The 128,911-nt window shown below is 35.1% G+C and overlaps 1 protein-coding gene across 1 annotated transcript; it reads left to right on the forward strand.

Moving 5' to 3' along the window:
- The first annotated feature begins 49,274 nt into the window (after positions 1–49,274).
- On the forward strand, positions 49,275–120,866 carry LOC129229680 (uncharacterized). Its single transcript, XM_054864038.1, has 3 exons — positions 49,275–49,439; positions 88,036–88,133; positions 120,567–120,866. Exons 1-3 carry the CDS (start codon positions 49,350–49,352, stop codon positions 120,712–120,714), a joined length of 336 nt encoding a protein of 111 aa, XP_054720013.1. The 5' UTR covers positions 49,275–49,349; the 3' UTR covers positions 120,715–120,866.
- The last annotated feature ends 8,045 nt before the right edge of the window (positions 120,867–128,911 follow it).

The following is a 128,911-nucleotide window of genomic DNA, read 5'->3' on the forward strand; positions in this document are numbered from 1 at the left end:
AGACTCAAAAGTTTTTAAAAATTCGTGAAAAAACATAAAATTTTCCTTTGCACAACTGGAAGATATTATCCAATTTCATTTTTTTTTCTTTTAAGTCTTCACCAATCGCAACTTTTCCGTGCTATAGCAACTCGCAAAAAAAAAAAAAAAAAAAAAAAAAAAAAAAATCGTTTTTTTCGCTCCACCCTATCGAACATTGATAGATCGTGATATTCTAACTGAACTAGTTCTGAAACTGTCAAGTGCGTTATTTTCCACACAAAAGAAAAAGCTGCAAAAGAATTTATTCTCGATGCAAATGATTTGCAAAAGATTTTATTCTCGATGCAAATGATTCTAGAGTTATCAATCATTTAATAAATTCATAAATTTTTTGGTTAATATATTCTTGATTTGTTTAATAATGATTGAGAATTAAAACATTTTGTTACTCGAAAGTTGAACTTTTTTTTTTCAATTAATAGTAATTTTATAAAATAACGTTTCTTACAATGCATTAATTTTGCATTTCATAATTTCAAGATACATATTTCAAGATACAATTCCCGGTTTCCTTAACGTCACTAAAGTTAGCACAAAATTGCGCTTTTTAGAGCCCCAAAATCCTTCCTTCATAAAAATAGCCTAAAATTGATTTTAATTCCGGAAAATATTTCAGTTCGGAATATTTTCCCGTTTCCCCTATCGTGTCCAAATCTAGCCAAAAATGTGTTTTTGAAACAATAGTGCCGATAAAATACCGGAGGAAAGATGCCAGGCCCCCTAACGTCACCAAAACAGCCTAAATGTGAGTTTTAAACTTCAATTTCAAAAACTTTCGATAGGAGACGACCGAATCTTCCTCCCTCCAGCAATTTCAACAAAGATAACCCAAAATTGCGTGATTAAAACTTCTGCTTCAGAAAATTTTCGGGAAGAGCGCCGATCCTTCCTAAATTAAGGTCACACAAAATAGCTGCAATTTGACATCAATTCTGAAAGAATTTCAGAAAAGAACTCCAACATTACTATCCCCTCAAGTCTCGAAAAATTTCCTAAAACTGCAATTTTTGACGTCAATATTGAAAATTTCTCCATGGACCTTGAATGTTCCCGACTCTTTTGTCCTTGCAACTGAACACAACCAAAGATTAATTACAGCTATTTTTCATACGCCAATTTCGTATATTTTCTGGGGACGATCCTCTCCCCTTCTCGACTGTCACCAAAGACAGACTATAAAATGGATTTTTACGACTAGTAAATTTCGATACCTATTACTTTCTTCAAAGATATAAATTGTACCTAAGGAGTTTCTAACTTTTTACATAAATTCATCCTTCTTCTGTTTTTTTTTTTTTTTTTTTTGAATTAGAACTTGATTCAGGAATTTGAAGAAAAATTTATATGGGCGTTAAGTGTTAGTCAAAACATGCAAATTGCTCTTCAGGGGCGGCACATTAGGTCTTTGCACACGAGCGGCCGACACCCTAGGATAGGCTCTGATGACAAAATGAACTTTCTGAATTATGTAACTATTCAAAAACAACAAACATCTACAATTTTTACCCAGTAATCTTGCAAACTATAAACCTGTCTCGGATTTAAACATTTAGAAATGCCATCCCTTAATATTGAACAAACATGTAATTGTAGAGTACCCGTGCAACTGGAAAGTCAGTGAAAATCATCACGGATTTCAGCAATTATAAAAAATGGACATGGAAACTGACAATTTGGATTTGTGGATTTTATGTTCTAGAACAAATATATGTACCGAATTTCACAGATTAGGTGTAAAAAAATTAGTATCTTTTCCGTTTCCTGCGTTTTAAGGCGTCAATCCTTGTGTTTTACGTGTTTCAAATTCTGTTTGCAATTGCTTCTGTAAAACTTGCTCGACTTTCTTCACTGAATGTTTTTACATTAATAATTTTGTTCTTTGCATTCTTTTACACCCTTCTTGTATGTCTTAGTGTATACTTAAGGACTTGTACACTTCTACCTTTTTCGAAAATTTTAATTCATTTGTATCCAAGCTGAATGACTAACCAAGTTTAATTTACAGTTTAATTTGCACATCGTTTTATTTTGAGTTAGTCCTACCAACACGCAAACTCAAAATAAAACAATATGCTCATCAAACCGTACATCAAGCAGTTATTGCAAAAAAAAAAAAAGTATTATGTTGAAGCCTTACATTCGGAAAAAATACTATGAAATGACCCCTTTATTAATTAAAAAAAATATATATTTATTAAAAAAATTTCAGAAGTTGAAAAAATAAAATCAGCTTAACCATTCGCTATTCACCAGTACTTTTACTTCATTATTATTAAAAGTTTTGAGGGTTCTTTTATTCTGGAAAACCAAATAAACCCGGTTTAAACCAAAAAAAACCTGGTTAACCATTTTAAAATTAGAAGACAAAAAATTTCCACGACAATTTTATGTCAATTTTCTAATGCGGGAACAGTACGTCTTGTTTCCTCTTTTGGAATGAAAATATGCAGTACAAATAGTCGTTATATGTCGCGGAGTTTTTCTTTTTCTAGTAGATAGAATAAATGTTACGTCCGCCATTTTGAAATCGTGGACACACGTGCTACCTATTCTTAATTTTCACTCACCTGTTTATGGGTGGGCAACCCCTTAAGACGCCAAGAAATCGCCAACTTCATTTTCAGAGGAAAAACAGTTTTGTATTCTCACACCCCTTTCTCTGCGGGAGGTATGGTTGGAGTGCATCGGCTAACAATAAGCGCTTTGTTAGCTCCCCCTATTCCCCCGGGTCTGAGGAAGAAATTGGAGTCCACCGAAAAATGATAGCACGCCAAAAACAGTCAAATGAAAGCAATAAGCAATCGTGATTACTCAAAAAAAAAAAAAACGCGTGATGTCACCTTTTGCCCTCTTATTACAAACTCACAATTTCATGAACCCCCTAAAGCGTGGCGTCACTTTTAGACGACCCGCTAGACGATTTTTTTTGAAAATATGAAAACAAAATTAAACTATACGCTCCATAAAAGTAATCCCCTTTTCAGACAGTTCTTGAAACATCCAGACATTTATTCTATTCTGAAACAGGTGAAGGGAATTAAATCCTAAAGAAAAAGATTTTGTCACGATTTCGTATTTGCTATTTCGAGCTGTTAATCCAAGCAAGTTTAACGGTAATAGAGTATTTTAAACTACTATTAATTTGCTTGTGTTGGAAGAGGAACATTTATATATTTGTTTCGTATGAAGTGGAGTGAGATACTAATTGGATGAAATGTGAGCACTTCACAATAACACTGAAAGAAAATTTCGAAACTTCTCAGATTAGTTCCGAGCAACGTTACGGGGTTTCACGGATTTTCACCAGTTTTCTATAAAAATAAAGTATCTTTGCAAAAAAAAAAAAAAAAATCCAGAATAGCTATAAGTTTCATGAATGCAAGTTTCACACAGAAATTGATGAAAAATATTTGTAGCCACCAGTATGAAAATATATTTAGCTAAGTTATAAAGTGTTTTTGGCCCTGAAACGACTCCTTTTTTTTCTTTTTTTCCTCCTCCCCCCCCCTCATGACCTAACTCATGTCAACTCCATCACATCTTATCATTCATACAGAGTAAAAGAGCTTCGCTCTGGCTCATATTATCTATGATCTGTATCTGTAAAAAGGCCAAGATTATTCAATTCTCCTGTCATTTCAACCATGTAATCCCTGTAAATATGTATATAGTGTGACTCTGAAAAGATTCCTTTTTTTTTCTACTCCATCCCCCCCCCCTCACACCATTTCAAATCAACTCCTTCATAGCTTTCCCTCATGCAGGGTAAAAGAGCTCCGCTCTGGCCCATTATAAATTCCTATCTGTATCTGTAAAAAGGTCAATGTCAAAGTGGGCTATTTATACGCTCTCCTTAATAAAAATAACTCACTGAACACTAAAAGCAGACTACTACTTTACACCACGATCCTTCGCCCTGCTCTCATATACAGTATCCCCTGCTGGAGATATGTAGCTGCTAGTAACATCAAAAAAATTCAAATTCTCCAAAATAAAATTCTCAGGAGAATTTTTAGAGCTCCATGGTTCGTCTCCAATAAAATCCTGCATAAGAACTCGGGGTTATCTTACATCAAAAACTATATTGTTGACACCACCACAAACTTCTTCACCAAACTTGGTTATCACGATAACCCACTGATCTTCGATCAAATCTTCTTCACATTTAATTCTGGCGGCAAAAATATGCCGTCGGATGCCATGTTCATCTGTTGATGATTCTTGTTTGCCTAGGTTTTGCCTAAGCTTCTTTTCATTCTCGGCTCTGATAGGACTAGGCCTATCAGTTTTCATTCCACTTGTACATTCCATGTAAATACTTGTATATACTCAGTTCTTATCATATTCCAGATTATTTAATTCTCCTGTCATTTCAATTATGTAATCCCTGTAAATGTATATAGTGTGGCCCTGAAAAGATTCCTTTTTTTTTCCTACTCCATCCCCCCCCCCTCACACCATTTCAAATCAACTCCTTCATGACTTTCCCTCATACAGGGTAAAAGAGCTCCCATATAAATTCCTATCTGTATCTATCATCGGGTAAAGTTAGATCCCCTTAAAACAAAAAATGCTGACTTATCCGACATTTCGGTTTCTCAACAGAATTGAATCCAACCACGTATCTAGTTACGTTATAATGTTCGCTGGTTGCTATGTCGTAAAATAATTGATGGTAAGTTGAGTAAAATGTCACTTAAGGTGAATCTATAAAGATAACTTAGTTCACAAATTCAGCAAAAATGTATCGGCAAATGTTTACTGTAATAAAAGTTATTTCCACACCTTATTTATTTTTAATTTGTATTAATTAAATCGTTTTCATCTTCAGAATAAAACAATCAAGCATCAATCAGGCAACACATCTAAAATTTGGATACCAGTTTTCTACAATGCGGCTTTTGTACAAATATTACCAATTTGAAACCATAATGTCGGATAAGTCAGCTCCCCTTATATAGAAGCCTTAGGTAAAGCCTTAATCAAGGATTAATTCCAAATGAAGGATTCAAGTCAAATCCTTATCTGGGAATTAGTTGCTAATCAAGGACCAATTTCATCTATGGGTAAAAAAAAACTTTGTAAGGAAATATGCTGTACGGTATTCAGTGGCGTCGGGGGTCACGCAAAGTGAAAATGCTAGTTTCTGAAAAATATGAAGGTGAAATGCATTTTTGAGACTACAAATTTGAAAATTATTTGGGGGGAATCCCCCTCGGACCCTTCACTTTTATTTGCTTTTTATACAGTAGCCCACTTAAAATTTTGTTATAACACAAATGTAGTTGTTTCTGAAAATTGCATGAATTTCGTGTTAACAGAACATTTTACTTTTTTTTTTCTTTTGTGTTTGTCGGAGGGGGGGGGGGGGAGGACACCATAAAAAACCAACCCGGGTGTCACCCATGATAGGTACGCCACTGCGACATTTCCTTGAAATTCTATTTCAGCTCCCATTATGGGTTCAGAAGATTAGCTGGAAAATTAAGAAGGTGGCGTGGCATTGTTGTAAACATATCTGAATTTTTCTTTGAAAGTTCCTGATCTGATCCAGAAATGTGATTAACTTTCATTTGGCAGAAATTAGGCACATTAACTGCCCATTATTTTTCAAGAGCGCTTCGGAGTTTCTTTTCACAGTGAATTAGAAGCGGGAAAAGCAAGAGGGACCCGATGGGGGAGGTCACGCGGCAAATTTTGTCTGGCAATTTGGAAAAATTTGGAGTTCCATCCGGTTAACTGAGAATTTTCTCCCTCCCAAAAATTTAGAGTTTGGGGCGTCCTTGGGGAAAAGCACAAGGTTTTATTCATTTTGATTTCCAAAAATGTCTAATAAAATTGAGAATTATTTTTTAGGTGGAATTATCAATTACGATAGCAATAATTATTTATATTTTTAGTTATATGGAAAACTAGAACATCGTCCGTCAAGGTATGACAGGTGAAAATTGCTTCTACATTTGAACGAAGCAATTGCCTGTTTGGTGATATTTTGATAGTTCAAACTTTAACCCTAACTTAAGTGAATTAACAATAACTCCAGTAGATAACGGTCATTGTCGACCATTTTTCATTACTCTGAAATGACACAGTCTTACCAGTAAAAAAGTTAAGATAACGGGTCGAATTTAGCCTTGTCACAATAAAGCCTTTCCCTGCATGTTAAACATTACCAAAACATATTATCAAACTATCATGCCGTGGCGCGAGTTTCGTTGTCGATGACGTCAGGAGCGATACTCGATCTTTGGCTATTATGTATACGAGAATAAAGAACTTAATTCAACATTTTTCAAAGCTTTTTTTGTTTATTTATTTATTTACTAGAGGATCCGACAAACGTTGTTCTGTTCAAGCTTTGTAAATTGAAAAGTTAAAAAATTTCAATAAACCATCAAGTGTTTGAACCGTTTCATTGAAACTTGCATACAACATTTATAAATTACAACTTGATTTATCTTATGCCCACTGAGCAGTTGTTTTATTAACTATTTTTTCTCCCATACTTGATGGTTTGTTCCTTCAGCCATACTCAAAGGATAAAAAGCGTCCTCGGATATTAAGTGTAAAAAACTAACTACCCATATAGAACAAACAGGAAATCCCGCTGCAATATCCCTTATATGAAAAAGGATATTGTTTAAAAAAATGATAAAGGTAAAATCATTTCCCTGAAAAAGTGAAAATCACTCCCCCCTCCCCTCCCCTCCCGATGTAAAACAAACACATTCTTCAACTAAAGTGACTAAACTCTTTTTAAAAACGAAAAACAATTCTTTGAAATTAGAAATATTTCGCTAAATAAACGAAAAATTCAATAAATTACATTAACAGTAGCTTTAAAATATTAATAAATGATCACGCAACTCTATCGTTTATAGCCAAATTCGCCAAGCCATCACGTTGCTGTAATCCAATCGATTAGTGAGCGAAGCCAACTCCGATCGATTAGCGGTCCGATCTGTTGAACGAAAACTTTTTAAACTTGATATATTGCCTAATTTGTTCTTTCCACCAAAGATAAAGATCTTCCACAGCGCTGATATTTTGTGTACTGAACTACCCTGTTGCAATTTATCTGGATACAAATAAAATTTGTTTCATCTTTAAATTCCAACATCTTTTCCTTTAATAATGTATACTGATTAATTACATAATCCTGAAAGTCTTCTTGACATTGATGCCAAGACTCATATGGATTTGAACCGAGAAAGAAATGTTGCTAGGTTCAGTACTTTCTGATCATATAGTTAGGAAAACCTAAAGCACCGATCCGGTCACATGGTTCAACTACGACGATAGAACACACGTTTTGCGTGAACCTTCCAGTACTTTACTTTATAATATATCACGTAACTTAAAATCGTTACTTTTAAGAGAGAGAGAGAGAGAGAAATAAAGGCTTCACTTTCTCTCTCTCTACGTTTTATCTCTTCTCTATTGACATATCACAGTAGGAAATTTCCTCACAAAAAGCAGAGCTGGTTTTCTTATTGTCCTTTGGCAACGGGTAAAATATTTATTTCAATTCTCGCTCAACAATAGGTTAAAATAAATATTAATCATTTGGGAGATATAACCATCCAATGTTTAAATTAATTAAAAAATTAACAAAAACATTTCGGATTCGATCCATCACGCTTCGAAACCATGTTTGCCACAACTTAATTACACACAAAAAATTTGATCAGAATCGGTCCAGCCGTTTAAAAGCCTTATGGTGACAAACGTCCGCACAGAAGATTTTTATATATTAAGATTTTTTCACATTGCAACTCTATAAAACTTTTCGTTGTCCTAAATCAAATAAAATGTATAATTGTCATATACCTCGTATCCCAAAGTGCATTAAAACGCAGTTACAAACCATTATCTTTGGATAAGAATTTGTTTATTTATGTTATTCTTATCAGTCTTTATTTTTTCTTTGCTCTGAAAGAGTTTAACTTTCTATAAACTTGTGGGTGACTCTTTGACGTCAAGGAGTTTGTAAACAAAGATCAAGAAAGGTTTTCAATCTAATGTAGCAATTATATGCCAAACTGCGAAAGATGGGAGATTAGTCTGATTTTAAGCGATTGTTCTTGCTTCGGAATCTGTGTAGGGGTCGACCAGAAATTGAATTAAAAAAACCTGACAAAGAATGTTTTTTATTCGATAGCATTTTGCTTTCCTTCACCCAGGGCCTGATGTTTATATAAAACTAGCTGCGTTGCTCGGCTTTGCCCGGTCCACCTTGAAAATACAAATTGTGTCAAGTGACGTATGTTCAACAATCACACTTAAATAAATAAAAAAAACTATCATGCAAAATTTCCCTTCCAAACACTGACGACAGATATTAACTTTTAAGAAATTAAATCGAGAAAGATGGATTCAAAAAGAATAACAATGGAAACACAAAATGAAATAAAAACTAGTATGTTGTGGCCATCACGAAACTTTCTTCTATATTTTTCTTTTTTTTTTCTGATCCCTCCCCATGCTTGACGAGGAAGCAATATTCCCAACAAAAACAAAATGACACATGCAAAAACTTGACGACTATCCCAATGTCTGAATTATTGCGAAAGCAAAGCAAAGAGCGAAAATTGAAAGTTATTTTAAAAGCCTTGCTTGAATGAATTACAAATATTTTATTTGTTAACAAACATAAGATGGCAACAGTTAAAAATTTTAAATCATTGAGATAATATTTCCGATCATTTCCATACAATTAAAATCACGAGAAATACGCAGACGACAATCTATTACGATTTATCTTTCTTATTGTTGCATTAATAAAGCTATTTTTATTCAAAAAAAAAAAAAAAAAATCAACACCTCTTGGAGCGATCGGCGTCAAAATAGAACCAAAGCCTGTTTACATATGGATTCACATATATTCCAAATTTCAACCAGAACGTAGCATTACTTCTTGAGATAGGGCACTCAAAATGGAAAAAAAGAACGGGTGATTGCGCTACCCCCTTTTTAGCTGTTGACACAAAAATAAAATCAGTTCTTATACCCACTAAGGGCTACTTGCCGATAAATTTTTCTTTCATTCCGTTCATTATTTCTTGAGATACAGCAGTCACAATTGACGACAAAAAACGTTCTATAGCTCAACCCCCGTTTGAGTTATTGACACCAAAATTGAATCAGCACCTGCTCCTGTTAATGGCAACATATGGATCAAATTTTGTTTGATTCCGCCAGTTACTTCCTGAGGAATAGCAAGCACGCGTAACTCGAAAAACGTCCCATTGCTCCACCCCCCTTGGAGGAATTCGCGCCAAAAACTAATGGGCACACGTTCACATAGGGGCACATATGTGTACCAAATTTCGTTCGATTTCATGCGGTAGTTTTTGTTGTAGAGCGGCCACAAAAAACTGGTCACACACAGACGTGACACACATACACACACACATACACACACACATACAGACAGACAGACATTTTCCAAAAATGATCGAAATGGACTCAGCACACCTCAAAACGTTCGAATCCGTCAAAATTCGAAATTCGAAAATTTGCACGAATCCAATACTTTCTTCTATATATTAGATATAGAAGAAAGTAATAAGGAAGAAGTAAAATAGATCGAAATTCTTGAATAGATTTTTCAATAATTAGCAGATTTAAAAAAAAAATATTAAAGTAGAAAGCAAGAAATACTTAAACATTTTTCAGATGGTATGAAGTTTCATTTTTTTCCTTCAAACGATACTTCACAAATAAATGAAAACAGTAAGGTTATGTCGAGAACATCAACAAATATGACGACATAATCTAAAATTCAGAACACAGCGCCATCTATCGGGTTTCTGGACAACCTAGATGTCATACGATGTTAGAGTCGATTCGAAATAACCTTCTTCGCCATTCGGTGTCCGTGCAACTTAGATGGCAATAAACTTACAATACCAACTATTGGGATTTGATAGAACTAAACGTTCACTTTAACATTTAATCTGCAAAGACAAACATTCTGGCCAACACTGTTATAAGATGTTCTTAGGTTAACACAAGTATAAGAATAAATAAGTCCGAAACTTAAACTGGTAAATACGGTTCACCATCCATATAGTGAAGAAATTCTTCAAATAGGCGCCAAATCTTTCAAATAAGTTCCAGAGATTACCCGGAACATATAAACATACAAAATCTACTCTCTGTCTCTTTATAATATTAGAATAGATCATTTTGATTTCAGTATGAATATAAATCCTTAAAATCCGTAATGCATGCAAAATTACAACTTCATATAAAGTTGATGGTTCTTGCCGACTACATTTTTTTGAGTAATCACATTGCTTATTGTTCTCATTTGACTGTTTTGAATTCCTATGATTTTATTTTCCCCCCGTATACACATAACCCGTACACACAAACACATACCCCCACACACAAACACACACGCCTATATACACACACTCGTGATTGCGAAAAACATAATTTGAATTCAAGATGTCAAAATTCAAATTATTTTTTTTTTCTTTTTTTATCTGGGAAAATAAGTTTTAAAGGTTTATTTTTAATTTCTTACATTAGCAATGGAACAAGTATCGGAAACCGTTTCTGTAGGTGGAAAAGGCACAGGTTGCACCAGCTCCACGAACGGGGCGACTTTAATGTTCATGTAGTAGTTGGATCACCACTTTGGTCTAAACTTGCGGGCATGAAACTCGCTCACAGCCGCTATAAGTAATAAACGCAGAAACAGAAGTAAATCAATGGAGTATGTTTTCTTAATATATAAATGTTATCAATAACTAAAAAACTGGTAGCTTAAAAATATAGGTTTGGTAGCTGTAAACATTTTCGGTCAGTTAAAATACAGAGTTAGAATAAAAGAATATCCCGGTGTTAAAAATTTATATCTTATAAACTATTACACTTACCAATCTAAATGAAACATAAAAATAAAGATAAACTGTGAAAGCTTTTTTGAACGTAAGTAACTACTTATATGTAAAAACACCCCCAAAAGGTCTTGGCTTTGACATTGATGCCAATACTAATACAGTAGTTAATACTCGTGTAAGGATTGTTGTGACCCGAACATGTACGTTTAAGTAGTTACGTACGTTCAAAAAAACTTTTATAGTTTATTTTTATTTTTATGTATCATTTATAGTGTTAAATGTAATAGTTTATGTGATTTAAATTTTTAAAACTGGGATATTCTTTTATGCAAACCGTGTACTGTGAAATAAATTTTGGGTGCTTTAGGATTGTGCGATGTTTCCGATGTAGGTAGCCAGTTTGTTTCTAGATAGCAAATTTCACTTCAGCATCTAGAAACTGATTAACAAAACAATTAATTCGTTAGTGAATATAAGAGCACCCTTTTCATTAATGATCGCTCTTCATTGTCGAAATTCAAATTATTTTAAACTAAAATTAAAGAAACAAAGACGTGAAAAGAAGTATTTCAATCAAACACTCAGTAGTTGCAAGTTGCCATGGTGGCCTGATCCGGTAAGGCATCGGACTTGTGACCGGAGGGTCCCGGGTTCGATCCTAGCCGGTCGAAGATCCACCGTCTTCATTAATGGTGACTGGGGGACGTTAAATATGCTCGTAGTCACAAAGTCCTCCAAGTTAAACAATACTAATGGGGTGGACTAAGGATTGCTCGGTTTCTGGTCTGGATCAAAAAATCAGAGCTACTTTCAGGGTCCCATTCAATTGGTTGGAACATAAATAGTGGTGGTACGGAGGACCCAGGATGAAAAAGTAGTTTCATGTCGCTCTACCTTAGTCCCACCTTCAAGGTGGTAACTCTGGGGTGCCCAGCTACCTTTAGGTATAGTGCCTAGAAAGAGTAGTGTGCCGATCGACGGGGAAAAAGTGAGGTCAGATCTGAGGAAAAACCAGATGGCGCTGTCGTTTTAAATCAGTGATTGCATACTCATTTCGCAGTTTAAAAGCCCGTTTTTCGGATTGAACTTATTTCTGCGCAAAAGACAAATTCTGTAATAAGTGCTATTTGTTACATGGGTGTTCATTTATTTTTTGAAGAATATAAAATTACCTTATGCTAATTTATCTTCAATGAAAATAGTAGACTATAAGGGGCCATTCATTAAATATGTAAGGGTCACGAGGGGGAGGGGTTTTTTCGAAAAGCCTCTACGTACCTTTGGGGGGGGGGGGGGGGGGGTCAAACTCATTCTTTCGTAATATTTTCCAAGTCGGTATTTCACTTTAGAAATTGCGCGGTCAACAAGTGATTTGGCAGAGATTATGTTCCATTTGCGTATGGAAGGTAAGAAACGTATTAGGATAAGATGTTTTTTTTATTTGTTTTACAAAGAATGAATAGTGTTAAATATAATAAAAGAGTCGCATTATGTATGGCATGTTTTATTTTTAATTAATATTACATCAAAAAAAAAAATGTCGAAAAAACATTCAGTTTAGATTCTAACTTTTCAGTAACTATTTCTTTACGCAAAAAGTTAAATTTAATAATGTGAATTTAATAACGATTCTAGTGATGTAACGATTCCAAGATTTGTTATTTTATCATTTTGAAAAACGAAATGGAATCTTACGTAAGAATAGGGGGTACGAAACAGGGAACCCCGCTCTGCTATGCCATCTGGGGCTTCCAGAGAACGGACCTTTCGGCCGGGGCCCCCTTACCCGTAAGGGAACGAGATCTAAACCACTTACGACTCTAGACACCGTGGACCCAGGTACGGACCTGACTCCGGTGGTGCCCATTGCCTACTCACTGTCCCACTCGATAGCCGTTGGGCAGATACAGAATCTTAAAAATCTTACGTACCCTTACATGGGGGGAGGGGGATCAAAAATTGCCAAAATCATCCTTACGTAATTAATGAATGGCCCCTAAGTATTCAATAACTGCGCGTCTCTTATTTCTCTACTAATAATAAAGCTGAAAGTCTCTCTGTCCGGATTTCTGTCTGGATCTCTGTTTGGCGGACAGCGCCTAGACCGTTCGGCCGATTTTCATGAAATTTGATACAAAGTTAGTTTGTAGCATGGGGGTGTGCACCTCGAAGCGATTTAAAATTCGATTTTGTTCTTTTTTTATTTCAATTTTAATTACAGTTTCCGGAGCAAAATTAGTAAATTACGAAATTATAATGACGTGGAACCGTAACGTGGGAAGAGCGAATGAACATAGCGAATTGGCGAGAAATTCATCATCCATTATTTGTAAATATACAAGCTAATCAAATGACCTTGTAATATTCTCCTCCGGGCAAAGTCCTGCGGGTACCGCTATTTTCAAAATAAAACTGCTTCGAAATTCTTAAGCTAATTAAAATTATCAGGGCTTCTCAGTCTGAGTCGAAGAGTCGGAGTCGCTTGAAAATCTACCGACTCCGACCTGTTTTTTTTTTTTTAATGTTCAAGGACTTTCCTTACATTAAAAAAAATAAGCTCAACTTCTGATTCTCCCTACCCTTAATCAGGAAACAACATGACAGTGCTACAATTAAAAAATCTAAATAAGTAGCGATCAAAAGAACATTGTGATACATGTTTTTGGACGCAAAAAATATTTTCCCGTTGTCGATATATGAGGTTTTAAAGCCTATGGGAATTTTTAAAAAAGCGAATCTCGTTGTTACAAATTTAGCGAGTTTCGATGGGGACAGACATCTTTCTCACGCTCTGTAGATATGGATGTCCTGCCACATGCAGACGAGGAAATCGTCTGTGAGAAATTGGTACCTTCAATCCCTCGCCAAGTGTTTAAATTTGCCACTTTTCTTAAAATTTCGGGAGACTTAAATACCTTTTATCTCGATAACGGGGGACGATAACAAAACTAATTATCAATTTCGTACAGGATTTTAAAAGGCTAAAATTAAAAAAAAAAAATTTTTTTTTAATATAACTTACGTGCTCGTTGATTCCGTTTGTCCGAAAGTCGAATGGTCGGTCGCTAACAGTTACCAGGCGTAGCGTTGCTGGAGATTTCCAACCTATAAACTGTAGAGGTGGTGCTACCATATACCGTGCCCAAGTCGGGCTCTTTCTCATTTAGGGGCCCTTGAATGGGGCTTGAGTCTCCCAAGTGGCATTTAAAAAAAACAACAAACTGCGCCCCAAGCCATCTCGATTGATAATACATTTGCCTTAAAATATAAGTATCAAATTTTCAGTCAATTGTGTAAAATTTTGTTTTGAAAACATCCTTGTCTTTGTGTCTACTTCAATAATGATCTTTTTATCGTTAATATTATTTTCCACATAATTTTCTTATATACAAAAACTACAATATTTGGAGATTATGAACAATTTCATTTATAATAGATTTATACGTGGTTATTTCAGTTTCATCTGCCGAGAAAGATCAAGTTTTATTTTTTTTTCAAACAGGGAACATTTTTCTTAACTGCATAATTCCTGATGGACCTTTTCTTTGGTAATTTTTTTAGTAAAGTATGTTGGCAAACTTGGGAAAATTGTCGGAATTGCCTCATCTTTCAAAAAAGTTTTTCCCCGAGAAATCAAAACTTCCTCACCATTTATAATATGCTTAAAATGCGTTTCAATAAAATGCTTTTCGAAATGCAGAGCACAAATTGAGCAATATTTATCAAAAACTTTATCTAACCTGGGAATTAACGAGTTCCACTTTAGTTTTTCTTCATCTGCTGGAGCTTTAAAAAGCGTAACTTGTTCCTTGCATGTTTTGTACTCACTTTTGCGCCCTGGTACGAAACAAGATGAAGCTTTATTTCTTCCAATGTTCAACTTTGATGCCTCCATTAAAAGCCTTAAACGCTGTTTCATGAAATATTCACGAAATAAAGGTAAAAAACAGAAACGCGGAACTAAATTGTAACAAAATCCCACGTCTACTAATGTAAACACCGCGAAATTGAACGTACATCTCGATCGCACTGCCATCTAGCGGATTTCATACAATTTGTCTTCAAGAATCGTGGGGAAAAAAGCTCCGTTCGGCACACTACTCTTTCTAGGCACTATACCTACACACACACACACATACCCACACACTCATGCCTGCACATAAACACACTCCTACATACACACGACACGTGATTGCGAAAAACATAATTTGAATTCAAGATGGCAAAATTCAAATTAATTTCTTTTTTCTCCTTCTCGTCAGTCGGTTGGTCGTCTCATTTCGAAGGTGCGTACTGAGCACAACTCTTTAACAAGTCATGTGAAGCAAATCAATGAGTTATTAAGAGAGTGTTAAACAAGTTGAATTTCGTTATAGAATACGTTAAGAATTTTACTTATATAACAAGAAAACATTCCAACACATAAACTGGTAGCGAAGGTAACTTATCAGTTTAAAAAATTAGTTTAAAGGTAGTAATGCATGATTCATAGCCTATGTCAGATAGACTACAATTTTCATATATTGAAGGAATTTTTCAAATAGGTGCAGGTTCTGGGTGCAGCGGCTTTAGAGATCAACCGGAAACATACAAGGTGTCCATGGTAGGACTTCCTGATTTCAAAATTATATATCTCAAAAACAAAGGACGATATTGAAATAAAATAGGCGGCATTTTCATTGTGAAACTTATAAGAACCATGTACAGAAACTTGGAAATTAGTAACAAAAATTATCAACAGGTGGCGATGCACGCTGTAATTGCAATAAAAGTCCCCATAAATAGTGCTGCGAAGGGGTTGGACCATAATTTCTAGCGTAAATGTAAGTACCTCTAAAAAGCTTGGTGGCAATGCAATACTGCTGAAACGCCCAACCTCTTCGCAGCAGTATTTATGGAGATTTCTGTTGCAATTGCAGCGTAAAGCGCGATCTGTTCGCAATTTTCGTTACTAATTTCCAAGTTTCTGTACATGATTTTTATGAGTTTTACAAAAACGTACAGTTTATTTTATTCCAAAATCGTCCTTTGCTTTCGAGATATTTAATTTTGTGATCAGGGAATCCTTCGCTGGATACTCTGTATAAACATACAAAATCCGCTCTCTTTCTTTATAATATTAGTATACCTACGATCCAAAAGTCAGGACCAACTTTAAAAATGAATAATTCGAAAACGAACAAAGATAAAAAGATGCGGTTTGCACTAAACGATTGGAAAGGAAGCCGGGTTTGGTCTGGCAACGAAAAAAAATAATTTTGTTGGCGACCAATAGTCGGATTTTCGATCTAGGGTCATGCAAAGTAACACATGATATAAAAAGGAGCAAAGGCAGCAGGTAATGATAGTCGAAGCTAATACGTATCGAAATGCTGTCCATAGTTCAAATAGCCCGTTTAGTTCAACTATACACTGGTGTGCAAAAATTAAGGACGAAATTGAAAAGTTAGCATATCAGCTGAACGAAGAGGCAGAACGGACAGAAAGACCAATCAGGAGATTAAGTAAGGTGATGTACGGTAGCACTTGCGCAGATATGCAGGCAGACGTAATGGGGGAGTGTCTGAGTAGTATAAAGCATGTTGTCGGTGTAAGATCAGTATTTCTGGCAAAGAGATTGCACGCCGTATAGCAGTTAAAATCACACCGAGTTGCTGCCTCAGCGAGAAATGGCGAATAATCAATCTGTTAGACGACATCTGGATGCTTTTACCCGAGGTCGAATCAGTGGGAAGTTAGAGGAAGGCCGCAGTGTGACAAGTGTAGCTGCAGAGTTCGGAATTGTGCTCACAGCATCGTTTCACGACTTTGGAGACAATTTCAAACTACAGGAACAGCTATCCGGGGGTTCAGTAGTGGTCGTCCACGAGGAACCCCACCCGCAGATGATCGGTATATTGTCTTACAGGCCAGAAGAAACAGGCGGCAGACAGCGGGAGAAATCGCTAGACACACGACACAGGCGACTGGACGACCGATATCGCGTTTTACCGTGGCCAGAAGACTGCACGGTGGTGGTCTGTTTGTACGACGCCCTATACGGTGTGTACCTCTAACGCTTGCCCATCGGAGAAGGCGTTCTCTGTGGTGACGGGAACACCGGAATTGGAGAGACAATGAATGGGGACGAGTACTCTTTACAGATGAGAGCAGATTCAGTCTGAGTAGCGATACTCATCGCATACTCATCTGGAGAGAGCGGGGAAGCAGCAATCATCCCTCGAACATCATTGAAAGGGACAGGTACGGAGGTCGCGGTGTTCTCGTTTGGGGAGGCATCATGCTTGGTAGTCGTAATGACCTTTACATCTTCGACGCAGGTTCAGTCAACGGGACTCGTTATTGTAACGAGATTCTTCTTCCATATGTGCGTCTTTTTAGAGGCGCTATGGGACCGCAGTTCCTTTTCATGGACGACAATGCACCATGTCATCGCACAGTAGCTGCCGAACAGCTCTTAGAGAGTGAGGATATTGAACGTATGGATTGGCCGGCACGATCTCCGGATCTCAATCCCATCGAGCATGTATGGGATTTTCTAGGCAGACGCTTGGCAGCGCGTACCTTACCACCAGTAGCGATTCGGGAGCTTCGATTGGCGCTGCAAGACGAATGGGCAGCAATGCCTCAACAACTCATTGACACCCTCATTCTCAGCATGGGCAGACGCTGTGAAACCTGCCTAGCAGTCGGGGGAGATCATATCCCCTACTAAAGACCGGATGTTTCTTGCTGGACACCCATCACAGGGATGTTTCGGCCTTCAGTCGCATTGCACTCCATACTACTTTTTCAATAAAGCTTCTTTTTATCCCTCTGATTTCTGTTTTAGTAAGTGTTGCTTACATTACACATGTCCTTACGTATTGGGGATCTTACGGTATTAAATGTGCTGATTTGGAAAGCTTTTGTACAAAGTTATATTGAAAAAACCGTCTCGTCCTTAATTTTTGCACACCAGTGTATTATAGGAACTATTAAAAAAATAAAAGCCATAGCGCCATCTGTTGGTCGAAAACAGAACTATTTTTGGTTAGTTGCCACACAAAACCCGACTTCTTTTCGATTTTCAGTACAAACCGAATCTTATTATCTTCATTTGTTTTCAAATTATTTATGTTTAAAGTTGGGCCTGACTTTTGGATCAACCTGTACATTAGTATTAGTGGATTAGTAATATAATTATCATTTTATCCATTATTGTTTACTTTCGTTTACAATTGTTTTGCTATCTGTTAACTGTTTCAAAAAAAAAAAAAAAATAACTGTTTAAAAAAAATTGTCCATTTTGTAAAAAGGATGTTTTTTCTTGTTTCATTTTTATTATTATGTACTATCACTGTTGGTGTTATTGTTTAAAGTTTGTTTTCTTTTCATGCGAAGTTTTTTTTCTCTGTTTCATTGAATCATTGACTTGACATTTTTTTTTAACCTCGTCACATCCATTTAACTTTATATAAAGAACACATACATCTGCTTCAATTTTCTTATCATATTTTTCATGTAACATCTTTTTCTAGTTTTACACTGAAAAAAAAACTGCTTTTATAGGTACAAAGATCAATTTCAGATTACGCAGGATATTTCACATCAGTATCATAGCATTTAAAAGAAAATAACTCAAGTAGATACGGTTGCAATTAATGGAGATAATAAATATTCCACAAGTTTTTTGGTCTTCACTTATACCTTAAAAAATTGAATGTGAATGATTGGATGGACATCTGTTTGTTACACAATGAAAAGAAGCTCAATTTAATGCATTTTGAATTTTAAAAATAAATGAAGTTTAGTGTAATCACTAAAAGTTGCAACTATTGAAAACTTCCAAATTGAATTTCTAAGGTTGTATGCATCTTAGGATGTTTACAACGAAGTACGGAGTGAAAAAAAAAAGGAATAAATATTTCATTCTCCGTTTAGGAGTTTTTTCTTTCCTTTCCATGAGGGGAAAAAGCAGAAGTCGGATTCGGAGTCCGTGGTTTTAAAATCCCGGAGTCGGTTTCCCTCCGACTCCGCAGCCCTGGCTTTAATCCTTATAGTAAGATAAATGAGATATTACCTTTAAATTTTGTATACAATTATTATAATCATTTTTTTGTAATTCGAGCAATTAAGTCATTTTTCGTTTTTAAAGATATAGTATTGGGTGCTTCTCACGTCTGATATTTATAATCTAAAGAAATATATGCAGCGCAATTTTTAGAGCAGCCAAAGACATATACATACATTGAACTTTAAGCATAGAAAGCGCGAGAAGACGGCAAGCACCAACTTGCTAACGCACTACAAAAATTTCTTCTTACCCCCCAGTTAATAAAATGTTTATGCCAGTAGAAATCAAGGAAAAGCTGTATTTTCGTATGTAATTAGTACGAAATGAGAGGAGTATTATCTCAAAAGTCCCCCTTCCCATTCCTCCCCCCCCCCACAAGTTAGTCGTGCTCTCGCTTCTAATTATGAGCACATTTGGGTCTCTACTCACTCGAAATGCATAAACATTGTACTATTTTATTCATAAAAATATATTCTTCAACCTGAAGTATTCAGAAAAATTAGTAGTCTCTCAATGAATTGTTTAATTATGAAACAGTTTTTATTTCAAATGTGTATTTTCTATTGGTTTTAGATGTTTTAGAAATGAATGCCTAAATTTTTGATACTACCCCAAAACAGTTGAATAAAATTATTAGCACATGTTTTAGCCTTTTAGCTAGAACAAAAACAAACCCTTGGTTATACCTTTTGGGTAGCGCAGAATAATGTGCAATGTGTACTTAAATGTGACAAGTAATTTTTTTTAGAAACTTTGCTTGTTTTAAACTTAAGATTCATACAGGGAAATATTGGAACTGGTCAAGTTTTCAGATACTTTTCTATTGATAATTACGAGTGTTATTGGCACTGTCAAAAAGGAGTTTTGAGCAGGCATATCGATAAAATTGTCAAAGCCACACTTACCTTGATTATAATTTATTTTATCGTTCCGTATAAAGCTTTTTTAGCTCTCGTACTTAACGAAGGATTTTTAATTCATTATGTAAGATAGCCACAGAGCAGGATTTATGGACAAGTTGTGAATAATAGCTATTGTAACTACATTGTTTCTAATAACGGACAGAACCAACGTTGCTGTAATCTTTGAAGGATATCCAGCTCATTCAACTTCTAAAAACGAAGAGCAAAGAAGAAGAGTCTCAAAAGAAAAAAAAAATCACGTGCTTTGCACTTTGAGAACTATACAGAATGCCCGACACAAAGGTTTTTTTTTTTGGAAATACGAAAAACAAGAAAAGACTGCTGCAAGCAAAGGTTTTTGGTATGAGCAAAAGAAGAATACCAGCATTGACAGCGTAAGATGACGCTGATGTACATATCGTCGTCTCAGGGCAACAGTAAGATATCTTAGTGTTATTTCTGGGATTAGATATCTTATTGTTGCTCTGAAGCGACGATATAGTGAAATTTACTATTCAGAAGTTTAAAGAGTGGTCGAAAGCTGTCTTTGTAAGTGACTCGAACTCCAGAAAAAAAAATGTATGTTTTGCAAGATTATAGGTGACAAAGAAACCAAGTACAATCTATTACAACATTGGCATTTTACAGCAACATAGGGAAATTAGAAGAAGTCTCTTGTGTGCTCATGCAATCACTGGCTGAGACACAACATCATGCTTTTATGGTGATAAAAGCGCTTCAAATGATAAAATCTTCAACGGCAACTCAGGGCAAGTATAAACATTTTTGTTAGAAAATATTTCAAAAAGTCAACTGCTAATTGATGGAGAAATTTTTACTATTGGACTTTTCGGAAAGAGCAGATATAGACTTAAATGAAGCTCGTTGCTATAAGTTAATGAGCCTATCGAAAAATCCAAAGTCTCGATCAAATTTTGATTTGTCAAAACTATTTCCAACAACCGGGACGTGCCAACAACTTGTACTACTAGTTTACCTTCAAGTCCAAAAATGACTTAAGAACAATTTACCAACAACAGAATGGGATGGGAGTTGGAGTCAATTTCAGAAAACAGAAAAGAGAATGAATGGGGTGGTTTCCTTCAGTCAAAAGTATTACTTTTAGTCACTGAAATTGATAGAATGAGTAAAAAAAATAACATGGATCCAGAAAATACTTTCATTTTCCCAACAGTCATTTTTTAATGAATTTTTTAAAATGTCCGATTTTGAAAACAAGGCGTGGTCTTGATGACGTCACAAATGATGCAATTTGGCGCATCTTTCTTTCGCGTTTCCGCGTTATGACAATCAAGAAGCGAATTAAATATTGCGCTCTACGCTTGTTATCAACCATATCGTTGCCAATACACGTGAGTAAAGATGTGAATTAAATATTTTGCTTTGTGATTGGCAACACTGAATGACATTTCATCATTTGTGATGTCGCACGACCGAAGCGTAAACAATGAAAACGCACAGATTTCAGTTTTTTTTTTTTTTAATATTAAACTTAAACAAATTATTTAAAAACTGGTCAGATCCTATGTTTTTAAGCATGCTCTTTCAGAAAAAAATACTTTAAAAATTTTGGAAACGACCCCATTCTCCAGCCGTTAAACTTCTGTAAAATCTTTTGCACTTAAATTTGGTGTTTCGCTCATGTGAAGCTGATTGTGGCAAACATTGTATCCGTAGAAGGGTAGGTTCGGGGTCGCTGAGAGCCAAGACGGGCCCCTTGTCAATATGTTTTCCGCCCCCTCCCCTCAAAAAACTAAAATAAAAACTGATCTGATTCCAAGTCGAGCCCTCCCAAAGGCCAGACCCCTAGTTTCCAACAGTGTGGCTGACATGGCCTCTCATCGACTCAGGGCAGGGCCTGATTACTAAAATGGTCAACTAGGCCCTGGCCTAGGGCCCCCGATATTTAGGGGTCCCCAAATTGCTAAAATTTCTTTATTCTATGGCTAAAATTGTTTCAGCCAATGGCTAAAGGAATAATATTTGAATACAGGGGGCCTCAAACAAGTACTTTGCCTAGGACCCGTCATATCTTAATCGGGTCCTATCCCAGGTTAGGTTTATTTTCCGCAGCGATGTGCGAGAACTGCTGCGGACATTTCTTTTCACAACGCATCAGTAATGGACTATGAAAAAGACTTAATTCATAATGAATGAGTTTGTAATGCGACGCAATATAAACTACCTATTTTTATTGCTTATAGAACTTTTATTGTTTAGAATTTCTTTTATGAAAAATTATGGCAAAAAAAGTAACTAAACAAATTAGAGGCGTGTGGGAGGTTTGTGATGATAATACCCCAGTGACCGGTCGCACATTTAGTATAGTCTTACAGTTTGTAACGGTTAGAATTCGTGGATATTTCCAAAGTTTGATGTGTAAAATCACCGTTAGAGAAGTTAAAAACTGTGCTTCTACTTCTGTTCAATTATTTTCAAATTTAGAGATTTTCCTTTAAAATAAATATGCTTTCTAAAATGTTCTAATTATATCAGTTTTAAAGAATCGATTTTCAAGAATAAAATGACACAAAGTTAGTAAGTTTAAAATTAGTAAAGACTGAAACATGTTCATGATAAGAAATGCTTTCAAAATGAACGTTTAAGGGCAGCGGGAGAGGGGGGAGAGCGCAAAAATAAAAAAACAAACAAACTTTGATACGTGCAAGTATTCAGTGATGTTCCCATCAATTTTTTGAGGGTATACTCCCAGTACTCAGTTATGCACAATATCTGTATGCTATCATTTACATAATATGTTATAATATGAAATTGTTGAATATATATATTCAAAAATTCATATTATAAATATATAAAATTTATGTATTTTTAATATGAATTTTTGAAGCTTGAGGGTATACAATATATGTCTAAAAAATGTTTGAGAGTATACAGCGTATATGGAGTATACGCTATGGGAACATCACTATAAGTATTGTATCGTTTGAAAAGTTTCAATATGTTTTACTACTTTTCGCCAACTGTTTTGACATACTACCAAGATTGTACGCGTTCTTTTCTAAAACCAATGGAAAATACACATTTGATGCAAAGTATTTTTCGCGATTTAGCGATTTATTGAGCGAATATATATTCTTTTTCCTGAAACCTTCAGGTTGAAGAACAGATTTTTAATAATGAAATAGTACAACCTTAATTTCTACTGACGTAAACATTTTATTGACTGGGGTAAGAAGAAAGTTTCTAGTGCGTCAGCAAGTTGGTGCTTGCCGTGTTCTCGCACGTTCTATGCGTAAAGTTTACTGTATAAATCAATGTATTTGTATATATCTTTGGCAAACTTGAAACCAGCTCTAAACACCACGCTGTATATATTTTTTTAAGTTTTAAATATCAGACGTGAGAAGCACCCTGTAGGGGCACCCTTGCCTACATGTTTAATGAAGAAAAATGACTTAATTGCTCGATATGCAAAACAAATATTAATTGTATAAAAAAAAATTTAAAGGTTATTCTCATTTATCATATTATAAGGATTAAAAATATGTTAAGTTTAAGGGGGAGAATTCAAAAATATTTAGCGAAGATATAAGCGTTTGTTTAAAAAGCCATAATTTATACTTGGGGGGGGGGGGCTGGGGAGGAAAGCTCAAGGTGAAGAGGATGGAACGTTTCGGAAAATACTCCCCTTCTTGGATACTAACTGCTGCCAAAAATTTAGCTCGTCCCTAATTTGTCCCGATATTAAGTCATTTTAGGCCTTTATTAACTGGGCTAAAAAAGTGCCTAATGTAAACACAAAATTTTTTCTTTAATATTTGCTAAGCTATATTGAACACTACCTGATTTCAAATTCAGCCTTCTTCAGCTGCTGCTAGAGAAGGCATTTCTCTTGACGTAATACCAAACCCGGCAATTGCACATTGGTTATACTAGCGGGTAATGTTTTGGTACTTATATAAATGTAGTTATGTTAGAAAACTGGTAGCTATACTTTTTGTGTCACTTTTGCACTTGTTTATTCATATGTTTCATATCCTGCAATGCTGGGGCATACAGCTTCCTAAGGGTGCATAAAAAAACACGAAGTCGGAAAAAAAACCGAAGGCGCACACTTTCGTGGACGCAAATAAAGAAAAATCTATATAAATAAAACAAAGAATATATGTGTATATAGAGGGTAAACAGCGAATAAGCCCTAATTTCAAAATTAAATGCCTCTACAACAAAGCTATATAGAATTATGCAGTAAACTATCAGGGCCGGCTCTAGTAGTTTTACCGCCTTAGGCGAGGTTAACAAGTGCCGCCGCCGCCCCCCTCCATTTATCTTTCTGAAGTAAGTTATTCAAATACGAATCGGTAATAAACAAAGAAATAAAATCCTGACTTATATCCTAGCCTTAAAACTGTTTTCCGGGATCAAATACTCCAGATAGACTTCTACATTAAAAGTAATCCTCTAACTTCAAACTTTTGCTTTTCTCCCATTTGTAATTTAAGACTAAATAAATAAAACCTACCATATTTTAAAACAATGGCGGAAGAGGTTTGGAATCTCTAAACAAGTCGCAAACAGTGGAGTAGGAACTTTGTGAAACAAGGGGGACCTGGAGGACCTCATAGTGGGGTGCCTAAAAGCGGAAAAATCACGTGAAAATACGGGGGCCGTTTCCACGCTACATTTTCCGTAAAACACATTTTATTTTAAAAAAGGGGGACCCTAATACTTAAATTTTATTTTTCCATCATGTCAGTGTGTGAGGGGGGGGGGGGATCTATACAGACTCATTCTATATTAAAAATTTGTTTTTTGCTGGTGATTGCATCACATATCACACAAACACAAATATATTCAACAAAATTAGTTGAGACAAAGGAAAAACTTTAAAATCCGGACGGAAACTGGGCTCAGAAAACTGGACGTTATGTCCTAGCTGTCCAAAAATGTGGACGTTCAGTCCTTGGACCTTTTGTCCGTCGGACATTGTGTCCGTTGGACGTTATGTCCGCTGGACGTTATGTCCGCTGGACGTTATGTCCGTCGGACGTTCTGTCCCTCGGATGTTTTGTCCGTTGGACGTTTTGGTCATGGATGTTATATTCGTGGACGTTTTGAATCTGGACGTTTTGTTCGGATCCCCATAGTGGGAAGTGTCTGGGATCCAAGAGGCAGCAGCAATGGCGCAACCAGAAAATAATTTTAGAGGGGAGGGGCACTTAACAAGGGGTTTTATGATTTGAAATGGACGTCAATCATTCCATCTCTTTCTCTTTCCCAGAATTTTTTTTCATTCATATCTGATGTATACATTGTATATGGAAAGAATGAGGTAATAAAACTTCTGATTTTGGAAAGGGGTCAGTCTGTAATCGAAGATGGAGCACGTATAAATAGAGGGCTCAGCAGGGGTTCTCCCCGGGAAATTTTTTCGAAATTCTAACTCTAGAAACGGAGTTTTAGACAATCTTTGGTGATGTAAAGCATTGGTTTCCTATGAGCGAATCGACGACCTTCGGCGTCGTTTATCGCCGAGAGGAAAAGTTGATTCTTCTGCGCATGCACGTCCGAGCGAAATCGACGTCGGAGTGGCCACGCCGGAATCACTTTACTTTGATTTCAGCGTCACGCCGAGTAGCGACGCCAAAGCTCGGTGATTTCGCTTCTAGGAAACCAGGGCTTTAAGGGGACGGTGGACCTTGTATTCGGCGAAAATTAACTAAAAAATCAAAATTTTGATTTTTGTGGTTTATTGTACTTCAAACATTTCTCTTCCTAACTCAAAAAACCGCTTAACGATGGAGCATTTTTTACCAAAGTTACGACTGCTTAAAGTTCGCACACTAAACGATTTTTCATGAGATACTCTTGTCAAACTCGGCTGTTCAGTTGTAAACAAAGCAGGAAAAGTTAAATTTTAATAATCTCTCCTATTATATTAATTAAAATGTTATTTCAAATCTTGTTCTTGTAATAAAACTTGCTCCAACGACAAATAAAAACACTGAAAAAGAGGTTTTGCAAAGTAAATTTTAAAGGTAAGTGCAAAATTATACTTTAATTGCATTTTACTCGAAACGAAATTTTCTCAATTTTCTCACATACAAAATGCTCCATGCGACACAATTTTCGCTCAAAGTTCACGAAATTCAAAATTTAGCCTCATGTGTTACCAAATAATAAAACTTGGTATGCATTATAGAATCTAACTTCAGGAAGGTTTAAAAAAATTGACTAAAAATTACCAGCAGGAGAAATTTTAGAGAATATAGTATCGAAGTACTTTTAAAAAATTCTTAAAAATTTTATTTTTTAGAATTTAGTAATTAATACCAATTTTTCTTTGAGATGATTTATTATGTAATAAAATGAGAAAATTAAGCAAAAATTAAAAAATTTAAATCGCATGGATCATTTTAAATTTTTCAAAAAATATGAATTTTTAATATAAATTTAAACTAAGTAAGAGCTGGCTTCACTTTTCTTTTTGTTTTACTCTATATGTTTATGTTAAATACATATGCACACAAAATCTTAAGTCTCTAGTGTGAAAACTAAAAAAAAAGTAACTTAAAGTCCACCGTCCCTTTAAAGGGAGAAGAGGTTTAAGTACCCTACCAGAAAATTTTTCGGAATTGATGTTTTTAAAACGCGATTACTTACCATATTTGTGGCCATTAGGTCAAATGACTCAGAGATTGTACTTGATCGACTTTTCGATTTGGTTTATCTCCCTTAGAACATTTCGAAATTGAAGTTCCGAAAACGCAATTGTAGACAATTTTCAGTGATGTCAGGGGAAAAGGAGATACCGGGGCTCTCTACTGGAAACGTTTCGAAATTGATGACCTAGACAGCGTTCTTCAATGATGGTTCCCGAAGAGGTTCCGAGATTCCTCCCCCCTAAATTTTTCGAAATTGTAGTACTAAAAAATCAACTTTCATCGTCCTTTTGGTGATAACAAAGAGATGAGTTTCAGGAGTCGTTAGAAGACTTTCTTATTTTCTGAGAACTAGAGAAAGGGGAATGATTGAAAGAGGAGGGTGAAGAACCAGTACGCGTGAAATGTGTTTAAATGAAATGTTTGATATTATAATTTTCAGATACATTTTATTAAAAGTGCTTGATGGAACTTATAAAACATTGTTGATACTTTTTTCTACAATAATAAGTAAAAAGTAACACTTTTAATCGTAAAAATGTACATGAAAAAGTGTTTCCCAGAATCTCACAAACATTTTGTGGGGCAAAATGGCATTAAATGGCTCTTTCTACCCGAAATGATGATCCGATTTTCTTGATTTAGGTCTCATTCGAAAGTCCACGAAAAATACCCCTCAAATTGATTTACTTCCTTCGAATTTCAAAAAAAAAAAAAAAAAAAAAAAACCAAGGCAGTAAAATCAGCGGGCAAAAATTTATACGCTTTTTTCACCCTAATGGAACATCCATATCAAGTCAGAAATTTATTGTTTGCCAATGAACTCAGTTTAAATTAACGTGAATGAAACCATTCTGGATTTATTGCCATCTTTTTCTAGACTGAACAAATAAAATTCTTGCTTTTGCTTTGAGGTAAAAATTTCCCCTTTTGCATATTTTGGCCCTTTTTTTGTACAGCCAGCAGAAGATAATCAAGGATTTTAGTTGCATTAATGGAGGGTTGCGTTTAATTTATTCAGGACTTAAAGATTTATCATTAACAAAATGTAAGAACATTTTTTCTGACGGAAAATTTTACAGTATATTTTATCTTCTATAATTCAAGCCCAATTGTTGAACACGCGTCACTTGACGTAACTTTTATTTTTGAGGTAGACCGTGCAAAGCCGGGAAACGCAGCTAGATGATAAATAAATCAAGTAATTTGTCGCCCTTAAAACTAAAGTGAGTTTCTAGTTAAATTTCAAACTAGGTTTTAAATATCTAAGAATTACTGGTACACACTTTAAACTATTTTTTTAAGATTAAAGTAGCGCATCTTGTTGCACCGAAACATGTATTAATATTTTTCAAAGACTTTAAACTCACTTCACAGACATTAAAACTTAAAAAAAAAAAAAAATCAATTTCGAAATTGCCCTAAAATCTGCCGCCCTAGGCGGCCGCCTACCCCTAGAGTCGAGCCTGTAAACTGTAAACTTAAAAAAAAAAATCAATTTCGAAATTGCCCTAAAATCTGCCGCCCTAGGCGGCCGCCTACCCCTAGAGTTGAGCCAGTAAACTGTAAACTTAAAAAAAAAAATCAATTTCGAAATTGCCCTAAAATCTGCCGCCCTAGGCGGCCGCCTACCCCTAGAGTCGAGCCTGTAAACTGTAAACTTAAAAAAAAAAATCAATTTCGAAATTACCCTAAAATCTGCCGCCCTAGGCGGCCGCCTACCCCTAGAGTCGAGCCTGTAAACTGTACGTTTATTAGAAAAACTAAAAATCGTGCACAAAAGTGAAGAAAATTTAGTTACGAAAATCGTCAACAGATGGCGCTGAAATCACAAAGACCTATCAATAGCCTTTAAAATGTGCTTCGAAGTATAATGCGATCAGTAGGACTGTTGGATAGTGAAAAGAGGCTAGCGTACAAAGTGAAATAATGTAATTCAACGACGTGTGTTTTTGGTACTGGTACCAAAGATAATAGAATACTAGTCAAGATTGGACACTCGACGACAGATTTTTATGTATGGCAAGGAAAACAAGTGTAAATCGAATGAAAACTGGTGCTGCAAAAACACTGACATTCAGAGCTATGGTCGCCAAGTTGAACTGGAGATTCTTAAATTGGCGTAGGGGTTACAACACTAAGAATTCTGAGAAAAAGTGGGGGGAAAGGAGGGACATACTAAAAAGGGGGGGGGGCGTCCCGCAACAATGATAACAAAACCTAATTGATTCTAGATGTTATCTAGTGTATTTACGGAATCTTGAAACTCTATGAACACCTTCTTCCTGCGGTCGGATTCTTTTGAAAATCTAACGGTACGCTGATTAAGCGGCCATGAGTGTCCCCATAATACCATGGGGTCCCGAAATTCGACTAACTTCTAAAGCACAAATACGTTTTGGAGTGTACTATCAAAAACTGAAACTAACAAAATATTTTTTGTACATGCCCCTCTCATTCCAACGCTTCTTCTTATTAATGCTCTAAGTTTATGCAAATAAAAAAATAAATTAATTAATTAAAAAAAAAAACAACGTTGTGAACTACTACTAAGAATTTTTCAATTTAAAGTTAACATTTTTTTCTTCTTGGTCAAATCAATCTGTTCCAAAAAATAGTTGCACTAATAGGCAAATTATCCAAACATATTTTAAACAATAATCTGGTCTTTTTTAATGTTCATGAAATCTTGAACACAACTTGGTAAATAAATATTATGTTTGTTGCTTTTTCTAATTTGATATCAATAGATACGGGCTTCATTTCCAAGGCCCTATACAAAAAAGTAAGGGGTTCCTCTCTCAAAACGTTTTTTGGGATCTACTTGTATCCTTCCGTTCATTTCTTTGACATTGGGGCCCCTTTCAAACTTTTGGTAGGGTAAAATGATCGCATTAGAATTAATTTAAAATACGGATACATTTTTAAATATTTTATTGTGAGAACAAATGAAAAATCAAGAATGCTTAAAATATACTGTTTCTCGCAAAATAAGTAAACTATACTAATAAATTTACATTAACTAAAATTAACCTTAAGCCTTAAAATAATCATTAAAAAAAGAAATAAAATTTGTGATTCAAGAAAGATTTAAAATTAAATTAAATCAAATTAGTCAAAATTAATCAAAGTTTTGTAGACAAATTTTTTTTAACGAGAAGTAAATTTCTAGGCAAACACGCGTTTGTCTGTGTGTCTTTACCCCAATCTCCTCTGGATTAGGAATGTCTCAGGTTTGAGCTGGTCCCGTTGGATACAGAACATATAGGGAAAGCCATTCCGCTCTCTCTTATCCCTCTAAACCATAAGGGACTGGACATCCAGTCCTGAGGATATCATAAACCCTATATGTCCTTCGGAGGACACCAAGGAGTAAGCATTAAAATTATCAATGTCACGCGACACAAGTGGTGAGCGGAGGTTGGCGAACAAAACGAGCAGGGAGTGCAGCCACCTAGTGCAAAATTAAGACGAGTGGGAATTTTAAAAATAATTTTCAATCCTTTCAATCTAACGAATTTGTCGCCCACCTCACAGTAAAAATTGAAGGGAAATCTTGCGAGATAAAATTTTTTAAGTAATTTTAGTAGCCGATCACAGAGAAGTATCTCAACCCTCATCAACTTCTGTAAAATATTGCAGTGATCGATCATGAAGCGATGAAATTAAACAGCAAAATGAACATTGTTATAGTGCCTAGAAAGAGTAGTGTGCCGACCGGCGCTTTTTCCCCACGAATCTTGAAGGCTAATTTTAGGGAAACCGCTAGAGGGCAGTGCGGTTAGGGAGCACGCTAGATTTCGCGGTGTTTACATTAGTGGACGCGGGATTTTGTTACAATTTAGTTCTGCTTTTTCTTTTTTTACCATATTTCGTGAATATTTCATAAAACAAGCGTTCAAGGCTTTCAATGGATCAATCAAAGCTGAACATTAGAAGAAGTAAAGCTTCATCTTGTTTCATACCTGGGTGCAAAAGTGGGTACAGAACATGCAAGGGAAAAGTTTCGCTTTTTAAAGCTCCAGCAGATGAAGAAAAACTAAAGAAGTGGAACTCTTTAATTCCCAGGTCAGATAAAGTTTTTGATAAATATTGCTCAATTTGTGCTTTGCATTTCGAAAAGCATTTTATTGAAACGCATTTTAAGCACATTATAAATGGCGAGGAAGTTTTGGCGCCTCGGGAAAAACCTTTTTTGAAAGAAGAGGCAATTCCGACAAATCTGTCAACATACTTAACTAAAAAATTACCTATGAAAAGTTCCATCAGGAAATATGCAGTTAAGAAAAATGTTCCCTATTTGAAATAAATAAAACTTGATCTTTCCGCAGATGAAACTGAAATAACCACGTATAAATCTATTATAAATGAACTTGCTCATATTAATTTGCCTAAAGAATATTGGATTTGTATGAAATTAAAAAAATCTCCAAATGTTGTAGTTTTTGTATATAATGAAAATGTCGTGGAAAATAATATCAACGATAAAAAGATCATTTTTGAAGTAGGAGAAAATGTACAAATCAATGTTAGGTGTAGGGAGATTAAGAAGCTGCGCTTCCTTTTAAAAGAACATTTTAAAGCTATCATAAGCAATGCTAGACAAAGGAGAGGCACGAGGATGTTCCTCATTTGTTTTTAGTTTTAACGGATACATTTCTTTCGCTACTTTACATATGAGATAAAAGATAAAAATACATATTTTTTTTTTTTTCACACTGATAACGTTAGATTCAAAAACTACTATTTCGATAATTATCGGCAACAAAACCGTTTGCTGACAAGTTCTATTATTTAAAGAAAGTTATAAAAATAAGCAAACTAGCAGTTTGACGTTGATAAGTATTGCAGAAATTCAACAAATAACCAAGCCAGATGGTTGCCAATTGCAGTTATTTGCAAATTAGTATGCAGCTATATATGTGATCGAAGCTAGTGGACCTTTTTTTTTAATGTAAGGAGGAGTCCTTGAAAATTAAGGAAAAAATAGGTCGGAGTCATTACGTTCTCAAGCGACTCCGACTCTTTGACTGAGACTGCGAAGCTCTGATAATTTTAATTAGCTTCAAGAATTTAGAAGCAGTTTTATTTCGAAATAAGAGACGCGCAGTTATTAAATGCTTATAGTCTACTATCTTCATTAAAGAGAAATTAGCGTTAGGTAATTTTGTAAAGCTTCGAATAATAAATGAACACCCGTGTAACAAATAGAACTTATTAGAGAATCTGTCTTTTGCGCTGAAATAAGTTCAATCCGAAAAACGGGGCTTTTAAACTGCGAAATTAGCATGCAATCGCTGATTTAAAACGAGTCTGATTGAGGAGCACAGCGTGCTCGATGAGCGCAGCGCCATCTGGATTTTCCTCACATTTCACCTCACCTTTTATCCCTCCATCGGCTCACTACTCTTTCTAGGCACTATAGTAAGATGAAAGGGAAAAATCTGATTCGTTAAGGACGTTGTTCGCAAGATAAGGATTCCAAGGGTTTGCTTGTAATTCATTAGCATTTACGGCGAAAACTGAAGTGACAAGAATAAAAGAGGAGTTTAATTAGGGAGGCACCTAGAGCGGATGATTAAGGCATTTAGTTGTTCGATATGCCTTCTGCCTTGCTCCACTCCAGACTGTTAACTAGAAGAACTAAACGGCGTGTTCCACACCAGATCAGCAGATTGATCTGTGCTGATCAGCGGATTGATATGTTCTGATTGTATGACTGTGGTCAGTATGTCCTCGTGTAGTAATCAGCTACAGCAATCTGAACTATGACTGCGCCATCTATCGACTAATTTCGGAACCATTGTCTTTCTTGCTCAACAAATAACCAGGGACGTATGGCTGTCATTCGATAGAGTAATTTTTAAATTACAGCGTTTTGAAATCAGGACTTTAATTGTACACCCTCGAAAATGTTTAGAGAGAGAGAGACTAACAAAAGTTTTAATATCTTAGGTGCTGGACCCTGGGAAAAATTTTGATCGTCTGACAAATTATTTATCAGAATTTATAGGAAAATAGAGAGTAACCTAGTTTCTAAATAAAAGATTCTTGTTGTGATGGAATTAGTCGCCAAAGTATTTTTTCAGTCGCCTAGCCCAGTATTAGTAGGACCCGAGAGAGATATAAATATATAGTATATCGCTAGAATTTGCCACCAAACAAATAACCTTCTTTATCGCAACAGTGATAATGACTTGGACAAAAAATCTTGTTTTAAAAAGTGACTGGTCAGTGGTAAGAAAATTAAAGAACAATTTCTACATCTACTTTTGTATTACTGAGTTTTGAAGAAGTATTAGAGGTTGAAAAATCGTCAGTAAAAAGAGGAGGTGGTGATAAAGAATGCCCGTTTAAAGTGGAAAAAAAAAACCGGAGTCGGCTTGTTTTTGAGCGACTCCGACTCCTTTGGTTCAAAATCAGTTCGACTCCGACTCTACAGCCATGGAATTTGTGCAGATTTTAACAACAGAAATTTATGAATGACTAAAAAGTGCGAAATGTTAATATGAACTTTTTTTCGTTATTATCGAAGTTGAGGCACCGGCTTTGAGCATACTGTAGGCGTAGAAAATTGCATTTCAACATCATCCTTCCCTAGCCGCTGCTAGAAATGGATTCCCTCTTGAAGTAGACAACCGATATTGATCTAAAGCGAACTGAGAATCTTCTTTTTAGCAAATATGCACTTTGGATTATGTTAAAAAACTGGTAGCCATACGTTTAGTGCAACGGTAGCACTTGTTCATTCAGATGTCACATATCCTGTCACGAAAACCTAGCGTAAATTAATCTCAGTAGAAACAGGAGAGAATCCGCAACGTTTTCAATACAGTAATTTCGAAGAACAGTCGAACTTGCTTATAACGAGCCCTGATTTAACGAGAACCCGGGTTTAGCGAAGAAATTTGAAATACTAGGTCGGTACAGTTGTAAGTCTATGGGAGGAATATCCGCTTTTAACGAGCAAACACCGGTTATACGAGCAACTCCTACTTTTCCACCTCAGCTAATCTTTGCTTGAAACATTTTATATATTGTCCTGAAGTCAATAGAAAGTTAATGATGAGCCGTAAAAGTCTACGAAAAACTGCTGACGAATTTTTTCTTCAATTTTGTGGAATGCACACGGACATGCACCTTTCGAAGCGGACTTTGAACAACTGAGAGACATAGTAGGGCACTTGTGTGGAACTCAATATTTGATTTAGTACACTATTCAGAGTACGCTCGTCAAATTTTATCCAGCGATGTCTACACGTAAAAATTTTATGAGTTGACAAAAAAGTAAAGGTTTTACGGGAGTTAGAGGATGGTGCAAAAAGTTTTGAGGTCTGCAAAAAGTATGATTCATCTTCCTCCATTGCTTCAACATCTCTTTACTAACAATAAAGATGAAAGTCTGGATCTTTGGATGTCTGGATGTCTGGATCTCTGTGACGCGCATAGCGCCTTGACCGTTCTGCCGATTTTCATGAAATTTGGCACAAAATTAGTTTGTACTATGGGAGTGTGCACGTCGAAAGGATTTTTCAAAAATTCAATTTTGTCCTTTTTTTATTCCAATTTTAAGAACATTTTACCAAGCAAATTATCATAACATAGACGAGTAAATTATCCTGCCACGGACGAGCAAATTAACATAGCAAATTGACGAGAAATTCAACATCCATTAATTGACGAAAATACAAAGAAAGTTTTTGGCTGCGTTCGATGAAAATAAAGATGACCGTTTGAAAAAAAGTACTGATGATGGGAAAAAAATTCAGAAGGGTGCTTCAAAGAGCTGCAGGACGCTTCAAAAGGTCAAACTCCGAATTTCAATGCGTGAATTGTCCGCTAAAAATATTTCTTACTGTAGCGGAAATGGTTCTTCATAATAAAACAGCAATTGAAAATCCTCAAATATATAATAGCAAAAATCACTGATTGAGTAACGCTTACGTCACCAACAATGAAAGCGCCATTGCATACTGACAGCATTGTTTCATTGTTGAAGCACCAAAAATTCGGTAAGTTATTTATAATTTGATAATATTTTTTGGCAATGCTTGTCATGCATAGAAACGCGTTTTTTTTTTTTTTTTTTTGAGAAATCACGATTGCTTATTTATTGTTCTCACTTGACTGTTTTTGGCGTGCTATCGTTTTATTTTTCCACCGGCACCCTCCACACCATCACCGTCGAACATGATGCAGCTCCTGTAGCGAAAGCCGTCTCCAGGTTGCATCCATGTCCTACACACACGCGCATACATACACAACTACACACGCACGCACACATACACACACAAACACACACACGCATACATACAGACACCTACACATACACACACACAAAAACATACACACACACACACATACATACAACTACCCACACATTCATGCCTGCACACAGACACAAACACATATGCCTACACACATACACATACCCCCCCACACACATTCATACACACAACTACCCACACACTTATGCCAGCACACAGACACAAACACACATGCCTACACACACATACACATACCCCCTACACACAAACACACATACCCCTACACACAAACACACACGCCTACATACACACACTCGTGATTGCGGAAAACATAATTGGAATTCAAGACGTCAAAATTCAAATAAATTATTTATTATTTTTTTTTAAAACAAGGCTGAACTGGATCCGGTAACTGAACTGTTTTACTGGTAAGACTGTCATTTCAGGGGAATGAAGAAACGAAAAAGTGGTCGACAATGACGACTACAGTGGTGGTAAAAAAAATTCCATCACCCGCGCCGCAAAGGAGAGGAATATCATCCCGACTGCATTCAACATACAGTCAAGCATCCCGTATCCCAGATGATTTGGGGATGTATTTCTGATCAAGGAGTTGGTGGGCTTCACTTTGTGCAAGGAACAGTAAACGCTCAGGTGTATATTGGCATTTTGGAGGAGAAATTGCTTCCTATATACTTTCCGGGATCACTTTACTTCAGTTCCAAACGTCATTTTCCAGGATGATTCTGCTCCGTGCCATAGGGAAAAACTGGTAAGTAACAATTCAAAAACCTTTATCCTGCCATTAGACTTAAATTGACATGGGACTAAGTAATTTTTTTTTTTCTCTCTAAACTCAAACGCAGGTTCAGAAATGGGAAAATGAGCATGGGGTCAGCAGTTTGCCTTAGCCCGGAAACAGATTCGATTTACGTAAACAATTATCGGATTCCTGCTGTTAAATGTTTATTTCATAAGATTTGCAGAATTTCACATACATTCATCGTTAATCGGTCGCCCAAAACTTCTCACATAATCCCATTGTTGTGAAAATGCGAGGGTGATGCATTTTTTTTTTACCAGCACTGTATCTACTGGAGTTTAGGGTTAATCCACTGGAGTTAGGGTTAAAACTGCAATTATCAAACTATCATCAAACAGACACCTGCTATCGTTATTAGAGAAATCCACAGTAGCGATAGAAGGCAATTTAACTGAACTCTCAAATCGTTTGGTATAACTTTATCTCCTTTGTTTATTTGTTCCTGTGACGCCGACGTCAAGCAATTCGTCTGTTCACCTCGACTTTTAAACAAGGTCAGAAGTTCTTTACCAGAAGTTCAGAGTTCAATGAATTTTTCGTACGCAGTTACTCGTAGCTGTGATCTACTTACTTGAATTTGACCACAATTCAATTTCTAAGAAATATTTATAGAGATGGCGCCAGATCAAGATTAGACGCATGCGCCGCGCCGTAGAAAGCAAGTAGAGTTTGATTAAGCGAAACTCTTTTACAACCGAAACCTCGTTTACCCAATCTAGGTTAATTTTGTTGGCGATACTTTTAAATTTTAGCAACATCACTCGGCTTGGCAACTTGTTTGCTTTCTACTTTGGCAAAAATAAAAATAATAACGTGTATATCACCTGTTTGTACCTCTTTTTCTTATTTTACACTAGTTGCATTGCCCGGCTTTGTCCGGTCTACCTTGAAAATAAAAATTGTGTCAAGTACCGTATATTCAACAATCAGGCTTAAATAAATTAAAAAAAAAAAAACACCATGCAAAATTTCCCTTCTAAACAATGACGACAGATGTTGAAATACTTTTAAGAAATTAAATCGAGAAAGATAGATTTAAAAAGCGTAACACAGAAACACAGAATAAAATAAGTTTAAGGAGTGAAAATGCGAAAGAAAATGGCTAACAATTTGAATGGAAATGAGATTTTTTCTTAAATTTGATTTAAAAAGGCTTGTAACATTTCTCCTCTCGAGATAGAAGCTTAGCTTTTAGACCGTAGGTCGAGATGGATCTTGAGTAAAAAACATTGCTTTTTCCAATGGTGTCAAAAAGAAAACTGTGGGACAATTAATTCACTTTTTATTGATAGAGTTTCTGAAGAAAGTGCTGCCTAAATTTCAGCTAAGCCTAAAAAAATTCGAGCTAAAAACGCTAACAACTCCCGCCGTAGTTAAGTTAGAGCATTGAAACAATTGCGTAGAGCGCGGAAAATTCAATCCCTTCCAACGATACCTACTATTAATATGTGCAGATAATTTTTCACCCCCATATTTGGGAATTTAGGTGAAAATTGGGCCTAAATTGGAATAAAAAAAGAACTATTCGTCGAATTTTTTTCGAACTGGTCTGCAAACCTTTCCGGAGCTAAAAGAAAGATACTGTGAAAATTTCAGTGAAATCGGCCAGGCAGTTCTCGAACTTAGCGCGTTCAAACAAACAGACGCTTTTTGGAGACTTCATTTTATACTATGTAGAGATTTCAACGCAACTTTTAACATGCTTGTTATCGACTCCATCAGGATCCGGTCGGCTGGTCGGCTATTCCTAAAAAGGTCAGTCGCCAAGCGGGGCCAACTTAAATAATTATCACTCTTTTAGTGTAACTCCCTTAAAATTTTTTTAAAAAGTTCTTGCGCATCAAATCCAAGTTGAAATTGGAAATGATGTAAAAAGGCCATAGTACTTTAGTGTTGAGCAGGGACAGATCTAGCTTCTGCTTTTAGAGGGGTCATTTCTAGAAGCGAGTTATAGGTATCTTTGTTTTTTCGGCATGTGTAAAAGAGCAGGGTTTCCAATCCCGATCGCGAATCCCATGGGATACCGTGTGATATATAGCGGGATTTATCCCGTGGGATTCAGAGCAACACTAAGACTTCGGGGCCCTTTTCACTGCGCTGTAGTCAACATGAAATGTGTCTTTCGAAACATTTAGCAAATTTTTTTTCACAAAATAAAGGGTTTTTGAGCAGGAGGCATTGAATGTGTTATCTTGAAAGGAAAAAAAAACTGAATATTCAATTAAGACGATAATACTGATAACGTTGATATCTATCAAGATAATGCCGTTTTTCTTCATGTGCATTGAAAACTAGGTGCTTGCTCTGATACACAAAGCGTAGAGCTATTAAAAAAAAAAGAGAAAAAAAACCTAATCTATACTGGTTTTAGTTTGCGTTGATAGATATGAAATTGGGCGGTTTCCAATGCAATGATAACGTAAATGCTGTGTTATCATACAGGTTAATGAACTTTTTTTTTTCTTGTTGAGGGATCGGACGAGCTAATTTCAAGCAAAATTTAGTAAAAGGACTGTTTACTAAGAGAGGTCAACAGAAAATGAAGGCAACATACGGTAACTGATAAGATATCTGCAGATATATTAATCAACAACATCATCATCACTGACGGACTCGACAACCCAGTGTCTGCACCGCGTTTCTTATACTCTCTCCCTCTCTTTCCTTTTTCTACTTTTTACTTCAGGAAATTCAGTAAATAAGTGTATTTCTGTACTTCAATAAATTAGTCAAATTCTTCCTTTTTATGAAAGAAGACTTTAAATTACAAAATAATGTAAGCAGTCCGTTTCTGATGGAAATGGTGAAATATTTACTCTGCTTTTAGCGTCACCTATCAGGTAAAAATTTAACTATGTAGCAGCACTTGTCATCTATTCCAGTCAAGAAAGAAATGCCGCGCCGCCGCAGATTAAGGCACATAACACAGACAATTTTTAAAAAATGATACTCGTATTGTAATATTTTACTCAAGTCAAAAATTATTTTTGTTACTTTTAAATTATGTATATAGTTCTTGTTATCGACATTTTAAATATTAATTGATACCTTCTAGTATTTGGTGCAGAATTTATTTTGTTAATATTAAGCGAATTTCTATTTTAAATATTTTGTACAATTAGTCAAGTTAATGCGGGGCAAAGTGAAATAGTTTATTTTGTTACTGTGAGCCATTTACAAAATCACTTACATATCCATTTTTTTTATTAATTCCTTTGCATTCATTCATTTCGTGTCTATTCACCAGACGTGTCTGGTGTGCTAAGTCTGTATTAGCTACCAGTTTGTTTGGCTCTCATGGCTTCTTTAAGAAGTTATCCGCCTGAAAGGATTTTCAAGCGTTATTATTTATTTTTTTCTTTTTCAATCCCCCCCCCCTCATGGGAAGGGAGGAAACCCGAAACAGGGATTGAAACATTAATTTCTTTTTATGTAGTTTTCGCGTTGTATTTTAATGTAAACCTAAAATGCATACAACGTTAGAAATTCAATTTGAAAATCAATTTATCCTATAGTTACAATTTCTGAAGTAAGATTGCTATAAAACTCATTTTTTTTAAAAAATTAAAAGGATTAACTTGCTCCTCTTTGATATTTAACAAATAGATGTTGATCAAATTCTGTGCTTTCAATTTTTGAAATCTGTAACTTGAGAGAAAAATAAAACTTTTTGCTAAGTTAAAAACTTTTCTTGAGAGATGGCGGTCCTCCCCCCCGGGGGGGACACACCCATCTGGTGAGTAACACCTCAACTTAATTTCAGAGTTTATAAAAATTAAAATACTTTAATTCTGAAAAAAATTTCCAATGATAAATCTTACAATTCATCTTAAAATTTTCAACGAAAATATCAAACCTCACTGTATTGCGAGGAGAGATCGCGTACCTGTACGTATGGAGCAAATTTTACACAAAATGCTGCGGTATACAGCTTTGTACGAATAGCTTTTACTATACCTACATTGCTTGGCTCAATTTTTAATTTAAATTTTATTGGAAACTTTAGAATTAACCTTAATATGAAGATTTTAGGATTAACTACAACTATTGAGTGTTGTAACCATTAAATAATGTACTGATTTTATTTTGTACTTTTTAGTGATAACCAAGCTTTCTTAGATAAAATCTTTAGATTTAAAAAAACACCTTTATATTTTATCGGATCTTTTGGATTTGCGCTTCGGTACCAACACGTATTTGAATTTACCAAGCACCCTTAGAAGTATTCCGACTTCCTCAAGCGATCCATACATTCCTTTTACTATTTTATAACTGAGATCGAGGTAAAAATATATTATTATCTTTATTTGAAAGTGAGTACTTAGAAACTATTAGGCAACAAAACTGTTTTCTGACAGATGCTACAGTTAAATAAAGTTAAAAAGTAAACAAACTAGGAGACGGCGTAGGTAGTTGTTACAGAAAGCTCGATAAACAATCAAGCCAGCTGGTTGCCACAATGAGAGTTTATTAGTAGGCCTTATACATGTAATCCAATTAACTGGTGATCAGTTTTTAAAAAATGCAAGGAGAGTCAGTGAAAATTTAAGAAATGAAAAAAAACGGAGTCGGAGTCGGCATGTTTTCAAACGACTCCTTTACCCCAAAATAAGTCCGACTCCGACTCCACAGACCTGCAAAAAAGCACTGAACTGTGCACCGACTGACTCCTTTACGCCAAAATAAGTCCGACTCCGACTCTACAGACCTGCAAAAGCACTGAACTGTGCACCGACTGACTCCTTTACCCCAAAATAAGTCCGACTCTGACTCCACAGACCTGCAAAAAAGCACAGAACTGCAGTCCTTGGATGCACTAACTGAGTAGCGGTGTATTTTATGTACTGCTTAAGCACTGGCTTAGGGCGGTAACATACTGAAGATGTCTGAAGATGTCATATGTGTATTTATTAAAACTGTTGAGCTTGACTAGCGATCGTATTAATTCGAAATCGTAGTGGGATGAAAATTTTTTAATGAAATCTAGATCTCCAATTGAAACGAAGGAATCGATTTGACTTTGATTGATTTTTAAGCACTAATTCACTCGAACTAGTTGATTTTTAAGGCTTTCAAAATGGCTGAAATACCGTAGTTCTATTCTGAGTTTCAAAAAACACATGCGCGCTGAAAACGATTGTCTCTTCTTCAGTTATGTAGGGGAGACTGTTGTACCTTGGAGCACTTCTAAAACTTTTTGGTTTTCAAAAAAAAAAAAAAAAAAAAGAATGTGTGATTTTTATAGCTTTTAGTTATTTAAAATGTAACTTCAAGCCTTTTTGCATAAGTAAAACAATATTTCGAATTATAAAAAAAATATGTTTCTTTTTTAGTATATTTTTCACAAATTTTATGTGATTTGGTCCGTGGTACATAATGATCGTGCACCTTGAGACAAATCTCTTGTACTTGCTTAACTGCATAACTTGCGTAGTTGTAGTCAAGTTTATTGGACCCACTTTCATTTAACTTTCTTAAATGCCTAGTAATGGTTGACCTGCTCACTTTGAATACTTTTTCAGCCTCTCTAAAAGTCATTTTTTTTATCAGGATCATTACTTCTTACTGCTTCAATAGCATTTTGCAATGCCTCAACATCTACTGGAGCCCTCTTGATTCCAGTTTTACTTCGAGGCACGATGAAATCCTACCTAAAAAAAAAAAAAAAACAATCACTGCAACCTATTGTTCCTATTGTACCTTGATCCAGTGGTTCAAGGCACAAGTGGAGCTTGGTTTCAAGGTACTCGAGGGTGCATGTTTATACAAAACTTGCTACCCTAACCTAACAGCTACGTAAAAAGTAAAGACTAAATGTTGAATACACTTACCGAGAGATAGGCAATAGATATAATGGTCAATCAGTTGGGTAACACTAGTCTTTAAGAGTCCAATTTCATTTAACTAACACTAGAATTATTTACTTTTGTTTGCACAAATCACAAAACAATAACTTTCCACATAAAAGCTGGAGTTTCAACCTACAACTCACTCTGGCAGGTGGAGAGACTGTCATGGCTGACATAGTACCGTGATTCCTCACTAGGTAAAAGCGCTAGCTGATTAAAGTGCATGGCGCAAGGTACAACAGTCTCCCCTACTTTGTATTAAAATGATATTATGTATTACATCAAGAAATTATTACCCAACAAAATCACAAAATGTACAAAAATGCAAGTCTCGCATCCACAGTAAAAATTTTTGCGACCTCATATAAAACAAAGTCAGTAATTTTAGTTAGTACCTTAAGAAGCATCTATTTAACAACTTTGCATAGATTGTTTCCTGATTCGTTGCATTGCAATGCTTATAGTGACCATATTAATTTTAGACGTCTTTATTTCTATAATAAATATAGCGACTTGGCAACCACCTTTTAATACGTTTATAAAACAAAGTGTGTTGAATATCCTACTGCGTTATTGTTCCAAATGTGTAGCATACTTCGTTTAATAAACATCTTAAAATGGTTTTCAGCGTTGTGACAATTATTTTAAAACGTTTATGAAACAAAGTTACAAGGGGGTTGAATATCTTGCTACTCCATCGTTTCCATCTATTTTAAAGATTAGGAAATCGCCCATCAAGGTATGACTTGTGAAAATTGCTTCTACATTAGAACGAAGCCATTTCCTGTTCGGTGATATTTTGAAAGTTGAAATTTTAACCCTAACTCTAGTGGATGAACCCTAAACTCCAGTAGAAAGCGTTTATTGTTGACCACTTTTTCGTTTCTTCATTCCCCTGAAGTGAGACAGTCTTACCAGTAAAACAGTTACCGGATCGAGTTCAGCCTCGTCACGATAAAGCCTTTCCCTCCATGTCAAACATTGCCAAAACATATGATCAAATTATCATTCCGTGGCGCAAATTTCATTGTTGATGACGTCAGGAGCGTTGCCCCATCATTGTCTATTATATATATGAGGATATTCCTTTGTATAACGGCATATCAATTTCCGTAGACTTTTCTCAAAATTCTGAGTAGTACTTTTGTCCATAAATTTTACTATCGTTCTCGACATCGAGTTTTAAACATAACAGTTCCGAGCGAATTGAGTAGTAATTTTCCAAAAACCCGTAGATGTTCGCTCACGTCGGAAGTCAAGTTTCATCATCTTGTTTTGTTCCACAGAGCGAAAGGAAATTTCAGAAAAAGAATCCTTTTAACGCTTCCGACAAAACAATCCTCTTGTAGGTTATTCCTACCGGTAGGCGGCGCCCTTCGACTGATGAAACCAGGAAAGTGTTGCCACGTAAGAAAAACAAAAAGAAATACAAAATTAAAGCAACAGAGTAGGAGGTTTTGTGCAAATTGGGTTCTGTTTTCGATTTAGAGCACTCAATTTATGCTATTGACATTTTAATGTTACAGTTCATTTTAAAACTGTTAGGGTGGATCACATTTTGTGTAATTATAGGTATCTAACAATTTAAAAGACGGCTTCTGTTAGATACACATGCTGTAGTTCAGCAGCTAATGCTCACCATCCCATTCCACACCATCGATCTCTACACACACTTCCTGAAAAAATCGCTGAACTTTTTCGATTTATTTCAAGGTCTTTTGTTTTTTTTAATCACATAATTTTTTAAAAAATAAATGTATAAATTAACTTATAGGGGAAAGGTGGGCACACATGTGAGCATGGTATGTTTTACTAAGTTCTTAAATAAACAGACTTATTTTTTATAAAAGCAAAAAAAAAAAAAATGCTTTGCAACAAAATTATGTAGGATCTTTTTACGCAAAACACGTTATTATTTACAAAAGTGTGAAATTTATTGGACTCAAGGAGCGAAAAAAACAGGAACATCGAATATTCCTATTTAAAAATAGCCTCTAGATCCTTTCTAAAAGCCTGATTATGTTTTTCAAGAATAGTCGAAGTACTATATACATTATTTCGCTGCAAAATTTCCCGATTTCCTTGAGTTTCCTCCCTGGAAGCTTTGAGCCTTATCTGATAACACAGCCGCCACTATGTTCTCTTGTTGTTAACCTTTTTCTGCAGCTACGAGTGGTGTGAAGTATTTTTTCGTGTATTTTTGTGCTAGGATCACTAAAATAACAAGTCTATGAAGGATTTCGTTTTGCACAATGGTTTCAGGGAACAGATTTAGTGTTTGTTTTCATGTTTTTTCCTTCGAACATCGATTTTGGTGAATTTTGTGAAATGGGTAATCTGTTTGAGCTCCTCACGCAGGAAAACGTGGGTTATGTATATGTCAGACCAAAATACCTTTTTACAGAGAGAAATTGCGAAAAAAATTAATATTTCCCAAAAAACTGTCAGCAGAATCAACGTTTCTGTCAAAGAAAACATACCAGGTGTCCCAAAGAGGATGGGAAAGTGTGGCATAAAACGCAAAAGGTCTTCAAAAATGGAAAGATAACTTATTTGGATGGTCAAGGCCAACAGAAGAGCAACTAGTAAAGACCTTGCAAACAGTCTGAAGCAGTATGGTGTGGAGGTGGACCCATCATTGGTCCACCTCCACATTGCGATGGCCACATTGCCGATGTCACCCATCATCATTAGCATCCCATTGGCGATGAGTCTTCGCTGTCAAAATTTGCCGAATGGAACTACAAAATTTGCCGCATGATAATAATTTTGCCAAATCGTCAGACAAAATTTGCTTAATGAGAAAATTTTAAAAAGGTCACAGTGACTTCCCATCGGGGAGCCTCTGCGTACGATCTTTGCAAGAGTTGCGTCCTAAGCAGGAGTTGTTGTAAAAATCAAATGTTTCGCTTGAGTCTCATTCTTGCGATCATAATTTAAAATTATAAGTAACTAGTGGTACTTGCACGGCTTTGCCCGTAATAGAAAATTAAAAGGTCATTTGGTTCGCCTGTATATTCAAATACTGGATGATGAATTTCTCGCCAATTTGCTTTGTTCATTTGCTTGCCCATGTTACGGTTCCACGTTATGATAATTTGCTAATTTACTCCTTCACGTTGTGATAATTTGCTCAGTAAAATTTTCTTAAAATTGGAATAGAAAAAGAACAAAATTGAATTTTCGAAAAATCGCTTCGAGTTGCACATCCCCTGCTATAAACTAATTCTGTGTCCAATTTCATGAAAATCGGTCGAACGTTCTAGGTGCTATGCGCGTCACAGAGACCCTGACAGAGAGACAGAGATCCAGAGTGACTTACAGCTTTATTATCAGTAAAGAATAAAAATATTTTTTAAAGTCTACCAATTTGATCCGGAAAAATGGAGGCCGGATGAACGAGGCTCCACTGTATGTAGGTAAAAATTGACTCACTTGCTTGAAATGACGTGGTTATCATACCTCGAAGTAAAACTGGAATCAAGAGGGATCCAGTAGATGTTGAGGCATTGAAAAATGCTATTGAAGCTGTAAGAAGTAATGATCCCGACAAAAAAAAAAAAAAAAAAGACTTTTAGAGAGGCTGAAAAAGTATTCAAAGTGAGCAGGTCACCATTACTAGGCATTTAAGAAAGTTGAATGAAAAGGGTCCAGTAAACTTGAATACAACGTAAGTTATGTAGTTAAACAAGTACAAGAGGTCTTTCTCAAGGTACACGAGCATCATGTACCAGTGGCGGCGCTAGGCGTCGGCAACGTCGGCGATTGCCGACGGCCTAGCGCAGGTAGAGCCTCGCAAAATTCTCAGAAGTAAATTCTCAAAAGTTTTAAGAAATTTCCATGTTTTCAACTGAAGCCCTTATTAATGCAACAGACACAAAAGTAATCAAAATAGTGCGTGCAGCGGAGACTGCAGAGAGCCAGCCTTAGCAAATGCGGGGCCCAATTCTGTCGGGGCCTGAATTTAAAACATTCAGTAGCTACAGCTTATTGATCAGCTAACTCTATTCCCCCCACCCCCGTCCTATTTCTTTTCTTTTTTTGTTTCCTAAGTTCGTCTAAAAATAAGAAAATATTCAAAATGCTGCTCCTCCGAACACACACCCCTCCTCCACCTCCCTACACACCCCTCCATACACACGCACACCGAAAGCATTATGGAGCATCTGAAATTTCGTTTCCAGATCTTAAATTTCGCGATATTTCCCGCTTAAAGCCCCCAAATACTAAACAACATCGAAAATCGCTTAAAATTGTGTTTTTGTAGCTTGAATTTCAAAAATTACCGAGCCTAATATTACAAAATAAGGCCTTACAATCGCATTTTTAAGGCTTGAGTTTCAGAAAATATTCGGGCAAGGGTCCCCCATACCACCTTTGTTTTATATCATTAGAAATTAGGTTTTTTAAAGTACATTAACAAAAAGTTTAAGTGGAATGGCTCCTGAATATAAAATATTGCTAAAGTTTTTAGGACCATAATTTTCAAAATTTTTCGAGGGAAGAGCTCCCTTTCTTCCCGTAAAATCTTCAAAGTTTGTCTAAAATTCTGTTTTTGAAACTTCATTTCGAGAATTTGCAGAGTGTTGATTTTGACCTATTTTTTTTAAACAAAAGAATCGATCTGGGACAATCTCTGACCCTAAAGTCAATAAATATGGCCTATAACTTCATTTATAAGGCTTCAATTTCTAGAAATTTCCACCGAGACCTCTGTAAATTTTTTTCCCTAACATGAGCAAAGAAAGCCTAAAATGGCGTTTTTAAACTACAAATTTTAAAAAAATTTCCGGGGGAGGACCCCCAGACCCCCCCCCCCCATTTCTATTAGGTCATTTTCCCCCTTCAATGTGCCTCCCCCTCACTTCACCACAAAAAACAAATTTTTTTTGCGCTACTAGTCCAGAAATGTTTTTGTCATAGCAATTAAGTGAATTGGGAACTCTAAGTGCCAATAGTTAGTACAAAAATTAATTCCATGAATTGAATGATTTGTATGAAAATATTTTATGATTAAAAGGGCCTCGCAAAACTGCATCGCCGACGTCTACTTTTGCTCTCGCGCTGCCACTGTCATGTACTATGGTCCAAATTACATAAAATTTGTGAAAATTATACAAAAATAGTAAAATATTTTTTTTTATAATCCGAAATATTTTTTACTTATGCAAAAAGGCTTGAAGTTAAGTTTTAATAACTAAAAACCATAAAAATCACACATTCTTTTTTTGAAAATCAAAAAGTTTTAGAAATAGTCCAAGGTACAACATTCTTCCCTACATCATTAATGCACGAATGAGTTCAATTTTGTTACAGACACATTTCATTTGACATGTCTTGATTTCATTGATTGTTATCTTCTTGACGTATTAGTTCATTCGATACGTACTCAAAAAGAAATTTTTCAATAATCAATCCAGCTTTGTTTGTTAGAAAACAAAAAGGACGCATTTATAGTTTGTAAGTGAAGCCTTGATTGATAGAGAGATACGATGGATAAGATCAAGATCACGATAACATAGTAGAAGCAACAGGGTTGCTAAAAGCGATTTCAATTAGCTACGAAGTGGGTCACACCTCCAATACAACCTATTAGGTTGAAGTTTTGACATGGGTGCTGTAATTTGGTATTTATGAAGTCTTTGGCAATTTTCTTGTTTTTACAGCCATTATCTCATGCAGAATATTCGTAAAATTCGAATTGAAAAAATATCTTTGTGCAACAAAGTAACTGAAGAAAAACAACGTTGAAAATACAAATTAACAATTGATTGCAGATACGTGTTCCGTGGTTTCAAGGAACCACTTCTTCAGTTCGAATAGTGTGAGCCTTTGGATGTTAAGTCATTCGAGAAAAGCATCTTTTCTCCTCTAAAAATAATGATTGAATGTTTAATGATACTTGGATTGAATCCCAGTTCAGACTACCTAACGTTAAATCGCATTTTTACTTTCAACTGCTCAAGAAAGAGAGACTTAAGGGCTCTTCTTCAGAAAATTTTTGAAATTGAAGCACTGAAAATGTATTTGAAGACCATCTTTCAAGAAGCTGAGGGAAGAAACGGAATTCGAAACGTTTTACCGGAAAATGCTCAAAATGGGAGTCTTAAAAACCGCACGTTTGCCAACTTTGGTAGCGTTAAGGAAATATATGGATTTCAGGAACTTTCCCTAAACTTTTTGCTATTGAAGTTCAAAAAACGCAATATTAGAGAGTCTTCAAAGATGTTAGGGGAAGGAAGGCTCGAGGGCTCTTCCCAGGAAATTTTTCGGAATTGAAGTCCTAAAAACGGAATTATAGGCCCTTTTTAAAGACTTTAGGCAAAGGTAGAGGGTTCAGAATTTTTTCCCCAGAAATATGTGAATATTGAAGTTACAAAAACATAACTTTTTTTGTCATGCTGTGGGGAAGTGAGATTCTTTAGTGTTCCAGCGGCAGGATTTCGGATCTGAAGTTTTTAAAACGTGATTGTAGGACGGCTTTTCTAATGTATGTTAGGGGAAGGGATAGGATTCAAGGAATCTTCCCTGGCATTCTTTTTGAAATTGGAGCTCCAAAATTCAAAAACTAAGATGATCTTTGATGACGTCGAGGAGAAGGGGTTCAGAGGCTCTTCATTGGAAATTTTTAAAGTTTAGACCATAGAAACACAATTGTAGACGATTTTCTGTGATGTCGGGGGACTTCAGGCTTTAGCTTTGTGTGATTACAGGTGGAAGAGTCCTTAAGAAATGGGACGTGGAGTAAGACCAGGACAGGTCTAGCTTCTTGTTTTCAAGCAGGTATCATCGGAAAGGGGGTGAGAGTGCAATTTTCGGACACAAATAGGGGGTCTGAGTCGAATTTTTTCGAAATTCAAGTCTTCAAAATGTAACTTGGGTTATGTGTACTCCCTTAAGGGAGATCAGGACCCCCTTGGGAAATCTAATTCCTCGAAAACAAATTTAGGGCTGATTTGAGGACGGAATGTGTGATAAGTATTGTAGCTTGATCGCATAATACCCTGTTGAACATAAAATTATCAGCATTTAGAACCAAAATACAGTCGGACCCCGATTTAAAGAACCTCTGTTTAACGAATTTCGCGATTTGACGAATTTGTCTTTTCCCCCGACTAAAATGAAGGCAAAATCCCCTATTTAGCGAATAATAAACCTCGAAATAACAAATTATTTTAACAGCCGAACAAAAAATTATTTTGTTAATTTGAGTTAGGAAATATTGGATTGTTTTCCAAATATTACATCCATATTGTCCGAAGCAGAAAAAGACTTTTCTTGTAATCAGTAATTTTTGATGGGCGAGGTCGAGCTCAAACATCTATTACTCAATAGTTTAAAATTTCAAATTAAGTAGTAGCGTGGTAAGTCGTGGAATGCTGAAAAAAAAGTATGCACTTTCTAATTAGAGATATTTTTGTGCAGTTGCTTATTAGGGGTTTTAAATAAGATAAGTGTTTCTTTTTTTTTTTAATTTCGCACTCTGATGTTACGAATAACCCCGATTTAACGTATAAAAGTTTCGGTCCCGGTGAATTCGTTAAATCATTATCCGACTATATTCAGAAGTAGCTACTAATTTGGGGAAAAGGGAGTAAAGTATAGTGACGTCACACTTCCACTCACCACTCAGAGAACTCATCCCTTGGCGGCAAAAAATCAGCAGTCAAACCCATCTCCATCCCAAGCAGCGTGAGATCCGCGTCCTCCCGTTACCATGGAAATGCTCAGAATCCCACGACGAGCGAATGGGGAGAGGGATCGGAAAAACTCGTCGGAAGCAGAGCAAGAAAATCAAAAACAAACTGCGTATAAAAAGCTTAGGACATCGGCGCGAACGGACATTGGTTTTCCAGCGGTTGAGTTTTAATTTTATCCGTGTGCCTCGAGAAAAAAAACAAAACAAGGATAAGATGGCAGTGGTCGAAGTTTACATGGTCGCAAGCGTGGTGCTCGCGTGTGTTTTGTCGCCCGTTCAAGTTGAAAGCAAAGCTATTGTTCAGGTAAGAACTTATCAATGAGCGATCGTAGTAAACAAATGAGCTCTTCATTCATAAACTCGGAATGATAGAGTAAAATTGTTTTCATTCACGCGTTAGTGTGTTGAGTAGTTGCATTCGGAAAGCAAAAGTTTGTAAACACGCATTTTGTCATAGAAAGTTGGAAACTTTGTGTTTCAAGTTTGAGGTTGAAAATTTTGCTAGTAACTAGCTCGAGTATTTTTGCGTTGCTATTTGTGAAAATATTTTTTGGTGAACAATTTTAAATTGTAAATGAAAAAAAAATTGCAAATGGCAAAAAGGAGAAAAAATTTAATTTCAGCAAAAAAATGAATACTTTCATTACGGTAACGAAATGTTTTTTTGGATTGATATTTCTAGACTTCTTGGTGAACTTTTTCAAAATTGCAAATGATAAAAAGGAGAAAAAAGTTAATTTCAGCAAAAAAATTAATTTTATTACATTAACGAAATTATTTTTTGTCCCAAGATAAATATACTGAAATGTGGTACACAAAAATATGTTTTGATTAATTCACTGTAAAAAAAATTCGAAATGTCGCAGATTAATTCCGTGTTACGTTTTGGGATTTCAGAGGTTTTCACCTATTTCCCAGCAAAATCAAGGATCTTCGCAAAAAAGTTTCCTGAATTGCTAAAAGAAGCACGAATGCAGACTTTTCACTGGTGTGAAAAATATTTTTGCTACCAGTTTAAAGATTGGCTGAGCATGTTTATTAAGTGTTTTGGCATTCGTTTGATTACGGCCCGTCCGGAGTGGCTACGCTCTCAATGGGAACATAACTCAATGGATAGCTGCAACTTTGCGAGGCAGGAATTGCAGGCTAGGAACATACTTGGTTTTTGCTTGCAATGTTCGCGTAGCTTAGATCATGGTTGCTCTAATGCTTCTGGAACTTTCTTAGTAACTCAGGAAGGTTTTAATCAAATACATTAAACCTACTCAACTTTTCTAGAAGGTTTGAGACTGGCTTTAACAAGGGGAGATTTCCCAATATTTCAGAAAGGTTACTGACTTTCATCGGAAAACGTTCCTGGTAAAATATGTTACTGGTAGAAATTGGGCATATCAGCTGTGCCTGTTATTTTCCAGGAACGTTTCTGAATCGCTTTTACAGTGTTAAAATGCATCAGAACAAAAAAAAAAAAAAATAATAATAATAATAAATAAATAAAATAAAAATAAAAAATACAAAATTTATTTCTTCGTCAAAACGAAGAAATGAATTTTGTAACAATTGGAAAACAGCCATGTACTAGTTATTTTTCATTTTAATTTAGTGTTTTCTTTTGATTCGGAGATGTTTTTACAGAACAAGTATAGATGCAATAGTTTGGAAATTATTGCGCCATGTTACTTTTTGCTGTTCAAAATTAATAAGGAACAGTCAAGTACATTATTAAGCTTATAATTTACTTTTCTTAAGAAGAATGCTGCAGTGGATAAACTTAAAGTTCTTTTATGAATTTATTGTATTTCAGTAATTTTTTTTCAAACAAGTGATTTTTCAAGAAAAATAACAAGAGTTGTAACGTTAATTTAGATCTGATTTCTATAATCTGATCTAATTTGTTCATTTTCCTAAATGTCCCAGAACAGTTAAAAAATAATCAAAATGCAAATTTTCACAAAAAAAAAAAAAAAAACTAGTATGTTGTGGCCATCACGAAACTTTCTTCTTCTTTTTTTTCTGATCCCTCCCCATGCTTGACGAGGAAGCAATATTCCCAACAAAAACAAAATTACACATGCAAAAACTTGACGACTATCCCAATGGCTGAATTATTGCAAAAGCAAAGCAAAGAGCGAAAATTGAAAGTTATTTTAAAAGCCTTGCTTGAATTAATTACAAATATTTTATTTGTTAACAAACATAAGATGGCAACAGTTAAAAATTTTAAATCATTGAGATAATATTTCCTATCATTTCCATACAATTACTAGTATGTTGTGGCCATCACGAAACTTTCTTCTATATTTTTCCTTTTTCTGATCCCTCCCCATGCTTGACGAGGAAGCAATATTCCTAACAAAAACAAAATTACACATGCAAAAACTTGACGACCATCCCAATGTCTGAATTATTGTAAAAACAAAACAAAGAGCGAAAATTGAAAGTTACTTTAAAAGCCTTACTTGAATTAATTACAAATATTTTATTTATTAACAAACATAAGATGGCAACAGTTAAAAATTTTAAATCATTGAGATAATATTTCCGACCATTTCCATACAATTAAAATCACGAGAAATACGCAGACGACAATCTATTACGATTTATCTTTCTTATTGTTGCATTAATAAAATTATTTTTATTCGCAAAAAAAAAAATTAATTTGAATTTTTGGCATCTTGAATTTAAATTATGTTTTTCGCAATTCGCAACTCCAACGAGCTATAGGGGGCACTGCAGTCACTGTCTAATGGCGGAATTGAAAACTAAAACAAACGCATGTGGTAACGAAAAAAATGCTAAAAGTGTTGTGATTTTTGTTCGTATGTACGATTTTTTCGCTTTATTCGTTTGAAAAGATTTTTCAAAGTCTTTTGGTTATTCTGACCCATATAGAAAGAGATTAGAAACCAAAAAGTATTACGAAAGTAAACAATTAATGCAGAACACACAGTAAGTTGTTCTGAAGCAGTCATTTTCACGATGTTGAATTCGGAATTCATAAATTTTTGGTTCGCTTCGAACGGCATTTTCATTTTGTACCGTTTTTTCTATACATTAGTACATATTAAGTTCAGTTTCGTGACATTTCCAGCATTTGTTGACATTTTTGTCACATAGTGCACATGCGTGGCAGACTGTCAAGAGTAACGTTTAACACTAGATAATTTATTTCTATGACTATATGATTGGATATCCAAAGAAATCATGCATTTAATTCATTCGTCATGGAAATGATTTACCTGATATGCGAAATCTTGTCAAGATACATTATTCTTTCACACAATTTGAAAACCGTAACCCTATAAACAGATTTTTGGCGAGCTTTTATTTTTTATTGTTCAAATTCTTAACGTTCTTTCTGGATTTTTCAATCTGTTCTGCGATAAATATTTTCAAGAAAATTTATTTGCATACTGTCTATTTCTGTAGGATACTGTAGTAACAAAGGTTATTTAAATCATTTATGTGGAATTAGGTTAAGGAAAAGTGCCAGTCAATGTTGTTAAGTTCGTTTTTTTCATCGAATTGAAAAACTGATATTTATTCAAATTCACTCAGAACAAAATTAATAAAATGTGTACTCACAGTTTATATATGGTGGTAGTTTTCTTTTCAGTTGATTGACCATTATTTCTTTTTACTTATCGAATTCTGTAATCTTACTATCATTTTATTCCACTCATGATAAAAATTAAAAATGGTTTAACTAAAAACGCGAAAACTCGCCAAGGCTCCTTTGCTTGCACAATACTAAAACTACTATAACCCTAAACAAATTTGGCGAAACCTTTCAGCTGAGAATAAAAGGAATAAAGTCAATTCTTTCTCGGTTAAACATTTTTCATTTTGTTCTACGATAATAAATTCAAGAAAATATTTTGCATACTGTCCATTCCAACTAAATGCTGCTGTAAAATATGATTAGTTAAATTAATTTAAGATTAAAAAAAAAACTCATATTCTTACAAATTCATACAAAACAATAAAAAATTTTACCTGGTATAACGTTATCCAATTTTGTTAATCCAGAGTTTTCTTGTTTACGCTTCCACCATTTAATACTTTTTTGAAAGAAATAATGAAAACTAACATTATTTTGAGAAGCTCGAGAATACTACTAAGGGACGAATTAATTTCTGTAGCTGAAAGCAAACTAAGACACATCGATTGCGTTAATAAATACTCAGAACAAACTGCCTGTGTTTACGTCAACATTGCCTACGTTGCGCATCACGTCAACACGTGATGCGCAACGTGGCAATGTTTTAGTTGCATTCGCATAAATCACCGCAAGGTAGCGTATTCGAGCGCTGGAGTTCCGAATCACGAGCGTGTGTGTTTGTGTAGGCGCATGTGTGTGAGTGCGTAAGTGTATGTATGCATGTGTGTAAGTGAGTGTTGTGTACGTGCGTGTGCGTGTAGGTGTTCGTGTGTGTGTGTGTAGGCGTTCGTGTGTGTGTGTAGGCGTTCGTGTGTGTGTGTAGGCGTTCGTGTGTGTGTGTGTAGGCGTTCGTGTGTGTGTGTGTAGGCGTTCGTGTGTGTGTGTGTGTGTGTGTGTGTGTGTGTGTAGGCGTTCGTGTGTGTGGGACATGGACGCCACCGCTCAGCAAAAGTGGATTTCGGGGGACAGTGCTCAGGACCAGCCGCGTCGCCGCCGGTGGACGGTGGTGCTGCAGGCCTGGTCCAAGCTGAACTAGTATGCTGTGGCCATCACGAAACTTTCTTCTATATTTTTCTTTTTCTTTTTTTTTTTCTGATCCCTCCCCATGCTTGACGAGGAAGCAATATTCCCAACAAAAACAAAATTACACATGCAAAAACTTGACATAATGTCTGAATTATTGCAAAAGCAAAGCAAAGAGCGAAAATTGAAAGTTATTTTAAAAGCCTTGCTTGAATGAATTACAAATATTTTATTTGTTAACAAACATAAGATGGCAACAGTTAAAAATTTTAAATCATTGAGATAATATTTCCTATCATTTCCATACAATTAAAATCACGAGAAATACGCAGACGACAATCTATTACGATTTATCTTTCTTATTGTTGCATTAATAAAAATATTTTTATTCGCAAAAAAAAAAAAAAAAAAAATCAACACCTCTTGGAGCGATCGGCGTCAAAATAGAACCAAAGCCTGTTTACATATGGATTCACATATATTCCAAATTTCAACCAGAACGTAGCATTACTTCTTGAGATAGGGCACTCAAAATGGAAAAAAAGAACGGGTGATTGCGCTACCCCCTTTTTAGCTGTTGACACAAAAATAAAATCAGTTCTTATACCCACTAAGGGCTACTTGCCGATAAATTTTTCTTTCATTCCGTTCATTATTTCTTAAGATACAGCAGTCACAATTGACGACAAAAAACGTTCTATAGCTCAACCCCCGTTTGAGTTATTGACACCAAAATTGAATCAGCACCTGTTCCTGTTAATACCAACATATGGACCAAATTTTGTTTGATTCCGCCAGTAACTTCCTGAGGAATAGCAAGCACGCGTAACTCGAAAAACGTCCCATTGCTCCACCCTCCTTGGAGGAATTCGCGCCAAAAACTAATGGGCACAAGTTCACATAGGGGCACATATGTGTACTAAATTTCGTTCGATTTCATGCGGTAGTTTTTGTTGTAGAGCGGCCAAAAAAAAACTGGTCACACACAGACGTGACACACATACATACACACACACACACATACATACACACACACACACACATACATACACACACACACACATACATACACACACACACACATACATACACACACACACAGACAGACAGACATTTTCCAAAAATGGTCGAAATGAACTCAGCACACCTCAAAACGTTCGAATCCGTTAAAATTCGAAATTCGAAAATTTGCACGAATCCAATACTTTCTTCTACATATTAGATATAGAAGAAAGTAAAAATCACGAGGAATACGCAGACGACAATCTATTACGATTTATCTTTCTTATTGTTGCATTAATAAAAATATTTTTATTCGCAAAAAAAAAAAAAAAAAAATCAACACCTCTTGGAGCGATCGGCGTCAAAATTGAACCAATGCCTGTTTACATATGGATTCACATATATTCCAAATTTCAACCAGAACGTAGCATTACTTCTTGAGATAGGGCACTCAAAATGGAAAAAAAGAACGGGTGATTGCGTACCCCCTTTTTAGCTGTTGACACAAAAATAAAATCAGTTCTTATACCCACTAAGGGCTACTTGCCGATAAATTTTTCTTTCATTCCGTTCATTATTTCTTGAGATACAGCAGTCACAATTGACGACAAAAAACGTTCTATAGCTCAACCCCCGTTTGAGTTATTGACACCAAAATTGAATCAGCACCTGTTCCTGTTAATACCAACATATGGACCAAATTTTGTTTGATTCCGCCAGTTACTTTCTGAGGAATAGCAAGCACGCGTAACTCGAAAAACGTCCCATTGCTCCACCCCCCTTGGAGGAATTCGCGCCAAAAACTAATGGGCACAAGTTCACATAGGGGCACATATGTGTACTAAATTTCGTTCGATTTCATGCGGTAGTTTTTGTTGTAGAGCGGCCAAAAAAAACTGGTCACACACAGACGTGACACACATACACACACACACACACAGACAGACAGACATTTTCCAAAAATGGTCGAAATGGACTCAGCACACCTCAAAACGTTCGAATCCGTCAAAATTCGAAATTCGAAAATTTGCACGAATCCAATACTTTCTTCCATATATTAGACATAGAAGAAAGTAAAAAGAAAGAAAAAAAGAAAGAAAAGAAAGAAAAAGAGAGGGAGATTTTTTTTTCTCTTTCTCTCGTTGGAAAACGCTCTAAACTGTTTTTTTTTTTTAAATTTAAAAAGTTTATTTTGTTCAGTATCCCATATGAAAGCACTAACTTTAATAATGCAAGCTGTACGATAAATTAATTTTCCTATACACCAGAGAATTATTTGCTGATTTTCCCACTAAAACTGTTGTGTATAAACAAGACAGAATTATTATATCATAATTATTAATTAGTAAAAATGCTTACAAGGACAGATACAAGGGAGGGGCGATGGGAGCTACCGCCTCTCCCTTGAGAGAACCTGCACCGGCAATTTTTCTGCATTGAAGTCCTAAAATACAAGTGTAGGCCCTTTTTGATGATGCTAAGAAAAGAAATAGGGTTCTAATCTCCCTCGAGAAACCTTTCGGAATTGAAGTATACAAAAAGGTAATTTTAGGCGATCTTTAGTGACGTTAGGAGAAGAACCTCTTTCAACAGAAAGAGGAAAGATCACTTTCGGGAATCTCTTTGGCTAAATCTCTATATTTTAGTTGTTTTCATATGAAAATCCTTTGCCCCCCCCCCCCCCGCAAGCATGTATAAATCAGATAGACAGTAAATTATTTAGTTAAAAAATCAACTGCTCCCTCCTTGAAAACTTTTTGGATCCCCCCCCCCCCCCCCTTGACTGTTTACATAAAAAATGTAATATATTTTCATTTAATATGTCTGTTTTAATAAACATAGATATGTATTAGTGCATGTAACTCTAAAATTAAAAAAAAAGTAACTTTCTAATTGAAAGCTCACACTCTACAAAATAAATAAATAAAATTAAAAAAAATCACTAATTGAACTAATTACAAAAACCTCATCTGATTAGAAATCGATCGTTGAATGATGATTAGAATGATTTGGATAATTTTTGACGTTTTTAACAAAGAAAGCTAGTTTTTTTTAAAAAACAAAATTTAATTTAAATGTGTGGTGTACATTTCTATTAAAAAGGAAAAAATTGGATTGCATATGTATATTTAAATATTTAACACTTATAAGTTTATGAACAAAATATAAGTAGTGTACTTTATTTTAATTTGAAAAAAATCAATTTTCTATTTTCTCCAATTTTGCCAGAAAAAACAGGAGGAAAAATGGATTTGTTTTTCTACTGTCCCAAAATTTACGGAAATCTTGCTCTATACACATAAAACCTACCGTATGAATAAAACGTTTTGCTTCTAACCGAACATATATGCATGAAAATTAGCGATGAACACTTGATTTGAACGTTAAAGTTTTAAAAATCGAGTAGACGAATACAAAATATATGAGGAATGAATTTTCCTGAAAATTTAGCTTTTTTTTTTTTTTTTTTTTTTTGAAGTGGTTCAATGGCATTTGCATAAACCTTAATTTGTTATTTAAATGTTAAGTTGTTATTTGTTAACGCATCAATAATAATTCTTGCTACTTCTCTTGATTTTTTTTTTTTTTTTTTTGTCTCCTAAACTCCATTCCACAACGCTTCGTTAAAATTTAACGAATAACCATTGATGAGAAATAACCCCAGTCTACAAAAAAAGGGGGCACTTAAAAAGCAGTGATGCCCAACCAACGGTCCGCGAGCCACATGTGGCCCGTCGTTGTGCTCAATGTCACGAAACGAAATTTATATTCTGAAACACTCCAAAACAACTGATCATCTTCATTCGGTGTTATAAACAATTGCTACAAATTTGAAACCAAGTTGTCATAAATTGGTTTCTAAAAAACAAATACTTATTTCGTATCAATAAAATAAGCATATCGTGATGAGATGACAACAATTTTTGGTTTGCAATATCTTTTGTATTATCTTTTGGTTTGGTATCTTTCATTTTTCTTGTTTTCTCATGCTATCTAAAATTTATATTTAATAACAATATTTTTATGTGGAAAACTCTACAATTTAATGAACGATTATAAGCAATGATTTGTATGTTTCTTTTTGTATTTTATGTGTTACTTCTTATCATAATTACAAATGTACTGCCGCCGGTTCTTTTTTTTTTTTTTTTTTTTGCAATTGCATTATTAATTCATTCTGGCAGAAGAGATATTCTCACTGTAAAAACACTGTAACGCTCCTGGAAAATTTTGGGCAGCTGAAGTGCCCAATTTCTGCCAATAACATATCTTGTAAAAAACAGAAACGCTTTCCGCAAAATTCCCCTTTTTGAAATTATTCATGAAACTTTTTGAAGAATTTGGAAGTCTCCTCGGTTAAAACCAGTCATGTCTCGGGAACCTTCAAGAAAAACTAGGTAGGTTTAACAAAATTGATTAGATCAATTCTCATTTTCCTTGAAAACTCCAGAAGCGTTAAAGCAACCATAGCCAAAGCTAAGACAAAATTGTTAGTAAGTACCTAGCCTCTCCTTTCTCTTACAGAGCTGCAGCTATCCAATGACTTATTCGTTCTCATTGGGAGCTTAGTCAATCTGGACGAGCCGTAATCGATCTAAAACTGATACACTCAATAAAAACTTTTATTCAATCTTTAAACTGACAACTAAACATATTTTTCAATGCAGTGAAAAGTTTGCATTCGTGTAACTTGTAGCAATTCAGGAAACCTTTTTGCAAAGATACGTGATTTTATGGTGAAATAGATGAAAATTCCACGGAAATAATCAGGGACGTTTCGACATTTTTTTATAGTGCTTGGAAATCAGCAATCCTAATCCAGATACGTACTTCTACTTTGAGAAGGAGTTCGACCTTTGTCATAAATAAAAGAACATTCACTTTTTCTTCAACCTATAACCCGAATTTTCGATAACGTATCTCGCAAATCATTTAAACGCCGTAAATTTAACTCCCATAAATCCATTATTCATCTGAAGATAAATCAAAGAATCATCCTTCACAATTGGCTTGCGTCATCCAAGTAAATCAAAAAGATGGAGATTACTTAGATCATGTGATCAGTCACTGTATTGTACTGCGCAGTGAAGTTTACACAACTTTGATACTTGTCGAGAAACTGGACATGATACATGAATCAAAGTTTATAGAACAAAGAATCAGGGGCGGACTGGCCCGCCGGTCAATGCGCCCTCAAGCCTAAACACATTTTTTTTTTTTTTTTCAAAAAAGTTTTTCTTTTCAATTTATTTATTTATTTATTTATTCATTTTTTAATATTTTGATGCAATCTTTTTTTTTTTTTTTTTTTTCTCGCTCACAAGCTTGTGTGACTTTCCTTCGCTTTTTTTTTTCCTTTTCTACTCGAAAACCTGTGTACCATCGGGTTTTTATTTTTTCTTTTCCTTTCTTTCATTCTTTCATTTTCTTTTCTTTTATATATTTATTTATTTATTTTACGCATTTTTTTTTTTTTTTTTTCGCTCTTTGGAGGCCAAGGTTGACGCCCTCTTGTGGGACCCTTCGAATTATTCATTGACAGTTGGTCCTGACTTTTGAAAAAAAAAATTGACAGAAAAAACACAAGAGTTCTGGTGTCCGAAATCGTTGAAAATGCTAGAGTTTCTGAGAGCTAGAGCTTGTGTCACTTTCACTTTGTCACAAAAGATGTCTCATGTTCTAAAAAGCTATTATACGCAATGTAAATTTTTTTCTAAAAACAGCACAAACTCACCAACTTAGACGTTAATTTATTAATTTCCCAAATCTAGGTGGGGCAATTGATTTTTTCCCCCCCCCTCCCCACCCCAAATGACAGACCTGCACCTGCTCTTGAGATTTAACAATTTTTATCTGTCAAGGTCTGCACAACGTTTAACTTGAAGATTCTGTTTCATGACAAAAATAATAAAAAGTAATTTGGGGTTATCTCCCATTGCCCCATAACGATCCAGATCGATGCCCTGATTTGGCAGACTGAAATTATGACAATACCTAGATATGAGTCCATCAAAATGGAGATTTTCAACGAAATAATTAAAAGCATACAACCACATTTCCAAATCCCTCACGACTTAATGCATCGGGACGATCCGTGATTTATCCACCTTTTACGATCCGTCACGTGATCGCCTCAGATTTATTTAGACAACTCTTCCGTCTTCGGATCATCTGGGAGCTGTGATCAAGGTTCAAGACTGAGGTACGACTGAGGATGTGTTTATTTTGATCCTTTCCCAACGGACTCAAGAACTAGGAAACGAAGACGGGGTGGTCTTATCTTTTGGCGGCTCTTTAAAGGGTTGTTTCGTCAAATGGGGCCTTCAGACTACTATGCTTACATTCCCCCGATAAGGCAATGTCGTACTATACTTTCGAAATGCTATCGTAGTTGGTTTCATAACGAAGAATCTACGCGAAACTTGGAGACATCTACGTTTTCTTTTGAATGGGAAATCACTTTGATAGGATGACCAAATGAAGAGGCTTTTTGTGACCCGCTTTCAGGGGCACAGAGAGCTAAGGCCCTTGTCTGTTTTGTCGCCGAGCTCCTCCCGCCCCCCCAAAAAAGAAAAAAAGAAGAAAAGAAAGGGTCGAAAAGAAGGGAAAAGGAGGGTAAGAAAAGAAAAGGGGAAAAGAAGAAAAAAGAGGAAAGAAAAGAAAAGAAAAAAAGGGGGGAGCAAATAACCAAAACTGTTTGCTACAAAACAAATATGTCTATTTTAAGTGCCACAACAGTAAATACCAAAAGAGTAAATTTTACTTAATCTTTACCCTTTCTCTTATTCGGAGTTTTTTATCCCCTTTTTCTTTTTTCCTTTCCTTTTTTTCTTTCTTCTTATCTTTCCTTCTTTTCTTTCTTTCTTTTTTTTGTGTTAGTGTCGCTGGACCCCTAGTTTCCGACTAGGTGACATGGCCTCTTATCGGGTCTGCCTACTTTTGAACCCGATAACTTATGTATAGAATGCGTACCGTATCTGTCGGTTTTTTTTTCTGGTTTAACCGGTTAGGTGGAGCCCTGAAGACAACTCTGTTTTTTCAATTCAGAGCAGAAGCCATGCAATCCCTGGTGACCACGACATACAGAGGGTGCGTTATGAAAGTAATGCGCATGTTTTTTTTTTCTGACGTGAATGCTCACCGCAGCGTGTTCCAACTGGCGGGAAAACGTAGCGTTGTATCTGCCCTTCCCATGACGACTGAGATCAGTTCGCTCCCATCAGCCAGAGCTTCAGGATATCGTTCCGCATGAAACCTGTGTTTTCACTTCGTACCATGGGCTTGAAAGTTCTGTATAGAGTCCCAATGTTTTTCTTTAAGCTCTTGCTTCCATCGGAGACACCCAAAAAAACAACATGGGAACCACAGTGGCCTTGCTCTGGGCCACAGTTTTGGTTTTTCCGTTAAACTTTTTGCCCGAGTTTCGTACAGACCTTCCGCATTTGCAAACTTTCGGTTGTTGTCCCATGCACCGCAAATGGTCTTCACAAAGCCAGACGTTTGTAGGATGCTTAAACGACGGTCTAATTAACGGTCAAGCTATCGTCAGTCCTGGCCGTTTTTAGACGTTCAGAACGTAACTCATCATCGACGCCTTCCCAATCCTCTTTGAAGGGCTTGTGCCATTTTCCGACAAGTTTTTTACAACCAACCATCTTTGAAGGTCTGGTGAAGTATTTGGCCCATTTCCGTAACATTCTTCTCCATCAGGATGTAAAATTTGCAAAGCGTATCATCGTTCGAGTGATTCCGAACATGACCCCACTAGAGAACGCTGACGCTTTAACGGGCCTGAAAAATTTATGACTTCTCTGTGTTTAACCGATGCGGCTCATACACCCACCAATATTTGTCAACGTTTCAAAGTTTGTTTATTTTTGATTTGACGTCTCCTATTTTGACCGCAAGAGGCGCTGAACGGAACCCTTGCATCCACCAATCAATAACAACGTAACGGAAACAGAGGTTCCCTGTAGCCCCCTCTTTGTTGCCATGAGTTTCAGCGATTGTCATGGCCTATAAGAAGTGGAGCCATGTTCCGAAACCACACCCCGTGTCACAAAGCTTTCGTTCGACGAGCTCAACCGGTAGCGACCGGTCGATTGATCACGTAACAGCTAGTGACGTCAGCTAATGCTAAAGCATAAAAGTTGACGTCATTACTTGACGTCATTATTTTAACCGGTGAGCTACCGGTTGCTCATCGAACACAACCAAAGTGCAAAAACAGTTTTCACGCAGAACGATTTCCTGAAGCTGTGGCTGGTGGAAGCGAATTGAGCTCAGTCGTCATTCGAAGGGCAGAACCCCTACAACTTTTTCCCACCAGTTGGGTCACAGTGCGATTAACAGTCACGTCAGAAAAAAACATGCGCATTACTTTCATAACGCACCCTGTATTAAACACGCCCCAGTCACCATTAACGAATACGGAGGATCTTCGACCGGCTGGGATCGAACCAGGACCCTACGGTCCGACGCCTTACCGATTAGGCCCCCACAGCTTAGTGTTTAAAACACTGTAATGATGCACAAAATCAATGATCAGTGGGAGAGCGAGATATACAGGTTAAGTGTAAATGTTGTAATAATTATAACTAAATATTGAAGGCAATGATGATTGGCGCTGTGCAGCTAATCAGATCGTTTTGTGTGTTCTCCTGCATATCTAGGGTTTTCACATTTCTTTTTTTTTTTTTTTTTTCAAAAAACTTTCTCTTCCCTAGCTTGAAAATCGCGGGAGTAGTGATGGGCATAATCGAGAAGTTTTGATAATCGAGATCGCGGGAATCAAGTACTGCAGATAATCGAGTGATTAACAATCGAGAGCTTTCGAAACCCAGAACTCGAGTGATTGATGATCGAGATCTTTTGAAATCGAGAAACTCGAGCGTTTGCAATCGAGATCTTTTGAAGTCGAGGAACTCGAGCAATTGCAATCGAGATCATCGAATCGAGTTCTCCGGTGATTGATTTTTGATTATATTAAATCGAGATTTGAGGATCTGATAATCGAGAATTCGAGCTGTGATAATCTAGAACTCGTGATTTGATAATCAAGAGAACTCGAGATACGATAATCGAGAACTGGAGTAGTGATAATCGAGAACTCGAGATGTGATAACCGAAAACTCGTGAGAATCGAGTTCTCAAATGATCTTATAAATAATCGAGAACTGGAGCTGTGATAATCGAGAACTCGAAATCTGATAACTGAAAACTCGGTGAGAATCGAGTTCTCAAATGATCTTAAATAATCGAGTGATTCGATTATGAGAACTCGATTATGCCCATCATCATGCGGAGTGTGGTTGTTTGTTTACACTAACAAAGCAACGCTTAGACTGTACGTTGCGGGGAACTTCCGCTTTCAGTGATGCTAATAAAGGGATGCAAATACATTCACGAAACGAATATTTAGTAGCCAAGAACGAAACCGATACTTACACACAGCGATTCCCTTCGAAAATTTTCGTGTTGCGGGGAAGGACTTCGTACTGCTTTAAATTTTGCTACTCGTGAAAAACTTTCGTTATAGCCATTTGGCGTAAGTCGATCGCGTTGTAGCGCTAGTCCACTGAACCACTGAAAAGGATATTTTAATGTCCTTTAAAAAGTGATACGCTCAGGCGCTTATGTCCTTAGCACGTGCCTGGCATCTTCCATAGAGATGTAAAATTTCCGGAAAATTTGAGGCAGTGAAAAAAAATATATATATTGAAAAGTTGGAAAAAAAAAAATCCCGGAAAATATAAATACGTTCCGGTAAAAATATTAATTTGATTACATATGACTAAAAGAGTCTAAGAATATTTAACTGAAGGATTATTTAGGATAACTACTTTGTCATTTACAACATTGACTAGTAAAATTAATATCGGATTTGCTTCTGCGGGTTTTTTCAACAAGAATCGAAATCGAATTTCTAAAAAAGGTCCTAGCCAATGAAAAGTCCAATCGTTCAATTTTTTATTCTTCATTCAAAGTGCTTATCTTTACAAAAGTAACTTATAATTATTAACCTGTAGGAAATAACATGTTAAAATTTATCCGGCTGTGTCATTTATATCACCCCTGGTTCAAATTCGCAAATAATTAGTAACCAATTTCTCATAGCATTCAGAATGAACTATCCTAAAGGGGAACAAGGGTACTTTCTGAATACTCATGACGTTCGGGGGGGGGGGGGGTGGCATTCCGGTGAACATTTAAGAAATCTGGGAATGGGGAAGCAAGTTCAATGCGTGTACGTTTATCAATAGTCAAGAAAAAAATATACGTTTCCGCTCCAGTCCCTCATTCGCAATTTACAGAAGCACGTACAGGGTGTCCAGCAAAGGACTCCCTGATTTCAAAATGAGATGTCTCGAAAACAAAGGACGATATTAAAATAAAATAAACGGTATGTTTATTGTGAAGCCCATAAAGATCATATACAGGAACTCGGAAATTAATTTTAAAAAATGCCAACAGTTGGCGCTGCACAATGTAATTGCAATAGAAGTCTCTATAAATAGTGCTGCGAAGAGGTTAGTTGTTTCAGCAGTAGTTTAGTCTCTCAGATAAGCTTTCTTATACGTTACAAATTATCGTTCAATCTCTTCTCAGCACTACTTGTGGCGACTTTTATTGCAATTACAGCGTGCAGCGCCACCTGTTGGAACTTTTTAAAACTAATTTACAAGTTCCTGTGTATGATTTTTATGGGTTTCACAACTAACATACCAATTATTTTATTCCAATATCGTCCTTTGTTTCCGAGATACTCAATCTTGAAACCAGGGAGTCCTTTGCTGGATACTCCTGTACATGAATAGTCTTACTGGTTATAGCTATGGTAGATACAAGGCATTATTGATAAATATATTGAAAGTTTGTTATAAATATGACTGGTAGATGAACGAATGATAACTTGGCTAATAGATTTTAAACTACGTTTTATAACCTTTGACCCTCAATCGTTTCTAAGTTTCTATTTCCTTATTCTGAAATATCTATTTCAAAACCCCCAACGGTCATTTGAAAAACCTAATGTTCGTGGTAAGTAAAAGTGTAATGGTTCAGGAACGCCAGTCAGAAGAATAAGGAAAGGAAAACAAAAATTAGTTTGAATTTGGAGATCCTGAATTCAAATTATGTTTTCCGCAATCACGAATTGCGATAGGATCCTACTCGTTGGGTTTCTTGTTTTCACCTTTTATCGCAGCCATAAACTGAATTCAAGACGTCCAAATTCAAATGAATGCCAGGGGCTGGATGTTAGATGTTGTGTGCTAGATACTGTTCAAAGAATTGTGTAAAGTCGAGAAGGTCTTTTATAAATAATTCGATTCCGAGGCAGATGGACGCCTGTATTAAAGATATGTTTTCTTCTGTTGTTGTTAAAAAGAATATTTACACGTGGCTTTTTTTTTTTTTTTTTGAGCAATCACGATTGCTTATTGTTTTCATTTGACCGTTTTTGGTGTCCGTGCCTTTTTCAACTCGGACCAGAAGCCTATGCAGCACCACCGCCCACCGTCCTCTGCTGGCGGCGCGGCGCGGCTGCTCCGGTTTTGAGCTACCCGCTTCTCCTGGTCAGAGGCGTCCATGTCCTACACACACGCACGTTCACACACATACACACACACGACTTCACACACATACCCTCATACACGCCTACGTGCATACACACAGGTCTACGCACACACACAACTATGCACACGCAACCGCCCAGGAGGAGAGGCAGGCTTGGGGGGGGGGGCAAGAGCCGTTTCTAGAAACAATAACTCCAATGAGTAGGGTCCTGTCTCAGTTCGTGATTGCGAAAAACATAATTTGAATTCAAAATTTCAGAATTCAAATTAATTTTAATTATGTTGGTAAAGAGGTTTTCAGTCCGAAAAGCAAGCCGGACGAATAAATGCTGTTTCACGTCGTTTCAGTTTCAAAACATATATATATATATATATATATATATATATATATATATATATATATATATATATATATATATATATATATATATATATATATATATATATATATATATATATATATATATATATATATATTGAGCAATCGCATTGCTTATTGTTCTCATTTGACTGTTTTGGCATCCTATCATTTTATTTTCCCACCGCCACCCTCCGCACCATCACCGTCGATCGGCTTCACGATGCTGCTCCTCTAGCGAAAACCGTCTCCAGGTTGCGTCCATATCCTATACACACATACACGCATACATGCACACCTACACACACACACACTCATGCCTGCACACAGACACAAACACACACGCCTACATAAACACGCACACGTGATTGCGAAAAAACATAATTTGAATTCAAGATGTCAAAATTCAAATTAATTAATCAATATTTATTTTATTTTTATTTTATTAGCATTAATTTCCTGTAGCAATTATTGTTTAAATTTAAAAGAACAAACTAAGGCAAATACTTGTTTAAGATATAAAAGTCATCAAAAAACTTAACCCTTTCGAAAACCCGTTTGCCCGTAGGGTAGGCCCAAAGAGGGTAATTGAACTGGGCAAAGCGGGTAGGAATAAAATTATGAGATTGAGTGAACTTGGACGGTAACGTATCTCACAGCTTTGATAGACAATGCTACACAAATCAATAGGCGCATGCCCATTTGTAGGAAACTCGGTTTTCCTGCAGTTGCTTACCATCAGACCTGTGTTTTTTGAAGCAGAGGTACGATCTTTTTTGTGAGTTAGACCTTACAACGTGTAATCGAAATCTTGAATTGAAATGGATAATTTCGATCTTTTCTTTGTTTACATTCCGTTACTTGATAAGCCGTGACCTTCAAAGAAGCGTTTTCAATGTGGTGACGGTCCCTAAAACGTTTTACGTTAATAACTCCTGTTCTACTGCACGGAATGCATTGAAATTTCGTATCCTGGCTGTATTTTGCGGTCTAAACATAATAATGTAGCAAAAGTTAGGGGTTCCCATTTGAAAATCAAGAGTTGATGCTCATTTTGCTTTGTATATGGTCCCTTATCAAAATTTTACCTACGTAGTTTTAAAGAAGACTTTAAACCAAGTCGGATGACACCTTTCTTTCCTTTCTAGCATGTATAATGGCCGAATAATTAAAAGCGCTTCGTTTTTTTTTTCTATGACTGTACCTACCCGCTTTGTCCAAGCACATGAATTCCTTTCTTTCATCTAAAACCTGAAATCTAAATCGCGAAATGCAAATCTGCATCTAAAATAATATTAATAAGTGGATGCCTCAGTTGCCAAATCGATTAACTCCAATTTAAAAAAAAAAAAAAATCCTCATTTCTTCGTTAATAGTGCTTAATCAATGCTTAGCATGTGAATTTAAATTAAACTTTCGGTTCAGTACATTTCTGAGCCTGTGATTTCAGAAAATGTAACTCGAAGGCCCATTCACTCCTATGGATAACACTATCTTCTTCATCACTTTTCTCGACGTTTTGTTTTATGGAGATAATCGATTTGACAAGTGAAGCATCCAAATGTCGCAAAATAAATTCTTAAAATCAAAAAGTACATGTTATGAACCGTTTTAGAGCAATCAGATTTAAAGAAAATCGAAAATATTAAGGAAAGCAGGAAAAAACTTTGTCAGCGTCGTGCATAAAAACGCGTAAAGTATTGGTTTCCTAGGAGCAAATCGCCGACTTTCGGCGTCGCTTCTCGCCGTTACGAAAACTTGATTCTTCTGCGCATGCGCGCCCGAGCTAAATCAACGTCGTGAGTCGCTACGCCGGAATCAGACTTTGATTTCAGTGTCACGCCGAGTAGCGACGCCAAAGCTCGGTGATTTCGCTTCTAGGAAACCAGGGCTTAATGAACTGCCGGTTATTAGTCGATATGTGAAGACTCTTAATCCCTCAAAGGGCTAACGAGAGACTGTCTCAGCCTAGAACCCCTAGCCTAATTAGAAACTAGGGGCTCATCTCGGGAACAGAGTCGTATAAGTTTTATAGTAGAGGGGCGCCTAATGACAGGCCCTGGTCCCTCAGATGCTTACTTTGTGTTATTGGGGTGCAAGTTCAAAGGCCTACCAGCTTTAGGTTTACTTCCCTATATCGGCAAGCTTGCCGTATACTTAGAAAAATAGCAGGGTACAGTGAAACCTCAATAAGTAGTCGACCGGTTAAGTGGTCACTCTGTTTAAGTGGTCATTTTTCTTTGGTCCCGACAAGTTCTCATTCACAGTAATGTAAAATGATCCTCCTTTACTGGTCACCAAATTTAATTTTACCGGTTAACTAATCACTCAAAAAATTGTTTTCAAAAATTCCTTTTCCTTATCGGATCTTAGAAAATAGGGTCGGACTTAGTTGAAAGGCAATGATAATCATTTTTCCTTGAAATCTCGATCCTCCGTTCTGGTCATTCAAAGCATACTTCTTGCTGTGACTCTGCTGAGTGCCGAGAATAAGAATCAAACTCTTTCCAGCAAGACAGACAAAATCTAATACCTGGAGAAAGTTAGTCAGTATTTAACATCCGTTCAAGGAACTACAACATAGAACTTAAAGCTTGATGTATATTAGAAGAGATAGTTCTTTTCCGAAAACAACAACTTCATCAGTCAACATTGAAGGATTTTATTAATGTACCGTAACTACATTAAAATAAGTTGTTGTTATTAAGTAATGTATAAGTAAGAGAAAATAAAACAAAGTAACTATCATTAGTATTTTCCCCCCTTTTTAAAATTTCCATTAATTTATAGACGTTGATTACATAAGCTATTGTTTTTCTCACAGAATTTTACTGCTATTCATTAATATTTGTAAGGCTTCTTTTTTTCTTCCGTAATTTCCCATTTCACATAAGTAGTCAAAAGTCTCCGTATAAGTGGTCAAAAATTTTTGATCCCTTGAGTGACGACTTAACGAGGTTTTACTGATCAATAACAAAAATGCAACCATACCGTTGGAAAATTTCTAAAAAATAACTATAATTTTCGTCCTCCAATTTCGATGTGAGATTGATACAGCGGTGAACGTTTTGGAAATATTTTCTTGTCAAAAAAAATTTGAGAAATTGCGAAGTGATTTTCAATTATTTTTATCGATTTAAAGTTAGGGACTTTTTATCTGCAGTGCCATCTATTGGAAAAATTTTAAATTAAGAAAAGAAACGGTGGGACGAAAAATGCATGACTTATGAAATGAATTTCCTGCAAAAATTGTTTTTTAAACCCTACAGTTTTCTTGTTACATATTTTTGAAAACTGTCTGGCTATTTCAGAGCATGCTGTGTTATTTTACTTAATAACTTTTTAGTTAACTAACACTAGTTTACAAGTGCGATTTATTTATTTATTTTTTTGAGAAATCACTTGTTGTTTTCACTTGAACGTTGAATAAACTTTGATTTTATTTTTCTATGCCTTTATAGAGGTGTCCATCTGCCTCGGAAGGGAATTATATATAAACGACCTTCTCGACTTTACGCAATTCTTTTTACGCGTAAACAGTATCCAGCACACAACATCCAGCCCATGTCATTCATTTGAATTTTGTCGTCTTGAATTCAAGTTATGATTGCGATAAAAGCCATTAGTGGGAACAAGAAACCCAACGAGTTGGATCCTATTGCAATTCGTGATTTCGGAAAACATAATTTGAATCCAAGATCTCCAAATTCAAACTAATTTTTGTTTTCATTTCTTTATTCTTCTGACTGGCGTTCTTGAACCATTACACTCATACGTACTACGAAGATTAGGTTTTTCAAAGTCTGTTTGTGTTTTGAAATAGGTATTTCACGATAAGGAAATAGAAACTTGGAAACGATTGAGGTCCAAAGGTTATAAAAAGCAACTTTAAATCTATTAATCTAGCGATCATTCATTTACCTACCAGTCAGATTTATAACGAACTTTTAATATATTCATGTACTTATGCTCCACAATCATAGTGTATGAAGTTGGATTATATGTTCGTGCAAATCCCTCTACAAATTATGAGTGAGGGCCAATATAGACGGAGCGTGATGCACGTCAATATACACAGTGCAGTGAAAAATAGAGTTTTTACGCTGTGTATTTTAAACTCGGAGGAATACTCTCTTTAGAGCCCCTTAGCCCCTTAAAAAGAACAAGCTAACTGATCCGATACTTTGATTGCAGTTATTTTATAGAATACCTAGTTATTCCATGAAATACCTGATTGTGTCCATTAAAGTGCGTAATATGTTATTAATTTAACACTTTAACTGGTTATTCTATGAAATAACTAGGTATTCTATAAATTAACTAATGGGAGACAGTTAAATGTAAAATAAAAAATTTGTTTAAAATGAAATAACTATATTGGTATTCTATAAATAAACTAATGATAGAAAATTAAAATGAAAAAGTAGCAATTTATCTCATTTATGTAGCGTCTAAACAGTATTTATGGAAACGTACCTTTAAATCATTTGTTACAACAAGGATTACTAAAATGACACTTGGAATTGCAAAGAACATTATTTCTAAAACAAAAACATTTTTTGTTGACACACTGGGGTTCTATACGAACATTTTGGGGGTAACACAGGGGTGGAAGATAAATGTATTTGTCGTCTATATATGATATAGATTATTTTACAATTAAACGGGCTGACGATCGATATTCTATGAAATAACTAGTTAATCCGTGAAATACAACACTTAATTATATTTTACACTTTAACGGGAAATAACTAGGTATTCTATAAAATAACGGATTTCATACCTTAATGGTAACATATATACGATATAATATTCGCTGGTTGCTTTGTTGTATAACAATTGATGTTGAGTAAAATGTCCCTTAATATGAACCTAGAAAGATAACTTAGTTCACAAGTTCAACAAAAATTTATCGGGAAATGTTTACTGTAATAAACCTCATTTTCACACCTTATTTGTTTTTAATATGTATTAATTAAATCGTCTTCATCTACAGAATAAAATAATCAAACATCAATCAGGCAACACAGCTAACGCTTGGCCACCAGTTTTCTGCAATGAGGCTTTTGTACAAATAATATTTTTTTCGCCCGATACCTTTAGAACCAAAATGTTAGAAACGGTAGCTCACCTTATATAGGAGCCTTAACCTTCTTGTTTCGCTCGCCAATCCCCATTACTCCCGTTAGAGGAAGCCACATCTCTCGTACATCCACGCAACCATCTTCTGCGCCAAAATAAAGCCATGGCCCCAACCGGGGAACTATCAACATACCACACCAGAGGATAAGGGGCAGGGCCCCAGGTGCCTCAAGCAACGAACTTATATTTCCGTGGCAATCCCCATTCACCACCTGTGGTGACTCTTGCCGCGGGTCACAATTGATGCTTGTAAGGATTTTACTCCTTTGGACTCGGGCAAAAAATTTTTGAGCAGTCTGTGACGGAGACTATAGCACCCAAAAGCCAAAAGTAGTCTGCAAGGTAGACCAGAATTAGATTAGTCGTAACACTTACTATGAATCGGCAAGAAGGGGTAATTGAAAATAAAATGAATTAAAAAGTTACAGGTAAAACGAAGACCATAAAGTTTCAAAATAAAATAAAAAAACTGAAGCACAGTAGCTGCGGGAGCAAGTCCTTTTGAGCTCTTAGCCACTGAGGACTCCTGCATTGACTTAGTCGCCCCCCCCCCCCACTTTCTTTTTCTTTTTTTGAGCAATCATGATTGCTTATTGTTCTCACTTGACTGTTTTGATGTCCTTTGATTTTATTTTCCCACCGCCACCCTCTGCAGCATCACCGTCGACCGGGTCCTCACGATGTCTGCTCCTCTAGCGAAAGCCGTCTCCAGGTTGTATTCATATCCTACACACACGCGCATACATACACAACTACACACACACGAACGCACACACATATACACACAAACACATACACACACATACACCTACACACACACGCACGCACACACATATACACACACACGCATGCATGCACACATAAACAGAAACACATACACACATATACACCTACACACACATACACCTACACACACAAATACACACACACGCATGCATGCACACATAAACAGAAACACATACACACATATACACCTACACACACATACACCTACACACACATACACAAACACATACACACATACACCTACACAAAAACATACACACACAAAAAAATACAGACACCTACACATGCACACAGACACAAACACATATGCCTACACACTCATACACATACCCCCCCCCCCCCCCACATTCATACACACAACTGCTCACACACTTATGCCTGCACACAGACACAAACACACATGCCTACACACATACACATACCCCTACACACAACACACATACCCCCCCACACAAACACACAAGCCTACATACACACACTCGTGATTGCGAAAAACATAATTTGAATTCAAGATGTCAAAATTAAAATTATTATTATTATTATTATTATTATTTTTTTTTTTTTGGAGCAATCACGATTGCTTATTGTTTTTACTTGACTGTTTTTGACGTTCCATTGATTTTTCCCACCGCCACCCTACGCACCATCATCGTCGATGGGCTCCTCACAATGCTGCTCCTATAGCGAAAGCCGTTTCCAGGTTGCGTCCATGTCCTACACACACGCGCATACATACACAACTACACACACAGACATACACAAACATATACACACACATACACCTACACACACATATACACATACAAACACATACACACACACATACATACGGACACCCACACATACACACACAAAAACATACACACAACTACCCACACATTCATGCCTGCACACAGATACAAACACATATGCCTACACACACATACACATACCCCCCCACACACACATTCAGGGGCGTAGCTAAGGGGGGGTTTTGGGGACAACCCCCCCCCCCCCCCGAAACGTTAGTCTTAAAAAAAAGAGAGAAAAAGAGGGAAGAGAAAGAAAAAAAGAAGAAAAAGAAAAAAAATCAAAACGAATTTTTCCTGAGTAACAAAGGTCAAAAATTCATTTCGCTCCCCCCCCCCCCAATGCCATTGAAAATCTGCACCATGTGTGACCCTCAAGCATAAAGACGCCTTCCTCTGCTGCGACAATTTTTTGATAATTGAGTGAAAGTTGACTCTTCGCTTTAGAAATGAGATTGATTTGTTAAATCCACGTATATGCAGCCTTTGTTTGTCATTGATTCTGCAAATTGTTAAATATGTTTAATTTTATGAGCCGCGCAGTGGGAATATTGCATACAGTCGAATCTGTATATTTCGAATTTCACATTAAAGAAAAAAATCGAGATAAAGACGTTTTGAAATACGGGGGCTTTAAGAGACTTTTTATAGAAATTTGAAATATGATGGTGAAAATTTGAATTCGATACTAAAGACAACGTGGGCTCTTGATTAAAATTCCTCTTTATTAGTTTTGTTAGGTATTTATTCTATTATTACATTATTTAGTGCTTTATTGAGAGTTTAAGGAATCATTTTGACAGTAAAAGAAACTTTAAGCATATCTTTTTCAAGAAGAAGTCTTTTATTGCTTTTTGGTCCCTGATTTTTTTTTTTTTTTTTTTTTTGGATTCATTATTTATGCTCTTGAGGTTAGCAATTGCAGCAAATCTAACTTGGTCAGTATTCTACAATTTTCCTTTTTTCATCACTTGAAAAAAATTTATACTTTCTTTTCACTCCTATCATTTCGGTTTTCTAAGGAATCACAATTTTAAGAAAGAGAGCTACAGAAGAACAGTACTAATCCGGATAACAGAGCGAAATGGTTTTTAACTTGAATGATCTTTAAACATGAAATTGAAATGTTCATCTTAACATTTCAAACCTGTGAATTTCACCCCTTTACTCTTCTTCCAAGAAAGTGCGCGAAACGACTGTCCTTCGGTTAATCTTCCTGGAAAGCCTATTCGTGGAACGCATTTCTCCCTTTTTTCCACTGCCTCCTCAACTCTTGAAGACAATTCCTCTGTTTCTGAGTTGAAGAAAATGTTTTTGTTTGCTGCTTTAAAGATCATTGGGCTTTGAATCCGAAAATGATAGCATAACCGAAATTCGAGATGATAGAGGTTTTTGTTGGTCTGATCTCGTGTGTGTCATAGGTCATAGTCAAAACGACCTTTGCTAACCAGAGTATCCATTGCAATCACATTGATTTTTCATCCAGTATTTACTGCATATTCTTTTGGAAACGTACAGTCTGTTTAAAATAGTACATTCTAAGTGAAAGTTGTTGCATAATGAAGCGAGCAAGACCGATAACAAGCTTTTTTGAACCAAAAAAAAAAAAAATTAAAATGACGAAAAGGATTGCTCTAAAAAGAGAAAGTTAACGTCGTCTGAAGAAAACGAAGTACAGTCTGCAAAGCAACATCAGTCCCATCGGACCCTTCTGAAGGTAATTTTATTTTAATTCAAAAGAAAAATTGCATAGCATTACATGAATAAAATGTTTAAAAACGAGATGAATCTAGATTATTTCTATTAGCTTGGTTCGGATTAAAAAGTAGAAAAAAAAAAAAAAAAAGACTTCTGTTTATAAAAACCCGAAAATTGCTGTTGCACTCTCAAACAGATATTTATGTAAATTCTAAAGCGGCTAATAAAATTAAAAATAAAGACTTGAGAGGAGAACAGATGGTATGCATTTGAGCGAATAACTTTCTACCGCCTATATTTCTTCCCTAACTTTTTTTACTCAAATTTTATTAACTGCTTTAGATTTAGTATAAATGTAAATACATAAAAAGCAACATATAAATATAACGATATGAAAAGCAATTTTATTTTTTGTGGGTTATAATTCAAGAAGTCTTTTTTTATTTTATTTCATACTTTTAGTGCAAACCAAGTTAGTAAAAATAGTCTTTATAGTCTGACCACCGATGAGATTGAAAGTCAAACATCCAATTTACAGGCAGAAATGGAAGTATCTATTAGCTTTCAGGGATGCCAGCTTTTGTAGATGTGTGTTAGCCTCTAAATTAAGCAGTCACACTGAAATGAACGGAACACGCTCATCAGATATTTGATTTCCCCTTGATTTGGAAAGACTGGTTTTGACAAGAGAATGCTAGAAAATTTCACTTTAAATTAAAGGAAAAAGAAAAAAAAGTTGAATTTTCCACAACATTAAAAAAATAAAAAATTCCTTGCTTTTGTTTTGTTTGACACAAGTATCGGAATAGGGTCACCCCTTTCCAAAGTATGTAAGATACACCTCCCTCTCATTTCTTTAATACTAAAAAAATGTGTGTATATATATATATATATATATATATATATATATATATATATATATATATATATATATATATATATATATATATATATATATATATATATATATATATATGTATATATATATATATATATATATATATATGTATATATATATATATATATATATATATATATATATATATATATATATATATATATATATATATATATATATATATATATGTAAAAGAAGAAACCCCCCCCCCCCGAAAGTCGGGTCTAGCTACGCCCCTGCACACATTCATACACACAACTACCCACACACTTATACTAGCACACAGACACAAACACACATGCCTACACACACATACACATAAACCCTACACACAAACACATACTCCCACACACAAACACACACGCCTACATACACACACTCGTGATTGCGAAAAACATAATTTGAATTCAAGATGTCAAAATTCAAATTAGTTTTTTTTTTTTGAGCAATCACGATTGCTTATTGTTCTCATTTGACCGTTTTTGGTGTCCGTGCCTTTTTCAACTTGGAACAGAAGCCTATGCAGCACCACCGCCCACCGTCCTCTGCTGGCGGCGCGGCGCGGCTGCTCCTGTTTTGAGCTATCCACTTCTCTTGGTCGGAGGCGTCCATGTCCTACACACACGCACGTTCACACACATACACACACGACTTCACACACATACCCTCACTCACGCCTACGTGCATACACACAAATCTACGCACACACACAACTATGCACACGTAACCGCCCAGGAGGAGAGGCAGGCTTGGGGGGGGGGGACAGGAGCCGTTTCTAGAAACAATAACTCCAATGAATAGGGTCCTGTCTCAGTTCGTGATTGCGAAAAACATAATTTGAATTCTAAATTTCAGAATTCAAATTAATTTTCTTTTTCTTTTTTCTTTTTTCTATTTTATTTTGAACTGTATTTTTTCTGCTTCAAATTTGAGAAATCGTGCAAAAAGTGGGGGGAGGGGAATCTTTTCGATTCAGAAATAGGCTGCTGACTTCCTTAAAAATTTGCGACGAGTACTGTAGGGACTGTTTGTGCTGCCTGGTTATTGTTTTGTATTCCTTTTTGCATTAATTGGCCAACTTATTTCAAATTAAATTCATTGTTTTATACAGAAAATGTATCCATATATATATATATATATATGTATATATATTTTATATATATATAGTCAACTCTCGATATGGTCGAAGTCCCAAGGGTACCGGCTAAATTGTTCGAGTTATAGGTAGTTTGAGTTATGGGAAGTTTCTACAACAGTCTCAAAAGTTTGGGACCCAATAAAAACTTTGAGATAAAGGAATATTCGAGTTATGAGCTTTGAGTTATCGAGATCCGACTCTATATAGAAAAATATACATTGTCGTATCTGTGAAAGTCGTATTATATATAGCCGTGAGTCTTGATGACGGTCGGTGTAGTTAAGATAAGGTGAGATAAAGATTTATTAACAAAAACGCACACATATGTAACGAACAGCAGAGAAAATAAAATAAAGTTACACATTCAACGTAAATTACAAAACATTAAGAAATTCTAAATTATAGTTCAACGTGAGTTATAAGTAAGAAGAAGTCAACACTAAAGAACGCCAAAGGCGCTGTCCCCAGTGTTATTAAATCAGCATAATTTGGAGTAAAAATACAAAAAAATATATTAAATTATGTGATATTTGTTTCAAAAAAGTACAATATACACATTAGGGTGGAACGAAAATGACCTTAAATTTTTTTTCCCCATTTTTTTGGTTTGCCGTAGGGGGGGGGGGGAAGTTGTCATTTAAGTTTAAAAAGAAGCAGAAGAAATTTCATTGCTTTATTACAACATCTTTAGGTGCCGCAACGAGCTTAAAGTTTGATAATAACCGAAATTTCCATTTAACAATGAAATTCCTTTTTATGCTTTCCTACTGTATATAACGGCACAAAATATGACAGTAAATACATTTTTAAGCATTACATTAGGAAAACAAATACTAATTACAAAATACATTTTTTAAAAAAATCATAATCTTTACTAATAATAAAGCTGAAAGTCTGTCTGGAGATCTAGATCTCTGTCTGGATCTCTGTGACGCGCATAGCGCCTAGACTTTTCGACCGATTTTCATGAAACACAAAGTTAGTTTGTAGTATGGGGGATGTACACCTCGAAGCGATTTTTCGAAAATTCGATTTTGTTCTTTTTCTATTCCAATTTTGATCACATTTACCCGAGCAAAATTATAAGATGGGCGAGTAAATTACCAAGTTGTCATAACGTGGAACCGTAACATGGGCAAGCCGATTGGCGAGAAATTCTTCTTACATTATTTGTAAATATACAAGCAAACCAAATGACCTTTTAATTTTTCTACAACGGGCAAAGCCGTGCGGGTACCACTAGTATACTATAAAAGACATTAACAATTCCATTTTTACCATTTAAAGTATTCTTAATTGATTGTAAATAAATGGTTAAACCTGTATGATGTTTGTGTCTACTTCTTTGACACATTCAAGTGTTTTTTGTTTTTTTTTTCGTACCAAATAACTCTTTCTTCCAAATAACTCTTGAGTCAATTTTTCGTCTCCTGCGACTGATCCATACTTTTTAAGAGCCGCTTAGGGGTTACTTTAAACTTCTTAACCTCGCATCTACTTTGTGTTCTTGCATTCAACACACGTCGTAATCCAAGTTCTCCTACATTTCTACGCTCTTTGCATAACATAGCCAAATGGAGATTTTCTGTTGCATCAAAATACCCATTTCTTTATATAACCCGGTCCATAATGTTCTTAAAATTATGAGAGAGATATCGTGAATGTAAGATAAGTTCAAATAAACGTTTAGAGCCGTAAGTACGAGAAGGTTTTAACTTAATCTTAAACCACACAGGAGCATACGCTTTGCCCACTTGATCCGTACAAGAAATGGATCCTTTCTTGAAAATGTATGAATGAATAATGATTACTATTAATATATTTCAGTGTTATTATTTGTTTCAAACAATTTTAGCGAAATGCCACGCCCATATAAAGGAAACTATACTTTACTACACTTTAACAATGTACTGAGTCAGAGTCTTGAGATTTTCAGTCGGATTTTTAGTTGCCACGTACAATGGAAATATACGGTTTGCAAATGTAAGTCATCTGGAGTAGGGAAGTTTTCCCAGGTTCCTTGAAGATAAATCTAGTGAGCAAGTCCCACTTGATATAGTGACACACATATCCAATACATATTTGTGATCGGTACTTATGTCCTGTATGTTCTCAAAAAGAACGTTATTTTCAATAGGTAAGGAAGTAACCACAGGAAGATTATAGAACAGGTTTCCAGCTGTTGACCTATTTTGTTTTTAAACTCGTTTAATTCTTTTGTTTTACCATATAAGAATCCATTAGGTTTCTATTCTGTTGTCTCAAAGATGCTCTTGACCAAATGTAATCTATTCTGGAAACTAAAAAGTCATATATTTCACTTACAGAAAGATCTTTTCCAGCCGCACTTTTTAGGCCGTGTCTAATAAAACAGCAACATTTCATTACATCTTCGTAAGTAGGTAGTAAAACTTGATTGAAATCGCTAAAGATTCCAAAAATAGGACATTCTGACGTTTGTCTCGTCTGCACTTGTTTAGACTGAGCCATTGCAGCTCACGACAATGAAGTATCTTACCAACTAACGAAATTTTACGTTACTCACTAACTCAACTCGACAAAGAAATTGACACTTGATCTGAGCTTGGCCCCACTCACACAAATCACTGCTGACCAACCCCGCCCCATTTACACATCCGCTGCTGCAATGACTCAAACTCCCGATGCCAGTGCATTCGGCAAAAAGTGCGTTTTTGCGAAACTTACTTCGCTCTTGCGGCACCTCAAGACATAATCCGAACAACAAAAAAAAGTTATTTTGCGACCTGTTGAGCATAAAAATTGCTTTTCGACAGCATTTGAAGCATAAAGATAAATTTGAAATTTTTTTAAAAAAAATTAAAATGTAGCAAAAATTGCAATTTTGCAAAACTTTATGCTCTTTGCGGCACCTCAAGACGTGCTTCAATATTTTTCATATTTTTTTTACATCTTGTTTGCATGAAAAGGCAACTTTTTCGCACTACGGCAAATTGAAAATCAAAAACTTTTTTTTTCGTTCCACCCTAATACACATGCAGTAAATATTTCACGTAAAACAATAATTTGTATGTTTGACTCCAAAAAAAAAAAACATTATAGCTCGAATTGAACATTTTATATTTTAAAATCACAATACAAAATCTCTTTATCCCCCCCCCCACCAGGTTGGAAAGTCAATATTTTATCAGCTGAAAGTTTATTACTGAGCAAATGTTGTTTTTTTTTTTTTGAGCAATCACGATTGCTTATTGTTCTCACTTGACTGTTTTGATGTCCTTTGATTTTATTTTCCCACCTCCACCCTCTGCAGCATCACCGTCGACCGGGGCCTCACGATGCTGCTCCTATAGCGAAAGCCGTCTCCAGGTTGCATCCATGTCCTACACACACGCGCATACATACACAACTACACACACATACATACATACACACACATACACCTACACACACATACACACACGCATACATACATTCATGCTTGCACACAGACACAAACACATATGCCTACACACATACACATACCCTCCCCTCCACACACACATTCATATACACAACTACCCACACACTTATGCCAGCACATAGACACAAACACTCATGCCTACACACACATACACATACCCCCTACACACAAACACACATAACCCCCACACACAAACACACATAACCCCCACACACAAACACACATAACCCCCACACACAAACACACACGCCTACATACACACATTCGTGATTGCGAAAAACATAATTTGAATACAAGATGTCAAATTTCAAATTAACTTTTTTTTTTTTAAATAATTCATCAAATCTATGTTTATATTTTTGAAGTTCTTTTTATTCCTAACATCTTCCGAAAGTTCATTAAACAGCCATGGTGCCAAGAAAAGAATTGCTCTTTAATAATCGTTTTATTTGGTTTTTAAAATTTTATATCGTTTACCTGAAATTCGAGTATTATATTCTTTATCATTAATTTCCAATCAGTTATTGTTTTTATGTAAAAAGTACTATATTCTCTGTGCACATATTTCTCTGATATTATAAATTTTCACGGCTCTTGCAAAAAAACTATCGTTAAAAAAAAAACACTTCTAGATCCATTAATTATTTTCAAAATTTTTGCATCCACTATAATGTTAAATTCTGTTCGCGTCCGTCTGTCTGTCTGTCTGTCTGTCTGTCTGTCTGTCTGTCTGTCTGAAGATCGATCTTCTCGAGAACCACTGCGAATCGGGATACAAACGAGATACCGATCGATTCGAAATTTTCCAAAGAAAACAATAAGACCAATCTCATAATTGTACGACTTTAATTAGCGGAGATATTAATTAAAACGTTAATTAACATAACGCTATTCAGGAATTTTTATTTCTTTCCTGTTGCCATTTTGCATATGGGTGAGCAAATAAAATTCTAATAATTGTGTCAAAAGAGATTTTTTTGGCTGCTGTCCAAATCTTAAAACAACGTTTCCATCTCGAATTTCATTTTTAATTAGTTTAAAATTGGTTGCTCTATTCGGACATTTATCGTCTGTCCTTTCTTATTTTTTCACATTCAACGTTCTTAACTCTTTTCAGCATATGAAAAATGTTTCTTTAGTAATGTTTATTGATTGAAGTGTAAGTTTATTATCACCGGCCTCATATTTGGGTACATTTAAGATGTGCGACTAATTATGTTTATTTTGTTGGACTTTTTTCCGTCACATGGGTGAGTTTTCGAATTGTAATAAATCTCTTTTTCCTTCCTGTTTCGATTTTTGAAATACAGTTTGTATCGTTAAAAGAACACGTTAAATTAAGATTGTTTGGAATTCTTTAAGTGAAACAGAGCTGAACAAAAAAGATTGTTTTTAAGGATTTTAACTAAAGCTTAATTGGAATCTGATGGCTTGATATTAAATTAATGCTTATTGGTATTTAATAAGTCTTGGTGCTTTAGTTTCACGTAATCAACAAAAAAGTGTGTGTCATTTTATGTAAAAAGCTGATTGTAATTGTACATAAATATTTCAGATATATTCTATCAGATTTAATTCAGTTTAAAGTGAGCACATATTATAGTTGAGAATGCATATATTTTCATCTTTTGTGCTAATTGAAAATACTCATAACTTGTATTATTGATAAATATGATTAACGTTAAAGAGGTTTTTGCCAAAAATATGCTCTACTGGTGTTTTGCAAACCTTGCATTACGCGTAATTATTTACTCCTTAGCGCTTTAGAAACTGATGTCAGAACAATACAAAAACATCAATTGAACAGCTCTTTCATTTTTTAAGTAGCCCGTGCAACGCCGGGCACGCAGGCTAGTCCACTATAATATTAAAATCTGTTCACGTCCGTCTGTCTGTCTGTCTGAAGATCGATCTTCTCCAGAACCGCCGCGAATCAAGAGCCAAACGAGATACCGATCGATTCGAAATTTTCCAAAGAAAAAACAATAGGACCAATCTCATAATTGTGCGACTTTAATTAGCGGAGATATTAATTAAAACGTTAATTAACATAACGTTATTCAGGAATTTTTATTTATTTCCTGTTGCCATTTTGCATATAGGTGAGCAAGTAAAATTCTAATATTTTTTTTAAAAGAGATTTTTTGGCTGCTGTCCAAATCTTAAAACAACGTTTCCATCTAGAATTTCATTTTAAACTAGTTTAAAAATTGGTTGCTCTATTCGGACATAGTCTTTATTTTATCGTCTGTCCTTTTTTTATTTTTTACATTCAACTTTCTTAACTCTTTTCAGCATATGAAAGTTGTTTCTTTAGCTATGTTTATCGATTGTAGTGTAAGTTTATCATTCATCGGCCTCATATTTTGGTACATTTAGAATGTGCGACTAATTATGTTTATTTTGGTGGATTTTTCCCGTCATGTGGGTGAGTTTTCGAATTGTAATAACTCTCTTTTTCCTTCCTGTTTCTATTTTTAAAATACTGTTTATACCGTTAAAAGAACATGTTAAATTAAGATTGTTTGGATTTCTTTAAGTGAAACTGAGTTGAACAAAAGAGTGTTTTTAAGGATTTTAACTAAAGCTAAATTGGAATCTGATGACTTGGTATTAAATTAATGCTTATTGGTATTTATTAATACTTGGTGCTTTAGTTTCACGTAATCAAATACACGGTATGTGTCATTTTATGTAAAAAGCTGATTGTAATTGTACATAATTATTTCGGATGTAGTCTATCAGATGTAATTCATTTTAACGTAAGCACAGATTATAGTTGATAATGCATATATTTTCATCTTTTGTGCTAATTGAAAATACTCATAACTTGTATCATTGATAACTATGTTTAACGTTAAAGAGATTTTTTCCAAAAATATGCTCTAGGTGTTTTGCAACCCTTGCATTACGCGTATTTATTTGCTCCTTAGCGCTTTAGAAACTGATGTCAGAGTAATACAAAAACATCAATTGGACATCTCTTTCATTGTTTAAGTAGCCCGTGCAACGCCGGGCACACAGCTAGTATTTCTCAATAAATAAAGCCAATGTATTCTACCTCTTAATTTTTTTAACATGGCATTTCCATTTTAAATTTTCACTAAAAGTCATATTTGCAACTCTTTCTATTGTTGAGCAGTCACAGTTATTTTTGAAATCGCATGTCTGTTCGTGATATTTTATGCCCAAATCAATTTTATTAGTCTCTTTCTTTTTTAATTCAAACTTTACGTATTTTGTTTTATTTATATTTAGATATAACATATTATCAGTTAACTATCTATTAAAAACAGTTAAATCAACTTACATTTGGTTCTTAATATCATCAATGCTCTTTGCACAATATGTTAATGCTGCATCTTCTGCATATAGAGTAATTGTACCGTACAATTTAATGTGTTTGAGTTAATACAACATGTACAGGGTGTTCCAAAAATGACTGATATATTTGAAAAATCAATAAAAACGAAACGGGCAGCGATATAAATATACCGTTTGTTGCACCATGCTTGAGACAACAGTAAATTTTCAGACAGACAAACTTTCACAATTAGTTACAATGTTTCTCAACAGATGGCGCTGCAGGTTTTTAAAAATAGAAAGTAAAACAAAGTCCGTAAGATCGCCAAAAATGACCGCTATATTTGAAAAATCAATAAAAACTAAACGGGCAGCATTGATTTTTCAAACATACTGATCATTTTGGCAATCTTGCAGGCTGCGTTTTCTTTTATACCGTTTAAAATACTTGCAGCGCCATCTGTTGAGGAACATTGTAACTAATTTTGAAAGTTTGTCTGTCTGAAAATTTACTGTTGTCTCAAGCATAATGCAACAAACGGTATATTTCTTTCGCTGCCCGTTTAGTTTTTATTGATTTTTCAAATGCATCAGCCATTTTTGGAACACCTTGTGTATATATATATTAAAAAGTAAAAGACCCAAAATTGATCCCTGAGGGACTCCAATTTTTGTTGTTCATTATTTGCGTTTCGTTCATGTTTTCGGCATATAGTTCTACAATGACGGAAAAACTCCTCTTCGACTAAGATCAGCACTTATAGCGGGACAGGCAAAAACGTGGCTCAGCGTCAGCTGCGTATCTGAGCAGTTATCGAATTTCTGTAGACGCCCCAAGTGAACTAACTACCCTTATATGGTAATAATTCGAAAAACAGCGCTACCCAATGACCAACCAACGAAGGCATTGCTGGCGATGGATCCAAATAATTCAAATTGAATTGTTAATTAATTAATTCTCAATTTCAAATTAGAGATTAACCGATTAATCTCTACTAACCGATGATCTCCACTAATAATTTCTAATATCTTCTATAGATGGCAGTGATATCCTTAAGGATTATGTGTTTTCAGATGGCAACAGCTAATTCATACAAATAAAACAAAGAATTCATATTTGTGATTATATGCATTGATATAAAAGAAAACAAAATATAATAATAAATACTAAATCTGATCTCGCAATGAATATTTTTTGGAACAATTTCTTATAAATTGGTGTAAAAATCCTCTGCTGAAAACATATTATATCTCGCTCCCATCTGGGCGCTCCTGAACCCAAGATCTTTCTTGAAAACTCAAGATCAAGAGGGAATGGGGGGGGGGGGGGATTTTTGGCAGCCATGGTCTGCCTATCTGTGGCACGTGACAAAGCGATTGATATGTTCATCTTCTGGGTATTTAACGGAAAAAAAACGTGGAAACACTCATAATGTTCACGTATTAAGGTAACAATTACGGAACACTGCTCAAAAAGATTTCGTTCATAAATACATTAAAAAAATCAGAGCAATGACTGCAATTACATGTGCTATAAAATATTATGACCTCACATGATTTCGATTAAATGCATGTTCAAATATTACTATACCTTTGAACGATAATCAATTTTATTTGAATTGTTTATTTCAGCCTGTCAAACGCCAAGTTTTCTCTTTTCAAGTAAAAAACTCTTATCATCCTATAAAATGACTCAATGGGGCTTACAATAATTTGAAAAAAAAAAAAAAAAAAAAAACAGGATTAAATGTGTGTCACTTTCAGTAAAAAGTATTTTAATCCTTATCAGAAAAATTCAACGTGACCCTTAAAATGTTTTTCCAAAGTTTGGAACTTGGAGCTTTACTGGTTTTTGAAATGAACGATTCCGTTGAAGTGATTAAGATGAATAAGATTTTAATTCGGAAGCATTAGAAGTTGCTGCCAAAACCAGCAATCGAAGGAATAAAAGTCGCTGGGATTAATAACATTCTGTAGCCATGAGTCAGGTTTCTGCAATGCGGGTTCTCTGAACGGGAATCAAAATACTTTCTCACAGTTTGCAGATACATTTTTAAGCTCCTAAAAATACCCCACTGCTTAATCATTCAAAAAAATAAGTTCTTTCGTGCGGCAAATGGTGGACATCGAAGGTCAAACTACCAGATGCCTTGGCACGGGTGTGTGACGATGAATCAAAAATCGCCTGCCAGGAGAACGATTAGAAATATGTGCGTGCTTAATCGTTTCTGCGTTCTTGACTGGACGCGGTAGATATGTCTTTGAGATCGTGAGAATTCGAATGTTGGGGCACCGGTTCCCAAGCTGTGTGACATGCGAATGTTTGCGGGAAGAGTTTGTTGGGATTTAGTGACGGGCGGGGGAGGGGAGGAGGAGTAAGTTAACCCAACTTAAACTATCCCAACCATCAGTTTACCAAAGTTGCAGTTACTTTTATTGACAGGGGATTGTGGGGCAAAGTGAAATGGTAAAGAGAACTTTAATTTTTCAAAATGAATACTAAGTGGTTCAAAAAAACTTTCTTTCAGCTAGAGTCCAGGACAACCCTTTATTTTTTTTAGAATTACTAATAGTTTTATGCTCTAAAAGTTTTAGCTTCTTTTGCTCAAATTTTAAGAGAGTGCTCAATGACCCCTTCATTTAACATTAGCCATTGCATAGAAAATGATACAAATTTAGAAACATTTCATTTCCCCAGCTGCCTTTTTTTTTTGTCTTTTTGTAAATAATTATTTTATTGCAATGTATATGCATATTACTAATGTATATTACAATATGTAGCATTATTTTTACAGTTCAATGTATTTTTTAACCCTCCCCCCCCATACGTATGAAGTTTTGGGGAGGGGTTTGAGCACCCTCTTTCAGTCGAAATAGGAAGCTAAAATTCTTCCAGTATATTACTATCCACAAGCCTAAAAAAGTATTGAGGAGTGTCCTGTTATCTAAGAGAACCTTTTTTACGTGTATTTTTGAACCACCCTATGAATACGTTGGAACTTTGTTTTGAAAATTGAAGCACAAAAGGAAAGAATAGAAAGGCTCCCATATAGGGGGCAAGTGGGGGCTCAAGCCCCCACCCCTTAGAAATTAGAACGTCCTTACTTTTAGAACTTTTTTCTTTGAAAAAAATGTAAAACAGTTTGTTCTCCAGCCGTTAATGAATAATTTATTAAAAATGTCAAACTTTAATAACTGTATTGAAATCGGCTTCTATGGCGAAAATATCCTGCTAAACCATGGGGGAAATATCGGAGCCCCCCCTTAAAATTTTACAAATGGGCACCCTTGAAAGAATGATGCACTTTGTGATAAAATTAACACTGAAATACTATTTTTCCTTTTTTGCAGAAAATTCGTTCCTACAGAAAAAAAAGCGAAAATTTTTAACTTTTTTTTCGCATGGGACAAAGTGAAAAATAAAATATTTTTTCACATGACGAAAACTTTTTTTACTATCAAAAATACTATTTGATTTTGATTATTTTTGCAAAATCAATGATATAGATGAGGATATATAATAGCGTATGATCGAGTAACGCTCCTGACGTCATCAACAATGAAATTCGCGCCACCGCATGGTAATTTGATAATATTTTTTGGTAATGTTTGACATGCACGGAATTGCTTTATTTTGACGAGACTGAACTGGATCCGCTATCTTAACCGTTTTACTGGTAAGACTCATTTTGGGAGAATGAAAAAACGAAAAGGGGGTGTCAACTATGAACGCTACCTATTGTAGTTTAGGGATGCACTGTAGTTAGGATTAAAATTTCAACTATCAAAATGTCACCAAACAGGCAATTGCTTCGTTAAAATGCAGAAGAGTAGAAGCAATTTCCACCCGTGATACCTTGACGGGCGACTTTCCAGCGGTTGTTATAAAAGCCATTAGTAGAAACAAGAAACCCAACAAAACCTACTACAATTTGTGACTGCGGAAAAAATAATTTGAATTCAAGATCTCGAAATTCAAACTAATTTCGTTTTATTTTATTGAGCAATCACATTGCTTATTGTTCTCATTTGACGGTTTTTGGCGTCTTTTGATTTTATTTTCCATCCGCCTCCCTCTGCAGCACCACCGTCGACCGGCCCCTCCCGATGCTGCTCCTCCAGCGAGCAAAGTCTCCAGATTGCGTTCATATCCTACACACAAACACGCATACATACACACACGTACACACACGCGCATACATACACACACCTACACACACGCGCATACATACACACACCTACACACACGCGCATACATACACACACCTACACACACGCGCATACATACACACACCTACACACACGCGCATACATACACACACCTACACACACGCGCATACATACACACACCTACACACACGCTTACATACACACGCACACATACCCACACACTCATGCCTGCACACAGACACAAACACACACATACCCCCAAACACACATACCCACACACACGCGCATACATACACACACCTACACACACGCTTACATACACACGCACACATACCCACACACTCATGCCTGCACACAGACACAAACACACACATACCCACACACACCTACACACACGCTTACATACACACGCACACATACCCACACACTCATGCCTGCACACAGACACAAACACACACATACCCCCAAACACACATACCCACACACACGCGCATACATACACACACCTACACACACGCTTACATACACACGCACACATACCCACACACTCATGCCTGCACACAGACACAAACACACACATACCCACACACACCTACACACACGCTTACATACACACGCACACATACCCACACACTCATGCCTGCACACAGACACAAACACACACATACCCACACACACACATACCCACACACATACATACCCACACACACACACACACCCACACACATACACATACCCACACACACACACACACTCGTGATTGCGAAAAACATAATTTGAATTCAAGATGTCAAAATTCAAATTACTTTTTCAATGTAAGTTTTTTAAATTTTAGCTTAAATGAATGTTTCATTCCTTTTTTAGACATGAACTTTTTGCGCACATTTTTTAACTTAAACTTTCTCTTTTTCTAGAGGAGAGATACTGCGCAGTGGTGCTCCAGGTCCACGCCTTGTGGCTGGGAGGTGTACAGGCCTTTCATGAGGAATGTTGAATACTTCATCAAAAGCCCGTAAGTGTCTCAATATTATTATCTTAAACATTTTCTTCCTTCACCTTATCTAAGTGGGCTAAATACACACAAAAGTCAACTGAAAATTCTTATCTCGGACATGTTTCTGATTATCTAATATTAAATGAACGGATTCTGCTAAAGATTATGTAATCATACGTATAGTTTTTTTATGATAAGATAAGGCCTGACATTGATGAAGTTCATTTCTTGTTGAGCTAGAGGGAGGAGAATTTTTTTATGTTTTCATACAATTGAATTGCTATTCCATTGTCGAAGCTATTGTTGAGCAAATGTTAATTGCTTACTACTTCTTATTGGAGCCTTGCACATAGATGTATTATTTTTACTTTTATTTTATTTGTTTATTTACTTTGACTATGCTTTGTATTTTCAAATAGAATTATTTTTTCGTTTCACTATGTCCTCAGGTCAAAAATCAGAAAGGTAATTCTGGACATGAGGACATTCTAAAGTGCGTAATGGAACACTATAAAGTGTTTCTGAAAAGAAAACTACTTCCTACAAGTGTACTCTAGTCAAACAAGTCTAGAACTAAACTGATCGAGAAATCTATGTTCGAAAAAATCCCAACGCGCTCGAAATTGAAATTTGGCACCATAAAAGTGTATAAAAGTGACCTTTTCTACAACAAATTTTCCTTACCGTTTCAAAATTTAAATCACTTTGAACAAGAGCGGATACAGACTACCATTTTATGGGGGGGGGGGGGGTCATGTTGAAGAATAATTCCCTCACCCCATGAACGAACTTACGGTTTTAGTACTAAAAATCTCTGCTTGGGGGTCAATAAAAAGCCCCCAAATCGGCCCGGAAATAATGCACTTAGTAGAGCATAAAAGTTACTAAACAATTTCATAAGCAATGAAAAGAAGCAATATTTCAAATATTTACTTTGAAAAATAATAATAATAATAAGCTGAAAAGATTACAGAAATTGTTTACATTTTTTTCATCGAATGCTTGAACACAATGTGGACGGATAATAATGTACGGTCTTGGGGGGGGGGGGAGGGCTTGACTACCATGACCCTCCCCTTGTATGACTTCGAAGACCGTAAAAACCTACACCAGGTGAAGTTTTTTTCCAAGTCTGAATACTAATTATAGCACTTGGAGCATTTGTTTCTAACTAATTAATTTCAAAAGCCTCAGCTCAAGTTACACCATGCTATTAACAATACTTCCAAGAAAAATGAATTGCATTAGAATAGCTGAATTCTATTATGTCAAAGCGTAGTCTTTTAATAAAATTTAGAGGACATTGCGAGTTTGTACCTAGAAGGGGAAGGGGTGCCTTTTCTTCCACGCCTATGCAGAGAGAATCAAGTTTTTAAATTCTCTGAGAAATATAGCAGTAAATAGATACCCATACAACGCTGGGTAATAAACTAAAGTACAGTAACGATGCCAAATATATAGATATACGTATCACTACACTAAGAAATGAAACACTACAGAATTATAAAGTAAGAAAAACAACGTTAAAAAAAGCACAAATTTGCCAATTACAGCAGACACGTGTTTCGGCGTTACAGGGAACGCCTTTTTCAATGCAAAAAGTAATGAGCTTATGGATAAAAAGACATCCGACAAGACTTTTGTCGGATGTCTTTTTATTGGAAAAGGCGTTCCCTGTAACGCCGAAACACGTGTCTGCCGTAATTGGCAAATTTGTGCTTTTTTTAACGTTGTTTTTCTGACTTTATTGTTCAGCACAAAGGTATTTATTTATTTTATCTTACTACAGAATTAGTTGAAAATCTCTAGGAAACTGGTATTCCATAAAATTCTCGAGTCATCGATAAAGCTTCTTCTCAGCTAATGCAATTACAATTAACTAAGAAGATGTTTGGTTAACAAAAAAAAATAAATAAAATAATAATAATAATTTACTACAGGGTGAGCATAAAAGAGTATCCCGGTTCTGTAAATTTATTTTTCGTATTTTGTTACACTTACCGCTTATAGGGAGTCAGTACCCTAAATATTTTCAAAAATTCGGTTTTTTGATTTTTGTATATTTTGAAACTCCATTTCAATACTTTTTTAATAATATATACTTCTTGATCGTGCTCATATTAAAAGTAAGTTAAAGTAAGCTTTAAAAAAATGTAAACCTATTTTGATGAGGTATGATTTTCCCCTTTAAATTGCAATCTCTCGAAATGGTATTTTTGAGACTAAATGTTCCTTTTTCTCAGAAACTAAATTGTGTTAGGATTTGAAATTTTTACCCCCAATTCCATCTATCTAATTGCATATACTGAAGTAAATTTTTTTTCACATTCGAAAAATATGTTTTATAAAGTTGATTTCGTGTTGCAAAATGGCATTTTTTGAAAAAAAAATACAGTGACTTATACATTTGAATTTTTTTTAGAAAAAGTAAGCTTTCTTTCTGTACAATTTTACTTTAAGAGTCTACTTCAAGTACAGAAAAATTTTCACAATTATATCTTTAATAGATTTTCAGAAAAAGGTACATGAACCTGTGCAAATTAACATTGAGGGTATATGGGGTACTGACCCCTTAAAGTAACACAGAAATGATATTACTCCTTTCTCCCTTATACCTGCACAGTATGAAGAATTATTCTGCCGTGGGCAGGTAGAGGGCAGTAATTGCCAATTTTTATTTATTTATTTATTTATTTTTATTTTATTTTTTTATTTATTTATTTACTTTTTTTTTTTTTTTTTTGCATTTTCGTCATGTATTGTATTGTAGCTTTATTCTACAAGCTTGCTTATTCAGTTTCCGCTGAAAAAAAGGCGCAAATAATCGTCTAATTCCAACAATTCCCTATAGTTAGTATTGAATCCAACACGCATTTCTTCAAATATCTGGAAAACTCATTTCTGCAGATACTGCCGTTTACCTGGCCACGGCAGTATTATAAGAGATATCTATTATTTCTATTTTATTTTCTCGTGTTCAGAAAGATCAATCGTTGCTTCTGACAAATTTAAACATTCAGTCAACCAGGCGAATGCCGCAAAATTGTTGCACCCCTGATAATCTGTCTGTTCATACAGGACATTCAAAAAATAATAGCAGAGGTAAACTATGTGTGCAATGGAATATGTCAAAGAATTGTAGTGTCGTATTTAGCTTTGGATCCATTCAAGCAAGAAAGAATGAGAATCATTCCGGTAGCAGATGGAGCGTTAACTGGGATGCGGTCCAAATTCAACTTTTATCCATCATTAAGAAAGAAATTTTGTACAATTAATTTATCCGCCAAACGTTTTACTCATTGTTGACGTTAACTCTTTTTACATGAAAATGGCGGAAAATGTAATTAATGGTGTCACTACGGTTATGATAAGTTGAAACACAAAGTAGGCCATTTTTACTTCCTTTTACAAAAAAAGGAAGTATTGTATTAGTAAAAACATTTTCACTCAAAAATCGACCTTAATTTCCATTTTGCTCACCCCAGAATGCAGGGCTGTGGAGTCGGAGTCGGAGTCGAAGAGTCGGAGTCGGATAGATTTTGGGTAAAGGAGTCGGAGTCGGAGTTGTTCAAAAACATGCCGACTCCGACTCCGACTCCAGGCTTCTTATTTTCTTTCCTTTTCACTGATTCTTCTTGCATTTTTTAAATACTGACTACCAATTGGTTCGATTACATGTATAAAAAGATACTAATGTGAAAATAAAAGCCGTTATGGCAATCAGCTAGCTTGAGTGCTTACCGAACTTTCTGTAGCCGTCCCCTAGTTTGCTTGCTTTTGAACTTAACTAATAGCAACTGTCAGCAAACGATTTTGTTGCCTAACATTTTCAATTAATCACTTTCAAATAAAAATAGAAATACAGTGTTTTGTTCGATCTCAGTTATAAAATAGAAAAAGAAATGTAACAAATTAGTAAGTCGAGGCCCGTAGCTAAGGTTAAAACGTTTAAGGGTGATCGGCAAATTCAAAAAAGTTATGCCGCGAAAGCACGAATCCAAAAGATCCGATGAAATAATCTCATGGTTTTTTTTCTTTTTTAAGACTCTTTCTATAAGCTTGGTTCTCACTAAAAAGTATGGAACAAAATAAGTGTAAATGATTTCTTGATTACAACACTCAATAATAGCAGTTAATCTTAAAATCTTCATATTAAGGTTAATTTTAAAGCAGCCAATAAAATTTAAATTAAAAATTTAGCGAAGAAGAAATATAGGTATAGTAAAAGCTATTCGTATAAATTTGTATACCCCCGTATTTTGTGTAAAATTAGCTCCTGACGTATATGTGCCCTATTTTCGCTGAAATTTTATTGATAAAATATAATTTAAAATATATTCGCGAAAATTTTAAGAATTAAAATATTTATATTTTTTTTATAAACTCTGAAATTAACTTGTGGTGTCGTCTACCAGATGGGTGTCACCCGGGGCAACCACGCCCTCTCAAGAACTGGTATTTAGAAAAAAAGCTTTTTTTCTCTCAAGTTACAGCTTTCAAAAATTGAAATCACACGATTTGATCAATATCAATTTGTTAAACATTAAATGGGGGGGGGGGGGGGGGGGAATTACAGATAATCCTTTTCAAATTTTTTAAAAGGGATTTTTAAGTCATCTCACTTTTTAACTCGTAACTATTGGAAAATTTGGTTCTTAAATTGAATTTCTAACGTTGTATGCGTCTTAGGTTTACAATAAAAAACAAAATGCGAAATTTTCATAAAAAGGAATTAATATTTAAATCTCTTTTTAGAGGTTTCTCCCCTTCCCCTGAAGGGAGAGAGGGAGTTGAAAAAATGAAATTGAAAATATAAAATAAATACGGAGTCGGAGTTGGAGTCGGAGTCGGGCGTTTCAAAATCCAGGAGTCGGAGTCGGGGTCGGAGTCGGCCATTTTCCTTCCGACTCCGCAGCCCTGCCAGAATGAATGTTGAGTTCTTTTTCGACCCGACCACACGTGCATATATACCTAAGAACGTATAGACGCCCGAAATATCCATTTTGACGATTCCCAAGTTAATTACAACGAGTTTTCTCGTGACGTCTGTATATACGTATGTATATGCGTATGTACGTATGTGTTTATGTATGTATGTCGCATAACTCAAGAACGGTATGTCCTAGAGAGTTAAAATTTGGTACGTAGACTCCTAGTGGAGTCTAGTTGTGCACCTCCATTTTTGGGTGCATTCGGGTGTTTTTAAAGGGATCTTTTGGACCTTTTCGGGGGGATATCATCGTTAATTTCGATGCAAACTCAAGTAGTGCTATAATTTGGCAGACACTTGGCGATATATCGCCAGTCTTTTGATCGCCTTTTGTCGCCAACTTGGCGACAAATTTGGCGGATTTTTTTTTTTTTTTTTTTTAAATCTGGTTTCTATTTGGCCACTGCTGGTGATATTCAGAGAGTCAACTATTGAATCATATTAAAATTGCCAATAATGGGGAAATAACATTAAGTTAGTGTAAAAGGAAGTCACGTGATGCGCACATCAACTCGTTTAAGGAAGTAATTTGAACGGTTATACCGAAATGTTCAACCGGTACACTGGAATGCCCCCGCAGCATCGTGGGAATTCAAGTGGGTATACACCCTTGGATGGTTTTTAGAGTGTTTTAAAGGGCAGTTCTTTTTTAATGCTATGAGTAAGTGGTTACACTAATTTTGAACCTATGAGGAATAAAAATTCGAGCAATATTTACATGTACTTTTCAGTGGCTAGGACTTTTTTTAATGAGTTTTTTTTGTTTTTGATCTTGTTGTAAAAATCTTCACAGCTAATCTGCTATTAATTTTACACGCCAATGTTAAAAATGACAAAGGAATTACCTTAAATTATCCTTCACAGTTAATTACTTTATTTTCTGGTCATCTATAGTCTTTTACCGGGTAAACCGGCCGGGACATCGGCATTTTGTTTGAATACCGGGATATCTGGTACGCGTAGTTATAGGTTACATTATTGATGCGTTAGTACGAAAGACTTGGGTGAAGGGGGGTGCACTTCTTTTGTTAGAAATAAAGTCCTGCTAACAGAAGATTCTTGACCTTCTTGAGACTTGTCGATAAACGCGCAAGACCGGTGCGTCGGTCCCTGAAGTCGTTCTTGCTTATGAATTCTCTATTATTACAGCATTTTATGAGATATTATTTACTGATATTTTTTCCCGTCTGCTTCGAACTATCAACCAGTCTGCCATGAGTAGATTAAAACACCCTAACTCAACTGATGCGCCATAAGAGTAAAATTCTCCTTTTTCTAGTCTCACTCCTTAGACGTTTGATGCCGAAGATAAAAGGAAATCTGCAGATTAAGCGTTTGGTAAAATCACAGTGGGAAAACTCTTTACTTGTTTTTTGAGGCTTGATGAATGAAATCCCGCGCGTAGACTGCTTTTCTAAGCGGTTGTTTTTGAGCAGTCATAGTTTTGTTTCTTCGGCCTTGCAGGCTGGCATAAAAGGAAATTTATTCGTCAGCGTTTCTATGATTCCTATCTATAGAACAATATTGCTTCAAAGAAAGGATTAAATTTCACGTTTCAAAAGTACGGTGGCACTTAGCCATTGGTCGCGTTTACATGAGATTATTGTACCTCGAATTTCCCCGCTCCAACTCCGAAAAGAGCCGGTTGGAAAAATGCACCATTCACATGCAAAAAGAGCTTGTATTGTCAGTTTTTCACAAGAAAGCACTTGACTCCTCCCTCGTCACATGGTATCCGATGATTCTATTTCACTGTTTTCGGCAGAAGGTATATTCGGATCATAGCATTTTGTTGTAAAAGCAACAGTTTTTAAAATGTAAGAATAACTAAAATGCCAACAAATTAGTGAAGCAAGTGATGTAAGACTTTTTTGCACATTAAAATACACGCCCAAGTTAGGGCTGTCTGGTAGTCTCCTTTAGAAGCGCGTGGATTGCGTACCGATCAACCCCGCGTAAAATGGAATTCTGCGTTCGAGGGGGTGTGGCAAGTGCCTTCTCCTGAAAAACGGATGTATCCGAACCTGTATCCGAAAAAGCGGTATTACCTAGCATCCGAAAAAGCAGTTTTACCTAGAGTCCCTATATGAAAACGTAGTTTTCAGAGTTGCGACAACAGCTACGCTCGGAAAGCGCTACCGGTTACTGGGGGAAGATAGGGTTGCCGCGGAGCTGCAAGATTGGCTTCTTGCTCGCTTTCGAGTTTCATTTAAAAAAATAGCCACAAGCGGGAGCGGGAAGAGTGGCTGAAACGGACAAGTTCTGAAGGATGTAAGCACGCGGATTCGAAAATGCATGCTGTCAATAAATGAAACGCTCGATTTTGATTCAAACATTAGAAAAAGACAAAATGGCCCTGTGTTAGCAGAATTAAAAGCAGATTTTTTCTTTAACCTTATTCTCTTTAATACGATTAATTTTAAATTAATCAAAATATTCTGAGACAACGAAAATTATATTATAGTTTGAATTGATTCAAAATGAATGAAGGAATAAAAACTGATTAAGAAAATGAAAATAAATAAATAAGCAACAAATAACGAACATAAAAAATTGCTTGTTTTTGCTACATTAATTAAGTTTTATAAAGATTTTTGAACATAGAAATATTTCTTGAATTGATATCAAAAGCATTGCTTATTTATTTTTTTTTCTATAGAAGGAAAAAAAAATACAATTTTCTGATTTAAATGGAAAAGTTTAGCATTAGCTTAAAAATTCCGAAAGGAAATATATGCCTGGGATGTCCACCTACGGGGGGGGGGGGGGGCACCCATGTATATGCAAAGGAAAGTTTGAAAGAGTAATACTAGAAATATGCAGAAGCTTAAAACAAGGTATCCTATCCAGGCCCGGATCTATATATTTTGGGCCTCCATGCAACAAAATCTCTATAGCCCCTCCCCCCAGGCCATCAGTGTGTATTTGTAACATTAAATAAGTCTTAGTGCTAGGTTTTTTTCAATTTTTTTTCTTCAATTTCATAGGCCGTTGGACCCCTTAAGACCTGGGACACCCCACACTGCGGGGATCCTATCTCACTCCCCCCCCCCCACTCCAAAAAAAAAATTAAGAACCTCTGAATATTTCAATGGTTTAGTGGGCACACCTAGTTAATAGATTAATTTGTATTTAGTTGAAAACGAAATTATATTAATCAGAGGTCATTTTTATTTGAAACTAGATGCAAATAGAAATATTCAGAAATGAATTGGGAAGTTAAGGGGGGGGGGGGCGTGTATTTTGACATATATTTTTTTAACATTCGTATATGCATAAGAAACAGATGTCTCCATTGTTTTATATTTATTTCTTGAAAGTACACTATCTATTATTTAAATTTTTTAACAACATTTTTATACCAAAACAATACTAGAATGAAAGGTAGTTAGGTAGTAGATATTTTTTTAATGAAACAAAATTAAAACAATTCAGAGCACCAAAAAAGGACTTGTACTTATTTTGAATTTTTATGAGAAAACAAAAACTAAAAATTAAAAACAATTTAGCATGAGGAAAACTCATTTATTTCATGCTAAGTTTTCAGATCAATAGCATGATCTTATAGTTGTTATCTTGTTGTTGTTGTAAACAACATAGATCTCTGTTGTTCAATTTATTTTTTGGTGTTATTGTATCTATAAACTTTATTTAAAATACAAAATTTCCAGCATTTTCATCCGAAAAAGAAAACATTAGTTTAATTAAAAACTTCAGTCACTAATGGGCTAATCTTCAAAAAGTGCAACTTTGCTGTCACACGCCTTTTACAGTTAAAACTAAGGAATAGTTTATTAGTTTTTAATTTCAGCAAAAATATATCCATTTAAATCTGCCGACAGGTTTTTTTTTGTAATAATTTTTATTTATTTATTTATTTTTGGGAGTTTGCAGCATGTGAATTCTTACCTCCATGTATTAGAATTTAATTAATTCAAAATAAATGAAGTGATAAAAAAAAGGTAAGAAAATGAAAATAAATAAATGAACGACAGATAATGCACCTTAGAAATTGCTTGTTTTTGTTTCGGAAAGGCAAGCGTTATAAAGAGTTTTAAATCTAAAAATATTTCCTGTAACCATCTAAAAAGCAATATTACTAATAAAAATGGTTTGCTATTAAAAAAATTGCATGTTTAAGTTTACCCTGTACAATTTTCTGATTTAAATGTGATTAAGTTAAACATTAAATTAAAAATCTGAAAGGTAAATATCCAAAGGAAAATTTGAAAGCTTAATACTAGAAATAGGTAGATGGTTAAAACGAGGTAACCCCCCCCCCCCCCTAAAAAAAAGAAAGAAAAAATACCAAGAACCTCTAAATATTTTAGTGGTTCAGTAGGTAATCATGGTTAAAATATTAATTTGAATAAACTTTAAAATATTACTTTAATTATTACTTTAATTTGATGTAGATAGAAATATTCAGAAATAAATTGAGGAGTTGAGGTGCTGTAATTTTAAACATTACTTATTTTCAACTCATATGAATAAGAAACAAATGTATCTATTGTTATTTATTTATTTCTCTGCATCATACATCTATTACTTAAATTTTGAACAATATTTTCACATCAAAACAATATTACAAAGAAAAAATCATTCACAGCACCAGTAGAGGACTTGTACTTATTTTCAATTTTTGTGGAAAAGCAATGTTTACATTTAATTTTGACAGATATTTTAAATACAACTTAGCATGAAGAAAACTCATTAATTCCATACTAAGTCTTCAGGTCATTACCACATAAAAATTACAACCAAAGTCTCTAATATTCAATTTATTTTTTGGTGTTGTTACATCTGTAAACTTTATTTCAAATACAGAATTTCCAACATTTTTACACGAGGAAAAAAAGAGGAAACAAAGACATTTTTCTCAACTAGGCAATCAAACTCAAATTGAGGGTACCGAAACAGGATTTGTAGTTTTTATAGATTTTGGGACACACTATTATTATCAATAACTGCTTAAGTAACAAAATAGGCAAAGATTAATCTTTGTGTTTTCTGAAATGCAACGTAACCTCAAAATATTTAGATGTTCAAAATGTAGTTATTATTACCAAATTTTTAAAAATTCCTTACTCCAAAGTATCATTTCCAAAAATTAATAATTATGGACAAAACATTAGTTTAATCAAAATTTTCAGTCACTTATAAACATAAAGAAAATAAATTTTGTTATAGGCTTTTTTTCCCATCTACTCAATCAGGGAGTTTCGATTAGACAGGGCAAAATATACTGATGCTTGTAATTTATTTTCTCTTATACTATTCGTGAAGTGAATTTTTATGAAAAAAAACTCCCTTGATTGAAATAAATTGAATTTTTTGTTCACTTTTTCATATAGATTGTTAGTCCATTCATTACCCCATATCATGGATGGATGAACATGACGTATGTTCTAATATCCTGAAAAATGCTTCCAGAACTCAGTCAGAAACAGAACAGGTGCACTGACAGTCAGAAGTGGACTAAGATAACAGTTGCTACCAATCCCTTCCAAAATTGGAGCTATTTGCAGTTATTCAAATTCTGTCCTGTAGTTTAAGTGGGGAGAAAAATCTCTTTTTGAGAGGGGGGGAGGTTCTGGATAATTACAGGAACAGAATAAGCAGAAATGAACTGTTTATTTAATGCTGAAATAAGGTATAACAATAAACAAACCTAAATACATCTTTCATAATTTTATGTATATCTAAATTTTTTAGCCTTGCCTTAAATACCAAAAAATTTATTATAAATCTGAATTGAAAACAATATTTTTACATGACAAACAAGCATAAACCTAAAGAAAGCACTTAATTTACAAAACAAATTCAAAACTCTAAATTTAGAGAATCAAAACAGAACACCAGCTACTATTTCAAAATTTCTGTTGCAAAAGTATTGTTTGTTTAACCTCTTTACATTTCAATATTATTATACAAATGAATGATAATAAATTTGATAATAAGTGTAACAAATCAGAAATACAGCATTGTCTGTATGAAGAAGATCAAAATTTCATTTAATTACACTATTTAGCATTTAAACAAAAAATTTTCGTTGGTTTGTATGTCGTTGTTGAAAATCCAAAGACCATTTCAGCAACAAATTTCCTGAAGTTTACAACATAACAAACATGAATGGCATATTATACATGGAAATTTATTATTATTTTTTTCCAAACAACTTCATTAAAATTAGTTTTGATAAAGCTGTCAAGCTAAGAAAACTTCGAAAATGATTTCTGGACATCCTTGTAAACTTAATACTGGAGATCATTCTATTATACAATTTTTTAAGCAAACAGTACAATATTATCATGAGTTTTCTAGAACATCTGCATCAGGGCTACAATTCAATTAGTAGTTCAGCTTTCTTTAAGTTGCAGAATATCTGGAAGAAACTTAAAAAACATTAGGGGCAAATAAATTTAAAAGCTGAAGTAAAACTCTTCAAATGTGCTAAATCATCAGTACGGCTGATGTTTTGAATTGGCAGGAATGTTTTTTAAAGTAGTTCATAAAATTATAAATGGAAAATAAATAAACACACTTTAGTTGAAATAGAGCTGTATTTCAACTACTTTGCATTAAGTGTGTTGTAAAGTTTAATTTCAAATAACAGAGTGTTCTAAAAACACATGAAAAAGTAAAACACATATTACAGGGAATATTTTAATTCATCAATCTCTTTTGACTAGCATAGATTGTGTTTTTCATTCATTTATGTACATAATATTATGTACATGTTTTTTAGTGTGCATCATCTTTGCTCTTAAGAAGAGAAATCATCAGTTTATGATGACTAAAATAAGTAATGATTGTTCGTGATTCCAAATTTTATAGGAACTGTGAGAAAACTTGCTTGTTTTTTCTGCATTTCACTTAGGAATATCCACAGCAAAATTGTAGGGGTAGGTGTGGTATGTTGGACAGTGGGGCACGTTGTTCAAGTCCCAATTATTTTAATAATATTAATATTTTTTATTTTATTTTCTGACCAACAAATAGCTCCCATAATCCTACAAATCCTATCACGAAATCACATGGCACAGTTATATTGAACAAATTTTTTCCAGAAAGTGTTATTTCAGCAGTCCTGAGTAATTTTCAGAAAACTAAAAATTAATTTTTTTAATGGTTTTAGTCAAGATTCAGGAGAAAAAAAATTAAACTCCTGTCTTAAACTTTTACGTGAATGCCACTACCCTCATCAAAGAGCTTACTTGTGCTTGTGATTGAAAAAATGTGAGTGCATACTGTAGAAACTATTTATAAACTGTTCTTGTTTGGCTTTAACATATAAATTTAAGTAAAGTAAAAATATAGAGAATGCAATATAACTGATGCTTAAATTTAGATTCTTTAAAATAAAGCCACATTTTTCAGTAAATTCATTTATCTATACCAGATATTTCAGCTGGCCACATGAATCAGTTTTGAAAGCCATATGTTTTCAAAATTGTCCATTTTCACCATTGTCTTAGAGCATTTGAATTCCCCTTTATTTCAATGTTCTATTTCCTGACAAAAGTATTGATTTTCTAAAGCCTTTAACAAATTAAGATAATCTCTGATAAATTGAATATTTTTTATTTATACATTTATTTTTATGAGTGGTTGAAATGAACTCAGATACAATTGAATTACCTTTTGAGTGGGTGAGGCAAAATCACGAACATGTAATAAATGAATATAAATAATGAAAGAAACATAACTTTTAAAGTGGATGCATTTATAATAATAATAATATAAGAGAAATAAACAACTCTGATTTAAGGAAGCAGTTACTAAAGACTTTATTTTGCATTGATTGAAAACATCGGATAAATATAAAAATATCTAATATATATCAAAATATCGGATATTTTCGAACCCTGATCTTTACGGATAATCTCAAAAACCCATTATGACAGCCTTTATTTTAAAATGCCACACTAGTTAAAATTTAACTCCACATTAATCGAGATAGGATTATTTAAAAATCATTTTTCCACCAAATATCGAAATGTTTACGAAATTGATGTGGGGTGAGAGTTTCATGTACTTTATTTTTCTGCTGATCTAGAAGATTAGAATTCTTCTAAAGGTTTGATTTCAAGAAACGGGTTGTGTCATAATGACACATGATAGACGCGAAACATGTTAATTGTTCATCAAACACTTTTGAATAGATTGTATTTCTTATTCGTTTTCTTACATAAAATTATATACATGTGTCCACTTATAATGATCATCTTCTTCCTTCTTAAGAAGAGAAATGATCTGTTTACGATAACTAAAGTAAGTAATTACAAATGCACATATTGATCTCTGCGCTGCCTAAACGTAGTACGTGCAACCATACAAAATGAGAAAGAAAGCGAGAAGAGCGGAAGGTCTCACTTTCCTCCAATATCTGAAGGCAGCCAAGCCACTATTTTCCTTCTAACTGACATTGCTTATCCCCACCACTTTTCATCACACAAAAAGGTTGGATATAACTTCAATGCCCTTGCGTAAAAAGTTTCACTTAAAAAATCTTTGATTCAGCATTTTATTATAAAAGTATTGATATTTCAACTCGCAAAACTTTAAATGTACCTAATTTCTGACAAACAAGAGCTTTGTGGCTGGGAGGACTTTTACAATCTCAAAAACCCATGATAACAGTCCTTACCTCAAAGGTAATTCAAAACTTGTTAAAACTTAACTATGTATCAATCATGGCATAATTATTTAAAAATCATTTTCTCAATAAAAATAGAAATTTTTACGAACCTGAAGTGGGGTGATAGCATGCACTTGATTCTTCAGGTGATGAAGAAATAGCAGGTAAAGGAAATAACAAGGCAACCTAAAAATTAGTAAACCCTAATTAGAGCATAATAAAATGTACCAACACACTACTTGAACTGAACTTAGAACATCTCAGTTTTCTGTTTATGATGGAACACACGGCGACTGGCATGCTTGTTGAATAAAAAAGAGTAAATTACCAAAATAACCAAAACTACCTACAATTCATTAAATTTTTAATAAAATAATACATTTTAAATTGGCTCACTCAACCTAAAAAATAGATAAAAACTGTACTGTGTGTCAAGCAAGTGTTGCACTTCATAGCCACCTCAAACGCTTTGGCCAATTCATGTGGTCACATTAATTTCATAATCGAACTGACATTTTTTTAAACAAATTTTAACTAATAAACATTTAGCAGAATATCATAACAAAACGTTTCCATAAATCAAAATGTTAGTAAAAGATACTGCCAGCAAGCACTGAAAGTCCTATAATTTATAAGCATTTTATTTCCTCTGCATCTCCTTTCAAAAAACAAAAATTTGACACTGTAAATACTTACGTTGCATAAAGAGAAGATTTAACTTGGAGTTTTATAGCTTGAAGGAACATTAAAAACGATACATTAGTCAATTTTTGTCTAAGAAATGATCAGGAAAATAAAAACCTTAACATTAAAACATAAGTTAAAATGGGTTTTAATATCAAGTCACATTCATTTAAAATAAAAATTTCCGCAGCATAAAGCATTTATAATACAAATCACAAGTTAAGATCTCTTCACATCACAAGTGTATGTTTTGTTTACTTCCACTCGTCGCCAAGCACGAAATTGATCGCGCCAAACCGAATACAGAGATCTATCGTTAAAAAAATTTAATTTACACAATTTAAACATTTGCCTTGTCTTAAAGTGTTGTTTTTCAGTAACGTTGTGATTGGAATCATCGATTTAACAGAAAAAATAACTATAAAAGACCCAAATAAAGTGTCATTATGGAATTTTAGCACACCGGAACACATGTTCTTGATATAATTACACGATAGTTAAAGAAATAGGAATGGACTCACTCAAGTAAAGCTACATACGTATAATTTGAACATTGTAGAACAGTAATATGAGCATTAAAATCCTGGACTCACCTTTAATTTTTCAGATTCTGGGTTTTTCCACAGCACTGTCATACGCTCCATGTTAATCCTACGGGAGAAGAAGAAACTTTGCCTCAGGCGGTCTTCGACCAATAGGAAAATGATACCGCGTTGTCGCAACTCTGAAAACTACGTTTTCATATAGGGACTCTAGTTTTACCCAGCATCCTTAGCGGTCCTTATGCCCAGCTAATAAACAAACTGGTTTCGCGAAGTGCATTCTGAGTAAAAACCGCATTTACTCCAGTCGGTAGCAAGAGGAAGAAAAATCCACATTTACCCGGGAAATAACCGGAATTTGGTTAAAAGCAGGTTTTTCCGGGGAAGAAATGGTCCATATAAACGCGGCTAGTAATCCAACGCAGGTGTCAAACAGGGGTTGGCGAGCGAAATGAGCAGGGAGTGGAGTCCCTTAATCAGGTTTAAAAAAAAGGTATTTGAGAGTAAGTAAATTTCCTTTCCCACTCCCGAAAAAGAAAAAAGATTGTTTCGTTAATTAAAATGTGCACACATAATCTTACCTAAGCTGCAAGCGGATTCGATAAAGTGGTTAAAAAAAAAAAAAAAAAAAAAAAAAAAAAACCTACTTTAATGACTTTCCGTCAAAACTTCCTCTTTCAAAGAAAAATCGTCTAATTTTCGCACTCTTTAAAATCATTCAAAACAATCGTAGCTAATAAGCGCTTAAAGTTAAATATTTTCTATAATTACTTGTGATCGTCCAATCCGAAAAAACTGCCAATAAAAAAAGCAAATAAATAAAAAAATATCACTAATTTTATATTTATCGTCTAGAAATGTAAGTAAGCAAAAAAAAAAAAAAACGTAATTTATATATATAAAAAAAGAATAATTGTTATATTATTCTTAAAAAGTAGTAGTAGGTAATTCTATTGCAAGCGATGGAATAGCAATCGTATATCTAATCGTTGCCTTGAGTTGTGTGAAATCATTAGATGAACTGAACTTTTCAAAACTCACTGGAAAAGTTTGTCTTTACAATGAAGCATTACTTTACAAGAGATGGATAGAATGAGAAATTAGAGACCACAATCAGTTTCAAAAATTAGAGACGAATCAATCGTAACAAAGATTAATAACAGACTAACATCCTTATATGGAACGGAAAATTATACGCACTTGCCTTTACTTAGGATTAATGATTGATGAAATCTGTTTTTAGACTGAAATGGGCAAATGAACAGCAAACACGTTTAAAGCTTAGCTACCAGTTTCTTACGACGCGGTTTTAATACAAATATCAGTTGTATCACGTTTATTGGACATTCTATTTACATATAAACTGCCGTATGCAGGTGAAGGGCAGTAACTGCAAATTTTTTATTTTTCATATTTTTCCACTTTTGTCATCTATTGTACGTCATCTCTATTGTACAAGCTCGCTCATTTGGTTTCCGCAGAAAAAAATACGCGAAAAAGACGTCTAATTCTAAGATGTCCCAATGGTTAGTATTGAATCCGACACATACTTCTTCAAATATCTCGAAAACTCATTTCTGCAGTACTGCCGTTTACCTGCACACGGCAGTATACATCATGTGTTAAGTGCAGTGTAATGGATAATATGAGTTGGAAAATACCGAAAAAATGGGAAATACAAAGATAAGAATATATACATGAAGTTGAGTACATGAATGAGTATAATACAATATTTACAATGAACGATGCCATGACATAGAGAGAACAAACTGTCAGACCAAACCTGGCAGTTTGTAGCAACTCCCACGAGGGGGAGCTAGTGACCGAGGTCACTAACTATACTAGGGTTGCTAGTCCTAGTATAGGAGACTAATGGAGTGAGTATGGAATGGGGGAACATGGAGTCTGACGGAAGATTTTTTTCCGTTAGAGTTGAAGGTGTACAGCACCTGTTCATGAATTAGTGGGTTGGTGTGGTTTTCGAGTTTCGTGACTCCCCCCCCCCCCCTTCACGACCTCACTCATGTCAACTCCATCACGTCTCATCCTTCATACTGAGTAAAAGAGCTTCACTCTGGCTCATATTATCTATGATCTGTATCTGTATCACGTGTATGTTTAAATGCTTGTTCGAAAAATCAGAATTGCGTGTATTACGAATTAGGTTTGAAACCAGCTTTTCTCAACCTCAGAACGGCAGGAGCAAAAAAAAATTAGCAGGCTGGTAGTGTTTTTTTAATTGTTATTATTTTCTTTCTCCCCCCCCCCCCCCTCCTCCGGCATTTGTGGTTAAAAACACGTGAATATTTTTTTTCCTTTTTCTTCTTTTTTTTGGAGAAAAAAAGAAAACTTTCCATTCGCGAGGACTGTTAAATACTTATTAAAAACTTTTGCGAGCGACTGAGATTCCCCTCCCGCCCCCTGCCACTTTTTCACGAAAAAATTAATTAATAAATGTATAAAACTTTACTTGGTGTTACAGGACTGGTTACAAATAATATTTAAGTGTTACGAATAAAAAAAGTAATTATTATTGTAACAAGAAAGTCGCCAGTCAAGGTATAACGGGTGAAAATTGCTCCTACTCTTCTACAAAGATTGATAAGAAATAAAAATACCATAAAGGTCATAATTCGTAAATTTAATTTTTATGATGAGTACAGGGGTGGAAATTCGACATAATAGCCCCTTATTACCGCATCTTATTGATTTTTTTTTTCTATATGGATACTAACTGCGTTGCCGACTTTGCACGGCCTACCTCGAAAATAAAAGTTTAATCAAGTGACGTATGTTCAACAATCAGACTTCAATTAGAGAAAAAAAAAATACTGTAAAATTTCCCGTCAAAATAATCATCCTGAGAGAAAGAAAACGGCAAATCAAAAATTCCCGAATAAATTAAACGCAACATTCCATAAATACAATTAAAATCCTCGATTATCTTCTGCTGGCAGTACAAAAAAAAAAAAAAAAAGAAGAAGAAGAAGAAGAAAAAAAGAAGATAAATCGCTAAATAATTATTAAAAGGGGAAATGTTTACCTCAAAACAAAATTTTATTTCGTCACAGTCGAGAAAAAAAAACGGCAACTTTTTGAATGGTTTTATTCGCGCTAATTCAAAATGAAATCGCGCAAACAATAATTTTCTGATATGAAAATACTGTTCCATTAGGCATAAAAATGCTTTTAAATTTTTCCCGGTGATTTTCTCGTCCCTTTTTTTTTTTTTTTTGAAATTCGAAGGAAGTAAAACAATATCAGCGGTATTTTCCGCGGACTTTTGAATGGGACCTGAACAGTTCAGTACTTTTATAGCATTCGAGCCCCCCCCCCTCCCCCCTTCCTTACATTCTACTCGGGAGCCCGAGTACCTCTCTGCCGAATTTGGTCCAGATCCGACGAAAACTGGATTTGTTTCGGGAGGATACATACATACATAAACATTTTTTTTTTGTATAGATTCCTTGTATTTCCTTTTCTAGAAAATCTCCAATCATATAATATGACGGGTTTGGATTTCTTCTTCATTTCCATTCCAGTCCATTGGTAGAAACTCAACGAGTAGGATCCTATCGCAAACCATGATTGCGAAATACATAATTTGATTTCAAGGCGTCAAAATTCAAATGAAATTTTTGAGCAATCACGATTGCTCATTGTTCTCACTTGACTGTTTTGATGTGCTATCATTTTATTTTCCCGCCAGCACCCTCTGCAGCCCCACCGTTGACCGGCTCCTCACGATGCTGCTCCTATAGCGAAAACCGTCTCCAGAGTGCATCCATATGCTACACACACGCGTATACATACACAACTACATACACGCGCACACACAAATACATACACCTACACACACATACACACACTCAAACACATACATACACACACGCATACATACAAACACCTACACATACATACAGACACCTACACATACACACACACCTACCCACACACTCATCTCACTCATGCCTGCATACAGACACAAACACATATGCCTACACACAGCTACACATTCCTCACCACACACAAACACTCATAGACACAACTACCCACACACTCATATCTGCACACAGATACAAACACACATGCCTACACACATACACATACCCCCTACACACAAACACACATACCCCCCCACACACATAAACACGCATGCCTACACACACACACACACACACACACACACACACACACACACACACACACACACACACATACACACTCGTGATTGCGAAAAACATAATTTGAATTCAAGAGGTCAAAATCATTTTCTTTTCTTTTTTTTTTTTTTTTTTTTTTTTTTTGAGCAATCACGATTGCTTATTGTTCTCACTTGACTGTTTTGACGTTCCTTTGATTTTTCCCACCGCCACCCTCCGCACCATCACCGTCGACGGGCTCCTCACGATGCTGCTCCTATAGCGAAAGCCGTCTCCAGGTTGCATCCATGTCCTACACACACGCGCATACATACACAACTACACACACACACATACACCTACCCACACATACATCTACACACACACACATACAAACACACACACGCATACATACAGACACCCACACCTACACACACAAAAACATACACACACACATACACACAACTGCCCACACATTCACGCCTGCACACAGACACAAACACATATGCATGCACACACATACACATACCCCCCCCCCACACACACATATTCATACACACAACTACCCACACACTTATGCCAGCACGCATACACAAACACACATGCCTACACACACATACACATAACCCCTACACACAAACACATACCTCCACACGCCTACATACACACACTCATGATTGCGAAAAACATAATTTGAATTCAAGATGTCAAAATTCAAATGAATTTTTATCTGTTTTTAAATCTATTCTGTGTAATTTTGCTTCAAAATGTCTTTTTTCTTTGTCGTAACCGATTTTGTTTAAGGGTTTGGATCGCCCAGTGTCGATACTTAGCCTTTGGTCCCTCCCACTTAATGCACTGAGGTTCTATTGATTTTATTCGACTCCTTTACCTCTTCGCGGATTTTTAGAGTCTTTTGTAATTTGAGAAAATTTAGTAGCTTTAACACGATGATCATAACAATTTATTTAAATATATATTTTTAGCTGGCTGAAATAAAAACTGGTGGACATAGGAAATGTTCACAAGTCTTCAGCTTTTAATTGTTTATACATAGTCGAGCCTCCATATATCGAACTTCCACATATCAAAATTTTCTATGTATCGAAATCCCAGCAAATTTCAATGTTCATTACATAGAAAAATTGTTTCTATATATCGAAAAAATCTCTATATATCGAAATTTTTTTCGAGACATTCGTAGATTTTTTTTTCCTTTGTAGACTGTTTGTCTAATGAGAAATGAAGGTTAGAGGAGAAAATTATATTTACTAAAGGTTGCTAAGAAGCTCATAAGAAATCTGGGTTTGAGGGGTGTGTAGATAGGTCGTTGTTTCGTTCTAGAATTCTTAAATTCCCTCAAGTTTATATCAAATATCTTAGTTGTAACCATTAACATTGTAAAATCAGTTTCAAGTCATCCCTTTTGTCTATTAAATATCGTTCCTAGTCCTTTTAGCTGCAGTAAAAATCATTCAAGTTAAGTACATTAATTTTTTACTTTTCTCTCGATTTGTCAAAACGAAAATCCCTTAATGTTGCGGATCAAGTTGAATTGACAAAAAATAAAGATGTATGAAGGCGCAAAAATGTAATTTCTGTTATTTTTTTAATTAACTTTCAATTAATCCGATGCTCGTATAAATTAGAAATTAGGTTTCATACACGAAAATTAGCTTTAATTTTAATGTTTTAGGAGACTTTTAGGATAAAATAGGATCGTTTCTATATATCGAAATTTCTATATATCGAATTTTTTTCCGGCAATTTGCTACTTCGATATATAGAGGTCCGACTGTATTTCTTTCTATGTACTAGTTAACATAAATTGAGGAACCTATTTCAACTTAAATACAATGTTTTATACAGAACTATATAACATTTAGTGTTATGCACATGCCGTTCTAAATGTCAAGATAGCGTTAGTCGTTTCATAAATGAGCTACTAGAAGCCGAAATAATAAATAAGTAGTGCCATCTTTGAAGTGACATGTTTATTATAGTGAGATCACATCATTTGCGTACTTACTTTCAAAGAATTGAAGAAACGCATGGGGAAAATAAAATAACCAAACGCTACGCAGGGGCCATCACGTTGCTTTCTAGCTCGGACGTTGCGTACGTTCGGAACTAGCTAGTTCAACAATATTACTTAATTAGTGGTACCCGCACGGTTTTGCCCGTAGTAGAAAATTAAAAGTCACTTGGTTCGCCTGTTTATTTACAAATAATGGATGATGAATTTCTCGCCAATTTGCTATGTTAATCTGCTCGCCCTTGTTATGGAAATTTGCTCGTCCACGTTATAGAAATTTGCTCGTCCACGTTATAGTAATTTGCTCGTCCATGATTTGGTAATTTACTGGTTCATGTTATAATAATTTGCTCGGTAAAATGTTCTTAAAATTGAAATAGAAAAAGAACAAAATCGAATTTTCAAAAAAATCGCTTCTAGATGCACATCCTTATGCTACAAACTAATTTTGTGCCAAATTTCTTGAAAATCGGCCGAACGGTCTAGGCGCTATGCGTGTCACAATCCAGACATCCAGACCTTCAGTTTTATTATTAGTAACTAGCGGTACGCGCAGGGCTTTGCCAGTAGTAGAAAATAAAAAGTTCATTTGGTTCGCCTTTATATTTACAAATAATGGATGATGAATTTCTCGCCAATTTGCTATGTTAATTTGCTCGCCCTCGTTATGGTAATTTGCTCGTCCACGATTTGATAATTGCTCATCCATGTTTTGATCATTTGCTCTGTAAAATGCTCTTAAAATTGAATAGAAAAAGAATGAAATCAAATTTTCGAAAAATCGCTTCGAGGAGCACACTTCCATGCTACTAACTAATTTTGTGCCGAATTTCATGAAAATCGGCCGAACGGTCTAGGCGCTATGCGCGTCACAGGCATCCAGACTATTAGCTTTATTATTCTAATATTTATTATTAGTTAATTATAATGTAACTTTATTATTAGTTAATTATTCTTAGTTAAGACTAGAAATTTTTTGTCAGATATACTCGTATTTCCTGAAAAATTCAAAGTGATAAAATAGCAATAAGCGTGAAATGTTGATCATTAATAGTAAAAAATTAAAATATCAATACAGTGAGACCTGTGTATTACAATACTTTCCAAAGCAATAAACTTGTCTTAAACAATATTTTCTTTGGTCCCGGCCAAATTCTCATTTATGGAATGTATTTTTTAACCTCCCGATGATGATAATCATGTTTCTGATGCGCCTGTCTATGACAATAATTTATGCATTTCTTCAAAAAACAAAAACTAGTGTATTTAATTATCACAGCTTTTTCTTTCTAAAAAACTACATACCGAATAGTTGATAACAAAAGATGGAAGAAAAATGCTATGAAAATTCAGGAGAATTGGGAATTGGGGAAAAGCTAAACTGTCATAGCATCCAATTGATAAAGAATTATAACAAGTTGATACAGAGAAAAATTTGGAATTTCTTTTTTAACTGTTGCCATTTTTTATTATTATTATTATTTTTAAGATAAAATATTAGATTAACTAACTTTAATTGAGCAAAACTGTTCCTAATGCTGATAGAAACGAATATGTCCTTGGCTAATATGTATGTTATCAATTGTTTTTTTTTTTTTTTGAGCAATCACGATTGCTTATTGCTTTTATTTGACTGTTTTGATGTGCTATCATTTTATTTTCCCACCGCCACCCTCCGCACCGTCACCGTCGACCGGCTCCTCACGATGCTGCTCCTATAGCAAAAACCGTCTTCAGGTTGCATCCATATCCTACACACACGCGCATACATACACAACTACACACACACACACACATACACATACAGACACAAACACATACAGACACCTACACATACACACACACCACAACATACACAAACAAGCATAAACACAACTACCCACACATTCATACCTGCACACAAACACATATGCCTACACACACATACACATACCCCGCCCCCACGCACACACTCATACATACAACTACCAACACTCATGCCTGCACACAAACACACATGCCTACACACGCATACACATACCCCTTACACACAAACACACATGCCTATACACACACATACACATACCCCTTGCACACAAACACACATATCCCCCCCCCCACACACAAACACACACGCCTACATACACACACTCGTGATTGCGAAAATCATAATTTGAGTTCAAGAGGTGAAAATCCAAATTTTTTTTTCCATTAATTACTCCTATAAAGCTTAAAATTGTTAAATAGTAAAATTAGCTATTATAGATTTACTAGAAAACCGCCTGTCATAGTATGACGTGTGCAATTTACTGTAAAATTTGACTTTTTCAAATAGATACATATGAGAGAGAAATGTTACACATTGATTGGGAAAAAGTTAAATTCATCATTACCACAATGGCTTAAACTTAAAATGGACCGCCAAGTTATTTTTACTCAATGTCTGACACTGACCAGCAAAGCAAGAGCTTTTTGCATCTAACAACACTTCTTAGGGATCATTCATTAATTACGTAAGAATGATTTTGGAAAATTTTGAGCCCTCTCCCTTCCCCGTGTAAGGATACGTAAAATCCCCCCCCCCTATTCTTACGTAAGATTCCATTTCAAAACAATAAAATAACGAATCTTACATACTTGGAATCGAAATTAAATTCACTATAATTAAATTAAACCTTTTGGGTAAAGAGATATTTACTAAGAAGTTGGAATCTATTCTGAATGTTTTTTCGACATTTTTTTGTGTATGATGTGATACTATTTAAAAGTAAAATATGCCATGCACAGTGAGATTCTTTTGTTATATTTTACACTATTTATTCTTTGTAAAACAAATAACAAACAGATCATCTTAATACTTTTTTACCTCCCAGACGCAAATGAAATATAATCAATGTCAAATTGACCGCGCGATTTCTAATGTAAGATATCGTCTTGGAAAATATTACGTAAGAATGGGTTTGAACCCCCCCCCCCCCCAAAGTAAGGGTATGTAGAGATTTTTCCAACCCTCTCCCCCTAGGGACCCTTACGTAGTTAATAAATGACCCCTTAAAACAATCACTTCTTTGCTTCTCAAAGGCTGCCAAAAAAAATTATCTAATCTTATACATATAAAATCTGAGTATCTATCTATCTATCTATGTCCAAGCTTCTTCTCCCGAACGACAGTGAACTGACCATCGAACCAGGTATCGATGGATTCGTCATCTTCCCGTCTTCATGTTTGGCTATTTAACATAATCCTCCGATAATAATTAGCGGAGATATCAATTAAAAACTATTAATTATGACTCTTAGATTACAAAATCAAATCCCTATTTTTCGAAGGCTTTCCTCCATTCAAATTATTATTCAGTGCTTCATCTCAACTTTCCGCAACAACGCTTTTATTAAAATGTATATCGGGTGAAGAAAATCATTGAGATGAAAGATTTGTTGCCATTTTTTTTTCTCGAATATGAACAGGTAAAATTCTTGTTTTTGTTTTGAGGCTTTTCCTGTAATCAGGGGATTTAAAATGTTTACTTTTTGGGGATTTTCCGCAATCTGCTGCAAAATTTCACTGATTTTTTTTTCTTTTCTTTTTGTCCAATCCTGAGGGTTGAACAGGCGTCACTTGACATAACTTTTATTTTCGAGGTAGACCGTGCAAAGCCGGGCGACGCAGCTAGTTATAAATAAAATTATTCAATTTTAAGTGATGCAACAATGAAATAATGCCGTCTCGCAAGCTATTGCGCGAGATTCGTTGTTGCTGAGGTCAGGAGCGTTACTCGACCATTCGCTATTATATATAATGAGGATTGTTGTGCATTTATTATTCAAATTTTAAATTACTTGGATCAAGTTCAGTTTTCTAAATGAAACTCACTGGACATGTAGGGGGGGGGGAGATGTTTGCATAAATGTTTAAAAATAGAACCAATGAACCACAGAAAAATATAAATGTAAAAAAAGTGCCCAGTTCAAACATTTTTTTTTTGTTTTTCTATAAAGATGACCCGCTTTGGGTCTATTTTCCCTACATGTTGCCAAAATCTTGTACGCGCTCGTACCCTGCTATATTTGATTATTAATTTATTTAAGCATCGTCTTAACGATGCGGACTAAAATATGGAAATTTTATTTTCAAGATACTTTGTTGAGTTTTTCCTAAATTGATTTTGCTTCAGCTTCATAAAATATTCGGGTTCTACTCAGGCCCGTCATTTCAAAATTTTCCGAGGGGTTGACAAAGGTTTTGCGTTAGGGAAAAAACGACAAAACACAAAAATACCTTATGCTATTATGTTTCTATAAAGAAGGGGGTTAATTCCCCCCCCCCCCCCCAAAGACTGACCTGGTTCTACTGTGCTTTATTGCCAGCTCCACAGAAATGAAATCGTAATGAGGAAAAATAACGTTATTACTGCCGCCACCTATTAACCAGTGAATTAACTAGATTTGTGTTGCTGGCGTGCTCGTTCAATTACACTAGTGGTATGTTTTTCAAAACAAAACCACTGACAGAGTTTTTAAATAACCATGTTAAAAACAGATAAAAAAAGTTTATGAAATAATGGATCGTTAAAGTTTTACTTGACGTGCTACATCAACTTAACCTATCAATAAACTTTATTCATATATCCACCAGTTAAATTAGTTTAGTTAGCATATATCTATATATCTGAAATCAATTTGAATTCGTCAAATTCCACTCTTCGTCCATTCGTCCATCAAGTGTTCCTTTCTTGTACAACGCGAGAGGGTATCGAATTATAGCGAAGTCTGCTTATCGAGGAACTAAGTGTGAGGCGGTTTGCCATTTGATTTTACACCCACTAACCCTGGTTAGAATCTGAGGGACCTGTAAGAATCGTAATAAAAAAAAATTGACTTTCTTTAGTTCTGATTGCTCTGAAATGGTTCATAATATGTCCTTTTTGGTTTTAAGTTTATTTGGTGACATTTACTAATATTATTTAAGAAGTGGCTTTGCACTTTGCGACTATGATTTGAGGAAGACTTATCAGCTCAGCTTATTTTGCAAGTGGTCAGTAAATATAAAAAAACACCTCTGGCATCCTGAGATACCGATTACATATTTCCGAGTCTATCGGACACATCAGACCCTACCCGCTCAACGGCGCCGATATTCAAAATTTTAGGGGGCGGGGGGCTCAGATATTTTCTCCATAGAAACTGATTTCAGTACAGATTAGAGTTATTAAAATTTGACATTTTTAACAACTTATATATTAATTGCTGGAGAAGAAATGTTTTTACATTTTTGCAAAGAAAAAAGTACTAAAAGCAAGGAAGTTCTAATTTCAAAGAGGGGGCTTGAGCTCCCCCCCCCCCTCTATATGGGCGCCTTTGCCTCTGCTCCAAACAACACAATGCGGATAGTAACTGAAATTGAAGCAACTGCAGGAAAACCGAGCTTCCTACAATTGAGCTGAACCTACTGATTTGGATAGCATTTTCCATCAAAATTGGTGACTGCTGCGCCACCTATAGTTTGTTGGAGTTGCGAATTAAAAAAGATTTAAATTGAAATATTTTAACTGCTAAGAAAAAATCGTCTGCTTTTATTTCCTTTGAAATTAACTAATTAAAATATTGCCATTAGAACGTTCTTTCTATTCGCAACTCCAATAAATTATAGGGGACGCTGCAGCCAGTGTCTAATGGCGGATGAAAAAGGTAAAACAAACACACACCGTAACTTATAACTTGCTTTGACGCTTAGTGAATGACTAGTGATGTAAAATACCCGGGTATTTATTTTTAGGGGTAAATACCCAGGGTATATACCCGGGTAAATACCCTAAATAGGTAAATACCTGGGTATTTATTTCAAAAATGTATATTCAACTAAAATACTTTTCTGTATGTATTCCATTATGTATATATACAACCAACCATATACAAAACAATAAATTTTTGCCCAAAAATTGTATTTTGATCACATATTTAAAGAATTATTTTGTGAAACAGCTCAGCAATCTAATATGATATTCACATTAAATGTGTTGGATATGCCTAATCAATGTTGATACCCAAATTTCAGATATAAAAAGCCATTCTACAAAAAGTAAAAAGCTTAACTGATTTAAAAAAATAGCAAACATCATTTTTTTAAGCTCCTAGTCTTTTATAACCCAGTAATATGTCCCTGCATGACATCAAAATGTAACGAAATGTCGCTCAATTTATTATTACTATTTATTTACCTATATCTTATGCAGAAATTTCCTCCAAACTTAGTTCAATTGTTCAGGTGTATTCTGTATCACACACACACATATATATACACACACATACTATACATAAACATTTAAAATTTTTAATCTTTTATTTAAGGGTTAATGTTTAAAATAGAAAATAGTCACCTTTTAATACTACCTGAAACTTTTTTGCAAAATGCGCAATTACTAGGGGATTTACCCTGTCTTCGGATAAATACCCCAAGAAATATTTACCTTCCCACCATACAGGGGAGCAAATGCAAATGAGCAAGGCAACAGAAAAGAATATTTTGCCTTTTTTTTTGCTTATTAATGTGAAAACTGTTTCTATATTTTCTATGTTATCACTTAAATATCATTAAAATAAGTAACACCATAGTCTTAATAACTTCTCAGTTTATTCTTCCAAACATCCCTCATGCTTCCTTTTTTTTTATTTTGGATATGACTAACCTAGATTGTGATTTTGAAATCCTGAAGTTCATAATGAATTGCTTATACTTCTCCAATTATGACATTGAAAAGAAAGATTCTTTGGTTCACGATATGTTTCTTTCATGATTTCATAAAGTCTTTCAATAAAAAATATTATAAACTGTGTAATACATATGTATATATCAGTTTTACCAATTATTTCATATTTAGATTTTTTAAAAAAAAAATCCCATTCACTTTTTTGCATTTTTTGTAAAATACCCAGTTTTTGGGTATTTACCCAGGCCTTGGGTAAATACCCGGGTAAATACCCAAAAAATATTTACCTACCCGCTGGGTATTTACCCGATCCACATCACTATGAATGACAGTAATTTTTCATCGTGTTTGTGGGAAGCTTTCTTTTCAATTCTTCTGAAATTACATTACACAACAAACTGTCTGAAGCCTGTAATTTACCCCAAAGAAAACACGTGGAATGGAATGTTTTACCTTTTTCTTTAGAATTATTAATCACCGTAAGGTAGCGTATTCGAGCTCTGGAGTTGCGAATAGTGTTTAATTTTGAATACTGTCTTATTTTGCTTTTTAAGTAAGGAAGGGCTATTTCCTTCATCTTATAAAACATTCCTAAGGCATCTGCTGGTTTCTTTTAGGTTACATGTTAAGTTTTCAAATCTGCAAAAAATATAAAGAGATCTTGAAAAAAAAAAAAAAAAAAAACAATGCATAGCAGACGGTAACTGCAAAATGACCTTTTAATTTTCTGCTAAGGGCAAAGCCGTGCAGGTACTGGTAGTAATAAATATAAAATAGAAAGAGCCTTAAACCTATAAAACCATTTCGAAACATTATCGTTTGGGACATTTGCTTTTAATTAACTTGATTGCTCAACCTGTTATTAGCCAAAGAGCTGCCTTATTGCAAACCTCAAAAGCTGTTATAGTAATTAAATGTAACAGACGATCCATTTATTTGCTTGAAAAAAAGTAACAGTCGTTTGAGGAAATGGCTGTTGGTGGAGAAAACCTAATTCCCTTAACAGTTTTCACGCGCTCTTCGTAATTCAAAAATAACCATTTTGACATGGAATTAACGGAGAAACCGTTTTGTTTCTTTTCAGAGTCTAGCTCAGTTCTGGGTGGAATTTGGTTATGTATGAAACGTATTCCGGCAATACATTGTTGTTAATTCAATCAAATGAAGATGACTTTCAAAAATCCACCTTATTTGCTCCACAAAATTTTGTTAAGATTTTTTATGAAAAATCTCACTTCGAAAACCTAAATGATGGCATTTTAAGGAAAGGAGCAGGTTAGAATAAATCGTATATTTCGTAGATAATAAAATTATCAGACAAGTTCAACATTTCACCTGTCTATTATGTGGCATCCTCTTTGAGTTAAATAATGGTGCCAAAAAAAAAAGATACACAAATTCCAACATATTTGCGGCACCCTCAAATGAACACTTAGAGGGAAAAAAAAGAAACACAACTAAAATTCTACAAGATCATGACAGTTCCAACTTTGCTATATGGCTCAGAAACATGGATTCTGACAGGATACAGAGGGGGGGGGGGGGGGATGGGAGTCATGACCCATCCCCCGGTAAAGCGACCAAATGTTGCCTGAAACCGTATTTTAAAGACTAATTTTCGAGAAAATTCGATCTAGACCCTCTTTTTGAGTTCGAGAATTGCACTTTGACCCCCCCCCCCCGCCCATTTTGATAATATCCCCTCCAAAGCTAGAAGCTGGATCCGCCCTTGGCCCAAGACAGAAACAGAATCCAGGCAGCTGAGGTATGGTACCTAAGATCACTAAACGGCTGAATACTCTTGTATTCAAAACAAGAAGTTCCGTCTAGAACTAGACGAGCCTACTTTCCCGTATACCCATACTACTTTCTAGTACCTGATCAATATTCTCAAAAATAGCTAAAATCGCAAATTTTTTCAAACATATTTTTTTTAATATTTTAAGCTGATTTCTAGGAATAAAATATTCCTTACTTTTCTTCAAAAAAACGAACAAATAAAATAGCAGCACCTTTTAAACAAAGCAGCTAATACACTTCTTTCCATTAAAAAAATTTTTTAACAGCTTTCAAAACGAAAAAATAATAATAAGTTCATTAAAATAAATTCTATTCTATTCAAGAGTCACAACTGACTACAACTGTATTTATGTCGAGGACTGCATACTAAGTGCCTTGCCTCCATTATTTTATATACCGATAGATGGCAGCACCATCACCGGATCGAACAGTTAATGAGAATTTAGAACTAGTCCAAGAGCTAATAGCTACCTGGTACTAGCACCCCCAGAGGTATCGTTTCACTTGGAGGACATTGAGACCACGAGCATATTTAACGTCGCCCAGTCCCCTTTAATGACGACGGTGGGTCTTCGACCAGCGGGGATCGAACCCGAGCCCCTCCGGCCCCGAGTCCAATGCCCTACCGATCAGGCTACCACGGCCTGTTAAAATAAATACATCATATAAAAAAAAAATTGTTTCTTTTTCCCCTGTTGCCGAAAATAATTTTTTAAACGAATTAATGCATTTACCAAAATAAAAAAAAAACAATAAAATGTCAACTTAAAGAAATAATTTTCATTGTCAAAAAAAAAAAAAAAATCGTCTGCGCATATTTTTCGAGTTTATTCACCGAAAACTAAATACCTAAATTAAAACTTTAGCGTGAAAATAAAAACAAATCATATCAACAATAATTATTTCACAGTTAAAACCACAGCAGCGGAGTCGGAGTCGGAGTCAATCTCATTTTGGGATAAAAGAGTCGGAGTCGAATATCCAAGAATCGGAGTCAGTCATTTGTCCTCCGTGTATAAATGTTTGCCAAAGCTACGAAGTCAGAGTCGAAGTCGGGGAGTCGGAGTCCGATTAATTGTCGGGAACAGGAGTCAGAGTCGGTGTCAGGTCCCCCTAAATTCTCGGAGTCGGAGTCGGGAGTAGGTCGTCAAGAGCTATTTCCAACAAAGTTTGTTTGAAGTAAATCCGCCTTCAAGTACGGAATCTACATTGACTTTCAGTTTCCCCGTAGGCGCTAATGTTAAGGGATTTGAACTGTTCAAAATTGAACGGAAAATTGTTCAAATCAAAAAGATATCTTATGTACAAGTTTTTTATCAAAAGCTTTTTCCTACAAAGTTTGTTTGAAGCAAATTCGCCTCACAGTTCGGAATTGCTTTGAATTTCCCCGTAGGCGCTAATGTTAAGTTTTTTTGAACTGATCAAAATTGAACAAAAAATAGTTCAAATCAAAAAGTGAAATATGGGAATGAGGTGTCCTCGCCGAGATCTTTCGAACAAAAAAAAGTTTGTTCGAATCGGACTATTCATTCAAAAGTTATTAGGGGGGGGGACAGACAGACAGACCGACAGACAGACAGACCGACCGACAGACATTTTTCCCCATCTCAATACCCTACTTTCCAATTTTTAATTTTTCAATATTTATTTAATTATTTTATTTATTTTTGACTTTTTTTTTGTTTTTCACGATATTTTTAAGATGCATTAAGCCTTCTTTCATGCTTTTTTCTTCTTTTTCTGACTTTTACTGGGAAAGTAGGCTAATAAAAACTGAAAATATTGGAAGAGAATTCATAGTCTTTGTCTGCCTCTGTTTAAAAATTAGCCAATGCCGCATTGGTTGGAAAGATCATATCCAACGTATGAAACGAAAGGGACTTCCTAAAGCTGCCTTCCACTACTACACTCCAAAAGGCAAGCAGACTGTGGTAGGCCTACTGGGCTTTTCCCCCACTTTCTTCGTTTTGAAGTCATAGTGATACAAATTATTAATTGTTTTTAAGCAAATACTTTAAATAAATAATTTCTCACTCTACATTGATGGGGAATAAAGCAACAATTTTCGATTTTGAAAACCCCTTTCAGAAAATTTTTCTCGCTGCGCCACTGGTAATATGTTAGTGTTAGCATGGCCTAGACCGCCATTGAAATTTTTAACAAGGAGAATTTTAGAGGGGTTTTTTTTTTTTTTGTCTCTCTTTTGCTTAAGGGAGGTCATGACTCCTCTCCATTGGAATCCGCTCTTGATTGGAAACAAGTTCAGCACACTTTAAAAGTAATCGTAATTTACGGTATAGTGTAGCTCTGATAAGTTAAGGAATTACCTTGACAATGTTTACTTCTTTTTGGTGTGATATGAAGGATAACTGGCGTTGAGTTAAGTTGGGTCACTTTCGTAGTAGTTTTACGAAAGCATTCCAATTAAAAATAAAGCGCCATTTTTCACCGAACTCCCCAAAAAGAAGTAAACGTTGCCAAGGTCATGCCTATACAATCAGAGCCACACGGCAGTAGTGTACTCTCTCTCTCCATCTGAACACTCCCTCATGTGAACATCCCTATATTCAGAACTCATAAAACACCCACATAATCTGAACCGTTTTGTTCAGTTTTATGAGTGTTCAGAGTAGAGAGGATCTACTGTATACAATTTCTTAATTTAGAAATTGCCAATTACTAATAAGGCTGAACTCGGAGAATATACTTCGAGCCCAGGTGCAGTCCGGGTCTGATGAGTTGACTTCCGCTCCGCTGAGGCCTAAACCATTCCATCTTCTAAATAGGGGTGATGAAAACCAGTTTGCATGACCGATGACGATCATTGGCGTTTCTAAGAATTTCCTCTTTCAATGCAAACATAAATGAGCTCGTCCGAGCTCAAGCTTCTTCTTACCAGATCCAGACTCTAACCATGCATCTCTGTTTCAGGTGCGATTGTCAGCAGGGCAGCCACTGCGTCCGAGTCTTCGACGACATCTCCATCTCCGCCTACGTGTACCTGTGCAGGTCTCAGAATGAGGACATAGCGGTGTGGCCGCACGACAACTACAGCTCACAGACCCCGGCCATGGTCTGAATACTCCCCCCCCCCTCCTTCACCCCTCCTCGCATACCCATGTCGCTTTTTATTATTTATTGCCTATTTAAATCCGATTCGTCATTTTGAGAAGTGTATGTACATATACATGTGCTGGTCTTTTTCATTATCATTAAACTCTTTGTAAGCCATGTGACTCTGCTTTCTGTTTCCTCACAGTACAATTTCTTTATGCAAAGCACCATATTATAGTCGCCTCAGAGCAACAGTAGGATATCTTAGTGTTATTCCTGAGATTAGATGTCTTACTGTTGTTGAGGCGACGATAAATAGGTATAGAGATGAAAAAACAACGTAAATGAATAAAAATTATACAGAAAGAACAGCACCCCGATTGGTATATTTACCCGTGTGTCTGACCCAATTGGTGTATTTACCGGTGTTCACGTGGTTGAGGTTGAGTTCTCTGATGACTTTTGGCGTGTGTTGAGCATTTTTGCACCGATAAAGAGGCTCCATGGTAGCCTTGAAATACTATCTGACCACGGAATGTATGGAAAGGCCAACATATGGTTAACAGGAAGAAGTGGACGCATATATTAGTTTTTAGGGATGTCAGCGTTTGCAGATGTATGTTAGCCTCTAAATTGAGTAGAGTCTCATTCATGTGAGCGGAACACGTGCATCAAATTTTAATTTTTCTCCCTCATTCAGATAGACTTGTCTTGACTGGACCTTTGCCAATTCCATACAATCCGTGGTTGAACAGTAGCTGTATTTTCTTGATAATTTGTGCTTCATTTAAGTTGTTTTTTTTAAATCATATTTTAACACAAAGCTTAGTTGATCTTATTTTTAAATACACCTGCATCCACGAGCCACATCTGGCCCGCGGTTCGCAGATTTAACACCACTAATTGAGAATGTATCACATCAAATTCAAAAAAAAAAAAAAAAAAAAGGAATTAAAAAAACCTTATAAATAAAAAACTTTAAATACAATTCTTGCAAAACATTTCTGCCAACAAAACTGACATACGATGGAAAGAGCCATTGATTACAATCTACAATTATTTGTTTCTCAGTCTTTTCACAAAAGACAACTCCGAGTTGTTACTTATGCCGTAGTCCTTCAATGGCTTATGATCCTGGGTCAGCTTCTGTCCATCAAAATACAACCAATACGTTTTCCAGACGTACCTCCAGCTTAACGTCCGCTCGCAATCCTCTCTTTTCTGAAACACAAATATTCAAGCGATCAGTCTTAAGGAGTCTAGGGACCTTTAACATTCAAATTTTTTGACTTTCTGGAAAAAATATATGTTATGCATAATTTAATTCTGAACAATTTGATACCTTATTTATTACCATACGTAAAAAACGTTTCAAGTTATCATAAAAATGCGTAAATTTCCTATGTTTACAGCAGCTGTTCAAACCTCTTTTTCTCGGGTGCCGGTTTCTCGTTTTGCGTGCGTGATATCTCATAAAGTTTCTTATGTATTTCAGTAAAACTTTTCATGCATGTTTGTCCAATTTATTATTATGATCTGACCTAAGTTTTAACAAAAAATGAAAGTTAATGTTAAGAAAAAGAAAAGACTTTTTATTTAAACAAAATATTTTCACCCAAAATTTTGGAAAGTTTTGATACTAACTTATAAAATTTCGAAAAAAATAAATAAATAAATAGTTGTTAAAAAATAAATAAATTTAGGTTCAGATCATAAATGAACCAGACGAACATGCATGAAAAGTTTTACGGAAATATACAAGAAACTTTCTGAGATATCACGCACGCAAAACGGGAAACCTAAGAAAATGCAACCTGAGAAAAAAGAGGCTAAAACAGCTGCTGTTAACATAAATCTCTATGGGGAAAGTTTACGCATTTTTTCGATAACTTGAAAAGTTTTTTGCGTATGATAATAAATAAGGTGTCAAATGGTTCAGAATTAAATTATGCATAACATATATTTTTTTCCAGAAAGTCGAAAGTTTTGAAGTTTAAGGGTCCTTAGATCCCTTAAGAAACAAAATGACGCATAGTACACATAACGGGGTCGTTTCCATCAGTCAAAAGTAGTTTTCAGTCACTGAAGGAGAAAGAATGAGCAAAAAGAAAACAACATGGAGCGAGGAAAAACTTTTTTCCCAACTTTTTAATTCTTTTTTTTTTTTTTTTAAATGTCCGATTTTTCAAATAAGGCGTGGTCTTTATGACGTCACAAGTGATGAATTTTGGCGCGCTACTCCACTGGCGCGCTGAAAGTCGCTTGCTGTCTACCGCGTTTCCAGGTTATGATTATTCAGAAGCGAATTAAATATTGCGCTCTACGCTTGCTATCAACCGTATCGTTGCCGGTTCATGTTAGTAAAGAAGCGAATTAAATATCGCGCTCTCCGCTAATGGCACCAGTGAATAGCATTTCATCACTTGTGATGTCAAGTACGGAAGAGTAAAAAAGGAAATTGAATCTGCGCACCGATTAAAATAACTTTTTTTAAATATTATACTTCGTCAAATTATTTTGAAAAATGGTCAAATCCTATGTTTTTAAGCATGCTCTTTCAGAAAAAAAAAAAAAAAAACTTTTAAAATTTCGGAAACGACCCCACTGTACAGCACAGTAACAATATATCAAAAATTCCCAAAAACTTTTTTTGCAAATTTTAATTTATAATTTCATTATTCTCAGCTCGGGAGAAAATAAAATTCTCATTTCCCAAAATCGCAGTAGCTCGCAAATTAAGAGAGATGAAAACTTGCAAGAAGTTGGAATTTCTCCCCTGAAAATTGTGAATCGCTAAAAGGGCGATGAAAGAGAGCAAATGGCTGTGTTTAAACTCAATACCAACCGTACTAAGGTTTTATCCCCTAAACTGTTCGTATCGCAATTCCTAGAGCCGCTATATAGACAGGCCGACGCATCAGCTTAAGTTTAGCCATTTTGGATTGGAATTATTCATTGCTGCACTGCTTGGTTTACCACAACACAGTTTCGGGTTTCGCCAAATTTGCCGAAAATAACACTTTATTTAATTAACAATTCACGTGCCGCTAATAATCGCTCGCATTGCACAATCACCAAACGGGAACAATCGAAAGAAAAGACAACCAATCAAACTCGCGCTCCGATACAAAAACGCTGATCTTAAGCTGATGCGCCGGCTCGTATATATAGGGGCCCCTTAGTAATTCATAAATAAATCCTCAATAGCAAATGATTGAGTAACTCTGACGTCATAAACAATGAAACTTGCGCCATGACATGATAATTTGAGAATACTTTTTGGTAATGTTTGACATGCAGGGAAAGACATTATTATGACAAGGCTGAACTGGATTCGGTAGCTTAACAGTTTTACCGGTAAGACTGTGTCATTTCAGGGGAACGAAGAACGAAAAAGTGGCCAACAATGAACGCTATCTACTGCAATTTAGGGTTCATCCACTGGAGTTAGGGTTTAAAATTTCAACAAAACAGGCAATTCGAACTCCAATAAACTGTAGGGGACGCTGCAGCCACTGTCTAATGGTGGAAGAAAAAGGTAAAACAAACAAATGCCGTAACTTACACCTTGCTTTGACGCTTTGTGAATGACAGTAATTTTTCATCGTGTTTGTGGGAAGCTTTCTTTTCAATTCTTCTGAAATTACATTGCACCATAAACTGTCTGAAGCCTGTAATTTACCCCAAAGAAAACACGTGGAATGGGATGTTTTATCTTTTTCGGTAGTATTGTTAATCACCGCAAGGTAGCGTATTTGAGCTCTGGAGTTGCGAATTGTTTTTTTTCAAATGTAGAAGCAATTTTCACCCGTCATACCTTAACGGGCAATTTTCTGGCAGGGTTCGTAATTTTTTGGATTTTTAAAAAAAATCAAAAAAGTTGGATTTTTTTTATTTTAATCGATTTTTTTAAATTTAAATCAGATTTTTTTTATTTTTAATAAATTTATAATTATTTATTACTTTACTAATAATATTTTTATAAACATAATATATTTCATACAGTAGACGAATTTATTCAGCTTACTTTTCAAACTAAGATAAGTGCTCTAACTATTCAATACATTTTTAAAATTTATAAATACGTTATAATACTTCGATAAGAAGTGATTTTGTTTCATGCTTTGCTTAAAAATATGGTTTCCATCACCATGTACGTCTTAGTGTAAAAGAATATGTTGAGCAATTACTTTTCTTTATTATATCAGTGATGGTGTATGAGAAAAACTGAAAATTTTTATTTAGTTCTTATTGAATTGAACTGTAATTTTGGAGCAAAAGCAATATTGCAAGAAGGAAAATCTGCTTCACACATATCAAGAGGGATCTAGGTAGTTATGCCTGTTGAAGTCAGTGTTGCCAGATGGTCAAATCCAGATTTCCCCCAATTCCCTTCCAACTTTTCCCCCAAAAAACGATGTTTCTACCAAAATTCCCCAAATTCAAAAATTATTTTTCCACTAATATTTTCATAAAATGAATCGACTTCCTCTAATATTTTTGGCCCTTGAAAAATTTTTTTTCCCCCAAATAGCCAAATTTTCTTATAAAATTCCCCAACTTTTTTTTTCTTCCCATTTTCACTTTTTTTTTGTCTTCTTTATCTTTTTTTTTAATTTTTACTAATAATAAAGCTGAAAGTCTCTCTGTCCGGATCTCTCTCTCTCTCTCTGTCAGGATCTCTGTGACGCGCATAGCACCTAGACCGTTCGACCGATTTTCATGAAATTTGGCAAACAATTAGTTTGTAGCACGGGGGGTGTGCACCTTTAAGCGATTTTTCGAAAATTCGATTTTGCTCTTTTTCTATTCCAATTTTAGGAGCATTTTCCCGAGCAAAATTTTCAGAAGATGGACGACTAAATTACCAAGTTATCATAATGCGGAACCGTGACGTGGGCAAACCAACTGGCGAGAAATTCATCATGCATTATTTGTAAATATATCGGGGAACCAAAATACCTTTTAATTTAAGAACATCCTTCATCACACTTATTTTTGCCTGTTTCACGTATCAACTAGTTACTCACGCAGAACTATTAATGCGAATTCCGTAGCATAAATTCCACATAATGCGAAATGTGAATTTCAGAAAGTTGAGCAAAGCTAAACCAACGCTGTTTGATACAAACAATGTAACTACCAGATGTCAAGACGCGAATTTAAATACGAAAAATATATTTTTCCCCCAGGTTTTCTCCAAGGAAAAAATTTTTCCCCAAAGAATTCCCCTCAAAACCCATTTCCCCAAAATTTCCCCAGAGAGCACCAGATTTCCCCAAAATGGGGAAATTTCCCCCAATCTGGCAACATTGGGTGAAGTTAAGATTGTATAATGCAGTGTAGTTAAATTTAGAGCAACACATTCTAAAAATGCAAAATTAATTTATAAAAATAAAATGAACTCATTTTAGTTAAGGATTTTGATAAAACAAATCACTTGATTCAAATCAATTGATCAATGATTTTTTGTAAAAAATCAATTGATTTAAATCATGATTTAAATCAAGCTGATTTAAATCAACGAACCGTTTTCTTAGTAATTAAAATAACCGTGTAAAAGATTTTTCTCCGCGCGAGCACCATCATTGCAAAGAAAACAACCTACAGCAAGTGTTCCCAAAGTGGGTGCTCGCAAAAGGAGGGGAAGGATGCCGCATGCCACTAAGTGTCTACGAAGAAGCCACTGGTGACTAAAGATACTATTTGGAAACAAGGCGACTATTTTGTCCAAAATATGGCCAAAGACGACTATTTTGCAATCAATTGTACAAAACGGAGACTATTAATAAATTACATAAAAATTAATTCGGGTTGGTTGGGGGAAGTGGCTCACTGAGGTATGTGGGTGACCCCCCTAAAACTGAAATATGGATCAAGTTTTCAAACTTTATTACACTGATCATGTTAAATGTCATCACAGTGATTGGTTTTGCAAGTATTTGGGTTGAAAAATAATTTTTTTTTTAAGTTATAGCACTTATAGCCCAGTAAATTTAGGATTTTTTGCGCGACTAATTTATAATTAAGAAATATTTTCAGAATCAGTTCCTCATAGCATATAGAATAAATCCTAAAAAGTCCTCTAAGTTTCCATGTGAGTTTCCATAAAAAATGGTGGATCAAAGATGGCCGCCTAGTACTTTTTTTGTTTTCCTTATAACTCCGTCAAAAATGAAGATTTTTTTCAGTTCTAAAAAAACCGTATGTTCTAAAAGCAATTACTGTTTCGATACATACCCTAAAATAACCAATAAAAAAGTTCAAACAATTGTTGTTAGTTTTAAAGAGCTAAACAGATCAGCACTAAATTTTCACACCAAAATTTTACGTTTCAGACAAAAAACACAATTTGTAGATCATGTATGCTTATAGCTTTTTATGGGGAAATGTCGGTAAAACACAAACACCAATTCAAACACAGATAGCATTTTTTATAACTGAAAAATAACATCTATTGACTAATATATGAGGGATAACATTTGTTTTGTTTTTTTTTTTAAATAATCCAAAAGATTAAAAATATATGTATTTTAGTAGTTTATGTGTTCTGCTACATATTACATAGAACACAGAAATTTCAGTTTTTGGTGTCAAAACAAATGTTAGAAATTATTCCTTTATTTAACTTTTTCTAGTCCTTTGACAATCGTTAAATCGAAGTTATACTGTATAATCGTTAAAAATATTTGAAGCATTATTTTAGAAAATAATGATGAAGTTTAGTTCATTAATAATGTCTAAGATAATCTTACTAATATTATATATGCGAAAGTTTGTCTGTATGGATGTATGGATGTTTGTTACTCTTTCACGCAAAAACTACTGAACGGATTTTGATGAAACTTCACAATAATATAGCTTATGCATCAGAATAACACATAGGGTAGTTTTCGTCCCGTTATGGGGGGGCAAAACCCCCTTAGGGGGGCAATAAAACACAATTTTTGTATAAATTCTCTAATATTGGGATGAAAAAATACTTGCATATATTTACATTATATGTCTATCGAAAGCTCTGATTTTTCTGCTGAAGATGGCACCTGTCCGAAATTTCTAAGTAGAGTAAAAAACGAGTTATGAGCTTTTTAGATCCATGTTTGAAGGCTTTCCTCAACTCAATACAGTATTTAGTGTATCATCTCAACTCCCTGTCGATAGCGACAATTGTTGTATTGTTGACTTTCTTTGCTTTTCGTGATTGTTCAAGGCTTTTCTCCAGTCAAATCTTGAAGTAAGATTTTTGCACAAGATTGGCAAATAATACCTGATTTCGCTGATGATTTTTCATTTAAACGGAACTTTAATGTAATTAATGGTTATTATTATTATTTCTGCTGATTGAACACTTACTGATTATCCAAACAACCAGCAGATCGCCAAAATTTTTGCAGGAAGATTTCCGTAGCTGATGTATTTGGCAGTTTTTTCAACGTCGCTGTTTTTGAAGCCGAAGACTACGTCATAATGTTTCTCAGCTTTCACCATGTAAACAAAATATCGCTAATCAAAGAATTTTCAAAAGACTTTTTTTACTGTGTTAAATAATCCAGCAACTAAATTAGGCAAATCCATAAACAGCACAAAAACTTCCATTAATTTTCCTTTTTGCACAATTTCAAACAATCACCAAATTTTATTACTTATTTTGGTAACATTTCGGATGAAACTGTTTAGCGCCATTTTATGGTGACCAAAAATATCTCAGCATCTGGCGACGATATCTCTGTAACGAAAATTAATATCATATCGTTTTACAAAGTAAGGAAAGAATGGGGGAGCATCATCGAAGGTACCCCGAAACGACTTTCGCAAATTCGGTAAAATCGCACCAAGAGCCACAATGATTGAAATTTCCCGAAATAACTAAAGCAAGTATAAGGGGATTACGAGCGCAGCTACTTTTTTTTAATCACTTCGTACTTCATTAGCCATACAGAGAAGGTTTTAGACTCCATGTTAAAAAAAAAAAAAGTATCAACAGATTAATCTTTTTAAATATGAGAAGATTAATTTCATGTTTTTTAAATTTGTATATCCTTAAATATAGTGCTTTCGTTTCTAAATCAATACTACTTTGTTCTTTATACTTATTGCTATTTTAGTTTTATGGGTAAGGAAGAAACTCGATTTTTAATCACGTCAAAAAGATGTGTTTTAAATTCTTTCACTTAAAACAGAAAACAAAAGCAAGTAACGATTTTTTCTAATAATTATTACTG

This window comes from Uloborus diversus, chromosome 9 (assembly GCF_026930045.1).
Source record: "Uloborus diversus isolate 005 chromosome 9, Udiv.v.3.1, whole genome shotgun sequence".
In the NCBI taxonomy this organism is placed as follows: Eukaryota; Metazoa; Arthropoda; class Arachnida; order Araneae; family Uloboridae; genus Uloborus; species Uloborus diversus.

Bases quoted from the DNA above. Each gene is read 5' to 3' on its own strand.
- LOC129229680 (XM_054864038.1), top strand. From the start codon at position 49,350: ATGGCAGTGGTCGAAGTTTACATGGTCGCAAGCGTGGTGCTCGCGTGT. The intron at 49,440-88,035 runs GTAAGAACTTAT...CTCTTTTTCTAG, and splicing joins AAAGCAAAGCTATTGTTCAG to AGGAGAGATACTGCGCAGTG. The intron at 88,134-120,566 runs GTAAGTGTCTCA...TCTCTGTTTCAG, and splicing joins GAATACTTCATCAAAAGCCC to GTGCGATTGTCAGCAGGGCA.